This window comes from Leuresthes tenuis, unplaced genomic scaffold (assembly GCF_036924035.1).
Source record: "Leuresthes tenuis unplaced genomic scaffold, fLeuTen1.0.hap1 SCAF_24, whole genome shotgun sequence".
Classification (NCBI taxonomy): Eukaryota; Metazoa; Chordata; class Actinopteri; order Atheriniformes; family Atherinopsidae; genus Leuresthes; species Leuresthes tenuis.
In genome coordinates, this window is record NW_027325378.1 from 22229463 (window position 1) to 22352504 (window position 123042).

General features: G+C 39.2%; 1 protein-coding gene across 4 annotated transcripts; it reads left to right on the forward strand.

The window, feature by feature from the left end:
- The first annotated feature begins 41638 nt into the window (after positions 1–41638).
- On the forward strand, positions 41639–121556 carry arhgef4 (Rho guanine nucleotide exchange factor (GEF) 4). Of its 4 annotated transcripts, none has more exons than XM_072378124.1 (14): positions 41639–41819; positions 45691–50319; positions 53474–53743; positions 54137–54260; positions 102693–102844; positions 110648–110827; positions 111272–111472; positions 112551–112730; positions 113042–113274; positions 114061–114190; positions 114290–114421; positions 116893–117136; positions 118569–118646; positions 120183–121556. In XM_072378124.1, exons 1-14 carry the CDS (start codon positions 41739–41741, stop codon positions 120332–120334), a joined length of 6786 nt encoding a protein of 2261 aa, XP_072234225.1. In that variant the 5' UTR covers positions 41639–41738; the 3' UTR covers positions 120335–121556. The 4 variants fall into 4 exon arrangements, with proteins under 4 accessions (XP_072234225.1, XP_072234224.1, XP_072234226.1 ...); XM_072378123.1 differs by having other exon boundaries at positions 41641–41819; positions 120180–121556; XM_072378125.1 differs by lacking the exons at positions 41639–41819; positions 45691–50319; positions 53474–53743; positions 54137–54260 and adding an exon at positions 59230–59897 and having other exon boundaries at positions 120180–121556.
- The last annotated feature ends 1486 nt before the right edge of the window (positions 121557–123042 follow it).

Sequence of the window (123042 nt, forward strand, 5' to 3'; positions counted from 1 at the left end):
TGATAATTAGCGAACACTTCTGAATCAAGAGTAGGCTTTTAAAATAAAGGTTTGATTACATCAACCTTAAAAGTCTGAGGTACATATCCTATCAACAAAGACAGATTGATCAAATCTAATATGGAAGTATTGATTAAGGGGAAAACCTCCTTGAACAGTCTGATTGGGATTGGGTCTAAAATACAAGTTGATGGTTTAGTAGAGACTATTGCTGTTGTTATCTCAGAGAGATCAACTGGACCGAAACTATCTAAATACAAATCACGTTCTAAAGATGATTCTGAAGCTGCTGTACTTGATGATACATTAGTAATAATCGTGGGAAGGATTCCATTACTCTACTCTCCAATAGAAACAATTTCTTTGGAAAACAAGCTCATGAAATCATCACTACTGAGAGTTAAAGAGTCAGCCTGGCTACAGTGCTGAAAAGAAACCTGGGATCTTTCTTATTCTCTTCTATCAATGATGAATGATAATCTTTATGATGGACTTTCTTATATGTTATTAGACTATCCTTCAAGACTAATTGAAACTAATTGAGAGGAATGTCATTGTCTCTCCAGCTTTCATGCATGCATTTCTGCTTGAAAGCAATACATCTGTGAATTATACCAAGGAGCCAACCTCTTCTGACTGATTACCTTCCTCTTCAGAGGGGCAACATTGTCCAGTGTTGTACGTATTTAAATTGTTGTGCTGTCAACAAGCTACCACTCCTCTTCTTCTCCCTGTGGTTCGAGGAATGTGAACATTTAAATAGCCAGAGGGAGTTGATTCTTTAATGCTAACATGATCCTCTTGCTGCAGCCAGGTTTCTGTAAGACAAAATATATCAATATGATGATCACAAATCAGGTCATTCGGTAAGAGATACTTGGAAAGGAGAGATCTAATATTCAGCAAACCACATATAATAGTTTTATGTTTTTGTTCAGTTACATTTTTTGTTTGAATTTTTTTGAGGTTTTCTACCTTTGCTCCTTTTGTGTTTATTGATTTATTTAATTTGGGTGATGTGGGAGCAGACACAGTCATTATGGGGTTTTGGGGAGGTAGCATCAGGTGGGAAGCTGTCTGTTGTTTTTTCAGATGGTTTAATATCTTGATTCAGTATTTGGCTGTTAGTTATTGTAGTTATTCTGAATACGTGCTTATCGTAGTGAATGTACAATATATGGTAGCACGATGTAAAGCCAAGAAGAAAACTTATTTCAGCCGATTGTATCCGCAACCTCTTCCTTTCGGTGAGCTTCGGTGAGGGTTGGAACGTAGATTGACTGGTAAAGTGAAAGCTTCACCTTCCATCTTACCTCTTCACCACAACAGATTAGCACAGCTCCCACTTTACTGCAGACAAAGCCTCAATCCATCTTCCCATCTCTAGCTATAACTTGCCCTCACTCGTGAAAAAGAACCTCAGATATTTAAACTCCTCCGCCTGAGGCAGGGACTCATCCCTGACCCAAAGGAGCACTCCACCTTTTTCTATTTGAGAACCATGGCCTTAGATTTGGAAGAGCTGACTCTCATCCTCTCTGCCTTACACTCGAACTGCTCCAGTGCGCACTGAAGGTCATGGCCTGAAGAAGCCAACAGACCCACAGCATCCACAAAAAACAGAAATGCGACGCTAAGGTTCTCAAACCACACCTACAGTGAGAAGGGGCAGCCGCTGTGGAATCTAATGCGCACCATAAACAAGTTAGACATTGTGCAACAAATACGGACACAGCTCTTGATTGATTTGGTTGTACAAGGACTGAATAGCCTGTTAAAGTGACACCAGTACTACAGAATTCCTTGAGGGACACAGTCATAAAGTCTTCTCTAAATCCACAAAAAACTGTAAGGTCAAACTCTCATGATGCCCTCAATAACTCTGGGAGAGTAAAGATCTGGTCAACCGTGCCACAATCTGTGATAAAGTGCGCAGAGCTCCTCCTGAATCTGAGGTTTGACAATAGAGTGCAGCCAATTCTCCAAAGCTCTGGGATAAATTTTCCTGGGGAGAGTATTGTGATCCTCCTATAGTTGAAAGAAGCTCTCCGATCCCCCCTCTTAAAAATGGGAGCCCTCCCCTTGGTCTTCCACTCCAGTGGTATTGTACTAGACCATCAGACCATTAAAAAGGTGTATTAGCCAACCTTAAAAATGCCATTGGTAGTTCCATCAAAGTGTCAGTGTCACAAATTGTGGGTGTATATTTTCTATGCTATTTCATTCAAAATGTGATAATTAAATTAATATTAAATAAATTGATATGCTCAATTTGTTAAATATTTGAATACATTTTACAAATTGACAAAATACACATTTTTCAATGGACAACTTATTTTCGTTTAATAACACTACATTTATTTAATTTATGAAGATATTTCACACATAATTCAACACTGATTTATTACACAACACAATGTCACAATTATATCTTTCAGGAGACTTTATTTCCATGTCTAGTATTCATAATAGGTGTGAGCAACAAAGGAGCAGCATCTCAACTGCAAACCTTACCTGGAGCCCCATGTGATTTGAGCTCAAGTAGACTGCTTCCACTGAAGTGACAACTTTTTCTATTCAAATTGACTCAACTTTGACTTATTTCACCTTAACCATTTACTAAAATCTATTTCTAAAATTAATTTAAGCGAGAGATAAACAAAGTAGTTGCTTCATTTTCTTTCATATTGGACTTATGGCCTTGTTTAAAATTTGAGTCAAATTTTTCTAAAACGCACACTCTATTGCGCTTTCAGTATTGCTTGGGAGCTTTTACATCTGCTTTAGCTTCTTTCTGACAGTATATTAACATGTGCTGTATATCAATAGAACTGGTAACCCAATAAAACTTGACTTATCCTTGTTTGTCGTTGTCTGAAAGTGGGACAAGTCTGCTAATCTTAGCAATTTTCTGAGCGGATAATGCTAAATAAAGAAGAACAAAAGTCAAGAAATAATAGAATTTCTAAAGATTTCATTACAGCATGGTTTTAATAATGTGGTAAATGAATAGTGAGGGATCTTTTGTGCATGAAATGTGAATAGAGTTTATAAACCAATGACAGCCATTGCCACACTTAGAAGAAATACAAGCATATTGTGACTTTTTCTTTTTGGAAATTACGGATATATAGGTCAACCAACATAATTGGTCCGTGAATGACAGATATATATCGGTATCCACACTATCTTTAATCAGAATAACACTGACATCCTACTGAAGTGCTTGAAAATCTTATACCCAAATATTGTTTAAAGGAGTTTGGTGGTGCATTCTCAACTCATTCTCAATCCTATCAACCCACAGAGCTTTACACAGCTAATTTACATGTCCTTCTCATCAATAATTCCATTCAAGTAACAAAAACTTTGTTTTAAGTGGCCTCTTACGGACACCAAAAGGATTTGAGAGGAGTGGGTCTTTTCCCATGCACTAACACACTTTGAGATTCCCAGAGCTGGTTGGGCCTCTGCAACTATTGTTATGCAAATTAAGAAGTGGATGCATGATGATTTCTTCCTGTAACTGTTGGTTACCCAGGAAATATGAGGGGCACACTGTCTTTCTCTCACTTTCATAGAAAAAGAGTAATCAGAGCTGGTTTTATTCTATTTGGACTCAGTTATGGTTTCTGTGGACATCTGGTTATATTTTTCTAGAAAGTTATCTTTGAACTATTGAATCATTTCGATTTAGTACTTTTTACCATATAAATGTCCATGATTGGTAGAAGTGTATCTTTATAATATAAACTGAGTTGATAATTGTTTTCAGCTTTAAAAATTTGTAAGTGCAAATCCTCTTTAAGACAAAACAATTTTTGAAGGACTTAGGCTTTAGGTCTAAAACTCAGGTAAATACAACCTCAGATAAACAATACATGATATGTTTTACACTGCCTTTCTATTCTGAGAGATACTATTATAACCCAAGATTCAGTAGCTTGTAGCACCACTAGCAGCAATAATTTGAAGTAGTCAAATTCTGTATGACCTTATCAGGCTCTCACATTGTTGTGGAGGAATTTTGGCTTGCTCTTCTTTACAACATCGCTTTAGCTGATTGAGGTTTATAGGCACTTGTTTATGCAAAGCTCTCCAAAGGCCCCATCAAATAATTTAAATTTCAGTTTATTCTTTAAAAAAGGGAAGAAAGAGAAATGGCAGTTTTTAGAGTGGAGCTGGTTCCCATTGTTCACATAAATAAACTGGGACATAGAGATTTCTCAGTTGCAAACAACACAAACAAATGCACACAAATTCAAGGTGCACTGGTCCTGAGGATACATACACCCACACATCACCCTTTCTCCACCATGCTTGACAGTTGGTATGAGGTATTTGGTGATATCCTGTGTTTGATTTTCAACAAACAAGGCCCTGTGCATTATGGCCAAACATCTCCATTTTGGTGGTAACTTCTGTCCAAAGGACATTGTTACAGAACTCAAGTTGTTTGTTCTGATGCATTTTTGTAAACCTAAGCTTTGCTGCCGTATTCTTTTGAGAGAGGAGAGACTTTTCCCTCGCAGCCCTTCCAAACAAACCAAATCAAAGCAATTGTTTCTGCACTGTCATGAACCATTCTATCATGGCACTTTCGTCATTAATAACATTTACCATGCTAACTGTGGTCTAATAATGTGAAATATATAGAATATATAGAATATATAGAAACCAGTTTTATATGTGCATCAAATGATAAATTCTGGTCAAAAATAACTCCAAGGTTCCTCACTGTAGAACTAGAAGCCAAGGAAATACCATCTAGAGCAGGGGTCGGGAACCTATGGCTCGCGAGCCAGGTGTGGCTCTTTTGATGATTGCATCTGGCTCGCAGATAAAACAAAATATTCTCACTTGTTTTAATCCATCCATCGATTTTTCACTGCTCATGTCCTGTTCAGGGCTGCAGGAGCAATTGTCCATTATTTTAATTGGATGATACTGGACTACGTTGGCCGTTGCAGCGTAAAACAGGTAAACGCCCCCTTTTGAATCAGTCTGCTCGGTCATTAGCTCAAAGCTAACCCTTCGACGAAGAAGATGGCGAAAAGAAAAAAAGATGACGAGTACCGTACATTTCAGGCCGAATGGACTGAAGAATTCGCCTTTGTGGAGAGAGCAAATTCTGCGGTGTGTCTAATTTGCAATGACAAAATTACATCGATGAAACGGTCGAATGTAAAGCAGCACTTCGACACACGCCATGCTACCTTTGCATCAAAATACCCGGCAGGAGACAGCAGAAAGAAAGCGTGCCAAGAGCTACTGAGCTACTAAAATATATTATATGGCTCTCATTGAAATAAATTTCCAAATTTTTTGCTTTCATGGCTCTCTTAGTCAAAAAGGTTCCCGACCCCTGATCTAGAGTAACTATATAACTAGACAATTTCTCCCTGAAGCGCTAAGGTCCAAAGAGAACAACTTCAGTTTTGTCTGAATTTAAAAGCAGACAGTTCTGAGTCATCCAGGTCTTTATGTCTTTAAGACAGGCTTGTAGTCTGACCAACCTGTTGGTTTCATCTGGTTTCATAGATAAGTACAGCTGAGTATCATCAGCATAGCAATGGAAATTTATGCCATGCTGTCTAATAATGTTACCTGATGGAAGCATGTACAAAGTAAAAATAATTGGTCCAAGCACAGAACCCTGAGGAACTCCATGACTTACTCCAATGTGTGAGGAAGATTCTTCATTTACAAGAACAAACTGGAATCTATCAGATAAATATGACTTAAACCAGCCTAATGCAGTTCCTTTAATCCCAATAATATTTTCAAGTCTCTGTAACAGAATGCTATGATCGATCGTATCAAATGCAGCACTGAGATCCAACAGGATAAGCACAGAAACAAGTCCGCTATCAGAGGCTAAGAGGAGATTGGTAACTTTCACCAGTGCTGTTTCTGTGCTATGATGCACTCTGAATCCTGACTGAAACTCTTCAAACAGATTATTTCTATGTAAATGATCACAAAGTTGAACTGCAACTATTTCTTCAAGAACCTTAGACAAAAAAGGGAGATTGGATATACGTCGATAATTAGCTAACACTTCTGAATCAAGAGTAGGTTTTTTAAGTAAAGGTTTAATTACAGCAACCTTAAAAGTCTGAGGTACATATCCTGTCAACAAAGACCGATTGATCAAATCCAATATGGAAGTGTCAATTAAGAGAAAAACCTCCTTGAACAGTCTGGTTGGGATTGGGTCTAAAATACAAGTTGATGGTTTAGAAGAGACTATTGCTGTTGTTAGCTCAGAGAGATCAACTGGGCAGAAGCCATCTAAATACAAATCAGGTTCTAAAGATACTTCTAAAGCTGCTCTACTTGATGATACATCAGTGATAATAGTGGGAAGGATTCCATTAATCTTCTCTCTGATAGAAACAATTTTATTGATAAAGAATCTCATAAAATCATCTCTGCTGAGAGTTAAAGAAATACATGGCTCAACAGAGCTCGGACTCTTTGTCAGCCTGGCAACAGTGCTGAAAAGAAACCTGGGATTCTCTGGATTCTTATTCTCTTCTATCAAGGATGGATAATAAATAGTTCTAGCTTTACGAAGGGCTTTCTTATACGTTATTAAACTATCTTTCCAGACTAATTGAGACTCTTCTAAATTAGAGGAACGCCACTGTCTCTCCAGCTTTCTTGCAGTCTGCTTTAACGCACGCAGCTGTGAATTATACTAAGGACCCAACCTCTTCTGACTGATTATCTTCCTTTTCAGAGGAGCAACATTGTCCAGTGTTGTACGCATTGAAACTATAATGCTGTCAACATCTCCAGGAGTAAAATTTAGTTAGCTGTCCTCTGTCATATCTGCACATGGCAGTGAAGAAAAGGATGATTAAATCAACTCTTTAAATCTGGTTACGGCATTCTCTGATAGACACCTTCTATATGTAAAATTCTTCTCAGAAGCCGTATAGTCAAGTAATGTAAATTCAAAAGTTATTAAAAAATTATCAGACAAGACAGGATTATGAGGGAACACTGTTAACTGTTCACTCTCAATGCCATAAGTCAGCACAAGGTCAAGGGTATGATTAAGGCAGTGAGTAGGTCTGTGAACACTTTGAGAAAATCCAATAGAGTCTAATATAGAATTAAAGTTAATATTTAGGCTGTCATTTTCAACATCTACATGAATATTAAAGTCCCCCACTACAATGACTTTATCTGTACTCAGCACTAACTGTGATAAAAACTCTGAGAATTCAGACAGAAACTCAGAATAAGGGGCAGGTGGACGATACACAACAACAAACACAAGCAGCCTAACAAAAGAGAATGTACATGGAGTGTGTAACACTTTTAATGTCTTAATCTGTTTCCAGTGATCAGCACCTAATTATAATCATCAGTGTGCAATAGTGTTTATGTTCTGAAAGACATACAGTGGCTTGCAGTATTATTCACCCCCCTGGTGTTTTCCTGTCTTTTGTGTTACAACTTGTGATTTAAATACATTTTTTGGAAGATTTTATTTAAATGAAAATCTGCAAGAGAAAAGCTCAAATTGGTGACGTGAAATTAAATAAATAAATAAATTATGAAAAAATGAAAAAAATAAATGGTGGGTGCATTAACAGAATTTGGCACCACCACAAACCTGCCTGGAGGGCTGTCCACCAAAACTCACAGACCAATGGCAAGGAGGGCAACACGGAGACCAGAGGTAACTCTCAAGGAGTTGGAAAGCTCCACATCAGAGACCAGTACATCTGTCTAGAGGACCACTATTAGCTGTACACTCCACTCAGTTGGGCTTTACAAAAGAGTGGCCAGAAAAAAGCCATTGCACACAGAAAAGTATGCCCAAAAGCACATGTTGGACACTATATGTAAATAGCGTAAGTAAGTCTTATGTAAAGCGACTAAAATTGACCTTTTTGGCCATCAGTGAAAACCAACACCTCTCATCACCCCAAGAACACCATCCCTAGAATTAAGCATGGTGATGGCATCATTATGCTGTGGGGATATTTTTCATAAGCAGGGACTGGGAAAGAAGTAGAATTGAGGGAATGGTGGATGATACTACAGGAAAACTATTAATGAAAACCTTTTTCTGTCTTCCAGAGATTTGAGAACTAAAATAACACTTGAATAGCTTAGAGGGAAACTTTTTTTGTGTTAAAATGGTCTAGTAAAAGCCCAGACTTTATCTTATCTAATCTGAGAATCTGTGGCATGACCTAAAGATGGCTGCACACCGCTGAGGGCACTGGAGCAGAATTGCTTTGAAGAATGGTCAAATATTTACTTTGCTAGATGTGCCAAGCACATAGAGACATACCCTAAAACAATGGTTCCCAACCTTTTTATCACTGCGGACCGGTCAATGCTTCACAATTTTAACGCGGACTGGGAGGTGAGAACGTCGACATCGTTGACGTGACGTCTTCATTGAGCATTCGAAGTTCTGCGTCGAGGGAACACGTTGCTCTGCAATTCACCATGCCGGTAGGGAGGTGTGGCTGTATGTTTGTGTGGTTTCAGGGGCTATAGCCGAATCCTTGCTTTTTCTTCCAGTCACAGTTAATAACAGTAAACAATGGCAACCGAGGTGGAGGAGCTGTATTTGCAGTTGGAGCGCATCAATATTGAAGAACAAATGCTTAAATTGCAAATGTTGAAGCCAGGCGACAGAGAAGACGTTCACTTTAGGTAATTTCGAATGTCAACAAGCTTCTTTGCCATATACAGCCATTAAGACTGGAAAAGGCAACTGCCGGAAATTACGTTCTGAAATTTTACGTTCTTACGGCCCGCGTCTACACGACGTGTGGTTAGAATTTTTTTGGAGGTGCACGTCAGCCTATGGCGGAGGGGTCAACCCAACAGAAAGTTGCGACAGGCTGATTTCAACCGATCACAACCACACATTCACAGAATGGTCAAATGATCGTATATTTGGCCTTTTTTGGGATTACTGATAATTATTGTACAAATACGATAATTATCGTACACCTGGCAACACTGTTCCAAAGACGTCTGTTTTTTACTGTTTTTTCTAGCTTGTGGGTTAAATGTAACATTTTTCAAAATAAAAGATTGTTCAGACTCAGATAATAAATACAACGAAAATAACTAATGAATTCTTGGGCGGTTTTCTTGGCCAATTGAGTATATTCTTGGGTATATTGGGGACCACTGCCCAAGAGACAGATGCTTCTTTTTTTTCTAATTTCACTAAATTTCCTAAATTTTTTTCATGTAAAATCCATTAAAAACCTTCTATATTACAGGTTGTGATGCAAAAAGTAGGAAATATGCTAAAGGATGAATACTTTTGCAAGCCACTAATCTCTTGGCTTAAAGGCTTATATTTCCCACCCATCCTTGACATCAGGATTGCTGTATTTTTTACAGCTCTTCCTACAAAACTCCTCCATTTGCTGAATGTTTTAGGTTTTTTTTCATTGGTTCTGAAAATCTCTCTTAGACATTTCAATGTTATTCAAAACTAAACTCTCTTTATTATTTTAAAACCATGCCTTAGTGAATATGGTGGTGTGTGGTATAGTGTGTATATATGCTTATCATTATCCTGTTGAAAGGTCCTTTTCGACTTCTGCACAAATAGCTCTAGCTACCCCCACCCATCAACATGGGGGATGTGTAGCTTTTTACTGTCCAACAGTTTATCTAGTATACTGATAGGCTACTGGTTACAGCGAATGAAAAGCAGTAGTTTAATTTCGATTGGCCTGAACATTTTATCTTGTAAACAAAATTTTGTATTTCCTGAAGTTTGTAAATAGTAATAGTACATAATCAATAGTACAATAGTAGATCTTACTTCCACAGCTGAATGACCAAAGTCAGATATAGTCTGGTTGATGATCCCAACTCTTTTCTGTCCATTTTTGGTGATGTGTCACTGTTTGAATGGGTTTTGCTTGGCTCTTGAACCACAGCAGCTCTTTTCTCCCTCTATAATCCTGACAAGCAGCCGGCAGCCTGGTCAAAGGCACTGGTTTATTTCAAGCCTGCTGGGAAGAGAAAGGCGTGTCTGTCAGAGAATAGCCAGGGTCATTGCCAAAGCTAGCTGGAGACTGCTAGTTTTAGGGATGCTTTCAGTTTTCTCTCAGGTATTTCACACCCTTTTTTCTTTGTCAGGGTGCATTTAGCAGAGCTGACTTGCCCACATATTGGTCACATTCAGAAGCATGCATGTGATATCTTAATTATAGTTTCTTGGTGTTCAAAAGATGATCCAGTAGATTTTTTAGATGAGAGAAATAATGCTGTACAAAATTTAACAAAATTAAAAAAAAAAAGAAAAAGCTAAGCAATCCTCAGACTCCAAGAGGATTTTCAGTAATTATAGGAAATTCAATTTCTCCGATCATAGTGATTTTCTTTCACTTTCACTTTTTAAAATACAGTTATATGTTTATAATCATAATCCAATAATCATAATCATTGGATTATGATTACAATGAATTGAATTCCAATTGGCTTGAATTGGACTGTATTATTTAAGTACCTTGAGATGACAATTGTTGTAATTAGGCGCTATATAAATAAAACTGAATTGAATTGAATTGAATGTTTAAAATATTTGGAATTTCAAGCCATTAAAATCACAGAAATCCTCCTTGAGTTACAATATCAACTTATTTCAACTCTTCATCAAATAAGTAGTATTATTTCATCAAGTTAAACTGTACAAGGCTTAGATGCACAGCAGAACCTTTTTTACCCACCTATTCAGTTTCAAAAAGCTGTTTCTCACTCAGAAAACATAAAAGTTTTCTTTTGAGTATACTGTTACCTATTAGGTCAGTTTAGAGTTTAGGTGTGAAGTTCAGAGAAGGTCAAAGAAGTGGTTCAGAATGTTACACACACACACACACAGTGATGAGAAATTGTGTGCAGTTTTGTTTCTTCCTGGCCGGTGAAACAAAATATGTTGCAGTTCCTATTTCAAACTTAATCTTTTAAATTATTCTTTTTTGTCCACATTGTTTTCCAGAGCCTTAGAATATTTAAATATCTTCTGTGTCCTGGGGTCTCACGAATGTTGAGTTTAGTTTTGAATGTTGATTGACCAATCAACAATGCCAAATCCAAGCATGACAAAAATATTGTTTGGTTGTTTATGCTATGAATTAATCAGATAACATCAGAGTCTTCATGTCAGTTGTGCGTTGCTGGGGCACCTTGGTGTGTCCCAAACACCACAGTGGAAGACCAGCACTTTGGTCGGGTCCTCACAACAAATACTGGAGTCACAAAACAAAATTGTTAATACTAGTTAATGAAAGATATTTGCAACAAGTTTTAGAGGAATGATATATGTGGAAAACAAGTTAATTGAAGAACTACTGAAGAACTGGTAGTAGTACTACAACTACAACTACTAGTACTACTACTTGTCAAGTTCTACCACTTGTCACGATCAATGTAATTTTGTATTTTTCTGGTAGTCTGTTTAGTTATTAGTTTAGTCTCGCTATTTCCTGTTTTCCTCAGTTCCCTCCTCTCATTCCCGTCACCCATGTCAATTTCCTTCAGTTGTAGCCTATCACTAATCACTCTCCCCACAGTATTTAGTCTCTCAGTTCTTCTCAGTCTTTGTCAGATCCTCACCATCTTTTTGCCCAGGGTTTTCCGTATTTCCATGTTTCTACTCCCGAGTTTTGTACAGTTTAGTTTTGTTATTTCTCTTAGGTGTTTCCTAGTTCTTTAGTTTTGTGTTTCTCCAGCGTTGCTGTGATTTTTATTTATATTTCAATAAACCCTTTAAGTTTCCGTCTGGCTTCTGTCCCGTGTCTGCCTCTGGGTCTTCCTCCTTCGTCTCCATCCCTGACACCACTTTTTGTTCTTATTTACTTATTTTTTCTTATAGTTAATTATTTATATCATATCATATCATATCATATCATATCATATCATATCATATCATATCATATCATATCATATCATATCATATCATAACAACACTATATAGCAGCAGAATTGGTTAGACTTTGTCCTATATTGACAGATGGATCTTTGGGCTTCCTGTCATTCTTACCTCTGCACTTAAGTAGCTGTGCAGTCCCTGACATATGTCAATGCCCACTTCAGTCACAGTCATGGTTGTGGCAAAGTGAGAAGACATGTCAGCTGTGGGAAATTATATTCAGCAGGTATAAGTGTGTTCAATAAGGTACATTATGTATAATTTGGACAAATATTTGCATCCAGTACCAAGGTGGCTTTTGGCCTTTCTGATGTTGAATGGTAAATGGACTTGTATAGCACTTTTCTAGTCTAACTGACTACTCAAAGCGCTTCTAACACTACATGCCACATTCACCCACGTCTTAGGATACTACATATACTATACTATTACATATAACTACGTGCTTTCTAATCATTCATACACACATTCATACCCCAATGGATACATCGGGAGGCAATGTGGTTCAGTGTCTTGCCCTATGGCGTAACCACGCATTCTTTGGGGGGGTCGTGTCCCCCCCAATATTGAGAAAATACCAACCTGTCCCCCCATTATACAGAAGAAAATATGTAAAATGCATGTTCTCCTTTTATGAACCCTGTCAAGGGATCGGTCTCTTGTTATGTCTTATTTATTTTCAATTCATTTCCGTGTGTTACCGGGGACGTAACGGCTGGCCGCGGTCGCCGTTGTTGATCGCTAACACTCTAGTCAATGAGAGTGACCCAACGGGTGCGCCGCCGTCTCAACAGCGGCTCTCGTTATCTTTACGTTGGACTTCTATTTTTGACGGAGCCGCTGCTCAACCGCGCCAAGCTCAACAGAGCAGATTGTACCAGAACAGGAAATCCAACACAGAATCAACAAAATAAACTTCTGCCCCCTTTCAAAATAAAAAACTTAAAACAAAAATAACATTAGACTATTAGACTTTTCATTGTTAATGCACATTTTGAGACATTGACACAATAGAAATGAACCTGGACTTAAAAGTCCTCAGCACATTTTTTGTTAAAGGAAAAGTCTGTAATTTGTTACATCATTAGTTGTCCTTATTAAAATATTTACATAAACATGCTTTGGGTATTTGGTCGTTTTCCATTGGAAGCTGTCCTATTTGCTACAGTACTACTGGAAGAGCATAATTGTAATTGGTAGGTGTGTTTAAGGTCAGTAAACAGTAAGCAACTAACCAAAACAAAGTGGGGGGGCAGTCACTGTGTCGGAGAAATTACGCTATACCTTTAGATGTGAACTTATATGGTCAATGTAGTCCTCTAAACTATGTTCTAAATGTCCAATTTTTCATATATAAATAAAGAATTGTAGATAATGCACTCAACAATTTTGTTTTTCTTGGACCCCCCCAATGTCTAAGCCATGGTTACACCCTTGGTCTTGCCCAAGGACGCTTTGACATGTAGATCGGGGAAGCCAGAGTCAAACCACCAACCTTCTGATTGCTGGGTGACTGCTCTTCCTCCTGAGCTACAGCCGCCCACCAAATTAATTGGACAATGGATCTGCTTTCATAATAACGTCTTTTCGTTGACATACAGTGCCCTCTATAATGTTTGGGACAAACTCACATTTTTCTTTGAGTTCCCCCTCTGCTCCATAGTGTAACATTTTAAATCAAACAATTCAGAAATTATTAAAGAGATTTTAATTTAAAGTAATTTTTTAAAATTTAAATTACAACATTTTTTATACGTAATCTCCCTCATTTCAGAACACCATAATGTTTGGGACAAAGTAATGGTAGGTGCATTAAAGCAGTCATGTTGAGTACTTTGTATATCCTGCAATGATATCGGTGAATGATAGACATCACCAGGTTCTGAGTATCTTCTCTGGTGATGCTATGGCAAGCCTCTACTGCACCCTCCTTCAACTCCTGCTTGTGCCGGGTGCTTGTACTGTTGTGGAAAAAAGAGCAGTCGGACTCGTCTTTGACAGCCTCTTTTGGGGAATTTCTCCCACAGGACTTGTAAGTTTTCTTTTTCAGCATATATAAGGCATGGAACCTGGTGTGCGTAACCTTTTTTGTGCATGCACACACTTCACACATAAATTTTATGAGTGGTGTGCCTTGCACAGACCTCACCTGATCCTTGCTCAGCCAAGCCTTAACCCCTCCTGTCTTTGTTCAGTTGTGACAGTTTGTTTGCTTTGAACTATATAAATCTGTATGAGAAATATTTAGACTTTTACGTATTTGGTGATGTATTTATCTACATGTTGTGGAAGCTGCCAATGAAACAGATGATTAATGTTTTTTATTGCCCTATGATGCTGTTAAAAACTAGATAAACATAGCATATTGTGTATGCTGCTGAACCTCAAACAAATGGCATTCTTTACGTTAAAGAGGGGAGGATGTAAGGTTACTTAAAAATTATTAAAAAATAACTTTAATGAAGACATTACATTCTGAAACATCCAGCTGCAGTAAGCAACGGGCCTCATGGAGTTGCACCCACACAAAAGGGTTATGACTGTAAATGTAAATAAGGAAGGCAAATGTACTTAAAACCAAATCTTGGAAACCTCTGAGAACATTCAATCGAAAATAAGTACACAGTTTAGTTGGATATTGCTGTGATGGAGCAACACAGGCCTTTTCTGGGCTTTTTTTTTTCACTCTAAGCCTTTTAGGCACAAAACAGGGAAGCTATTGTTTCCTCTTTTTAACTGATGCATGCGTGGGGAACATGATGATGTTTTTTGTGAACTGTACATGATTTACAAAAAAAAAAAGCGATTGTTCATTGTTATACCAAATATCGTTAATGTTTATTTTTCCTCTTTCAAATAAATAATCTAATCCTAAGTCTTATCCGATATATTTTTGTAAATGTAGGTTGAATATATGCCCGACTCATTGTAATAACATCCTAAATCTGACTCAAATGATTCTTTACTTGCCACATGAACCAAACAAAACCAGCTTCAAAGCAGTTACACTGACAATTTTAAATGATTTATGTAACAATTGATAGTTCACTTGACTGACTCCTGGAAAATAAAAAATACTTGATGTTGCACAAGGTCAGCTATGGCAAAAATAATACTGTAGTGTAATAGCAAATTGAGGTGGGTCAAACAGTGGAGTTCAGTAAGGAAGGATCAGATTTTAATCGGCTTTATTTTAACCTGTACTGGTCCACTTAATTACCCCAAATTAAAACCACCATGTCTGCTGGTTTCAAATACTCATTGGCAATGGGTATACATTATAGTCTACTTTGATTTTCCTAGTTCTACGTGTTGGAGATTTAGGCTTTTGGTAGGCATTTATAGTTACAAGCCTCCCTTTTTTTCTTCAATTTTTTTCCCAAAATCGTTCTTGACTTCTGTCCCAAGCTCTACTTATATATATGTCTGCATTGAGTAGGTATCAGTAGGTATCAGTTCTGGTCTGTCTCCTCAGTCATACCTTGGGTTCCCTGAGTAGTCTGAGTCTGACCTACTGGTTAATGGTATCGATCTGTGGGTGGATATGTTGTTGGTGTTTCTATGGGCGGCCTGTGCTCACAGTTCTTGCTTCGGTTGATTTCACATGTATCTGCTGAATTGCTCTTCTCTTGGATCCTTGTGAAAAAATGCTTCTTAGTTGTATTGTCTACCTAGGGTCATGTGTTCAGCTCCCTTCTGTTGTGACTGTACATGAAGCCATTCCTAACCATAAATATAACTTTACGACAAAGTGTGACTACAACAAAACCATCAGCAGTTCAGTTACAAATAAGGATGAGAATTCACATTAACTTGAAATTCATTAAAAATCCACCATCTTGCTTTTTTTTTTCTTTTTACACAAAAAAACCTGCTCAATGTCAACAAAACAAAGCAGTGCATGGATGAATTTAGCAAAAAGGAAGCTAAGATTGACTCCCATGTCTGCTCCAGTGGAACTATAGGTAACACATGTCACTTTAAAACCTTGGTAATCTTCTGATTTCATCACTACTTAAATATATTCAGTTCACCCAGCACCAGAGAAAGCATACATGATGTATAAAGAAACTTATTCACTTCATCACAAAAGTCCACAGAATATTATATTAGAGAGACGATGGCTTATCAAAGGATGTTTTTGCAAACTTTAGTTTAAGAAACTTATTAAGAGTTTTATTGCCAAGGTCAATGTATAACCACAAGATCCTTAGAGGTTACACCAAACTTTGTTCAGGGAGACCATAAAGTCAAGCTGAGGTCATAGTCGCACTACATCAGCTGATGTGAGCTGATCTCAATACCAGCCCACATCAGCTGATGCTTCAGCTGATTCCTCTGATATACTGAAATGGCAAATCTCACCCTGGGCTCATTTTCTGTGTTTAAAAACTGCCTGCCTTTGCTGTTTTCTTTTGCAAGCTTCTCCTTTTCATGTTTTATCTGACTTAATCAATGTCATGTCCGTTGTCATTCATACCTTTTCTGCTCTGCACTTCATAGCCTTTGGCTCAGTGTGTACACACAAATGCAGCATAGTCAGGAATATTACCAAATATAAGATGTGAATTGAGCAGAAATGCTCCAGACTGAATTGTTTTAATTTTTCATATTGTTGTTATGAATTGCTTGGTAATTTTTAAACAAGTCCCTAAATTCTGTTTAAGGTTAAAAAAAAGAAAATCAATTTCAGGCTCTGTTTGGGTATTTTTGTCCTGCTTGTTCAGATTTTAGATGATCATGTTAATGGAATCACTGCCACATTAAATATCATCATAAATCTGACAAAAATCTCCAGACTGAAACACAATGAGGCTCCCCACCTTTGTGGTCTTCTGTGCTTTCACTGTTACGTAAATACTGTGACAAAACTTTCTCTTCCCTCCTCCTTCCTTCTCTCCCTCTGTTGTTCTCTCCCTGTGATCAGGGCTCAGTCTCTTTAAAATAGCAACAGGTTGTGAAGCTGGAGCTCTGACACACTCAGACATGGGTTCAGGAGCGAGCTAGAAACAAACTGCTGAAGAGAGCAGGGAGAGGAGATAAAATATGTTTGTATTTCTATGTCTCTGACTGAAGACTTCAAGAATGCTAAGCATTATGTATTTCCTCCGCACCATCTTCCAGGTAAGCCCTCTGACTTAGTTACTGACATGTATTTGAGTGGTTAAATTTTACTGGTTGATAGAGGGAGAGTTTCTTTCAACTTCACTGCCTTTTGTTAGCATAAGTAAAATAAAGAGTAATTAAGCATGTAAGCAGTTAACTGTTCCAAGACTTACTAGTATATTATCATTTTTTTAGATTATTTTTTAAATTGTTATGTGGTAACATTTAACCAAAGGGCCTCTTGGACCTTCCTCCTCGGCTCATTTTCAACTGTAGTACGTTCAAAATGTTTAAAAATTCTGTTCTACTGGTAAGGAAATGTGTTGATGATAACAGCAGACTGTTAAAATAATGCTACATCATAGTGGAAGTAGAGAAGACATGTCATAAGAACAAAAGGTATTATCAGCTTAGGGACTGAGGCGTTGACAGCATCGTTGAAACTTAAGCTGTTGAAACATCTGCTGTGTCCCTTCTGCTGCACACTAAAAGCTATTAATGCATACTTCAAACATTCAAAACACTGCTGTTTTTCTAGTAGTATGTTCAGTCAAGTATTAATCAGACATACAGATGTGAATTGTTTGTCTTCTTTTCAACTATTTAAATCTTTTCCTATCTGACACCACTATGCTTGTTTAAAATGCATCTGATTGGAACAAACCAAATGCTTGTCCTTTAATTACTGCTTTCAGTTTACTTGATGTCATGTTCACCCAACCATTCAACCACTTTTGATCTTGACTTTTTATGGTTAAATAAAACATTAACAGGGCTGCACAGTGGTTCACAGCAAAAGGGTTCCAGGTTCAATTCCTCCCTTCCTCCCACCATCCAAAAGCATGCATGTTAGGTTAATTGGTGTCTCCCTAGGAGTGAGTGTGTATGGTCACGTGTCTTGTTTGTCTCTGTGTGGCCCTGTCATGGACAGGTGATTTGTCCAGAGTATGCCATGTCTCTTGCCCAATGATAACTGGGATAGACTCCAGCCCCCCCGCAACCCTACAGCTGGATTAAGCAGGTATAGAAAATGGATGGATTGAAAACATTAACATTGAAAATATACCTTCGCTGATCCCTCGCACATGTTGTACTTCTCATTATATGATGGAGTGCCATAAGGATCTTGGGCTGCACCCATTTTCCATCATCTTTGTAATTTTTTTTTAATTGATTCCATTAGATAAGGTATTTTAAAAATGACTTTTAGTACCTAATTCATTTATTGAATTATTCACCTATAATATAAAGGGAAAATTTGTCTCATCAACATTTAATACGTTATTCAGTCATCTAACCATCAATTTTCCATATCAGTTTTGGTTATAATGCTATATAAGTAATAAATAACAAGAGACACAGTTCATAAAATACTTTGTCAACAAAATATTGTCTTTCAGACTCATAAAAAGGGTGTCACCTACAGACTACATTGACGAGTTTGTTATAGTAATCCTTTCTCTTGATAATCAGTACTGACTTAAATCTGATTATGATATACTTTGTGTAACTTAAATTATTACTGGCATGGGGTTGTGCATCAGTGAGCTGCATAGAAAATAAATGAAACAACATACAAAATTCAATGGCAATGTTAGTAAGTACTATCACTGTGAGCTATTTTCACACAAATTACATGGAAAGGAACAGACTGTATAGAACACCTAAATAACAACTTCAGTGACGCTTGCACTTTTATTATATAGTTTGTCATATAAGGGGTGAGAAAAAATATTTAGATCCTACATTTTAAAGTATGGGAGGCATGAAGTTGTGGTGGTTAGCTTTGTGTTTGCAGTTTACACCTATGCCTGGGCCTTGTCCTGGTACTCTGACTTCCTCCCATAATCCAAAAACAGGTTACCGGTGAATCTAATTTGACTGGAGGTGTGAGTGTGCATTATTTGTCTCATTTGTCTCTTTGATGCCCTGGTGACCAGTGCATGTTCATAAAACTCATATAATTATTGGATTTCAACAAAAAGTGAACAGGACAGCTCTGTCAACTGCATTTGGTCTGTTGTATGTTGCAACATCACATGAAGGGGTATAGAGTGTAGTGTATCGTGTAGAGGTAAGAATGTCACCTTTAGTGTGGGTGACATGGGTTCAAATCCCCTGCATGAAAGGTTCTATCTCCAGTAGGGGTCCTATTTGCCTACCTGTTAGTTGCTTTGGATAAAAGTGTCTGCCAAATGCATAAACATGAATGTGCTTCTGTCTGCAATATTTCTGCTGTCACCATTTATGTCCAGCTGCAACTTGAATTCCATGGGAATTAATTATTTGAGCACTCGTGTAGTGATGAGCTGTCCAGTCCAGTAGGACAGATTTTTTCATTGATAGTGGGTCATAAGGACACTCTGGGGCCAATTGATAGTGTTATAGTGAGTAATATTGGTCATGGATATTGGACTATTTGTAAGTCTTTGTTTCATTGTCATTGTCAGGGAGAATGTAAAGAAACCAAAAGCAGTCTGGACTCTTTAAACTTTCAGACTCTCATGCATATAATATAATATAATATAATATAATATAATATAATATAATATAATATAATATAATATAATAGAATAGAATAGAATAGAATAGAATAGAATAGAATAGAATAGAATAGAATAGAACAAAAAAATGTGATGGTATGTGATGGTTTCTGAAAGTTCTGAAAGCCCCTTTCGGATATAATATGTTCCCCTTAATGTTGTAATGGGATATTAACGTGTCAATCTAACACAGAAGATGAAGGAAAAGTTTACTGTAGAGGGAAGAAAGGGTCTAAAGTTGTTTAACGCTCCTCACCTAAGGAGGTTGTCATGAAGTGGTGTGTGGATTAAGAGAACTCAAATTGCATAACCCATGGGAGGCATTCGGATAGAAAATAAAAGTCTTCAACTCCTTACAAAACAGAACAAAATTTAGTTGCAAGGCAGGTACTCAGGAAAAAGCAAAGTCCACAGGAATCAAAGAATGATCAAACAAACAGGAACTAGCATGGCAGGAACAAAACAGGAGCGAAGGCAAATACAATGGTCTGGTGATGAGGAAAGAAAACCTGGCACTATACACACAGAGGGAAGTAATGAAGATGACTGAAACCTAGTGTGTGGGAAGGGCATAGAGCAAAAGTGACAGACATTAACAAACGAACAGGCTTTGCAAAAAATAAACCAGTATTAAAGGTAACTGCAATACAAGACATGCAAATTGGGCATACACCAACCCATCACAGAACAGGAATAAAGATTAAAAGCAGTGAATATCAGAAAACTAAGACTAACTTTACTTTAACCAGGGGGTAGCATGAGAACGTGACATCAATCCCAGACACCAAAAGATAAAATCCTAACTAAAAAGTATTTTTCTGACAGTTTAATCCCCAACTTTCCCTGTTAACCCGTTAAGTGTCCTTGGCCACGGTGTCTTAAACCTAACCATGAACTTTAGCTGCATCGTCCCAAGCAAATAGAAAAAAAATAAAAAAAATCAACAAAATTAAATTCCACTGGAGAGGGGCCTGATAACTGAAGACTCTGCCTCCCATTCTACTTTTAGAAACTCTGGGAATCCCAAGTAAAAACCTGCAGTTTGGGAACGAAGTGCTCTGTTGGGAAAATATCCAACTATGAGATCTTTGAAATATGATGGAGCTAGGTTATTAAGAGCTTTATATGTGAGGAGAAGAATTTTAAATTCTATTCTGAATTTAAGAGGGAGCCAATGAAGAGAAGCTAAAACTGGAGAAATATGATCTCTCCTGTTAGTTCTCATCAGAACTCTGGCGGCAGCATTTTGGATCAGCTGGAGGCTTTTCAGAGAATTTGTGAGACAGCCCAATAATAAGAATTACAGTAGTCCAATCTTGAAGTAGCAAATGGAGCAGTTTTTCTGCTTCACTCTGAGACAGGATGTTCCTGCAATTTTGAAAAGGAAATTCCATCTAAAGTAATTATATAGCTGGACAATTTCTCCCTGAAGCATTCAGGTTCAAAGATAATGACTTCATTTTTTTCTGAATTTAGAAGCAGACAATTTCAAGGATTCAAGAATTCTTTATTGTCATTACTACACATGTTAAAAACATGGGGTGGAACAAAATCAGTTACTCTGTTTTTGGTGCAAGCCCAATAATAAGTAGAATAAAGATAAATAGCTAACTGAGGATATATACAATTACCAAGAAAAAAATAAAATAAATACGCAAAATAAGTGGAAATGAAGAGACACAGCAGTATTCAACAGTCCTGTACCATTGTAGTAGTGTGCAAGTAGGATTAAAGTAACAATTTCAAGTTACAATTTGTAGTTTTCAGAGTTGTGTAAGATTGGGACTAGCAGCAGCATGGACTACAGGGGTCCTCCAGAGTTCAACAGTCTCACAGCTTCCATGTAGAAGCTATTCCTCAGTCTGGTGGTCCTGCTCTTAATGCTCCACAGCCTCCTGCCTGAGGGGAGGGGGACAAACATTTAGTGTGCAGGGTGAGTGGGGTCCTTCATGATGCAGGAGGCCCGCTTTCTGCATCCGGAGGTGTAAATGTCCGTGTTGGTGGACAGGCTGTGTCCCACAGTCCTTTGTGCAGCTTTCACCATCCTCTGCAGCTCCTTCTTCTCCTTCTTCACCAAGAGCGAGTTTGGTGTGGAAGAACTTGACTGGACTGCAGAGTCCTGACTTTGACCTGATAGAACACCTTTGGGATGAATTAGAGCTGAGCCAGGCCTTCTCGCCCAACATCAGTGTCTGAACTCACAAATGCGCTTCTGGAAGAATGGTCAAAAATTCCCATAAACACACTCCTAAACCTTGTGGAAAGTTTGTCCAGAAGAGTTGCAGCTGTTATAGCTTCAAAGGGTGGGCTGACGTCATATTAAACCCTATGAATTATGAATGGGAATCACTTCTTAAATTTATATGGGTGTAAAGGTTTGTGTATAAGCTGTAATGCAAGCTACCAGTGTTAAATGTTCAAAATAAAAACAAAATACTCAAAATCTCAAGATAAACTGAAATAGTCATTTCTTAATGAAAATCTATATTGAAATGGTGAAAATATTGAAATGCACATTGAAATGCATTGAAATGCATATTGAAATATTTTCAATCCAGGTTAGTGTCTGTGAGTTTATACATATGAATAAAGAAATAAAATACATGTCATCTTATCCAACGTTAACAGAAAGAAACACACTTAATAACATAAAAATTAATTATTAGATGAGCTAGTTACAATTTAGATGTGTTGTTTTTTTTTCCTGGCTGGTGATGCCTCTTGGTATCAATATTAACTTGTGCGCAGGTCTGTAAGTGAAAATATCTAACACAGGAATGTTAATGGGTCTCCCAGAGATTAAATGTCAGCTATCCATCCATCCATCCATCCATACAGATCCCCAATTTATTGCAGAGCTGGAAATATTCCATAGTTTATGTGTTCATCATGGTGATCAAATGAGTTCAACACAGCTTTGGACTCTTCGGGTCACGGTTCTTGTCTCAGATGAAAAAAACATTCTAAGTGGTTGTTTTTGTTTTTTGAAGATTTCATTTTAGCACAAAATCTGAAAAAGAAAAATCAGATTTTATATTTTGACTTGGAAAACAATAATTGGTAAAAAAAACGTTATAACAAAATAAAATGTGAAAATGGATTAAATGAATGATACATGGATTACAATGCTTACATTTTGGATGCCTTAAGTTTTGTTTTGAGTAGAAATCTATTCATTACCTCCACTTGCCTTTCTCTGAGTTTGAGTCTGTATTTAGGTAAAACACTCCTTTTTCTATAAAAATATGACACCTACAGTGTATCAGTTTTCATATGTTCCTCGCTTTGTGTCACATTCCCATTAGCATCCCTCAGATTAAGTGAGAGGGCTTTTTTGTGCATGAATGTGTGTGTGTATATCTTTGATATAGTAAAAACAATTTATTCAACATTTTATTGTGTTATATCTTCTAAGTTTAAAAGGCCAACATGTCCAAATACCTTAATACATGTTATGGCTCCAATTTAATGCAAAATCATTAACTTTTTCTAGAAAGAAAGGTTTTACAGGGACTGTCTTTAGTCTATAAAGCTCCTCCTCAAGAACACATGGGCCAACACTCGGCCAGAACACAGTAAAGCTACAAAGCCACAAGCCCTTCAATTACAAACTGTAGTGTGTGTCATTTACTGTAAAAAACTCTAGTTGTCCTACAGTTTCATACTATAAGGAAACAAAATGAAAAAGAAGGGAGAAAAGGAGGGACAATGTTGTTTTCGTTATGCTTCTTATTTTTTCTTAAAGATTCTCCTTAAAAGGTTTAGAAATAAATCTGTTATCGCAGGATTTCCCACAAAGAGATTAACAGCTTTTCATTTAAATTTGTTTTGACCAGACTTCCTTTCAGTGTTGAAGTGCTCTGTGTTGACCTTCTTTGTCATAGTGGTGAATTGACTTTGAATTGACCTTTTTGTTTACTCTCTAGTCTAAGATTTTGCAACACATCACAACATATGCCATCTCACTGTACTGTTGATAATAAGATGCAGAGGTCAATATTAACAACAATGGAAGGGGACACAACCCCCTTTTAAAGGGATGAAATTTCATGCAGACCCAGACTCAGGCAGAACGGCCATCTGCCTTATAGGGTGAGGGGGAGCACATTTTTGTTGATTTTTTTAAGACAGTAGTGAACAGAAGTCTTCACTGTCTTCTAAAGCTTGTAAGTGTGCTTGGGCAAGCTCATTAGTCAGGGTTGACCTTTTCACTAATTACTGTTATCTGTTCTGCCTGTTCCAGCCATAACACCATCTTTATTGTCCTAATGAATGTAAAATTATAACATTTATTAAAGATTTGTTCAAGTTGTAGCCTTAAGCAAAGTGCATTCGCTCTACCCGATTCTGCTTTTCTCTGACATAATCCATTCAAGAGAAGAGTCATAGTTTATCCAGAGGAAGTAGGTTATAAGGGGAATATAAGGGGAATATTATTCACTATTACAGGAAATGCCGGAAAAATAGTCAAAATAGAATAGAATAGAATGGAATAGAGTAGAGTAGAAAAATACTTTAGTCTTCTCCTGTGGGGGAAATTGAAAATATAAGAGAACTCTTTAATAATAATTTAATTGTTTTCATAAATTTTCAAAGAAATTCTTAAAAGATTTGCAGTTTCCAACTCATAACTGTGAGATGAGTATACTGTAGTTTGATTCTGAGATACTGGTAAAAAGCAAGCAAATTAAATATTACTTGGGGATATTATAATTTTGAAAGGTTAGACAATATATGTATGTTATATATATGTTATAGTTGTATTATAAAAAAGTTTTTTTACAGTTTTTAAACAAACAAAACAAATAATCAATACTTAAGAAACTATTCCACACTTTCCAATAGAAAAATATATGTTTTACTATGTCATAGTGCCAAAGTTAGGTGAAGCTCAGCCTTTCAGTCTGAGTTTTCATTGTTTGGTAACTCAGGGTGAAACCACTCCCTTGTGACCCAAAAAGCATTTGCCACATATTCAATCATCATAAAAAAGGGACCTCTATAAAACTAATAAACCGAACACTTCCAACCTTTCTCAATTTTGTGCTGTCTGTGTCACATCTTTATTTTGTTGAGGATTTCTGTTTTTTTATTTGTCCTGGAATCTTGAAAAGTGCGTTTGAATTGAATGAAGTCAGTCCAATAAAAAGTCTGTGTGCTGAGTGGGAATGTGTGGGCGGGGCTAACAGGGTAAAAACTTGTGGGTCTGTGTAGTGGGACACACAATTTAGAGCTGGACAAGAGTCTTTGCTCATTTAGCATGTTTACATTTATTATTAAGAGTTTGTTGAATTCTTTGTTTTCACTCTGATGATTTGATATTGGCAGGTTTATGCTTCCCTCTGCTGGACAACAAAAAATGATGTACCTCCTAATCGCATTTCCTGTTTTGATTTGATATGAATGTAAATTGTAATGTAAGGTCACAAAGAAAATCACCATAAAATCTCCTTATCTTCCTTATGTAATCTGGTAATTTTACCTTACAATGAATCAGAACTTGTTTAAGATACATTTTATATACATTTAAATCATTCAAATATAGTCCTTTGGCTCTTGTCATACACAATTTTGTTGATAAAAATAGGTTCCCTTTGATATCACTCTTTGCTATGATGACACTCGTCATGTGCTTTACATTAAGTAAAGGGAAGAAAGATTATAGATATTTTTTACACAAAAGACATACTGGCATGAGATTGGTCATGCAGTCTGTGCTAATGGACCATGATTTACAAATAATATGAAATATCTATTGTCCAGGCAATTTGTTAGGTTGATGTTCACGATGTTAAAAAAAGCAAATAGGTAAATTGCTGAGTCAAGTTGTGTAAAACAGTGGCACTAGAATTAATTGTTGACAAATTAGTTTGAGGAGAACATAAATATCATAATAATTTATAATATAATAATAAACATAATTTATTATAAATCCATTAATTTAATCTTCTGTGCACAATATGTCCACCAGGATATGTTTCTTTGAGCAACAGCTTGGGCATTCTTTTCTTCTCATTAATAATTGAATGTCTGATGTAAATGGAGACAGCTGAATGCTGTAACTATAGAGATCCATTACAGTAGCTCAGTGCACATTGCTTCCTGTGTGTAACCACTTTCAGAAATGATTTTACAATTAGTCTCTGTATAACAGAAGCTGAGACTGCTGGTTTCTCCCTCTGACCAGGCTGAGGGACACAGGCTGGATATGGGTCACTTTTGAATTCCCCCCACTGGGGCATGAATAAAGTATTTTTCTATTCTATTCTCCTCTTAAGATGAAGTTGTAAATATTATCTTATGGTTGCTACTGAATAGAATTAAACTTAATTTGTATGTCATAACTCTGAGCTAAAATGAGACTACATTTTTGAAGAGGAGTAAAGCATGCCTACAAGAATGGTTTGATTTTTGATTTTTATTTTTATCGATTGCTTTGTTTTGGTAGAAAAGTTAAAAGGGGTGGACTTAATGACCCATTTGTTGTAATCAATATTGCACAAGACTGGAAAGCTCTTAAAAACACTTCTCTTTTTTTTATTTATGTCAAGAGTTACTCACATGTTGATATATTTGCCATAAAATTTGTACATATGAAAAACCTGATTGCCATTTTGTAGGTCAAATTTTTCACATTATGTGATTCTGTCAATCACTTGTAATTGTGGAAATCCTACTCTACAATTATTGTGGGGTACTGTTTCCCTACTTTATGGTTCACTCTGAATGATCACATTCAACCCCAGGGACTTCCCTAATTGGCTACAAGTATCTTTTAGCGTAGAAATCAGATTTTTTCTCTCCTAAGACAATTCGAAATTGACCTCGGAGAGCAGGCAGGGGGAGGAGGGGCAATGTGGGGGGTGAGTCTGGGGTTAAGTTTAAGCTAGACAGAGGGGGAGGAAAGAGAGAGGAACAGATAGATCTCCAGTTTGCCAAGCTCGTTCTAAATCCACGGTCAGATAAATTTGGGAGGTAAGTTTTACTATGGTGTGGCTTGCTCTGTAATGTTTGTATTAACTTAAATAATGAGGCTGCCTCGATGTCACTTCCTATCCTGTGATTTGCATCTACTGTTATAAAGTAAAGCGTTGATTGCATCTGATGAAGGAGAGTGAGGAATGTGTCTTGGAAAGGAAAAGAATAAGCCTTGTTCCTTTGTGTGGGTGAATGTATGTGTGTTCATTCATACTGGGTGTTAGCTGGAGGAGTGTGTGGATATGTGTGAACACAGTAGAGCTCAATGGGCACAATGGCTAGCTGTCTCTGTGGGACACTTACATATGAATGTGGCTGCAGCACCCACGTATGCATTCCCTCCATGCTGGGTGTAGGTGGCATATCCAGACCATCAGCAGGAAACTGCCTGGCTCTGTGATGCACTAAGATTCCAAGGCAATTGTTGATAAGGAAAAAAGAAAACGAAGAGCTTAAGGAAACGCTTGTATGTTGGAAACCTAACTCAAAGACAGGTATACATTGTGTGTGTGTTTGTGTGCACTTGTTTTTCTATTTTCATATGATCCAAAAAGAGGAGCCCACTATGTGTGTCTGTGTGAATTTGGTTTGAGGGGTGTATTGCAAGTTTGGATATTTTGTACTGACAAAATTTCACAAGTAAATGATGACTCCGGGTTCTTAGTGAAATTTGGCTTTAGTACTTTATATCACCACATGCAGTGTGAGTGTGAGGTAAAGTTACCTGATATAATGCTGAGAACGGTTCCTGCTGATCATAGAATGTTCTAATGCTTTTTAAGTCATAATCAGTGGTTTTGTGCATGTTATGTAATCAGTTGATGTTTTTCTGTCAACTTTGAACAGTCACACTTCTGAATCCCCTCTGATGTTCATCATATTCAGTAGTTTGTTCAAATTAATTTTAATGTATTTGTTACCTACACTGGTTGGTTGGGAGTTATTCATGAGGCCTGGGTGTCAGCCAATCAAGAGTAGAGTAGTGCTGAAACTTACCAGCCCTATTGGTTTTCTTCAAATACTAATACAACTACGTCTAATTTTTAGTGACAGCTTACTGAAAAGACTGATGGAGCCATGGACTTGGATGGTGAGAGATTAGTTGTCCATTTATCACAAGGGGGTGAACTAATGAATAAGTGTTATTTCACATAAAATGCATAATGATGTAGTTGTCTTAGGCAACAGTCAACGTGCCAGAATGAATTGCAAAATCTGCACCTCTTTTGCCTCTAGTGTAAAATTCACATTCGCATAATCCACAGAGTAAAGTGGGAGAAGTGACAAATGCCACTGACCATTTTCTTATTAAATTATTTTCTTATTATAAACAGTGACCAGTTTATAAAAGGGTTTTTTGGAGAAAGATTTTGTTGGATAGTCTGTCGAAAGAAATCAAAAAGAAATTTGATGATCTGAGTTATACTTCCAAGTTATACTTTGGAAATCTGATCTTAACAAGTGTCTTTAACAATAGACTTAATTTTGGTGCTGGTATGTGTACTTCTAAAACGGCTGAACTTCTGGATAGTCAAGAGAACAATCTCTAGATTTTACTGAGATATCTGTGAAAAACAAAAATGAAAACATCAAGTTTGGGCATTTATTGTTCACAGGAGAGGTCTTCTGTGGGTGAGATATGATTGAAAGAATTAGAAAGCAAAGCAAATTTTATTTTTAGTTATGAGGATGTACTGTAGTGCAGTGGGTATGTATCATAATGAAATAACTATAGATGTTCTTGACCTTTTTATATTGTGTTATTTCTCTTTTGATTATCTGTACTATGGGGGAAACCTGGATAATGACTTGCTCTTGTTTGTAGGATCAATAGGACAGACAGAATTAAGGAAAGGAAATAATAGCTTTTACAGATTCAAATAGACAACATTTGAAGCACCTTGTGCGTGAGTTATTTTCATCATTACATGTGCCTAAAGAGACCTCTCTAGATTTAAATTTTTAACAGTAAAACTAATCAATAATTACAGAAAATTGTAATTACAGCACCCTAAACTGTAACATTATTGATTGAGTGTTTCACTGGATGTGCAAGTGAGGTGAAGTGTCACCTCACTGTCAGAGACAAAATATACAATTTTACAGTTTCTTATATGAAGCCCATACTAAGAGGCCATCAGTGTCTGCCAGAAATGAGTACTGAGTGTTCTGTAAAAATATTTCTGCCTTTGCTCCTCACAGACAGTAATTATATTTCACACAGCCAGTAGAGGTCCTCATGAGTCTTCCGTTTGAGCAGGTGGTAATACCATGTTTTTGGACACGCTCATTGTCTCATTATTCTTACAATAGCCAACTACTGGTAGTCTCAGTGTAGGCACTGGCTGGCTGTGAACAGAGATCTGCAGGCATGCAGATAATGCACCATTTTGAAGATTACCAGGATACTCTACTTTGCCCAATTTGTAGTTCAGTTGTTTCCCACATCTGCGAAGGCCTAAATCTGCTTAAACAGCTACTTTATAGAGAGTAAATATGGGATAAAAAGTTTGACAGATTAGGTAAAGTTAGGTTCTAAGAAAAATAATTAAGTGTCATGTCCTGTAATTGATCCGTGACTATGTGAGTTTGTTTCTGTCTGTATGTGTGTCTGTCTGTGCTACTATGTGCTGAGAAGTATGGAATCAAACTTTTACCAGTAGTGTAACTATCATATAGTTTATGACTGTATAAAGCTACTTCTGTATAATACTACCAATGGTGTTTCATAATTAAGAGACATCAAACAAAATTTGAGCAAATATTGAATGACAGTAAAACATAAATTAAAAGAAAGCATATTTAAATAGTTTGCCTATTGGTCTGAAATCTGCATCATCATCAAGGCTTAAGTGTAGTTTCTACTTCTCTGTAATTTCGACGACGTAGCTATGACAACGTGGACCCCTACGCCGTAGTCTGACCTGCACCTCCAAAAAATTCTCACTACACGTCGCGTTGACGCGGACCGTAAAGGACTAAGGGTGTGAGGTCCGCTCAGAACATAATTTCCGGCAGTTGCTTTTTCCGGTCTTAATGGCTGTACATGGCAAAGAAGCTCATCAGATCAGCCTGTTGACATTCGAAAGTATTGAAAGTGCATTTGTTCGGTTACATGCTGCCATTTCGACATCTCGCCATTCCGACATGGGTCTCCAATTGTCGGAATGGCGACACTTAATTTTTTATCAAACGTCCTGCCATTGTGACACTTTTTTCCTCCTATGGTCGGAATGGCGGTATGTTTTTTTTTTTTTAACATACCGCCATTCCGACAGTTCCTTTTAGTAGCCTATTTTTTACCCAAAACATTTTGCACTAATGATATGCCGGCGCAAATACGCCCTAAAGTTTGGCGCACAAACTCTGCACATGCAGAGGCCACAGAGGCCTCGCAAACAAACTTTAATAATCTATTATCAAAATCCCCTGAATTTCAAATATAAAAATACAGATATTAATGTAACTCTGGCGAGACTGAAACTGATTAAGCAGAAATACAGTGTCAGTGACCTGTCACAGCAGCCTGCTGGAGTGGAGCTCTCCACAGAGCCCATGCGTCTTTTGCACGCTGTCATCACATGCAAAAGTAATAATTGCAATTACAGATATCACGGCTACTGCACAGGACACAGTTGCGAGCACTCTGCCTTGCCTTGCCAATAGGAGAAGAGAGAAATGACAGCATAGAACGTATAAAACACAACAAAATGCAGTAAAAACGTTTATTCATGTTATTCACGTGATTTATGAGTACTCGCTCCAATTTTGGGAAGCACGGATGGGCTTTGCGCATTTGGCACAAACACACAGCCGTTGCGCAAGTCTTTATACAGCCTGTTGATATCTTAAGGACCTAACTGGTCACACCTGGGAGTAAATGTCATGTAGAGATTGTTTTTACATGACATTACAGCTGAACATATAGCTTTCATCCACAAACCGACGTGGGAGAGCCCGAAGACGCATGTGCCAGACGCACATAGGCATGCGTAAAACCAATTTTGACCACTTCATGCTGTTTATTTGCTTTCTTTTAGTTAACTTTCGTTTCTTTTGGATTCTTGTGCGTGTTATGGAGCCGTTTCGGTCCATGTTTGTAAGCCTTATTTTCCTGGATTAAATTTTCGGAAGTTGAAACAAGTGGCATTGGAGTGTGTGATTAAAAACCACCGCGGACTGCTTCTCCTCCTCCAGTTGCCGAGACTTTGTTTTTAAAAACGCTTGTCTGTAAACATGTGTTAAACATATAAATTGCATGAACAGAAAGAAGGGACTCACCTGTTGAGTAACGCACATTTCCTTATACGGAATGCCTTGTCGGAATGGTGGTACATTTGAATGTCGGAATAGTGGGATGTCGGAATGGTGGGATGTCTGCATGTCGGAATGGTGGGATGTCGGAATAGCGGGATGTCGGAATGGCGGGATTTCGGAATGGGTGTTGCCACCCCATTTGTTCATCCAGGTCCCTCAGTGGGTGAACCAGTGTCGCAAATTCATCCGTTCTCAGCCTCGTCATACAGACCACCTCCGCAAACGTCTTCTCTGTCACATATGCTTCAACATTTGCAATATAAGCATTTGTTATTCAGTATTGATGAGCTCCAACTGCAAATACAGCTCCTATATCTCGGTTACCATCATTTACTGTTGTTAACTCTGACCGGAAGAAAAAGCAAGGATTGGCTGTAACCCCTAAAACCACACAAACACACAGCCACACCTCCCTACCGGCATGGTGAATCGCAGAACTTCGAATGCTCAATGATGACGTCACGTCGACACCGTCGGCGTTATGTGTCACACCTGGTTCGTAACTCACCTGTGTTCCATCTTCCCTTGATTGCCCCGTTAGTTTAAATACCTGGTCTTCTCCGCCTTTCTTTGCTCGTGTGTTAATGTATTTGTTATGCCTGTTTGGTTCACGACCTGGATCCTGACCCTTGGTGTTTTGTGGATTATTTTCAGTTCTTGGATTACCTTGGTTTTTTGTTCCGGTTCTGCAGGCCGACTTCCCTGCTCACCAGGCCAGGTTTTTCCTCTGTGTGAGATTTTCTGTTAACTAATAAACTTTTGTTTGAACTAAGAGTTCTTGTCCTCCTGACTCTGTGACCGCACCGGGGCCCGCACTTCATTACGGTGTGACAGAACACACGAGCCAAATGGACCCCGCGGATCCAGAGTCGGTTCACCAGGCGCTGACCGCCCAGGGCTCTTTATTGGGACAGCATGCCCAGGACCTCAAGGACATTATGGAGGCGTTGGGGTCCTTGACTTCTAGCGTCGCCTCCCTCTCTCAGAGACTGGAACTGTGTGCTGCTTATCCGCCACCTGTCGCAGTTCTGCCATCAACGCCCCCTCTTCCTGAGCCCCATCTCCCGACGCCGGAGCGTTATGGCGGGGACGTGGGAGCCTGTGGACGTTTCCTCCTCCAGTGCGCTCTGGTGTTTGAGTTGCAGCCTCGGATGTACCGGGAGGACCGCGCCAAGGTGGCGTATATCACCAGCCTCCTCTCCGGACGGGCTGCACAGTGGGCGCTGGCTACGTGGGAGGGCAACCCCCAGCTCTGCTCCTCCTACCGGCGGTTCGTGGCGGAGATGAGAGGGGTCTTCGACCATCCTGTTCGTGGTAAAGAGGCGGGCAACCGACTGCTCTCACTGCGCCAAGGCTCCAGGTCAGTAGCCGACCACGCTATTGAGTTCTCCACACTGGCGACGGAGAGCGGCTGGGATAATGCTGCGTTGATGGGAATATTTCTTCGCTCCCTGAATGACAATTTGAGGGATGAGCTGGCGGCTCGGGATGAGTCAGAATCCTTGGCCGATTTAATAGACCTTGCGAGCCGGTTGGACAACCGCGTGCGAGAGAGACGCCGGGAGCGTGACCGGAGCTGCATCGCTTCCGCCTGTACCCCGTTGTTTGGCTCTGCCTCTGGCCAACAGGTGGAGGTGTCCACTCCAGCAGGTGCTCATACTCCTGTTGTCCTGCCCCCTCCTGAACCCATGCAGCTTGGACGGGCCAGATTGACTCCGACGGAGCGTCAACGGAGACTTCAGGCGAGGCTTTGTTTTTATTGCGGCCAACCCGGCCACGTTCGAGAGAACTGCCCCAATCTGCCAAAAGCCTAGGCTCACCTGAGGAGGGGGGGACCCAGGTGAGCCAAGATTCAAGTTGTTTTCCTTCCACACGTACTCAGTTGTCTGCCGTTTTGTTTTGTGACTCTAAGGAGGTGGCTATAAATCCGTTTGTGGATTCTGGGGCAGATGAGAATTTTATTTCCGCAGATTTTGTTAAACTACATAATATTCCTGTTGTGTCACTTACAGTACCTCGTAAGGTAAATGCTCTAGACGGTAGGTTGTTGTCTGTAATTTCTCACCAGACTGTTCCTTTATCTTTACTTATCTCTGGTAACCACCATGAGCTTATCAGTTTTTTTGTTATGCCTGCTCCTCATACTCCTGTGGTTTTAGGTCTCCCCTGGCTTAGACTGCACAATCCCAACATTGACTGGACACAGAGCACAATCATTAGCTGGAGTGTAGCATGCCACAATAATTGTCTTAGATCTGCTGTTCCAGCCTTGAGTCCTCCTGCCATAGTTCCTTCCGTCTCTCCTGATCTTTCTGGGATTCCTCCTTGTTATCATAACTTGGCTGAGGTATTTAGCAAACATCAAGCTCTCTCTCTCCCACCACACCGTCCCTATGACTGCCACATAGACTTACTGCCTGGGTCCCCTCTCCCCTCCAGCCGCCTTTACAACCTCTCAGAGAGACTATGGAGAGGTACATACAGGAGTCATTGGCAGCAGGTATCATTCGCCCCTCTTCCTCCCTTGTAGGTGCTGGTTTTTTTTTTGTGTCTAAGAAAGACAAGACCTTGCGCCCCTGCATTGACTATCGTGGTCTGAACGCTATCACTGTCAAAAATAAATATCCCCTGCCACTATTGGATTCAACTTTTCACTAGATCTTCGGAATGCATACCATCTTGTCCGTATTCGTGAGGGGGATGAGTGGAAAACGGCGTTCAACACACCTCTTGGCCATTTTGAGTACTTGGTCATGCCTTTTGGGTTAACTAATGCACCGGCAGTTTTTCAATCCTTAGTTAATGATGTACTCCGTGACATGCTCAACCGTTTTATTTTTGTTTATCTGGACGACATTTTAGTTTTTTCTAGCACACTGGAGGAACATAGCAAGCACGTCAGATTAGTTCTCCAAAGATTGCTTGAGAACAGATTATTTGTCAAGGCTGAGAAATGCGAGTTTCATGTCCAGTCAGTCTCTTTTTTGGGCTTTTTCATTGAAAGAGGTCAGATTCGCTCTGATCCAGCCAAGGTAAGGGCGGTGGTTGAGTGGCCAGCACCTGAGAACCGCAAGCAACTTCAGCGTTTCCTTGGTTTTGCTAATTTTTACCGGCGCTTTATTAGGAATTTTAGTAAGGTGGCTGCACCACTCACCCAACTTACCTCCACCTCCAGCCCTTTTACCTGGACCTCTGAAGCTGCCCAGGCATTCTCAAGATTTAAAGAGCTGTTTTCCTCTGCGCCTGTTCTCATCCACCCTGATGCCTCTAAGCAGTTCGTAGTGGAGGTGGATGCCTCTGACAGTGGTGTGGGAGCCGTGCTTTCGCAGGTCTCACAACAGAAGTTGCATCCGTGTGCGTATTTTTCTCGCCGGCTGTCTCCGGCTGAGCGCAACTATGACGTGGGTAACCGGGAGCTTTTAGCAGTCGTTCTGGCATTAGAGGAGTGGAGACACTGGCTGGAGGGAGCAGAAATTCCATTTGTGGTTTGGACGGACCATAAGAACTTGGCCTACCTTCAGCAAGCCAAACGTCTCAATTCTCGACAGGCCAGATGGGCACTTTTTTTAGGCAGATTTAATTTTACACTCTCTTATAGACCTGGTTCCCGTAATTTAAAGCCGGATGCCCTTTCCCGTCAGACAGAGAGACAACCATTGACTGATCCTTCTGAGCCTGTGCTCCCTCCAAGCTGTTTTGTGGGAGCGGTCCATTGGGAGGTTGAGCAGCAGGTTAAGAGGGCCCTTTCCCGTTGTCCCCGTCCAGAGATCGGACCACCTAACTCTTTGTTCGTTCCCGAGAACGTTAGGTCTCAGGTGCTGCAGTGGGGGCACTCCTCCAGATTGGCCGGCCATCCTGGGGCTGCACGCACACTTGAGCTTATTCGACAGCGGTTCTGGTGGCCCACGCTGGTCCGTGACACCAATCAGTTTGTGGCAGCGTGCTCTGTCTGTGCCCGAGGGAAGACCTCGCACCAACGGCCCGCTGGCTTGCTGAACCCTCTCCCCATTCCCTCAAGGCCGTGGTCTCACATCGTGGTGGATTTTGTCTCTGGTCTGCCTCCTTCTGCAGGTAACTCTGTCATCCTTACTATTGTCGATCGTTTTTCTAAGGCTGTGCATTTTGTACCACTGTCGAAGCTCCCTTCTGCTCTGGAGACTGCTGAGCTCTTGGTTCATCATGTTTTTCGTCTCCATGGTATCCCCATGGACATCGTTTCTGATCGGGGACCCCAGTTTGCTTCCCAGGTTTGGCGAGCGTTCTGTGGCGCATTGGGGGCGAGGGTTAGTCTATCGTCTGGGTACCATCCTCAGTCGAACGGCCAGACAGAACGGGCCAACCAGGACCTGGAGGCCGCTTTAAGATGTGTGTGTGCACGTAACCCATCCTCCTGGAGTGTTCAGCTACCGTGGGTGGAGTATGCTCATAACAGTCTCTCCACATCTGCTACTGGTATGTCGCCATTCATGGTAATGTATGGTTTTCAACCCCCTTTGTTCCCTTCCCAGGAGGATGATGTGTCCGTCCCTTCTGTTCAGGAACACTTGCGACGAGTTCGCAGAGTGTGGCTGGAGGCTCGGGCTGCTTTAGTTAGGTCCGCTGCCCGGAACCGACTGTTGGCGGACCGTCGGCGTTCGCCTGCTCCTAATTATCAGCCTGGGCAGATGGTGTGGTTATCCACCAGGGACCTGCCTTTGCAGGTAGATTCCCGTAAGCTGGCCCCTCGTTTCATTGGTCCTTTTCCAGTGGTCAGAATCATTAATCCCTCGGCTGTGCGCCTTAAGCTCCCAGACTCCCTTAAGGTACACCCCACGTTTCATGTGTCCCTCTTAAAGCCAGTCACCTCTTGTGCACTTGGCCCTCCAGCTGAACCTCCTCCTCCCCCCCTGGTCGTGGATGGCCATCCTGCTTTCTCAGTTGATCGGATTCTGAATGTCAGACGTCGTGGCAGGGGTTTCCAGTATTTGGTTGACTGGGAGGGTTATGGGCCGGAGGAGCGTTCTTGGGTTCCACGTCGGTTTATTCTGGACCATGCCCTCATCACCGACTTCTACAGAACCCACCCTAACAAGCCTGGTGGGCCGCCTAAAGGCGGTCGTCGGAGGGGGGGTACTGTCACACCTGGTTCGTAACTCACCTGTGTTCCATCTTCCCTTGATTGCCCCGTTAGTTTAAATACCTGGTCTTCTCCGCCTTTCTTTGCTCGTGTGTTAATGTATTTGTTATGCCTGTTTGGTTCACGACCTGGATCCTGACCCTTGGTGTTTTGTGGATTATTTTCAGTTCTTGGATTACTTTGGTTTTTTGTTCCAGTTCTGCAGGCCGACTTCCCTGCTCACCAGGCCAGGTTTTTCCTCTGTGTGAGATTTTCTGTTAACTAATAAACTTTTGTTTGAACTAAGAGTTCTTGTCCTCCTGACTCTGTGACCGCACCGGGGCCCGCACTTCATTACGGTGTGACAGTTATGGAGGAGTATTAACTAAGCATTATGCATTATAACAACACAGGGATTCATGTGAGAGCGACACAGACCCATAGAGTACGCTGTATAGTCTGGTATTGATTGTAAAAGCCATACCACAAAGTATAGAGGTAAAATATAAAAATTAATCACAATTTACTCTTTCATCACCTGTAGAAAAAGTAGCACATTACCTTAACAAACCAGGTTTTGCGTATTCTTAAGTTAGGGCAAATTTTATGAACAAGCATGTGAAATTTTTGATTTTGACCAATTACATTGTGTTTCAGCAGCATAAAGTCAAAGCCGCATACACTGACACTGACTTTCACTGACATGATCTATCTATTGGCATGGGAACACCCGGGCTGTGAGACAAACAGATATTTATAGGCTTAACATTATCTAACCATGAAACTGTATAGACTTTATGACATATATATTGTGTCGTCTCTTTGTGTGTGTTTCTGTGTCTGTGTATAAGAATTTATGTTACAAGCACTTCATCTGCATCTGGGATTTTCATAGTTCTCTGAGGTCACTCTTTTTATTTTAATGCGGAATTGCGCATTCAGTAATTTCAGAATTCAGGTGTAGCGTATTTGATTTATTGATGGAGCAAGCTTTGTTGTTTTGCTATTGAGTGCATAATTTTTTTTTTATGTCTTGCAGTTGGCTATAGTTGTGGCTGAAGGCATTAAGTCTTTGGTTTGTTCATTTGTCCTTCCCATTTCTGTGAATGCAAGATCTAAGGAAAGCCTGAAGGAACTTTTGATTACATCCATTATACAGATTCACTTGGATAAAATAAAGGGCTAATTAGAATTGATTGGCAATGATTTCAGAGAATTTAAACTCGCAAAACACATTTAAACCAGCCTTTAAGTCAAAGACTCCCAAAGATTCCCAAACCAATGACAAAACTTCAGACTAATGTCTGATAAGATAAAATGATGAAAGCTCAAATGCCAACTTTACAGTCATTATATGTGCTTTAAAAAAAATTGTTTGGGTCATTATCCAGAACAATATATCAAGAAGGGAGGAGTTGTATGTAGTGATCATATTTATTTTTTTCAGATACCGATTCGATGGAACAAATTGTAGTTGACAACTTTAAGATGGTTCGAAAAGGGTTTAAGATATTTGTGAAGAATTCACATTTTTGGAATTTTTTAGCTTTTTTAAAGCAAGATCCATCATTGTATGCTGTTATGGTTAAACTTTTGTGTTGTATTAGGCTTTGCATTATTTGGCCATTAAATTTCCATTCATAGCCTACTCAGCATGTGTCCTTTTTGTTTCTCTCAATAAACTTACATACTAATACAGAAAAAATTGGAAGAAGTACAATAGAGTTTAATGGAATTTATACAAATCAATTTTATTTGTACATCCTTGAATCATAAATCAAAACTTTACCTCATGGGGCTTCTCAATCTCTACATCAAATGACATTCCATACACTGAGATGTTTAACTTAATTAGAATGAACGGCTATGACTTGACAAAAAGGAAAATCTTGACCAACTGGCTAAGGCAGACAATATAGTCCACAATACAAGTTGAAATTAGGGACCAAGGGACATATTGTTAAGGTTTGTACACAGGCAGGATCCAGTCAAGACAGAGAGTGACAGGTGAGTAAAATGGTAAGTGGTTTATTTACAGTGAAATGCTTGGATTCTGCTTGGACCGGTTCACATAGTCTTCAGAGATTACAGTAGCAACTCCCAAAGGTTAGTACTGATCGGTAAATTGTTGGTTGGAAGCTTGAAATAACTTTCCTGTGATGAAACAAAGTGTAGTGACAATGGTGGTGGCAGTACGGAGTTTCTATCCTCCTGATAGTTGCTTGGTGAAAATCGGCAGATACAGTCTTCCACTAAGAGAACATCAAACTGACAACGAGAGGAGAAAGGAAGGGAGAAAAACATGGAAGCAGCACAACAACATGCCATTAACCCTGACACAAATAATATACCATTCTTTGTTAGTAGTTGTCCATTATTTTTGACCATGGACATTTCAATTCAAGTTTAAAACCTCTCACAACCTTCACCAGCCACTTGAAAGATGCAGCAGGTAGAAGAACACATTTAACCTGCTGCCATGCAAGTGATGCTTAATTGCTCTCAGCATAAAATCACTGAAAGAAAAAAAGAAAGGAACTTTTATGTAAAATCTGTAATTTTCTTTGGTGACATATGAGCTTAGAAAACAAGAAAAGGCCCATATAACCATAAAAATGTCTGCCTTTCCCAGCGGTCATTGGGCGAGAGGCAGGGTATACCCTGGACAGGTCGCCATTCATCACAGGGCCACACAGAAACAAACGAGACAAACAACCACACATTCATGACATGTCATTTTGTGGATAAAAAAGAAAAGAATTGCATTTTGGTGAAATAACAAAACACAATCACTTAGAAAGAGAGCAGTTGAAAGTACTGATACTGTATGTAATCAGACAGTGAGTAGAAGCTTCAGCTGCATTAAAAACTATTTTAAATATTCGTTTCTTAATTAATTTGTGTTTATTCCTTTTTGTGACGGTAACGGGCGTGCTTTGTCTTTAACAAATCAGACCAGGTTGGATGCACGTCCATTAACTCGTTTAAGATCTGCGTTGTGTTCTATATTGTGCAGAATGAAGGAAGGACTCTGACCACGATCAGCTGCTGGTTGTTCTTTTAATGAAGAGAAGATGGAGGATTTGTCTGTACAAATCAACAGAAAAATACAAGGCTCTGTAACATGCAGTCTCCTCCACATAGCATACAGGTCTCAAGCTCCTGTTAGCATGTGGAAACATGTCTACTTTAACTTGCAAAAGTTCGTTTACAAGGTTTATATTCAATAGACACATTAACTGCATATTCACAACCTAAAACCCAACATTTATACATGCATAAAACAAGGTTTGCATTGTTCAAAAAACGAAATAAATGTTAAAAAATGATGAGCAAGATAATACATTGGCTCCTCTCAGCTAGTCTGGCGCGCACTGAGAGAAGCACCTTAAAGACGTCACAAAGCCTGCGACTTCTTAAAGTGACAGTACAGGTATTAACACTCTGGTCTGTTTACAACATCCAGGCATACATATAGGCAATAAAACACACCTAAAACATATAGAAAACAATATTCATCAGGATTTGGTGACATTTCAATCGCAAAAGTAAAGATATATTTTCAACCTGGTTACACGACCATGGTCACGAGCTGTGGGTAGTGACCGAAAGAGATCGCGAATACAAGCGGCCGAAATAGATTTCCTCCTCAGGGTGTCTGGGCTGTCCCTCAGAGATAGGGTGAGAAGCGGGGATGTGGTTAGGATGCCTCCTGGACGCCTGCCTGGTGAGGTGTTCCGGGCACGTCCAACTGGGAGGAGACCCAGGACACGTTAGAGAGACTATGTCTCTCGGCTGACCTGGGAACGCCTCGGGGTCCCGCCGGAAGAGCTGGAGGAAGTGGCCGGGGACAGGGACGTCTGGGTTTCTCCGCTCAAGCTTTCTCCGAACCGATCCCCAGAGAAGCGGTAGATGATGGATGAATTCTTCTTTTTCTTTTTAAAAAATCAGTCTGAAAATAACAGTAAATTTGACTGGTCGATTTTATTCATACTCATAAATGTGATCAGTATTTGCTGGGTTTTTTTCTATACATGAAAGCGCATAGATTTTATTTGTGCTTGTACTTCCTTTCGCACATTCAGATATGATGACACAAGTTATAAAACATATATACAAGTGCCAAAATTTTATGTACCTCTCCTAGCTCCTTAGGCTTGGGCAGTTTACAATCAGTGCTGTCCCATTAGAGTTTAATTGTTGTTTAGCAATTAATCCATTCCCCACTGCTTGGTCTAGTCTTTGTCCCTAAATTGTGTAAATCTCTTAGTGGGTGTTTATAAATTGTCGATGAGAGATGATGAGATTAAATGCAGATGTCACATTCATGTGTGTGTGAAAAGCATGCTGGCAAATAAAGGATTCTTTTTAAGAAACACTTTATCATGACAGCAATCATGTTGACAATTAGTTGAAGTAGTAAATTTACAAAACAATTTCCAGATAGTGAAGTTATTTAACACTAAATAAGTCCAAAATATAGACTGGCTGTTGTGTACAACTTTACTGTGCCATTGGTACAGACCTAGTGCAAGTCCGTTTTGTGTAGTTGTAGTGACATTTGGTTGTTGAAAAGGCCCCCATTTTCTTTAACCTTATAAAACATCCGATTTTCTTAAGCAGTGTTTGGTGATATCAGAAAATGACTCTTTGAACACTGAGAACTCTGAAATGCATGTATGTAAAAAAAAAACTGAAAGTTGTGGAACAAAATTTAAAAGCATGACTGAGACCCATGTAATGAATAGCAAGCACGCACCCCATATCTTGTCAAAGTTTATTTAGATCAAAGCTAAAGTGGGAGCTTTTATTTTCCTGTTCAAGGCGTTAACTACATGGGGTAGTAATCTGTACCATTGGAGTCTTAGTTTGGATTCGCTGTGGAGCCTCAATCATCTTCTCCACTGTCTGCTAGAAAGGGAGCGATTCTAAGCCTTTAAGCTTCTTTAAAACACTGAACAATTAATTAGAAAAAAACAACAGTGGCCACTCTGTAAATTAAACAATACTGTGTAAATTAGAGGATGGGGTGTGGGTAAAAAAAAAGAGTTCAGGGTGCAGTGGAGAAATTTGTGAACTTTGGCTTTAAATCTTGAAATTAATCCTAGTCTGCACCACAGTCCAAAATTTAAGTAATTTGACTTAAGATTCAAAAGATTCAAAATAACTAACAGATTCTCACATTAAAAAAGTTAAGACTGATTTTTATTGAAAAGTGACTCGCATCCAATTAGTGTTATTTTATTCAGCTTATTTGTTGATTGACTAATGCTCTAAAGGTCTTATGCATGCTCCTGCTTATAATGAAGCCATGGAACTGCGTGACACCTAATGTGATTTGAGTTAGCTTGCATTAAGGTTACCTGTCCTTGCGTAAGTGTGTGGTCCATTAGTTGTCATGCACCCTGCACTGCCTGAAGTTGCTGCTCTGTATTTATAGCAGGGCTTCTTAGTGTCTTTCCTTGTTATGCAGAGATATCTGTGTACATGCTGTTTTGAGGCTGGATTAAGCCTGGGTTGGTGTAGGACTACATCCAGTGAGACTGGAAGTTCTGCTTCTTCCTGTCTGCACTTGTAAGGCTTCTTTTTATAAAGGCTTGCCACTGCAGGTTGAAGAACAAAGGGGTGGATCTGTAATTTAAGACTTCATGCACGATTGGTGATCTTGGAGGATAAACACGGAGATAAGGGAAGAGGAGCGAAGGGGAAAACCATTGACATGTAGCTCTTGGAAAGAGGAAACCTTGAGAGTGTGAGGGACGCCATGGGAGCAGTGCTGAGCTGGTTTTCTGCTCACATTTGTGCCCTTGTGCTGAATACAGCGGATGCACTGAAGCTCTTTAGAGTAAGTATGAAGTCACTGTAAGATTTCATGAAAGAATTTGTGTGTGTTTGTGTATATACATATATATCTGTATTTTTTTTCCTCTGTTGTGAATAGGTAAAGACTTTCATGTTGCATGTTTGTGTGTAGAAATGTAGAAAATATTGCAGAGTGCAAATATAATGAATTCTGGAAGGTGACTTTGTAATGGGAGCATATAAGAAAGCAACAAAGTATTTAGAAGCTGGAGAAGATTTTCTAGTTATGAATAAGTTTGCAGATTTTAGCCATAAATTTGCCACAGATTTGGTGAACCTCTGACAGAGTTCGATTGCAATATTTATAGCATCTCCTAAATGCTTTGCTTATTAGTCTTGCTGGGGTGATCTTTAACGTTGCAGAGATTAGGTTGGGATTGAAATAGCTAACATGGTTTCTCAACTTAGTTGCATTACCAAAGTACTTCATCTTTGCAGAGCGGGTTTTATCAATTTAAATAACACATTATGCTTTTCATGAATCTGATATGTGCCCATTTTTAAAAATCATTGCATTTTTTTTCATCATACACTGTTGATGGCTGTTTGTGTGGACATATGGTTTTGGGGTTTTTCCTTTTTCCTCTGTGCGTTATATAGCGTTGCAGGACATTGTTGTACACAGTCATACAGTCAAAAGTCCAACCCAAACCAACAGAAGACATTGCTCCTAAATTGTCATAGGTTTATTGTTTGTAGTTGTGGCTTTTCTTACACTCACTTGTCTACATAAGCATGATACACATTTGCATAATTTCTGACTAAAACGAATGAGGATCGCTTTGCACTCTGAATTTTTTCTCTCCTACCAATCAGCTGATCAGGAGGAGCATAATAGGCCTTTTTGGAAGTGGGTACTAAAGAAACAAAATGTAAATTAAAGCATTGCAGAAAGTAGGGCCACCATGTATCCATTTAGAATGAATATATATATATATTTTTTTAACATTAAAGGAATCATATTATACTCTATTTTAACAAGTTAACACAATGCTCCAAGCTCCTGTTAAATGAGATATGCTTTGATCAAAATATTGCTTGGCTTCAACACAACAGCTTTCTTTTGACTCTTATTAAAACAGCACTCCTCAGACCAGGCTGCATTTGGAGTGGGGGAGTGCAAAAGTAAGCAGCCTCTTGCACCATCTTTTATTCTGCCTCCCTTTTCCTGTGGGTGTGGCTCTCTTTAGACCAGTGACTTCTCCATACTATGGCAGCTGCTAAGTGATGATGGGGTGAAATACCGTAAGACCGTCTCATCAACTGTAACTGGCAAAACCATGCAGTCATATCAGTTTGAACCAGAGCCAGACTCCGAAGAAAAAAAGCATACATTTAATAAAAACGACCCAGCCAAATTATTTCTCAAAAACTTAGATTTATCTTGTCTGAAGTTTGGCCACAGAGAGATTTAACTGATTTGAAGCACAATTTCATGATGAGCCCAGCATTAAACTGGTGTAATTTAGTAAAACAGAAAAATGGTTGTTACACTCATAGTCTTTTTGCATTCATACTTTTGCTCACGCTTACTGGAACATATGTTTATGTTTATGCATTTAGCAGACGGTTTTATCCAAAGCGACTTACAAATGAGGATAGCTAACAATAAGCTACCTAGAAGGAACTTAAATTTCAATAAATTGCTGTAGCCAATTGCATTTACAGTTGTAAAATCCCTTGTAACTCTCTAACTTGCTTGAAAAACCACTCTGCTACACAAAGCAGATAGAAAATGCCTATACAAACCTAAACATAGAAATTAAAATAGGACAGCTGTCAAAATGCATCCAAATACTCTTTTTCTGTTTTCACTCATCTTTGCACCACACTCCTCTCTCATCTTCACTCTCTCTCCTTCTGTGCGTCTCTCCCTCCCCCTCCTCCTGTCATCGTCTCAGCTTTTCTACCCTGCCCCTCCCTGCTTGGTGGTATGATCCTTGTCAATCCTCACATGAATGGTTGCACAGCATGCACGTGACACCTGTAGCCAGCGCCCGCAGGTCCTTTCCCGAAAACGAAAAGTAAAAAAAAAAAAAAGATGCGAGCCAACTCCCATCGTTCACTTAAAAGAGCTGGCTCTTTGAACAGGGGTGACAGTGTAGAGATGGAGTGTAAGCATAGAGGTAAGTATAGAAAGATAAAGTGCAGTAGAGGGGGTAGGGAAGTACAGGGTAAGTTTTAGAATAGGAGGTGCTCTCTGAAGAGCTGGGTCTTCAAAGTTTCTTGAAGATAGACCCTGTTGTGGTAGCACTTGGTAGGTCATTCCACCATCGTGGAATGACACAAAAAGAGTCTGGATTGTCTTAATCGTGGTGTAGGCACTGCTAGACGACAATCCTGTGATGACTGCAGTGACCAAGTTGTGACATAAATCTTTGCAAGAGCATTCAAGCAGATGAGAGCCATTTCATTAAGGACTTTGTTGGCTAACACCAGTGACTTGAATTTTATGCAGGTGGCTATGGATAGCCAGTGGAGTTCAATGAACAGGCTGGGAGACCAGTTAGGAGAGCATTGCACTAATCAAGGCGGGAGATGACAATAGCCTGCACCAGGAGCTGGGTGATGTGTTGGGTTAGGTATGGCCTGATCTTTCTTATGTTTAACAATGCGAAGCGGCATGATCAAGCAATGGAGATAACATGATCTTTAAAGGTTAGTTAGTATTTCAATCATGACACTCAAGTTTCTGGCTATCTTTGATGGAGTGCCTTGAGATGACAATTGTTGTAATTTGGCGCTATATAAATAAAATTGAATTGAATTGAATTAGTACTGTGAATCTTGTCAATGTAGAAAGACTTTTTTGCATCAGTGACACTGGATGACAATGATGACAGTAGTACCTGGAATTTAGTTAGATCTGCAGGATCTTTTGACTTGTGCCATTTCCTTTCGGTAGTTCTGAGGTTGGTGCACAACGCTCGGAGAGTATCATTAAGCCAAGGGTGGGACTGGGAGGATCGAGCGGGTTTGGTGGATAGAGGACACAGACTATCCAGACATGAGCTAAATGTAGAACAGAGGGAGAATGTGCAGGAGAATGTGCATTACCCTCATAAAAACGTTATCCACTGGGCTCTGATATCCTTTGAAGCTGGGTTTGATGTAAGACGCATGCTGTTCAGTACAACAGACAACAGAACATTTCCGTGCAAAGTTGGTTTCATCGTTCTAGCAGAACAATAAACAATAAAAACAATAAAAAATAAAGTGGGCTCATAGGTTGAGACAAAGCAAGGTTAACTCAATAAGTTATTTAACTACACTGAATATCTGAATGTGTCACTGAATGAGATAGTCTTATACGTTGGGGGAACAAAACAAAGTTCTAGGTTTGTGTTTGAGTTTTTTAATTAGTAGTCAGATACCCAAATACGTGCTCTCAAGCTATTGTTAGTTTTGACTGGAGACCGAAAATATTTGGTATCCTTAATGTTATTTAATTTGTGCATTTTTGTGATGTTCTCAAGCTGCTAAGCATTACAATGCACCATGTGTATTGTACTCTATTCCTCTGACACATGTCCACTGTATAAGTGCAATGGCAATGAAGTGAACATCGTCAGAAAATGAAGAGTGACCTGGAGGCTTGAACATTGTCATGTAACTAGGTTTTTCTCTGTTATGAATACAAATGTGAATGTTGTGAAATTACAATGCTTGAGATGAACTTAGGGGGTGGGAGTTTGAATCTTTACTATACATTGGACATTCAAATGGACGTTTCCTTATTTAGTTTACCAGTGCTTATATGAGATAAGCATTAAGATTCTTGATAGCATTTTTAAAATGGTATTGTGCTAAACTTCCTATATTGTTCCTGATTTCTATCTTCTCCTTCTCCACAGCACCAGGAAGCCCTTGAAGATTCCTCTAGCCTCTCTGAAGGATTAAGCACAGAGGAGAGGGATTTTGCTGCAAACTCCCTGGAGTGGTGTGAGAGAAGCATAGAGGGGCGTGATGCATCTAATGAGTATTTTGACTCTTGCTCAAGGCACAGCAACACCTTATCTGATGTGAGTCCAGACGGAGAAGACTCTTTGGATGCTCTGTTGGAACTGGACGATGCTTACTTTGGTTGGAAAGCAACAGAGGGCAGCTTTTGCTCTGGACACACAAAAGCTCGGAGGAGGGAGTCTGTGTCTACTAAGGATGGCCACAGAGAAGCAACAGAGACTTATGCTAGCCAATGCAGTTCTAGCAGAAGAAAAAGTCCTGAGAACCACATGGACCCTAGTGTTTCCTTGAAGCTTAGCACCAGGGATCTGTGCTCAGCTGAAATCCAACCCCATACACGAAACCTAAAAATTGACTTTCAGCAAGAGCAGTCTAATATACCAGCAGCGTTGAGAGAAATTCAGTTCAAGAACAGCACAGAGCCTTACAATTTTTATAAAAGCCAACACAATACAGACACCTTTGATGCAAAGGTAAATGCTCTACCAGACACTCAAGAAGTGAAGGTGCAGGTGCAACCTGAAGAAAGCCATCAATGCAATGAATCTACATTTTCAGAATCTTGCATTATATGTATAGATGACAAAATTGTGGAAACACAGCAACAGAAAAGCACACGTAAACACAACACATGGCCACTCATTAGAAATACAGATAGTAGAAAGAAAGAACATGAAGAAAATTTTGAAATCTATAATGTTCTGGATAAAGATATACAAACGCTTGAACTACTCAGCACTCACTCTGAAGAGAGAAATGCGGTTTTAAAAAGATGCAACAGTTTCTGTATTGATAAACATGGAAAACATTTTGAGGACTTAGTCAATGAGGACAGAGAAACACGAAATGTGAAGGTCCACAGCAAGGACAAAAAGGACCAAAATAAATATTTATGGACATGTTATAGAACACATAACAAAGTTGAGAGTAAATGTAACTCACATGTAGCTGTTACAAATGCCACTGATGCAGTAAAAAACACTAAGATAGAACACACAGACTGCGAGTCATTCACAAAAACTGCCGTACTAAGTGCAAACATCTCAGAAGTACTTGGCACAAAGTCAAAATGTGTATCACAGAACACAAAGTTGTTGTCCATAGTCACACCTAAACCACAAGTCAGTGTGGTGGCAAAGGAGGTGGATTGTTACTGCTTACAAGCCCAGCATGAAGAAAGTCTTAACAGAGGATTATCAGAGATCCTCCCTCAGGTAACAAATTCTGAGGATAAGGCATGTGTGCAGGATGTTTGTTTCCAGGAGGAGAGGTATACTACAGCAGAAGAAACTAAATCACCTCCGGCACTGAATGAAATCCGTACTTCCATCTCATTTTCCAAAAAGACAACTAAAGACATCTATTTTCCATTGGATATCTGTGCTACTGACTTGACTGCTGCTCCAAAACTAGCCTCACCTGTTCTGTCAGGAGACTTAGACAGGAAGAAGCTCACTCAGAGGCAATCAGGTCCAAATAAGCCTCAGAGTACAAGGTCACAATCCTGCCTCATTCCAGATCCAACCCAAAATTTAAGCCCTAATTGCTTGGATCAGGTGGGTGACACAGTAGAAAAAGCCTCTCATAGGCAGATCCTTTCTGTGGAAAAGCTTTCAGAGAGGACACAACCCGGCCCTGGATCAACTCAGTTCCATTCTGACCCTGGAAAGGGGCAAGAGGAATGTCACCTTCATCACCCTCTCTTGGATAGTTTGTCATTTTTTTCTGACAAAATAGGAACAGAGAATTCCTCCCCTCTATTAACAGACAATCTTATAGGAGGCAAGGCGTGCATAAGATCACCTTGCTCTCTTCTATGGCCTAAAGAGGAATGGAAAAGGGAGGACGATCATGTTTATCTTGACCAGGAACAAGCTGTGGAAACAGTAAGTAAAGACTATCTTTGGAAGTCAAAACTTGGCTCAGCTGAACATTTGGAGAACAGTAGGCTGAGAGTTTTCAAAGAAATTACCAATGATCCTAATGCTTATTTTGCTCAGCCTCTGCCTAGCAAGAGAGAAAAAATGTCAACACTTGATATTTCTACTGAGTCAATCCAAGACAACAATGTAGTTCAACAAACAAACATAAAAAGCCATGTAGGCTCAGTTACTAGTCATTGGAAGCAGGCTGAGCTGAATCTTGAGATACCTGAACCCCTCTGTAGCCTCAAATCCTCTCTGTCTCTGTCAGACTCAAACAATAACACCAAGACCACTGTAAAAGGGCTGCGGATAGAGAAGGGCATTGATTGTTCCTCAAGGGAAGTCCAGAGCAACTGCAAAATTAATGAGAAAATGATTTTTCCCCTGGTTGAGCCATCAAAAGGTGTGAGCCTCAACTTTTTGGAGGATGTAGTCAAGCCCCAGGAAGATTCAGAGGTTGTCTTGCCTTCTGTTGACGACAGACCCTGTTGGAACAGTGTAGACTTGTTACCCATAATAGATAAAGATCTGGATAACCAAGGTCACATAGGCCCAGCTCATGTAGACAACCTACAGAAACTGACGGAACAGAAGTATATAGAGGCTGGTATTGTTGTAGAAAGTCGAGACATCTGTAAATCAGAAAAAAATAAAGATCTTAAAGTTACAGTGTCAAGTTCAGAATTGGACAGTGAATTTAAAGATAAGAGGTATGATTTTAACCAGATGGGGGACCATAGCTTACCTAGTAAAATAGATTTGTTAGGATCATCAGAAGACTGTACGAATGAGCACAGAAAAAAAACAGTTTCACAAGAAGAAGTGAAGCTAGCATGGCATTCTTACCCTAATAACAGCCTCAGACTGGTTGCTGGTAATAGTTTGGTGCCAATACTGGAGGCCAATTGTTCAATGGAAGAAGTATTGCCTAGTAGGACATTGGAGAATGAGTTAATAATGAATAAAAAGGAAGAAAAAACACCCATAAGACCTTCTGAGGAGGGGATTTTACTTAGGAATATTGTCAACGTTTCGGGGGACATCTCCTGTCCAAAGCCTCCACACCAGCAGACTGTGCAGGAATTTAAATATTTAATCACAACTGAGTTGGAATCCGAGACTAACTCAGTAATTCCTATCCTTTGCATTGGTAGTGAAAAGCACTGTACACCTATGACTGTTGCCTATGATGCATTGTCCTGCACCACAGCTAACAGCAATGAGATGAGGGATACACCATTTGCTATTTCAGCAAGTAATACCAATTCTGAAAAAATAGCCAAAAGAGACATCAAGACTGGAGATAAAGGCTCAAAGTTTTCTATGTTTGCTAAATTGCCTTCCTTTAGAAGGATGAAGGTCTCAAAAGCAGCAAAAAATGAAAAAATACCTCTGACTTCATCAGATGGAGGGAGCGAAGGCTTCCTGTCTGAGCAAGGGTCACAGTGGGACCACTCAGATGATGAGGTTTTTGTCAGAGATGATATCCTTTACCAGTCAGGCCACCAAGCATTATCCCCAGTCCATTATGAGATAAAAAAAGAAGACAATAGCTCCATCCCTCTTTCTCCCAACATTTGCTTTGTCCATCAATTTGTGAACCAAGGAAATAGTTGTGAAGATAAGGAGGGACCCAGCTCAGACAACCACTTGAGGCAAATCCAGTCACCTAATGGGCAGAGCTACAAAAGGAGCAAGAGCAATGACAGTTTAAACATCTCTATGCGCTTTGCACAAGCACACAAGTCCCTCTCTAGCCTGTTTGAGTCTTTTTTACTGGATAAGGAGAATCATGAACAGGCCACCGTGAACATTGATATTGATTGTGGCAACGTTAATCAATCCTGGAGAAACCTTAAAAAAAACACGCAGCTTGAGCATCTGAAAATAACTATTTCAGCACCGGAGGGGGAAAGTAGCAAAACTGCATCTGAGCATTACCATGGAGACTTAAACTCCTGCCCACACGTGGACGGACTCACCAGCCCAGGATCACCATCCTTTCTCAGAACGCTTCGCCACACTGATCCTATCTCCAAGAGGGGAGTTCCGCAAAGGAGTGGAAATGAAAACCCCAAAGGATGTAAATCTGAAGGGCTGAGGAGAAAATATCCAACTAATAGTCTACCTACAATACTATGTCTGTCCTGCCAACCTCCAGTTTCAGATGTCGCCACAGTCCAACAGTCTAATTACTCAAGCCCCATTTCACCTATGAGCCCCTTCTTATCAGCCAAAAGTAGTAATCTGAGTTTGCCATCTTTTTCCAGATCTGACACACTGGTCAGCGAGGGGCTGGCTGGGCCCCCTCTTAGGCCAATGAGCCCTAAACCTAACAGCCCTAGGCCAACAGCTCAGCGCAGAATTTTTCACTATCCTTACTCAACAAGAGCCAGTTCTCTCTCTTCTATCCTTCGGGGCCAACCAATCAGTGTGGAAGGATTGACACCCCCCCCCGAAAGACCAAAGACCCTAAAACCCTCTGCTAGCCCTCTGGGGGCTTTTGCTTTTAGTCCTCTGGATGCAGCAAAAGGCAGAATAGACAGTCAGTCACACGTCAGTCTCTATGACACTGGCTCCATCAATGAATTGGAGGTAAGAAAAAATTAGTTTGTTTTGCAAAGGGCAGATTTCGATATATATATTTATATATGTATGCACAATGTTTTGAAACGAACACATGACCTTAAGTGAAGAGTCTTACTCTTTGACCTACGTATTTCTCTGCTGGTTTCAACAATGGTTCTAAACACCCAGGTCAGAATAACTTCAACACCAGCACCCCCCTCTGGCCTCCTCCCACATGTAACTAAGTCCTCCATAAGCAAGCTGCTACAAGTTAGGATTTTCCCCAAGTTTGACACTCACATAGAAGATTGCAAACTGTAGATTCATCATGTAATTAGAACAAGTCTTTGGTTATTTTCATCTAAAACTTTGATGACAGGATGCTACACTAAACAATGCAAACATCCTTGTCAGTAATTTACATGGAAAGCTACTCTTTTTGTCTGGGGTAAACACACTCCCATCTCGAAATTGGGATTCTCATGTAAAGGATAAATAAAATAGAATGCAAAAATTAGCTAAATATTTAAACCCTTTTTAAATGAAAAAAACTGTTCAAATGTTATATTTCAAATGGAGAAACTGCTAAATATGTCTATATGAAAAATATATGCTCATATTATAATCCCTGCTGGCAATGCATGGGGAAAACAGAGATTCAAAGGCACGCTTACTTTGATTTTAATATTTATCACTTTTTTATCTCTATTGTGAATTTCTGACTGTAAACTCTTGATCTTTTTTGCTCTATTCGTTGAACATAGATTCTGTTTTAATGCAGGGCTGCCAACTTGGATTTAAGCAGAAAACTTGCCTATGTGCTTGCACTTGCAGTAGCCCTAAAGTCCCTTAGTGATTAGTCATATTTGTGTATACATTATGTACTTGCTGTATGTATTATTCTAATACTATTATTCCGATGTAGGAGTGTTAATTTTATTTCTCAGTTGTGACACTCACTGTTTGACAAGAAGACTGCAGCGAGTCCTTAAGGACTGCTATAAACATATGGATTCACATCACATTTGATTTTAACATTGCACTGAGAATTAGCAGTTAAGTCTCACACCTTTAAAAACAAAGAAATGAACAAAAAACTGCTGCCATGTTTTATAAAAACATTATGTTACCAAAAATGGCTTTAGGTTGCACATCACAAAATTGATCTATCAAATTAGATTTAGATAACCTTACTAGAGGTGTTGTTAATGCACGATCTTGAAACATCAGGGACTTACTCCAGTCCAGATTTTGTATTTTTATAAGACCATTGTTCAAGTTATTTAAGAGTAAAATGAGGTCAGGATGTGTCCTACCAGTCATTTGTGGAATGTTGAATATTATGAAAACTAAAGAAAATGAGTACAGTCTGGGGTCTTATTCAACTTTGTCATTTTCTATTGTATAGAAGCAGTAAAATGACAATAATGAATTAGACTTGACAGTAACATGGCATTATGGATCTTGAACTCATGGCTCCATTCCTGCTCATATTATGTGACAATGGATACTTTTGAACTATGAGGTGGTCAGCAGCTATGAAATGAAGCAGCACCGCTCTGCTGCTGGAGCAACGGGAGACAATAGTTTCTCCAACTCCTCCAGCCTCCTCTGTACCTCCTCCCCTTTAGAAAAAAACATCCTGATATTCTTTGCACACACAACAGAGCAACAACAAGATGCGAACAAGTATCAACGGATTGTTGCACTTTCTCCTTCTCCCTCTGTTGCAGTGTGCAAAATATCCGCATGTCAGATATAGATAGTCTATAGTATCAGGTTGTATGAAGTAAATGTTTCTTGTATGAAATAAAGTGGAATTGAATATAGCATACTTTTTGAGCAAACATGTTTACATACGACTGTGATAGATCTGCTTTAAATATTTCTTAAGTTGTGGTGTACTGGGTTGTTCAGAAAATATTCAGGGGTGCAGCCCTGAAGCCCAGGCCCAAACTACCCCCTGACACAATGATAAAAGTTAAAAGTTGTGAAAGTTTTGGAGCAGTGTAGACACATTAAGCATAACCATAGAAAATAACAAGAAACATTGCAGAAGATATCTTAGGCACACAGTTCTGAGGCACCAAGCTTCGATAACTGGTGTCAAAACCTTTTCTTATTCTTCTGAAAACCTCACTCTCACTGCATATTATTACTTTGTCTGTGCATTCACAGTGAGCCTTCTCTTTTTGGAACCAATGTCACCAATTAATTTATGTGAAAAAGGCAGAATTGCAGTCTTGTGCTCAATGGTTGAAAGTTGGCAGCCTTGCGAATGAAACACATCTTCTTAACTTCACACTTTGAGGAGCTGCATTAGCTTCTTCTTTTCTTTTGCCATTACCAGCACACTTAAAAAAACTTATGAAAACTTATTCACTTTTCAAAGTGGGAGGCGGGCCTTCACAGAGGGGCTGCAGATAGTTTCAGGTGAGACTCAGTTAATGGAAGTGAAGAAATATAATATTAGTTATTGAATTACTTATCATAAGGAGATTGCATAAAATAACTGTGTGATGTTTGATATAAATGTGTGATATTTGGTTAAAGAGGCCTCATAGATACATTCATTTTAGAGAAATTTTACTGGTTTCCAAAAGAGACACAAAACAACCACATCTGTCCAACAAACACAGGTTTAAAATAACCTAGAAATGCAAGACAACCACTGAAAGACATGCAAAATTGCAGTAGTCAGGGTTGTGTATGAGAGTACAATTTCTCAAAGTTTGGGCGGCATGCACGTGCACTGTTTTATAAAGAAAAGAATTGATACGAACATGTCTTTAATTGAAGTCATTTATAGTTTTTGGTTTTAAATCTATAGAAAACTTATGTTTCTATAGCCTGCATTTAGATCAGCACCACCACCACCTTCTCTAGCCTTGGCTGATTGGTCAACTCAAGTGCCATGTGACTCTGTTTCAATTAAAACTAAACATTGCAAGCATACATTAACCTAAACACTTTTTTTATTATCTATTTGTTTTTATTATCATGTTGCTCAAGTCTGCAATTTCGTCTGTCAGTGTACTGACAGCATATTAGTAATTCATCCAAGGTAACTATCACAAGGTAGAATTAAAGTATCGGGTTGTTTTCTTAGAGTTAAAGGGAGGGATTCATTTAGAAAATGTGACTGTGACTTTAACTAACCAGTTAACTGTACACTCAAAAGGTCACACAAAACAGTGGACGATCTGCCAGCCACTCCAGAGTAAGAAAGAAGATGGAGGTGAAGAACGAGATGAAGGCTTCTGTGTTTCGTTGTTGGAGACTTTGCGACTCATTGGATGTGAACCACGATGGAATTTTCCAGCAACAAAGACAAAAGTTTTTAGATGACCTCTGGATTGAGGAGCAAAAGAAATATAAATGCAAACTGGCTAGAGGCATGAGAGGCAGCATGGGCCAACTCAACACACTGTTACCTGAGACGATGGACAAAGTAAGATGTGGCCACAGTGCTGCGAGCTGCCAGACCAAAGATCAAAACCTTGGGAGTCTTTGTCACCCTAATTTTTTCCACCTCTGTCTCACTTCTTAATTTCTGTTCTCCCTGGACAACTTGTTTACTTTAATGACTTCTAACCATTTTGTCTTAGATATAACGTCTGGGCATCTCAGTCCTTCTACTTTCTGCTTCCTTCATGAACTCCTTATCTGATCTATTTCTCAGTCCTTGACACATTTCCATTCATGCTGCGTTGTTTTCTTTGAAAATGATTCAGTTGTGTTCAGTAATTGATTTTTTGTTTTCTGTCATATATACAGTTCCTTTGGTAGATGATGCCCAATAATTATTGTGTCAGTAGTATGAAATAATTCTCCATTTCCACAGACAGATACTGAAGCCACTTTGGAGCCCATAGAGGCCTTCCGAGGGATGCCCCTCAAAAGTCATTGCTTCTCTCAGAGTACCCCCATTGGTCTTGACTGCCTTGGTTGGAGAAGAGGCATCTTCTGTAAGTACCTACTTTGGTTAAGTCTCTTCAGTGTCACTGTAGATTTCTATTAACAGTTTATTTACAAACTAAAGAACTATACCTGTAAGATATTGTAAGTTTTATAAGGTAAGAATTTCTTTTGAATTTTGAGAATTAGTTTGAAACAGGGCAGGGTGAAGTGGTGGTTACCACTGTTGCCTCACAGTGAGAGGGTTCCAGGTTCAATCCCCACCTGGGGCCTTTTTGTGTGGAGTTTGCATGTTCTCCCCGTGCATGCGTGGGTTCTCTGCGGGTACTCCGGCTTCCTCCCACCGTCAAAAAACATGCATGTTAATTGGTGACTCTAAAATTATCTTTATGAGTGAGTGTGAGCGTGCATGGTTATTTGTCTCGTTTGTCTCTGTGTGGTCCTGTGATGGACTGGCGACCTTGTCCGGGGTGTACCCCGCCTCTCGCCCGATGACCCGACCGACAGATTAAGCGGGTATAGAAAATGGATGGATGGATACTTGGAAACATTATAAAGTAACACATTAAAACAGTCTCACACTGTTAACTGTTTTCTTGCCCCCAACAAATTTGAACAATGGATATAAAACAGTGCAAAGACCACAAGAAGTTGACAATGGACCAGTGGAAAAATGCCTGTGGAACATATGATAAGATTGCTTATGATATGATCGACGATCCTTCATAAGGCATGAGATGTAAGCAGATGTCTTTAGGCAGCTGGACTAGCTGTTCTACTGTCATGTGCCTCCACTTCCTGTTTCTCTTAAAGGGCCATTGCTAACAAATGAAACAATGAATTGAACACGCAGAAACATACTAACTAAAATATAATAACAGAACAGTATCTGGCAAATATAATTTATGCTTCTTCTTGTTCAGGTTAAAGTTTTGTATGGAATATGCTACAAGAAGCTCTTGATCCTGATTGCCTGACTTGAATTTTGAAACATAAAGGTAGTTCTGTGATGGTTTGAGCAGCGATATCTACCAATGTTCTTGGTACCCTAACACTCCTGTGTATTTGTTGTGATAATGAGCATAATCACACCTCTAAAACAGATAAAAACTTGCACAAAAAGCACAGCAGTGATGTAGATTGCTGTGGTTAAATCACTACTTCTTAACACAGTCACACAGTCAAATATCTCTACTGTGTTTTGGAGCAGCAAGCAAGAAATGCTTCCTGCACCATCACCTCTGAAAGAGCTGGGACAGGCTCTGCTTTAGGAGTCAGTTCAAATTACCGTGGCCACTCTACAAAGTCTTTGATTTCCTATCTTCAAAACAATAAAGCATGTATTGCTACCAAAGGTGGAATTACTCAACAAAAGTGACAGAGCTATGTGGAAAAATATGTACCCATTCCTAGGTGGTAATAATAAGAGAGCAGATTCTAAGTCCTGTTCAGCAGAGAGATGTAGCTACCTGTTGCTCTTTTGTTGAATTCAGTTTAATTCAGTTCAATTATATTCTATCAATCTCCAAAGGAAAATGATATTGCTGCAGGATAAATAGTACTGTTGTAGGCATATTGTTATAGATAGATAACAAAATAAACTTTTTCAAATTTGAAGTGTAGCAGAGAAAAGTGTGGTTGAAATTGTCATAGATTACCGTGAATGGATTGGGATGTTAGCCGATGATGTTACACACTGCAGGGAAAACAGGAGAACTCTTAGTCAATAGTTCAACACTCGGGGCCCAGCGACGCTTCTTTACAGTGATAGGATTACACCATCTGTTGGTAACAGGCACTTGAGTAACTTCTCTATTACTATTACTGCTTTGTATGCAGTATCTACCTGTTGTCTTATCCTGTTTGTCTGAAGCTGTAAGAAACCTTTATGAAACTATGCATGCAGTTATTTCCAGCTTTCTTCTGGATCAAAAAGGATATATCTATATATATTTATATCTATACAAATATTTTTGTCCTTGATGTTAGAAATAAGTGTGTAAATTGGCAAAGACATACTCATGGGACTAACGACAGATTGTCTTGTATGACCTGTTTGTCATACAAGACAATCAGGTCAGTATTTTACATATGTAAACAGATATTCTGTCTCCCATCTGTCCATAAAGCTCCTGTTTTCTCTCTTTCTTTTCGCCATTTTTGGGAGGGGTACCACATAGAATCAGTAGAATCATGACGACTGTCAACAGATGAGAGGGTGTTTATGGGTCCTGTCTTGACTGACACGCCAAAACACCAGCAGAGCATTCTGGGATTTGTAGTATTAGCGGTTCATGCGCCGTATAATACCGACCGGCCAGCTCTAGTAGTCATTTGGTATTGCCTCACGGGCTAAATATAATTACACTGTGGGCCAAATGTGAAGACTTTCTTCAAAAAATGGCATTGCAGTGAAAGCATTTTTCAGCTTTGCAGAAGTACTCTTTGGCACTAACATTCTGAATCCATCCTTTCTGACGGTCTTGTGGCGAGATCAGTGGTTTTGCTGCACATGTCATTAGTGTAATTAGATTCGCTAGACTAAAGTAAATGGGAAGCTGAACTAAAAGTACAGTGCCACCCCTGTCATTCTCTGAGTCTGAGAATTACACAGCGCACACATAACAAAGCCACTTTAATCTTTCTACACAATGCCTTGCATTATCCTTCTGATTTCCAGCTGAGCAGAAATAATCTACATATTGATATGTCTCCTTGGCTTGTATAATCTTCTTTAAAGTGGTTTAATTTGGCCTAAACCATTTAGTAATGTGGCCTGATGATGACAAGTCATATTGTCAGCTGTGGAATTGTGTGCCTTTAGCCTCAGCTTTTTGAAGCCACAGCTCTTTTGCCAACTGTGAATCAGGTGCCAAAGCTGCATTTGAGTTTGGACTCAATTTTAAATATGGTGCAAAAAAAAAAAAGGTTTCTAAAGGGAATTTCAATGAATGTCATGGAAAATGTTTGAATAGGTGAGAAATAAGTTTTTAAATCAAATCATCAAACCCATATTCCCAATAGGATGTTTTATTTCTTCCTTTTGTGAATAGACAGACACTTTCAACATTTAGAATGGTCTGGAATGCTATTAAATATAATGGTTCTCGTACTAGATGTCCCCGAGACTTGTCAGTAACCGCTTCAGAGCAGATACATATCTATGTGAATACACATATACGATATGCATCTTCTGCACACACAAAAAAGAAACATAGCTTCTATTTCTTGGCATTGGTAAATGAGCAAACAATAAATAGTAGTTTTGTGTGGTTAGACTTCTCAGGACTATGTTTCAAAGAAACATATCTTCTGTGTGTGTATGTTTTGTTCCACAGTGTCACAGTCGGCTATCATTCCATTTGCTGATGCCTCGATCACTGTAATCTTTATGAATTGTGTTTGTGGGCTGACAGAGCACAACACTGAAGTCTGAGCTTTAACACAAAACTGTAAATTGACTACAGAAAGAGTAAATGATGGGCAACAGCTAAAAAGTGACTGAATGTGAAGACTTTAGTTATTTACATAAAATCTATGAAAGATAAAAGATGACAGTTTGACTGGAGTCGAGTTTTGGTTGAAGTTTTATACACCTGAATCACAAAATCCAATAGCCAAACTCTATCTCCTTTGGTTTTTACTTTTCTAGATATGGACATGCCACAGAATGTGTTGTCAGTGATAATTAAGCATTCAAAAGAAAAAGAAGAACTTTCATGGTGCAGAATAGGAAATCAAAGGATATTGTAAAAATATGTGCCTTTTTCAAAACTTTACACCATCGAGCTGTTAATTAAAACATAGATCTACTAACTCCATATATGCCTAACAGTTGTCATTTAATGCTTTCGGAGATTCTTTTTGCTTATTTTTTCTTGGCACTGGTAAATTCGCAAGCAATAAATAGTAGTTTTGTGTGGTTAACACTTCTCAGGACTATTCTTTCAATGTCTGGTTATCTTTAACTGTTTTAATGAAGGTTTAAAATATTTGAAACCTTCAAATTGTACTTAAGTAACAATACTGCCATCAGCCTTCAAAACCTGATATCTTTCAAACCATGATTTATTATTCTGTTATTATGTATAATGTAAATATGAACAGCCATATTTACCATCACCAGTGTTTAATCAACAATAACACACCAGACCTTTAACATTAAATCTAATATTTTATATTCAATTACGACATGACTTTTTCTCACTTATATTATTTACTTTAGCTAAGTATTCATTACTAAGCTGGTTATGGATAGTACGATTGATTTTTGCATTTAAATTCTGTTACACAATATTCAAGATAGAAGTAATCTCTTTTATTTTAGCATAGCCGTATCTTGCAAAATGGCAGCAGACAGAGACTGCATTGATTATTATTGTACATAATAATCCTCACTTATTACAGTCAGAAACCCAGTATGACTGAAAATATCTAGAAAATCATGAAATATAGAACTCATAGAATGTGTAAGTGTGTGTGTGTGTGTGTTTGCATGTTTGAAGATCTACATGTTGTTGGGGACTGAGATGTACTTCCATAGCCACATTATACTTCCTTATGAGGACAAAAATCATATCTTAATAACATGGCTCATAACATCTCAGGGAAAATGCATGTTTTGGCATTCAGGGTAAGGTTAGAGTATGAGCTAGGATAAAGCAAGTAGTTGTCATGGTTAGAGTAACCCCTTAGGTTATAATAAAAGTCAATTTAATGTCCTCTGAGGCCATGGATACAGGCCTCTGTGTTTGCATGTCTGTGTGTTTTGGAGAGTAGAGGGAGGGTTGGCATTTTTAATTCTTCACCTTAATGGATCTTACTCCATTAGTGAGCCAAACACTCTGTTGCTAGCAGGCAAACAGTACGGTTGATCCACATAAACCCCCCTGCAGGAGCCCCACTGATGTCAGCCTGCCAGAGTGAGAGAGAAAGAGAGAGAGAAACAGAGAGAGAGAGAGAGAGAGAGAGAAAGCGAGAGATAGATAGAGAGAGAGAGAGAGAGAGAGAGAGAGAAAGAGAGAAAACAAACTGTGTGAGTTGATGTGAGGAAATGAAGCACTGTCCAACCATTTGCAAATACAGACCAAGAGATAAAGGCGCAGGGAGAAAATAGAGGGGAGCTGTTGGATGGGAGTCGAGCCTGTGCAGTGAGTTAAAGAGAGGAGAAGACTGCTGCTACAACCGTCTTATTCTGTGTATGGGAGGAGAAAACACCAAGTTGACAGCTGAAGCTTACCTCAGCGAATAGTATAGCAGATATCAGGAGCCAAGAGGCTACCTCCTCCTCTTCTTTCGCTGCGTTTTCTTACCATTGGGAAAATAAGCCACCTGCTTACCCGCTACTTCGCGGCTTATTCATTTACCTTATTCCTCACTGTGAACTTCTATTCCCCCCTCCCTGTTGTGCGTCCTGATAGAAATGCGGACCCAGCAGGGCTCGGAGGGGGGCGTGCCCCTGCCCGGGGGCAGCTGTGGCAGTAGCGGCAGTGGCAGCTCTGGGCTATCGCCGGGGTCCGAGTCAGACGGAGGGAGCCCAGTACGCGGAGGGGTAGATAGCATGGTAGACGGTGGTCTCGGAGTGGGTGGATGCATGGGTGGAGGCGGAGGTGGAAGCAGCTTGGGCGGCACTCTGAGGGGGGTTCTGTCTCGCTATTGGAGCTTGGAGAGTCTCCACTCCACCACAGGTAAGTGTCCTGCGCATACGATGCAGGTCCGTGACCATCTGTCGCAAAATCAATGCTGCAATATTTGATTAGTCATTTGTTTATTACTAATATAAAGCATTAGTTTACATTGATACAAATACATGCCTCGTACTTTATGTGACCTTACATGCTGACACACTGCCATGTGTAAATTTTTCAGAATTGGATTGGTTGTAGTCGGCTGTGCATACGCGTCATGCCCGCTGCTGTGTTAATGTTTAGGGTGGGCCGACTGTTTGGCTCTCTTGTCATGCAGAACGAGCCAGAAAAATGTCAGCACCTTCCCTTTAAGCACCGTGTCTTGTGATATGAAATCTGTGTACAGGTCTGCAACACTCGGCTTTGAATTAAATCGGCTACTCGTTGTCAAGGTTGGACTCGTGGTTCTTTATCTGTATGATTGAGCATTTTCAGCAACCGAAAACAGTTTATGCCAGTTTGACAAAAACACCACAGTGATGAGATAAGAGAGGGATGGAAGAACGGTACAGTGTCTGAGGAGTCTGAAAACCTTAGGTCACCTGGGGCCTCATGTACAAAGACTTGGGTTGATTTCCTACTGAAACGTATGAGCGTATGCTCAAACCAAAATGCCCTGCAACATACAAAAATATCCGGATGTATCAATGTGTGCGCACGCGTGAATCCAAGCACATTTCGTTTGTACATCCCAATCAACGTGGAATTGAGCGCACATGTCGGAGTACCCGACTCCTCCCTGTCCACGCCCCTACTTAAATATGCAAATCAGATCTAAATGAGCCCTGCACCTGCGATTCTGCACGATCAGAAAATAAAGAAAAAAAAAAAGAGTATGACGGAAAAATAATAACTTAACGGAAAGCGAGACAGAGATGTTACTTTCTGAAGTAAATGTGCTCTTTGGCACGCTGTCCTACGATATAAACCGCAAACATAAGAGGAGTGCGTGAGCGTGAGGAGTGAGTGAGCGTGAGGGAGGCCTTTAATGCTGTGGGGTCTGAGAAGCACACACAAGCAGAGGTGAAAAAGGCTGTTTGAACAGACAGTGTCAACTATGGGTGACACTGCTCTCTTAGGGGTGGTGTGGGTGTGGGAGTGTGGGTGACTCCTATTACCCCAAGGTAAATACCTATATTTGTGTAACTAACAACAAACATGTTCATACGGTAACCTAGTGCAGAAAAGGTGAGGTTGATTAAGACATTTCACAGTTTACACATGGGGTCATTAACATTTGCACACAGAGATGATCAGGGGCTTGTTAGAAAGCTGTTGTTTTACCATAAAAAACAGCAAGTCATTAACTTTAACCACCAACTATGATGCTGTGAAGACGGGATAGAAATTGGGGGCGCACATGCTCAATGCATGTCATGGGGAATAATATTAGGACAATGACACGAATAAAGTTACTCATCAAGAAGCCACCCATCGCGCATAGTGCCAGCTTGTAGTCTGTTTCCAACAATTCTGTTACTGAATGTATGAATCGTGCGTTGTATCAGGCCACCCCCACAAAGCAGTTGCGCATCACATATGATCTGTACATTGATGGAATGAAAATGTTTCCTGTTGATATATAAATTCATCATGTGATGGTGCTTTTATAGCACTATGTGCAGTCGATAGCTCAGATCACATTAGGAAAACCGGCTCTCGCTTCAAATTGCGCTTGTTGGCCTGCTCAGCTGCATTGTGGGAATTTGATATACCTGATGAGATGCAGACAATTCCGTCCCACTCGGCTGGCATGGCTTGGCTCAGGGTCGACTGGCACAGTCCCAATCGGTTGGCCAGCTCCCTCTGGAATACCTGTGGCACAAGCAGCGCATAGCTCCTTGCTGGGTTGCTCTCCAAAGCTGGTCGCAGCTGTGCGCACAGTTTCAGGAGGATTGCCCTCAAAACGGCTGATGAGCCAGTTGTCATCGTGTGCCAGCAAATCCTGTCAGTCTCTGAACACATGCTATCTTCCAAGTGCACCATTTACAATGTCTTCCAATACCGCTAAAGCAGCCATTGTTTTTAAATATGCATTGCAACACTTTGCACATGCTTTTATATCCACTCATGTAATTGCAGACACATAGGTGTGTTAATTGTTTATGACTGCCCTGAAGTTGGTGTGAGGCACCGCATATTTCAATTGTCATTTCACGCTCTTGACGTGAAAAAGTGTGTAAGCCACTTTTTTGTGTGTGTATGCACCCTTTATACATGAGGCCCCTGAAAACTCATGGAAGACATCTTTTCTCCTTAAAGGGGAAGTTCGTTTTTTTTTTTTTTAAACCTGGACCTTATTTCTGGCATAAAATACGTTCATCTACTCACCGATAACCGTTTGGTGAAAGTCGGTGTCCTTTGGACGATATTAAGATCATTCGAGATCCTTGTGTATCCATATAACGGGAGTGAATGGGGCATAGACAACACAGCCTCTAAATAAGATATTATCTGTCTTTATTTCACCAGTACTTTAAGACGAATGAATGAAGGAACGCGTACTATTGTACTGTTAGTTCAGAGCTGCCGTGTTGTTATTGGGGGCTTATCGCTGACTTTCTACACACACGTCTAGTGGGATGACGTCATCGATGAGCGGCTGCAGTATTCAGGTCCATTTTCAGCGCAACTAGCCGGAGCTTTAGTAAATACAGGTCGTGCAAAGGAAGCCTGTGAAAACTGAACTTCGTCCAAGTAGTCATTTTGTTTAGACAATTTGGAAATATGCAGTAACGAACCATGTTACCAGCAGTAGAAAACTCTGTGTGAAGATAGCCAACCATCAAAGAGCACGGAGTAAATAAGCTGTGCTGCAGCGGCACACGTCGATGACGTCATCCCCACTAGAGGAGTGTGTAGAAAGCCGAGTGATCTAAATAACTTCCAATAGATGCCAACTTTCACCAAACTGTTATTGGTGAGTAGATGAACATAGTTTATGCCAGACATAAGGTCCAGGTTTAAAAAAAACAAACTTGCCCTTTAAATCGTTATTTAAAAGGAGATTATGTACATATATGAAATACTTAAACTAGATATATATTAGATCACTTTTCTTGTTTTAGTTAATCTCAGTTCTAAAAAAATATTTAATTTTCAATGTACAGGAATAAAGGATTCTTTCCAAAGATGAGACAGAAGTATTGATAATTTAATTGGCCTAATTCTCTAAAGTAGACCAAGCATTTTTATATAATGACCAGATAACTATTCAATTCAATTCAATTCAATTCAATTTTATTTATATAGCGCCAGATTACAACAATTGTCATCTCAAGGCACTTAAGTAATATAGTCCAATTCAAGCCAATTGGAATTCAATTCATTGTAATCATAATCCAATTAATTCATATAGAGCCAATTCAAAAAATTAATATCCTAGCTAAGGAAACCAACAGATTGCACCGAAATGTGTCTTCAGTCCAATCTCCCGTCCTGAGCGTGCCTGTGGCAACTGTGGAAAGGAACGACTCCCTTTTAACAGGAAGAAACCTCTGGCAGAACCAGACTCAGGAAGGGTGGCCATCCGCCTCGACCAGCTGGGGTTTGAGAAGACAGAAAAGAGGGAAAAGAGGGGGGAAAAACACCATAACGCCATTCAAAGGATATCTGTTGGAACAGGGAAACATAGGTTAATAATCACAATAATGTCACATGTACATAAAATCAATTTTGAAATTAAACAGGGGGAAAAAGAGAGCAAAGTGAGGAAAGGTGTGACAGATGAGGTCCCCCAGCAGTCTAAGCCTATAGCAGCTTAACTATGGGATGTTTCAGGATTACCTGAGCCATCCCTAACTATAAGCTTTATCGAAAAGAAAAGTTTTAAGCCTAATCTTAAAAGTGGAAAGGGTGTCTGCTTCCCGGACATTTACTGGCAGCTTATTCCACAAGAGAGGGGCCTGATAACTGAAGGCTCTACCTCCCATTCTACTTTTAGAAACTCTGGGAACAACAAGTAAACCTGCAGTTTGGGAGCGAAGTGCTCTGTTAGGAAAATATCTTAATTAATTAAATCTTTAAGATATGATGGAGCTCGGTCATTAAGAACTTTATATGTGAGAAGAAGAATCTTAAATTTTATTCTGAATTTAACAGGGAGCCAATGAAGAGAAGCTAAAACTGGAGAAACATGATCTCTCCTGTTAGTTCTCATCAGAACTCTGGCTGCAGCATTTTGGATCAGCTGGAGGCTTTTCAGAGAATATGTGGAACATCCCAATAATAAGGAATTACAGTAGTCCAATCTTGAAGTAACAAATGCATGAACTAGTTTCTCTGCATCACCCTGAGACAGGATGTTCCTGATTTTAGCAATATTACGAAGGTGAAAGAAGGCAGTCCTAGAAACCAGTTTTATATGTGCGTCAAATGATAAATTCTGGTCAAAAATAACTCCAAGGTTCCTCACTGTAGAACTAGAAGCCAAGGAAATACCATCTAGAGTAACTATATAACTAGACAATTTCTCCCTGAAGCGCTCAGGTCCAAAGAGAACAACTTCAGTTTTGTCTGAATTTAAAAGCAGACAGTTCTGAGTCATCCAGGTCTTTATGTCTTTAAGACAGGCTTGTAGCCTGACCAACCTGTAGGTTTCATCTGGTTTCATAGATAAGTACAGCTGAGTATCATCAGCATAACAATGGAAATTTATGCCATGCTGTCTGATAATGTTACCTAATGGAAGCATGTATAAAGTAAAAAGAATCGGTCCAAGCACAGAACCCTGAGGAACTCCATGACTTACTCCAACGTGTGAGGAAGATTCTTCATTTACAAGAACAAACTGGAATCTATCAGATAAATATGACTTAAACCAGCCTAATGCAGTTCCTTTAATCCCAATAACATGTTCAAGTCTCTGTAACAGAATGCTGTGATCGATTGTATCAAATGCAGCACTGAGATCCAACAGGACAAGCACAGAAACAAGTCCGCTATCAGAAGCTAACAGGAGATCATTGGTAACTTTCACCAGTGCCGTTTCTGTGCTATGATGCACTCTGAATCCTGACTGAAACTCTTCAAACAGATTATTTCTATGTAAATGATCACAAAGTTGAACTGAAACTATTTTTTCAAGAACTTTGGACAAAAAAGGGAGATTGGATATAGGTCGATAATTAGCTTAACACTTCTGAATCAAGAGTAGGTTTTTTAAGTAAAGGTTTAATTACAGCAACCTTAAAAGTCTGAGGTACATATCCTATCAACAAAGACCGATTGATCAAATCCAATATGGAAGTGTCAATTAAGGGGAAAACCTCCTTGAACAGTCTGGTTGGGATTGGGTCTAACATACAAGTTGATGGTTTAGAAGAGACTATTGCTGTTGTTAGCTCAGAAAGATCAACTGGACAGAAGCTGTCTAAATACAATTCAGGTTCGAAAGATACTTCTAAAGCTCCTCTACTTGATGATACATCAGTGATAATAATGGGAAGGATTCCATTAATCTTCTCTCTGATAGAAACAATTTTATTGATGAAGAATCTCATGAAATCATCACTGCTGAGAGTTAAAGGAATACCTGGCTCAACAGAGCTTGGACTCTTTGTCAGCCTGGCAACAGTGCTGAAAAGAAACCTGGGATTATTCTTATTCTCTTCTATCAATAATGAATAATAAGCAGTTCTAGCTTTACGAAGTGCTTTCTTATACGTTATTAAACTATCTTTCCAGACTAATTGAGACTCTTCTAAATTAGAGGAACGCCACTGTCTCTCCAGCTTTCTTGCAGTCTGCTTTAACGCACGCAGCTGTGAATTATACCAAGGAGCCAACCTCTTCTGACTGATTACCTTCCTTTTCAGAGGGGCAACATTGTCCAGTGTTGTACGCATTGAAGCTGTAGTGCTGTCAACAAGAGAGTCAAGTTCTACTGGAGTAAAATTTAGGTAGCCATCCTCTGTCATATCAGCACATGGCAGTGAAGAAAAGGATGATGAAATCAACTCTTTAAATCTGGTTACAGCATTCTCTGACAGACACCTTCTCTATGTAGAATTCTTCTCAGAAACCGTGTAGTCAAGTAATGTAAATTCAAAAGTTATTAAAAAATGGTCAGACAAGACAGGGTTATGAGGGAACACTGTTAACTGTTCACTCTCAATGCCATAAGTCAGCACAAGGTCAATGGTATGATTAAGGCAGTGAGTAGGTCTGTGAACACTTTGAGAAAATCCAATAGAGTCTAATATAGAATTAAAGTTAATATTTAGGCTGTCATTTTCAACATCTACATGAATATTAAAGTCACCCACTACAATGACTTTATCTGTACTCAGCACTAACTGGGATAAAAACTCTGAGAATTCAGAGAGAAACTCAGAATAAGGGCCAGGTGGACGATACACAACAACAAACACAAGAGGTTTTTGTGATTTCCACTTTGGGTGGGAAAAACTGAGAATCAGAGATTCAAAAGAGCTAAAACTAATCTTGGGTCTAGGACTGATTAGTAACCCTGATCTGAAGATAGCTGCCACTCCTCCTCCTCTACCTGTGGTTCTAGGAACATGAACATTTAAATAGTCAGAGGGAGTTGATTCATTAATGCTAACATGATCCTCCTGCTGCAGCCAGGTTTCTGTAAGACAAAATATATCAATATGATGATCACAAATCAAATCATTCACTAACAGAGACTTCAAAGGGAGATATCTAATATTCAGCAAACCACATTTAATAGTTTGATGTTTTTGTTCAGTTAAAGTTTTTGTTTTAAATTTTTTTTGCACAAGAGGATTTGCTCCTTTTGTGTTTTTTGATTGAGGGGGGGGCAGCAACAGGTGGGAAGCCGCAGAGAAGTGTGTAAGACTACAACTCTGCATCCTGGTCTCAACCCTGGGATGTCATGTTTTTGGATGACTAATAAATTCGTCCATATTTCTAGAAATTAGAAGAGCTCCTTCCAAAGTGGGATGGATGCCGTCTCTCCTCATCAGACCAGGTTTTCTCCAGAAAGATTGCCAATTATCTATGTAGCCCACGTTGTTTGCTGGACACCATCTAGACAACCAGCGATTGAATGAGGACATGCGGCTAAACATGTCATCACTGGTCAGATTTGGCAGGGGTCCAGAGAAAACTACGGAGTCCGACATTGTTTTGGCAAAATTACACACCGATGCAACATTAATTTTAGTGACCTCCGATTGGCGTAACCGGGTGTCATTACCGCCGATGTGAATAACTATTTTACCGTATTTACGCTTATCCTTAGCCAGCAGTTTTAAATAGGATTCTATGTCGCCCGCTCTGGCCCCTGGAATGCATTTGACTATGGTCGCTGGTGTCTCTAATGCCACGTTTCTGACTATAGAGCTGCCAATTACCAGGGTTTTGTCCTCAGCGGGTGTGTCGCTGAGTGGAGAAAATCTATTTGAAACGTGGACAGGTTGATGGTGAACCACGGGCTTGACTTTAGGACTATGACTCCTCTTCCTGACAGTCACCCAGCCACTCTTAAGTCCCGGCTGCTCGGGATCTGCTCGGGGACGACTAACAGAGCTAGCTACGCTAGGTGGCTCCGCACTGACTAAAGGGGCCTGGCTCGCTATCGGGTGGTTTTCAACAGTGCAGAGCCGAGCTACCAATTCAGATAACCTTGCCTCCAAAACTACAAAAAGACTACATTTGTTACATGTACCATTACCACTAAAGGAGGCAGAGGAGTAACTAAACATCTGACACACGGAGCAGGTGAAAGCAGGAGATAGAGGAAGAGAACTGGTAGCCATGCTAAGCTAGAGAACCAGACACACCGCTAAAAAGTGAAAAATAAAAACTAAAGATCTGTAAGAGTGAGCGTTAGAATATAACAAGTATGGGATAGAGTTAACTATGCAAGATGTGTAAATTATAGGGAGAAATAAGGTGATTATTAGTAGTTCAAGAAGAGCGAGAACTGTCACAGTGCACACACAAAGCAACAGGAAGTGATGCAATACGTCTTACCGCAAAGCAAAGCCGTCAGCCACCAGAAAAACGTGGTCTACACGCAGAGAGTGCAGCAAGAAGTCCAAATCCAAACACTCTCGCATTAGCTCCTACATTTCATAAACTGGAATTGCAAATGCAATTTTCTTCGTGCATAATTTCAGTAATGGTATTTTTGTCAGTGACATTTCTGTTGTTGGTCATTTCATTTGCACAAGCTGCAGGCCTTTCTGTTGTCTTATATCGGTGCCTGCTGGCACCTGTCTATATTGTTTTTGCAGTTGATCATGCTCCTTTTGAACTTATGCGTGCTCTCCACACACATAGTTGTTAGTCTATTTTCCTGTTGTTGTTATGGGACAGCAGTTTTTTTAAGGCAAGACCAGAAAGAAGCGTAAACACCCCAGCCATCAGCTGAATGTTTTTTTTGAGTTAAGAAATGAAAACTGGGTGCAGCAAAATCCTTGAACAGGAAACATTGATTGAATTGGAGTCTTATTAGCGTTATTGTGACTCCTGGTTGTTGTTATTCCAGTTTTATCAGCCTATGCATGTGTTCAGCAGTAGTTTTTAATCCTGTAAAGGATGTAGGCTTAGTATGTGTGAGGACTGACCTATGTTTCGAAGCTTCTGCTGTTGCCATGGTAATCATCATCCAAATCACAATTCAAATGCTTTTATCATTCATCTCTTTTTTTTTTAACTTTGCACTTTTCTTTGTGAATGGTGTCCACAAGTGTGCTCAGTTGAACTCAGTTTTGACTTAGTTTATCATGACAGTTCTTCAAACAATTTGATGGTGGCAAATATTGGATTAGCAGTAATACTTCATCAATTTCTCCAGTGGATAACTGAGCTTGTCCTCTGATGGTTCTCGTCACACCACAAATGACGATATTTCTCCTAATCCTTGTACTTTCTCAGTCTTTTCAATGCCCATCAGGCTCATAATTATAAAACTGTGGCCTGCTACTCATCAGTACATTTTTATTCTCCATCTTTTCAGTATCCGTATTCCTTAGTGAATCGAGAATTTATATCATTAAACTCCTCCTTGATCTCTCTTTTGCTATGTAACTCGTGTTTCTTTTTTTCAAGTGCATGATTTAATTAAATGTTATTTAAGACTTATGTGGACTTGTTTTAAAGCCTAGTTCTTCATACATGGTTGGCACTTTAAATCACTGGGGTTGTTCACCTGCAAGTGTCACTGCAAATGATGGTGGCATCCTCAGTCTAATATGACTGACTGTGATAGCCATAACTACAAAACCTTTTCATTCAAAGCGCTCAACTATAAGATAATGGCATTGACAGGACACTATCATGAACACGTATGTTCTGTAAATCTACAACAATGCAGCCATTGCTAAAAATGTTTAGTACAGTAGCTTAATTTGCTCTCGTACTAGAATTCTTTCTATGCATAAACCACATCTTTGTGTGTGACAATGTTACTCAGATTTCACTTGAAATTCTTAAGTACTCCTGGTCCTGGTCTTGATCTTGTCCCAGCCTTTGGTTTTAGTCTTGATTTGGTCCTATTTTAGGTTGTCTTGACTTCAACTGTTGTATACTGTTTATTCATCCATGGCTTACTCAGATTGCCTTTGTTTACATTAACAGCAGAACTACTTACCCACTGAAACATATATCCCATATGGCTAAAAGCTTGTTGGATGTGACCACTTGAACATTCCACTCGTTGTGTGCTTTGTTGCTGCCAGAACAACCTCCTTTCTTCTGGTAAAATGTTCCATTTGGAGCTGTGCGGGTATCTGCTCCCTTTCAAATACAACAGTACGGACAGAGCTCTGAGAAAACTTATATACATATTTTCTTGTTTTTTCCTAAGTCTTATTTATTTGTGACTTTGGACAGAGCTGCAATTAAACAATTCTGCCATAAATGAAGGCTGATTAATTAGATTAAGATCTTTGTGTTGTCAGTGTGCACTTGTTTCACTAGTTTGGATATTTCATTTCAGTGGAATAAAGAAACCTCAGCCAAACCAGGAAAAAGAGCACACATAACTAAGAGGACCTCTTTTTTGACAATAATGTAGACATTTGTAGATTTGAATCTTTTCCCTGTTTTGTCACTCCTAGCTGGAGTTCATTCTAATCTTTTTACCACACAGTATGGGGCTTGTTTTTCCCAGCAGTGCTGCATCTTGCCCCCTGCATTGCTTTGTGAGGCCTATCCATAAACCTCCGTTACTCATGTCACTTCTCTCTCTTACACCTTTGCCACAGTGGTCACATGTAAAACTGCATGTTAATGGTCCGCTAGTGTTGATTTCTTTTGCTTCGACGAGCTTGTGACTGCACACCACCCAAATAGATGCGCTGCCAACTGTTCTCATCTGTGGGTCATGAAACAGCAAGGGGAGAGGATTTCTGAAGACATCCATCACAAAAAAATGGAGACACTTTCCAGGAAATAGGTCGCCATTGTACAGCTATTCAGCTTAAGGCATCTTCATGTTCTACATGCTTTCGTAATAATTGAGGTTGGAGACTACAAATGTAATTGTAAAGATTTCACTTATTTCATACATTTTTTAAATTTTCTTTTATGAAATCCATTATCGTACATCAGCAGCTGTCTGCATGAGGTGAGCCTGACCAAAGAAAAATGTTCACATCATTGTAACAGTCTAAATTAGCTCCCGAATCAACCTTGAATGTCACATGTCACTAAAGAAATACAGATAAACTAGATTTAAGTTTTGCATAGAATGTGTCAATCTCTTGTATTTCAGAAATTTAGTTTTGGTTGTAGTTCTAACATATTTTGGTTTCTGGTTGCACTCTGAATGACATGACAAAAATGAGATAACAATTTGAAAAAAAGTAATGGAACGTGATATAATTTTATTTCTGAAAGATGAGTCCAGATGCGTTTTGTTTTGTTTGTCTTTGCTCATCTTTTAACAATTAATGTTGCCAGCAACTAACATGATTACAGAATGGTGGAGCTTGGTAGCACCATTGCAAAAAAACTTAAAACATATAGTCTGCGCTAGAGATAGACCGATATGTTTTTTTCAGGGCCGATTAGTAGTCAAGGAGGCTGATAACCGATATTTGGAGCCGATATATGTGTCAAAATTTTGAATAAAACAAACTACAAAACTTAACACCTTTAAGCATATGTTTATTAAACAGATTTTCAGATAACAGAACATGTTAAAGTGTTTTTTTATTAGAATTTTAAAACAAAGATGGCTTTTGTATAACAAAAATTCAGGGCTTAGCAGCATGTCTAATGCTTAATTTATTGCAGCATTTGGGAAGCCTGTAGTTGATTTTATTATGTAAATGTTATATTTTAACATGTGATAGCAGGGACCCTGTCATTCAAAACTAGGCCGCTACATTACTAACGATTAATGTTACTATAGCTGAAAAAATAGTACAATAGCAATAGGAGAGACTCGAGGGACTGCGAGCGAGCAGAGCTGCCGCTTATGTTTATATAACGTTATTGGGCTCACAGTGATGTTACTATTAGTTGTGAGTTGTAGAGGGCTGGGATGTTTATTACAATTTCGGGAGAGTTTGCTGCCTTAACTTGCCTTCGAAATATAGATCTGCTCTCCGTAGCTTCTCCTCACATCAAAACTGTTTCTCCTCTCTGCCGTGTGTGTGAGCAGTGTGCATGCACAGAGATCAAGGAGGATGGTGCTGTGGGTGGGACAGTGCTGGAGACAGAGTAGAGACTACAGACAGAGAGGCGCTGCTGCATCAGAGCCAAAATAACCCGGTCTGAAATTGATCTCTTCGGCCGTCGGATTGGAAAAAAGGCTGATGCTGATATGCGTCAAAATGCTGAATATTGGCACGATAATCGGTCGATCCCTAGTTTGCGCACTAGAAATAATGCTCCCAGAACTTCTGATTGAACTGCTTACTTACAGATTTGGTCCAGAAACACCCCTATCAAGGCCAAACTATCTTGGGGAGATTACTTGATGAGAGTCATTAAGACATATTATCAAGAACACTATTCACTTTGGACAAGAAGGTACGTCATAAAAAATATGACAAAATAAAATAATCACATTAATTCTAATGTATATTGTAGAAGTACTAAAAGGTAAGCTTACTGCCACTTGGACGTCACATGATCGAACCACCAGCTGTGAGGATGGAAGATGGAAAAAGTCCTTTTTATATACATTTTCATGAAGGCTTTTTTTTGTTTTTCTGTTGCTATTATCTTCAGCTATTTTTTGACCCGTTATGACGAAGCACATACATCTCTGAAAATATGCAAAAATGAATAGACTTCTTTATTATGTTTACAATCAAAATGACCAGAGCAATGAAAACATCAGCAGAGTCTAATACCTGGTCACTGTGGCCAAATGTGGGTTTCTTTGCGAGTCTGTTGTTGAATTCTCTACAGTATGGTATACAATTTAAACTCATGTTTCATTTAGATTTTTGTGCTTCCAGGATGAAGAACAACTTGGCCATTTAACATTTTAAATTGTAGTTCGTCCATTTCTGTACCAATGCTTGTGGTATTTTTTGATAAATTGTGTTTGATCAACAACAATAAATAAAACGACATAAAAAGACAAAATAATAAGATCCAAAATTAACTCAGTATCTTACTGCTGAAAAGTCTTCGTGTTTATCTTCCATCTGTGGATTGTGCACACTCAAGATGCAAATGAAGACCACCAATTTTCACTGCAATGGTAATATCGATTATTTTCATCCATGACTATTCCTTCTTATGACAGTGCTGCCATGATAATAAGTCATACTGAAGCAGCTGTTAAGAAACTATTTGTAAATATAGCTGTGGGCAGCAATGGCGGGGTCTAGCAGAACAGCAGGTAAGCCTGTGGCTGCTCAGGAAGGCATCATGAGTCCATAGACCAAGTTTGGTGTTTGAGATGAAGTCGTCCTCATCCAGGAATTCCAACGGTACCTCATTTGTCCAATTTGAACAAACGGCTCCAAAGCTATGAGCAAAATGCAGTTTTGCTACTTATAGCGCCCCCTCTGGGTGGACGTTAACCAGACTTCTTGGGCCTCTTACAGACTTGGTCATGAGTCTGTGTTATAAGTTTGATGTCAAAAAATCAAATGGTTGCTGAGATATCACGTCCTGTTTGGCGCGTCATCGCTGAGTTTGATTGGCTGCTACGGGCAAACGGAAGCGAATTTAAAAATACCACTTGAAAGCTTTTGTGAGGCTTGGTCTGAAGAGTCTATGTGTCAAGTCCCGTGGAAATCAGACAATCTGGGTGACCTGTAATGCGTTTTGAAAGTTTTTGATATAATTCAAAATGGCGGACAATCCAAGATGGCGCGAATTGCGTCATATGCTGTGTTGACCTCGGCTATATCCAGGGATTACAACAGTACCTCATTTGTGAAATTTGGACAAACGGGTCCAAAGATATGAGCAAAAATGCATTTTTGCTAAATATAGCGCCACCTATGGGTCAAAGATCACCAAAATTCTTGGGCCTCTTAGAAAACGAGTCTTGAGTCTCTGGTAGAAGTTTGATGTCAAAAACCAACCGGTTGCTGAGATATGGCCTCACATCCTTTTTGGCGTTGTCGCCGCCAACTTTGATTGGTTGTAGTGGGTGAACAGAGTCGAAATTGAAAAATCCGCTTTGTATCTTTTGTGCGGATTGGTCCATAGATACTGTGTGCCAACCTTCATGAGAATTGGTCAAAATTTGTGACCTGTGAAAATTTTCAACAAAATCCAACATGGCGGAAAATCTAGTCAGACAGGAAAAAAATGACGTCAGGGTGCGTTGGACTCGTCACGATCCAAGGATTCCAACGATACCTTGTTTTTGAAATTTGGACCAACGAGTCAAAAGTTATTTAGCTGAATGTGCTTCAAACTTTGACATGTTGGTGGCGCTAGAGAGTTTGGATTTTCGGCACCAAATTTGTTGAGTTTGCTAATGGGATGGTCCTAAATATATGTGCCAAATTTCACAACTTTTTACCATACGGTTCTATGGGCTGCCATAGACTTCAATTGCAGCGGAAAGTAGATCAATAATAATAGGAAAAACAGCTAAAACAATAGGGTTCTGCAGCTACGCTGGTAGACCCCCAATTATTTGTGTCTGATGTCCCGTAGATAGTATAGATTAAAAAAAAGACAAAGATTTGACATAATATTTTGATTTATATTATGTTACCACACTTCAACCTCTGGGAGCACTATCACAAAGAATGACTTGAGAATCAATATTGCACATTTTCTTGTAAGTGCCTGACAGTGATCAATATAATGTAGGTTTACTGTCATCCCTGCAGCTAATGCAAGTGTCAAATCAGAAGCACTTTGTTGTCTCTATACAGTCCATTATGTAAGGTCAGAAGAAAAGAATGTGTTCTTTAAAAGAGAACACAATTGTTTTTATTAAGGAAGAGAAAATATATCATAAATATATGTTATACAGCAACCAAAGAGATGTTTTTAAATTTAATGTTGACATTTTTAATATTCATTTTTACAGTTGACAATTGATTAAACATATGAAAAAATTTGCTGATATATTAATTATTTAAATAGAAGGATGTAAATGCCTTTTCATAATGTCCATGATTCTTTTTATTAGTACTTTTATAAAAAAAACATTGTTGCAGTAAGTCCGGATCTCCATCAGAAATTATATGTTCATATTAAAAGGTCAAATTCCCCCACAAATTTTTGGACTGAATTGCATAATGTGCAGACATATCCCCTCGTAGTGAACTTTAATGTAATAAATTTCTCTTGTAGTCCTGCAGCATTCATTATCATCACCAGGCTAAAATGTCTCTGACCAATACTTTGACACGTGTTTGTAGATTATTAGCAAATGTTATGTAAGATGATAAAAGTGACAAAGATTACATTGCATCATACCCCTTTAAGATACACTGGCATTTAGTTATGAGTTTGTTGTCCTAGAAATGAATGGCTTGTTTGTGGTTTAAAAGCTTTTTTTTAAATCAACTGTAATAACTCAAAACCCTTTGATCTCCTTATTTGTCGTATTTTGTTTCCTGTTTTGACAAAATATTATTTATGCTTTGAATATGATTTGTGATTAATTTGATTAATTCTTAAATCAACACAACTTTGAGAGTGGTTGTCAAGGAAAATCATTAGATAGCTACATTAATGCAGCCATGAATGCTGTGGTATTTGTATGTTGTCATCATACATGAAGAGTAATTTAACTTGTCTCCTGGTCTCCATATTCTTAAAATAACCCAGTGTTATTTTAATCATTATTTTTCACTGGCCTAAACAACCACTACTCATCAGCAATTGTGCATTTGAAGCTTTCATTTGATAGATGTTTATGTTTTTCAGTTATGATTCTCATAACTGGATAACTTATAAAAATACAGATACAATATAATAACCTATATAGTGTCTGTTTAATATAGAAGAACAGGTTTATTCAGAGTATAATGTCAACATCCTCTCGATGGAGGCTATTTTCTTTGTTGGAGATGGAGGAAAGGGGCAAGAAAAAAATAACCTCATGGGCAGGTGGATTGTGAGAAGTCTTACTCCTTTAAATAGCTTTCCTCTGATGGTAAGGCATGCTGATCTGCCTCCAATTCAAGCCAATTGGAGTTCAATTCATTGTAATCATAATCCAATGAAATCCAATTAATCAATTTCAAAACAATCCAATTAATTCATATAGAGCCAATTCAAAAACAATATCCTAGCTAAGGAAACCAACAGACTGCATTGAAACTTCTCTTCAGTCTAATCTCCCCTCCTGAGCATGCCTGAGGCAACTGTGGAGAGGAACGACTCCCTTTTAACAGGAAGAAACCTCTGGCAGAACCAGACTCAGGAAGGGTGGCCATCCGCCTCGACCAACTGGGGTTTGAGAAAACAGAAAAGAAGGGGAAAAAACACCAGAACACCATTCAAAGGATATCTGTTGGAACAGGGAAACACAAGTTAATGACCACAATAATGTCACATGTACAACCCTAACTATAAGCTTTATCAAAAAGCAAAGTTTTAAGCCTAGTCTTAAAAGTGGAAAGGGTGGAAACATGATCTCTCCTGTTAGTTCTCATCAGAACTCTGGCTGCAACATTTTGGATCAGCTGAAGGCTTTTCAGAGAATATGTGGGACAGCCCAATAATAAAGAATTACAATCCAATCTTCAATCTCCAATCCAATCTTGAAGTAACAAATGCATGGACTAGTTTTTCTGCATCACCCTGAGACAGGATGTTCCTGATTTTGGCAATATTACGAAGGTGAAAGAAGGCAGTCCTAGAAACCTGTTTTATATGCAAGTCAAATGATAAATTCTGGTCAAAAATAACTCCAAGGTTCCTCACTGTAGAACTAGAAGCCAAGGAAATACCATCTAGAGTAACTGTGTAACTAGACAATTTCTCCCTAAAGCACTCAGGCCCAGAGATAATGACTTCAGTTTTGTCTGAATTTAGAAGCAGACAGTTCTGAGTCATCCAGGTCTTTGTCTTTAAGATGTGCTTGTAGTCTGACCAACCTATTAGTTTAATCTGGTTTAATAGATAAGTACAGCTGAGTATCATCAGCATAGCAATGGAAATTTATGCCATGCTGTCTAATAATATTACCAAATGGAAGCATGTATAAAGTAAAGCAAGTCTCTGTAACAGAATGCTGTGATCTACTGTATCAAATGCAGCACTGAGATCCAACAGGACAAGCACAGACACAAGTCTGCTATCAGAGGCTAAGATGATATCATTGGTAACTTTCACCAGTGCTCTTTCTATGCTATGATGCACTCTGAATCCTGACTGAAACTCTTCAAACAGATTATTTCTATGTAAATGATCACAAAGTTGAGCTGCAACTATTTTTTCAAGAACTTTAGACAAAAAAGAGAGATTGGATATAGGTCCATAATTAGCCAACACTTCTGTATCAAGAGTAGGTTTTTAAGTAAAGGTTTAATTACAGCAACCTTAAAGGTCTGAGGTACATATCCTGTCAACAAAGACAGATTGATCAAGTCCAATATGGAAGTGTCAATTAAGGGGAAAACCTCCTTGAACAGTCTAGTTGGGATTGGGTCTAAACCAGAAGTTGATGGTTTAGAAGAGACTATTGCTGTTGTTAGCTCAGAGAGATCAACTGAGCAGAAGCCACCTAAATACAAATCAGGTTCTAAGGATACTTCTAAAGCTGCTGCACTTGATGATACATCAGTGATAATAGTGGGAAGGATTCCATTAATCTTCTCTATGATAGAAACAATTTTATTGATCAAGTATGTCATGAAATCATCACTACTGAAAGTCCAACTGAGACTCTTCTAAATTAGAGGAATGCCACTGTCTCTCCAGCTTTCTTGCAGTCTGCTTTAAAGCATGCAGCTGTGAATTATACCAAGGACCCAACCTCTTCTGACTGATTACCTTCCTTTTCAGAGAGGCAACATTGTCCAGTGTTGTACGCATTGAAACTATAGTGCTGTCAACAAGAGAGTCAAGTTCTACTGGAGTAAAATTTAGGTAGCTGTCCTCTGTCATATCTGCACATGGCAGTGAAGAAAAGGATGATGAAATTAACTCTTTAAATCTGGTTACAGCATTCTCTGATAAACACCTTCTATCTGTAAAATTCGTCCCAGACGTTGTAAATTCAAAAGTTATCAAAAAATTGTCAAACAATACAGGATTTTGAGGGAACACTGTTAGCTGTTCACTCTCAATGCCATAAGTCAGCACAAGGTCAATGGTATGATTAAGGCAGTGAGTATGTCTGTGAACACTTTGAGAAAATCCAGTAGAGTCTAATATAGAATTAAAGTTAATATTTAGGCTGTCATTTTCAACATCTACATGAATATTAAAGTCACCCACTGCAATGACTTTATCTGAACTCAGCACAAACTGTGATAAAACTGTGATAAAAACAAAAGGTTTTTGTGATTTCTCCTTTGGGTGGGAAAAACTGAGAATCAGAGATTAAAAAGATCTAAAGCTAATCTTGGGTCTAGGACTGATTAGTAACCCTGATCTAAAGATAGCTGCCACTCCTCCTCCTCTGCCTGTGGTTTGAGGAATGAGAACATTTAAATAGTCATTGGGAGTTGATTCATTAATGCTAACACGATTATCCTGCTGCAGCCAGGTTTCTGAAGCCACAGAGAAGTATGTAAGACTACAACTCTGCATCCTGGGTTGTCATGTTTTTGAATGACTAATAAATTTGTCCATATTTCTAGAAATGACAGCTGCTCCTTCCAAAGTGGGATGGATGCCGTCTCTCCTCATCAGACCAGGTTTTCTCTAGAAAGATTGCCAATTATCTATGTAGCCCACCTTGTTTGCTGGGCACCATCTAGACAACCAGGTTGTCCAGGTTGTCTATTTGGACAACATTAATTTTAGTGACCTCCGATTGGCGTAACCAGGTGTCATTACCGCCGACGTGAATAACTATTTTATTGTATTTACGCTTATCCTTAGCCAGCAGTTTTAAATAGGATTTTAGAAGCAGGCTGTTATGGACAGAACAGAAGAGAACAAGTCATTATTAGCAGGATAAGAATAGGACATTGTGAACTGAACAATACACTTAGGATAGTGGGGAAACATCCAACTGGGCAGTGTAGCTGTGGGGAGAGGGAGACAGTGGAACATGTGATGATAGCATGTCCCAGATATGGAAGGGAGAGGGAAATAATGAAGATAGGGCTTCAGAGGGCAGGAATAACAGAATGTAATTTGAAAAATATAGTAGAATCTGCTAAAACTAAAGAAGGGAGGAGAATAACTATAGGATTTCTGGTAAATACTGGAATGATTAAAAAAATATAGAAAAGAAGCAATAGAAAAATAAATCTAGTCCAGTAGATAGCAGCATATGCAACACCAAGGATGCCAGCTGCCATTAAAAACCTAAGAAGAAGAAGAAGAAGGGAAAAAAAAAAAAAAAGGCTTTCACGTCGCCCGCTCTGGCCCGAATGCCACATTTCTGACTATAGAGCTGCCAACTACTAGGGTTTTGTCCTCAGTAGGTGTGTCTGGGGTCCCAGCTGTTCGGGTTCTGCTGGGGAACTAATGGAGCTAGCTACGCTAGGTGGCTCCGCACTGGCTAAAGTTGTCTTTCGGGTGGTTTTCAACGGTGCAGAGCCGAGCTTCTAATTCAGATAACCTGGCCTCCAAAACTACAAAAAGACTACATTTGTTACATGTACCATTACCACTAAAGGAGGCAGTGGAGTAACTAAACATCTCACACACGGAACAGGTGAAAGCAGGAGATGGAGGAAGAGAACTGGTAGCCATGCTAAGCTAGAGAACCAGACACACCGCTAAAAAGTGAAAAATAAAGACTAAAGATCTGTAAGAGTGAGTGTTAGAATATGACAAGTATGTGATAGAGTTAACAATGCAAAATGTGTAAATTATAGGGAGAAACAAGGTAATTATTAGTAGTCCAAGACGAGCAAGAAATTTCACAGTACACACACAAGGTAACAGGAAGTGATGCAATACGTCTTACTGCAAAGCAAAGCCTGGTCCAGGGCATGAGACGTGTGGCAGAAAAAGTTAGAATTTATTAAAGCAAATCCAAGAAGAGGCAGTCCACAGAAGAAAAAAAGGGAACCTAACTGAATCTTGTCTACAAATCAAGCCTTGCAAGATAAAATTGAACTGATTACATGACAGGGAGGCACACGTAAGGTGAACAAATACTAACAAAGGTAAACTGAGAGACAGGTGGAAATAATTTAGTCATAACAGACCATATATGTGTTGTATTTGATGTGACGATGCATAGTGCTGACCTGCTGTGAGACATAATGGTCATGGTTAAACTGGTTACAAAAATGTATTTGCAAAAAATATTCTTTGTAACATTATTTCTGCTCCTAGTTTGATGTTTTAAATCACACAAGTATGAAATAGATTTCGTACTTGTGTGATTTCTATGTCTTTAGACTTCCTATTAGGTTTTATCAGCAAGTCCTCCTATACGGGAAGTTTATAAAGACAGTCTGAGTGCACAGAAATCTCCAATCTGTCATAACAGACAAATTCTGTCCAAAAAGGAAATGATTTTTAATGGGTGGAGAAGAGGTCTTTGTTATTGTACATTTGATGGAAACTAGCAGCGACTTTCTTTAGCAAAATGGATTTAATGTACTTTCATATACTTTCCATGCATGGCTGTGAACATAGTCAGAGCCAAAACATTGCCACTTCCTTGCACATATGTTGCCCCTCCCCTCACCTTCCCCCATCATTTCCTTTCACTCTCTCATTGTTCTTCACTTCATTTGTTCAGAGCCTGCTAGTCTTTTTCAGAGAATGATAAATGATAAATGTCTCTCACTTCATGATAGAGCAAAGTAACCAAGTTAGCAGTGACTGCTAGTTTGCAATGACAGCTATGGAAAGGCCAGTTTCCTCCAATGAGTACCAGCCAAACATACTGCAGCAATGACTGAATTTACCTTCAGGTTATCCGAGCCTGGCTCATTAGGGACTGGATAATGAAACCACCAGCTAATGACTGAGCAAGTTGTTTGAAACTGTGGGTTTAAAGCCTTTGCTTATACCTGGGTGTGACTTCTCCTTTCTGTATTTGAGAAGCCTGTTACTGCTTTTCAAATAAATTTATACTTTTAAAATGAAAAAAACAACAACAGCAACAACAACAAAAATACACCCCAAAGGAAAATTGTAAAGTTGCATTTTTTTTTCATAGGCTGTCATTTTGTATGGTTATTTCTGGTGGCAGGAATGACCTCCTGTGCCTTTTTGTGTTGCAACGAAGACCACAATCAGACAACAATCAGGTCCAGGAGCTCCAGAGCAGACCCCAGCACAGAACCAGCCTTTCTTTATCAGTTTGTTAATTTCCTTTAGCTGTTCTGCACAGGTCATCAGGACCTTGGGGGAGACACCATATGCAGCCTTGTTCCACTTTGGTTCTTTACCTGCCTGCTGAAGACAGACACACTGGAGGGGGAAGCAGAGGAGATCTCAGTGTGTGATGGTGCCACACCATGACTGGTGTGGTCATAGAAGTTGTCATAGTCGTTGGTGAGGCTGTTTTAAGATCCATGACTGTGGTGCAGGGTGATATAATGAAGGTGTGACAGGGAAGCTGTGGGTGAGAATCACAATTGTTCAGAACAGAATATGCTTTTTTTCTGTACACTTTATTGCCACTGTATTGTTCTTTTTACACTGTTTTTGTACAGTCCTTAATTACATGCTGCATTACTCCCTGAAGGCTTTCTTTTGTATGTTTAGGAGCTTTTTTAGGTCAAGAAAACACACTTACACAAACTGTAGATATACTGTAATGTTCATTTTTTGGGGTATGTGACTGGTTGAGCACATCTACTTCCTAGCTAACAAGTGTTCTTGCAAGTTAGATGGTATGCAGGAATTAGTTCTCTTACCTGAAAGTCCCCCCCCCCCCCCAAGAAAAAGAACTGCTTCAAAATGGCTTTTGTATAAACATATGCTTTATTGCCAAGCCGTACTGTCTTTGATCTGTGGCCCCCCCACTTAGGGGCCCCCGGGTTGGGGATTACTGGCAAATATCCTACTTGCACATTCTTTTACATATGTACAAATGTCTTTAACATTGTCTTTTTTATTTTTCATTAATTTATTTTTTGCACACTCACAAATCAGATTACACATTCATACATTAAGTTACTTGGATATCCTTGTAGCTTATGATGTTCAAATATTACAATTGCTTGAAATTTGAGCTTTTTTTCTACTATCCACATGCCTAAAAAGTTTCTTGTGCCTTTGAATTGGACAGATTTTACATCTCTTCTCGACAAACATAATGTGGTTCGTTTTTTAAACTTACATGTTGCTTTTGTGTAAATGTTCAGACACGGATGTAATTTCTCGTGAGTGCAGCAGCCTATGTTCTACTGATAGGGGAGGTATGAATCAGTGAAAAAAACTCTTTCTATTTGTATGAAAATGTAATCTTTCACATCCAATAGTGATTTGAAATAATAATGTAATTCACTGGCTAGAATTACTCCTCTTTGGCCTGTTAATCCCTATGAATGTGTACACACCCACACACACTAAAATCCTAGAGCACACATAAATACACATGCACTCTTACTATTTGCCACAACTCCAGAGACAAACACGCCGATCAAACCCAATTCCACAAAACATCCAGGTCCTCACCACCCTTGGATTTTTGGCCACGGGAACCTTGGGAGATTGTAGACAGATCAGGTGTGCCCCAGTCCCCTGTGAGTCGTGTGCTCCCTCTGGTCATCAAAACTGTCATCAGTTTATCACCCATGGTACATCAAATTCCGATACACCGCTGTCGAACAAGTACAAATTAAGAGGCACTTTCATGATATGGCTGGACTGCCAAAAGTAATCGGAGCAATAGACTGCACACATATGCATCATTCAAAGCACCCGTGCCATTGTGGAGCACACTGTGCTGTGTGAGTGGGGTGAATGCGGCAGTGAAGCGCTTTGAGTAGAAAAGCACTATACAAGTACAAGTCCATTTACCATTTTACTGGAAGGATAATTACATAGTATTAGCAACTATATTTACTCTAAGCTGTTTATTGTACACAGGAGAGGCATACACAGAAATGAAAAACTATTACTCTTTTTAAAGATGTAGCTCAGATCTTAATAAATGTTTTTTATTTGATCAGTTAAGTTACATGCTCATAAGATATTTTGTCATTTTCTTAGCATCTTACATTACAGATGTGCAGTTTGAATTTAACTGGAACAGTATTCATGGTAAATTGGAAAATATGTTAAAATAACAGTTATACGTCAGAATGGGTTGCTGTGGTGTGGCTTGGCGTGGAGATAGGATCCGGATGCAGATATATCTTTAGAAATTAAAACTTGATTTATTTAAACAAAAACGCAAAGTGCGGCTTAGCCGGAATACAATAAATCTAAACTGTGGATTATGAAAAACTAACAGAACAAAACATGGCATGAAACATGACTAGGACTATAAGCTATGGCCAAAATCTGATACAACCAAACCTGACGTGACATCAATGAAGGTGAGGAGCCATCAAAGTGCAAGGTGAAACCTGAAAACTAAATACTGAAGGGAGGTGATTAGTGATGGAGTGCAGCTGAGGGGGAAAGCACAGGTGAAGTGAGTGAGCTAAACGGCAGGGCAAGAGAAACTAAGGAAACTATGGTTTTACTAATAACTAAACAGAAACCTAAAACACAAAAAACCCATAGTCATGACATTATATCTTGACCTGTCAGAAACCTCGAGGACTCAGGACACAAATGCAGGGTCAATGCGGATTCAATGATGTTTATTTAAATAAAACCTAAGCGCTCTCTTCAGTAACTATGGCAGAGGACGAGTGCGGCGGTAGAATTTAACAAACATAAATTCACTCCACACTGGGAGGAAAACAAAAGGCTATGAACAATTACAAAATAAGGTCACACACTCCTTAATGAGGCGGATTTAAATAAAAAACGCACTCTTCAGAAACAGAAGCACTATGAACGTGAACTGGAAACTTAAGGCTCGCATTTAACGGTGGCACAAAATATTTTCTATAAATCAAAACACAAAAACGCTCTGCTAATCGGAGGTGGCTATGAATGTTACAAACTCAAAACTCTCCAAACGGGAGGACCAAAAACAAGGCTACGAAACTTACCGTTATAATAAATAATCTAGACAATAAATTACAAAGAAAATGGCTCTGCAGGAGAACGCTCGACTGCAAGCTCGGGGAACATGAAACATGGGTTACAAAGGCTTATGAGAGGCTCAGAAAGATACACAACACACTCGCACGTTTACATTCAGAGGTTTCTCAAGTGAGCTGGACATTAAAGAGAAATCATAAACCAGCAAGTGAATGTTTTTTATCCATTGACCCATCTTCCTTGTTCCATGTTATTCCCTAAGATAACATTGTATTCTAAATTTGGCTTGGATTTGGGCCCCAGGTAGCATGAAATTAAAGTGTCATCTCTTTCTTTCTGTTTCCCACCAGATCTTTGCCCTGAGTTCTGGTGGATAACTTGTCCCGCTGTTATTCTTTATATGCACAATGAAAATATACCACAAGAGAAACTGTTTTCTCTCCATCAGCTCACATCTGTCCATAGAGCTCATTGAAGCCCTGCGTACTATGTTAAAGTTTCTGTATTTCTGCCCCTCATAGTCAACCTCCATAAAGCTCAAATAAAATTCAGAAATGCATGTTGTGATCTAATGTAGCTTTCTCAACCACTGTGATTGTTACTATAATTCCATAATTGATTTTTTTTACAATAATATAAATATTGTGACAGACATGTTTCTATGTGGAGTTATTCTGATAACCTACTATGTCTTTACATACATTTGTTAATTAAAGATCATTTTGGCCAACATCATTCTAGAATATACAGTCATTATACACAGCCCAAACCATAACAATCACTCGTTTTTCATACTTGGTTAATCCTATTCAGAGTCACAGGGGGTGGGAGCGCAGAGGTGGTACTACCTGGACAGGTCTTTAGTCTGTTGCAGAGACAAACAACCATGTTTGCTCACACTTGCTCTGAAGGTCAATTTTAGAATCACTAATTAACAAAACTTGCACGTTTGGTTTGGTTTATTGAAGGAAGCTTCAGTACCTTGAAAGAACCTCTGCATGTATGGGGAGAACATCCAAACTCCACACAGAGAGGCCCCAACCGAGATTTGAACCAGGACTTTCCTTGCTGTGTGTAACAGTGCTAACCACCACACCACCATGAAGTCCTAGCCATAACAATGACCCATGACCGGTTTATGCTTAGTTCAGTCTATGCCTTAACCCTAAACCTGACATTGATTTTAGAAATTATGTTCTGCCTAACTGTACTAATCATCAGGTACACCAATCCTTGCCCCATAAGGACTTGCGGTACTAGAAAATTTTCTACTGTGGTTAAAAAGTAAAAAGAAAAAAATGTAAAAGAACAAACACACACAGCCATTGCAAGTTACACTTCATGCGCATTTATAGAGCCATATAGCTTAACTGGTTAAGCAGCACCCCATGTACAGAGGCTATTGTTCCTCGATGCGGCTAGCTGGTTTGAGACCCAGTCTTGGTGGCTTTGGTTGACTTTACCCTCTCTCTCTGTCCCATTTCCTGTCTACCTAGTTTGAAAAATAGGCCACTAGTGCTGAAAACACCTTAGAAAACAAAAAGAAGATGACCAGTATGACAGTATGTCCTCAGCCAACATAGAAGCATTAAAAAAGCTAACCAATGTCTAGTTGAAGCCTTGGTGGTCAAAGTTCTTTCTCTTGTTCAGGGTCTGACTCCATTCAAAATATTTTTGATAAGACCTCATGAAATTGTGCCATCTTATTTAAAAAGGGCATATCATGTCTTCTTAGAGACTTAGAGACTTTTTAGCTGGAAAAAGAGTATTTTCTGAGGAGAAGAATCTGGATGTGTGACCACTGGATTCTTCTTCTTCTCTCTGCCTCTCTCTTTAGTTTGCATAATCAATTTGACATATGTTGACTTTCCTGACACAGCCCTCACCATTTATCCGGTCTTGGGACCGGCACTAGAAATACACTGGCTCGTGCTCAGTGGCTAGGGATTATTTTGCTTCACCAACTAACCTAACATGCATGTTTTTGGGGGAGTGGGAGGAAGCCGGAGCGTTTGACCACTGGATTGGATAGCAGGAATTTACATGTACAAGTAACACCGGTTGCTAGAACAGAGCATCTTGGATTACGACACACAGAGGGAGTATGACTTCTTTCTCTGGTTACAATGTCATTAAAAACCCATTTACCTTTACTTGGCATTAAAGTTCAAAATATTGTACATTTTGTGTTTATACTGGCAAATGTATATACACAGGGCCAAGTGGTATAAGCTTACCTACTTTCCTGACCACTTGTCAATCCAAATGCATTTACTCTTATATTTGATCTGTCATTAAACAGTACAATGTACACACAACTTTTTGGACAAGACTAATGGGCACATTACATTTCAATTAAACACCCCCCCAATGTGTGGGCAAACCAGCTCAATCCCCTGACTCAAAGACAGTGACAAAATAATTTTGCCATTCTGTTGCAACAGTCACATCATTCTAAAGGTTTACCCACCAGCTACTGTACATTTCTGAGTGGGCGGGATCCAAAACCAGTGATGACAGTGGGCTGTGTTGCGGGATTGTTAAATTACGTAGCTGTGGCACAGCTCGTTTTGACGCCTCACTTCCTGAGTTTGGTAGGTGACTAACTCTACCTGAATGGCCCAAATTTGCAGAAATGTAACCTTTTACAATATGGAAACATGACACAGGTTAGCACTTCTATGATCTTACCCATGTCTGCTATTGCCATATAAAGAAAGATTACAAAGCATACTTTTACATCAATAGAGAAAATAACAGTTCATAAATCTTTTGTGTTCATTCTCTTGCTGCTGCAGGAATCATTACCCGAACTAATTTTAGATGGATGTTTTCGGTAATTTTCCTGCTGGTGAATGAATCAGAGACAGTCAGAAGCTCCCTGATGGTATTGCACAGAAGAAAATGATCTAAATATTCTAAAATAACTTTAAAGTTTCCATAGTATTTTAGTGATTGTTTCATTTGCTTTGGAATGTTGATTGTTAAATTAACTGATACTTTTGTTTGGGGTTGGGTTAGGGTTGGGATATGAAGGGTTAGGAGGACAACCTGCATTCTATTCAACTTGGAGAGAGATTTTTCATTAGGCATGGACTTATCAGTGTTCTGTCTGTTTGTTAAATAGATTCTTTCATTTACCTTTTGTATATATACAAAATATATTTTGTATATGTATGTTTAATGCTAACTCATCAAACCAGTTGAACTCTGGAAATCATCACTTGTCAGCCCTATCATTCCTTGGAATGCTCACAGAGACACCCTGCCAGGAAATAAACATGCAAGTTTTCTCCTAAGAGTGATGAATACCAGCTTTGATATGTCATAACTGTATGTATAAACATTTGGATGTCTTAATGCCATTGTTGGACTGTATATGCAGGAGAAAATAATTTAGGTTCCAGACACATAAATCTTAAATGATTGCACAAGAAATAACTAATTTCAGCCAAAGCATCTGGAATTGTAATGCCTTAAGGCTACCTCAAAGAATATTTAAGCCCTTCAACATTATTTTCTAGGTTTGAGTTTAGGTTATTAATTATTCAATTAGGGGCGGATGTGGAGTTTCCATATTCTCCCCATGTATGCATGGGTTCTCTCCAGGTACTCTGGTTTCCTCCCACTGTCCAAAAAACATGCATGTTTGGTTAACTGTTGACTTAGAGTGTGCATGGTTGTTTGTCTCTGTGTGGCCCTGTGATGGACTGGCAACCTGTCCAGAGTGTACACTGCCTCTTGCCAGGTTGTGGCTGGGTTGCGCTCCAGCCCCCCAAGACCCTGGATTGGATTAAGTTAATGGATAATTATTGAAATACAAAACAACAGATATAACTGATTTTACAATGTAATCAAATTCTAAGAATTGTAGCGACTAAGCAGAATGCTTAAGTGCACTCAGTCTTCACTTTAATCAAGTAAAACCACCCACTTTCCAAGCCTTCCTATGCAGGATACACCTGTTAGCTGTGATCACACACACACACACACGTACGCGTGTGTAGCCTAATTGCACCTGTGTGTGGGGACCATAGGGCGTTGTGTGTGATTTATGTGCTGATAAAGTGGTGGGTGATCGATTTGCCTGGCATCGATTGATTTAGTTTCAGCTCCACGATGGCGGACAGCTCCCACTAAGAGCTTCTTAAGAAGCTTCTTTGGCGGGATCTTAAGAAGGCAGTTAAGAACGCGTCTGGGAAACACCCCTATCTTAGCGCTCCTTCTTAGCCGAACCCTTCTTAAGAGCCTTCCTAAGTCCTTAAGAACGATTGAATCTGGGAAACGCAGCCAAAAACTGTAGGTGCCTGGACAAACTGACCAGTTCTGTTGTAGGCAGAAGGCTAGATGCTCTCAGTGCAGTGGTGGAGCAACGGATAAGGATGAAATTATATTCTATTTTGGAGAACAATAAACATCCCCTCCACAGCATCCTGGCAGGACAGAGGGGTAGCCATAAGGTTTTTTAACAGTGACTGCTGACATGTTTTGTTCTGATTTACAATCATTCTGAATATTTAAAACATTTTTGAGCTACTTGACTAATTTGAATTTCCCCCACTGGGGGATGAATAAAGTATTTTTCTATTCACCTTCTATAGTCCATAATTTGCTTTTTTCCATTTCCAAATATAGCTGTGCTCTTTGTTTTTCAGATAATCAGGAAAAGCACCCCTTTGAAAGACTATTTGCATGTATGTCAGAAGTCTTGCTGTAGATTTCCATCCATCCATTTTCTACACCTGCTTAATCTGAACCTTGAGCCCTCTCGCTGTGAGGCGATGGTGCTAACCGCCGTAGATTTCATGACTTCTAATTAAAATTGCCATATCAGTGGAATTGAGCTCCCTGTCTATCTGGCTTCCTTTGGTGGTCCAAAAACAATTCAGTCCAATTCACTGCATGATATGGTAACAACAGCAACAGTGTTTGTTCTTTGACATAATAGGTCAATCAACAGAACCCCAGCACGAGCAAGATTAAAGGGAGCATATTTGCACCTACTCTTGCAGTGTTAGACATAATCCATTTGCTTTCCTCTCCTAGCTTGACCAGGACAGTGATTCAAATAAATGGTCAGGTTCAAAAGCTCAACTCACCTGTGCATGTAAATATAGTTACCAAGGTCTAAGGTGTAGGGTAGTTAAGGCAAATTAAGTGTGATTTGAAGTGTGAAACATCTCTCGTCAATGGATTGTTGGGACTGCTGTCGACAGGGCTACAACAAGCAACTGTGCTTCAGCTGTATTTACTTAAAATGTGTTTGTTAGATGTGGTTGTGTTTTTTTAAACATCTGCCTTATAACATCACTACTGTGAAACCAGCAGAAATAAAAATTGTATTGCTTTGAGTCACTACTTTTTGTCATAATTTCTGCCTCGTCTTCTCATTCATTCTCAATTGCTTGTCCACCGCAGTTTGTCCCTAGCTGATTGAAGCGTGAATGACATGGCATGAATGGCTGAGTTTGAATGTTGTCTTTACAAAGAGTAATAACTGTTACTGTTGTGCAATAGTTGTGTTAATAGATTTTATGAACTATGATAGTGATTAAACAAATATCTCCCCTGAACACTGAGCCCTTTGTTCCTGCTGTGAAAAAGGAGTGGGTTTAGGAATGGCCCCCCACGATAGATTCCAGGATAATCTGGAGATCCTTACTCAATAGTCTTCTGATCACTGGAAACTGTTTACTGTTTTTTAAAGTCCTGTCTTGCCCTGTCCACATTCTCTCACTTCAACCAGGCATTTTTAAAAAATGTTTTTATTTATTTAATTAATTTTTGATACCTTTATGGTAAACTTTTTGTTGGGACTGTAACAAACCGCGGCCGAGGTGCCCTTGAGAAAGGCACCGTACTCCCATGCTCCCTGGGCGCTATGAATGGCTGCCCACCGCTATATGGCATTTGTCTCCATGAGTGTGTGACCCTGTACATGTGCATGTGTGTGTTCAACAGGTGCCAACCTGGATGGGTTAAATGCGGAGGAGTAATTTTGTGTATTTCCTGTATCTACATGACAATAAATCTAAATCTGACTGGGGCACACAGAGAGAGAAGTCCTTGAACTCACAAGGCTGTTCTCCACAACAGAAAGTGCCTAAGCTGTCCAAAAAGTTTCTTAATTGTCATTTAGCCTGACAAAATAATGACAGAGTTGTGAGTGGCTTTGCTGCTCTTCATCTTGACACAGAGGGAGAGTGGAGTGGGGTGGGGCTGCAAAGTCAATGAGACATGACAGACTAGTACAGCTATACAAAGGCAATTGGTTATCCAACACAATATCAGACTATATATACTGATATAAAGAGCATTGATAGGGTAAAAATACTTTAATTAATTTCTTATTTAAAAAAAATAAAATATTTTGATATACCGCCTGGCATTTGTTGGTATGTGTATGCTATTACATACAATACATACTTAGAAATGATCTAAGCTGAAAAAGAATTATTTTACAATTAGTTCTACTTTTGGTTACTTTACCTGGACTAAGCATGCCTCAAAACACATGTGAGCCTGAGGAGAAATTATGCGAGCACCAGGTGTGAATTGTCATGCATTCAGGAGCTATGCACACCACTGGACAATTAGATTACATTAAGTGAGTAATTTTGAGCAGTTTATGGTTTGTCAAGTTTTGGTGTGTAACTTAACTTTGAGAGTAGGGTAATTATCATTGATTATGCAACCTACTGTGTAATTCTCATGACTGGATACATTAAATGTGACACTGGTGACAGTTCAACAGTTTTTTTATTTAATTTGCAGTTTCATGGGTTTCAGTCTTTTGATTGTTGTTCTAGAAACCAATAGATAGAGACAGCACAAAGTTAACTTTACTTTGAGTTGGACAGACAACCAGTAGGACATCAGTCTATAATCTAAATAGCTGTCACCGATGCACCCTCAAAGAAGTTGGTCTGGCAATTTGCTGAATATTACTTCCTTGCAATTTCTTGCTAGAGCATGTGTGGTGAGAAACCTTTAAAAGAAAGCATCTTGGAAGAAGGTTCTTTATCTTAGATCAGTAATTTTTTGTGAGTTAGACTACCAAAAGGTAATATGCAAACTGATATTTTTTTAATTGTTCCATTTCACAGTAATATATTCAAAATGCTCAAAAAGAATTCAGAAAACATCCTCAACATAGCCTAAAGCTGTACTGACATCTATGTAACAATATGCTATTTTTTTAAATAATATACCCTGACATAACAGAAGATCACATCATACAGCTGCTCCAGTGCCTCCATTAACATCAGTCTGCTTGGACACCACTTTACAAGACCGAGGGAGCAATGGTGACAGAATGATGAGAGATCCTCCTTAACATGAACTCAACTATGCACTTAGTTGTCCATCCATCCATTTTCTATACCCGCATAATCCGTTGGTTAGGTCGTGGGGTGGCTGGAGCCTATCCCAGCGGTCATCAGGCAAGAGTCGGGGTACACCCTGGACAGGTCGCCAGTCCATGCACTTAGTTGTGTTGAATTTAAAGGTTCATCACTGAAGACGGATGCACGTTTACTACAAGGCTAAACATTTTATGTTATGCATATTACAACTGTGTTCCCAACTCCATGACTCATTTTGTCATAGCAAGAATAGAGTGGTCTTGTATGAAAGAAATTTCATATCCGCAGACTCAGTTGGCTCAAGTAGAAGACCGCAAAGAGCCTCCAGCACTAAGGTCAAATCCTGTGAAGAAACATTTCATACAGGTCTCATTCTGCGGACTCCTTTAAAAAAACGCATGGCCAGAGGATGAGCACCTGGCGTCATTCCATCAAACCAACATGACAGGCAGAAATAACAGCTAAGTAGACTGAATAGAGACTGAGTAGAGTACTGAATCGGAACAATGTTCCTTTCCTGACATGCACAATCTTTTCTTCTTTTTAAAAAAATACAAAATGCACTCTTTATTGAAACATATAGAACATTTACACAAGCTTCGGGAATATTTGGTGTTAGTCCCTGGGGATTATTTAACACACCCAAACTGGAGGCTGCCCCAGGCAGGTGCACTACTATGAGAGGGGAAATTGTGCTTAGGAGACTGTGTCAGGAGAACACAATGTCTTCTGGGACTGAGCCCCTGGATTGAACAAAGATGGCCAAGACCCTCTTGGTTCGCAGCAGTTGTGGGGCAGTCACATCTCCCTATAGCCGAGGCTCCTGTCCATTAATTACCACAGTCCTCCTAGCCGTGGTTTCTTCCTCTGGTATGTCAGGCGCCTTTGGAGGCCTGGAGGTGGGCCTTTATTCCAGTCTGACTGGCAAGGAGCTTGACGTGAGGTTTGGGTTTTACATCACATCTGGGAATAACAATGTCCAGCGCTTTAGTCTGCTTCTTCCTCAGCTCAATCTTTGCCTGTACGGCATCAAGGGATTAGGAGGGCCTAGGAGGGCCTAGGAGGGCCGTGGTTTCTTCCTCAAGTGTGTCGGGCGCCCTTGGAGGCCTGGAGGTTGGCCTTTATTCCAGTCTGACTGGCAGGGAGCGTATCTGCAATTGAGCAAAAAGAAAATAAAAACAATGAACAATTTTTTTATTGTCAATATATCTGGGTCCAAATTCACTGGAGGTAGTGTTGGACCGAGGTGCCTTCCAGGTCCTTCTTTTCTTCAGGAATCAAGGGTGGTTGATAGCCCAGTGAGGCCTTTAACAGAGATAATACAGTAGCAGAGGAGGTGAGAGTGTTGTGTACATATTGGATCCAGGCCAACTGCCAGCTCCAGGAGGATGGATTGTTGGCAGTGACACAACTGAGAGCAGCCTCAAGCTCCCGATTAAGCCACTCAGTCTGCCCGTTGGACTGGGCTTGGTAACCAAAGCTCAACGACCTTAGCCCCCAGAGTAGCACAAAACGTTTGCCATATCTGCGAGGTGAATTGGACACCGCTTCCGAGGGAATGCCATCAGGACGTAAAAACATGACTGACCAGAAGATCTGCGGTTTCAGCGGATGATGGAAGTTTGTCTAGGGCAGTGTTTCTCAATTCTGGTCGTCATGACCCACTGCCCTGTATGCTTTCGATGTTTCCCTCCTCCACCACACCTGATTCAAATGAATGGCTCCTTATCAGGTCACTGCAGAGCTTGATGACAAGCTGAACAGTTGAATCAGGTGTGGTGGAGGAGGGAAACATCAAAAACATGCAGGGCAGTGGGTCATGAGCAGGGCCGGATTTAGGAGGACGTGGGCCCCTGGGCTTGAGCCAATGTGCAGGCCCCTGCTTTATCATGGTTATATATACATATATATATATATATATATACACACACACACACACACATATATATATATATATGTGTGTGTGTGTGTGTGTGTGTTTTGGTACAGATGACAAGCAGCAGATACTTCACAAGATACAACTATAATAAGCCATTTGTCACAAACTACAAACAACCCTGAAATGGTTTCTAGAAAAACAAAACCACAGATCAGGGTTCCAAACTAGAATATGCTGTCGGCATCACAAAATAAAATCCTTGAATTGCTGCTGTTGTTGCATTGACTTCAACACAAACTCTAAAACATTTAGTGCAAGAAAGTGCAACTCTCAAATATACTTGTACAAAGCCATATGAACAAGCAAAAAATAACCCAGCACTGTAAACTCTTCACGAGTGGAAATAAAGGTATCAAAACTCACAGACTCACATAAAGCTTCCCCAGTATGACTTTCAATGGGTAGAAACTTCAGAAAGTGTTCCTGAGAGTGTCCTTCAGGTGACACATATCTCAACACAAATGTAAGCTGATCAACATGTGCCACATCTGGCGTGGAGTCAACAATGATTGAGAAGTATTTCGCCATTTTTACTTCACTGACTACTTCTGATAAAACACGATCCCCCATCAGCTGAATAAACTCCTCACATGTTTTGGAAAAAAGATATGAGGGGGTCCCTGCACCTGCATTTCCATATTTCTCTATGTGAGACTTCAGAAAGGGATCAAACTCGCTGATTAATTCCAGAATACCCAGATAATTCCCATTATCAGTTCGGCCAAAGATGTCACTGGATCCTCTAAGAGCCAGACCTCTCTCTGCCAAAAACTTGACAACGGACACAACTCTTCTTAACACTTCAGTCCAATACGCACACTCCGACTCAAATTGTTTCTGCAGTTCTGTGTCTGTCCTTCCGCTGGCTGTTGCAAGTGTAATATGTCAGCATTGCTTTTCTGTGATGCTCGCTGTTTTCGTGCTCTTTCATGCATTCGGATGCGTGCTTCCAGTCACTGACACCCGTTTCAAAGCATGACTGACTTTTAGCATCGCTGAAAATGCTACACGCAAAGCAAAACACAGTTCCGGTGGATGGAGAGTAAAGCAGCCACTGTCTTTGGATGTACTCACCATTTCCGAGCTTGCGTTTAAAGTGCGATCCGGAAAAGAGCCGCTTCTGATGTTTGTACACCCGTTCCGATGCGTGAAAGCTAGCATTCATATTTTGACACCTCCCCGGTCCTCGCTCAGCCCAATAAGCCTGCGCGGACTTCACTTTCCCCCCACTTTTCCCCCAATGCGCAGGATCAGTACTGTACGCATTATCCGTGGTCATGGTTACGTCTGCCGCGGTGTATGAATGTATGTATGAATGGTTTGAAAGCACGTAGTTATGTATAGACTTAAGACGTGCTGTATGAGTGCGTGTGAATGGATGAATGTGGCATGTAGTGTTAGAAGCGCTTTGAGTGGTCAGCTAGACTAGAAAAGCGCTATACAAGTACAGTCCATTTACCATTCACAAAAATACCAAACAGCATCTGGGACCCCCAAAGCGCCGGGGCCCTGGGCTAGAGCCCCGGTAAGCCCCTGCTAAAGTCCGGCGGTGGTCATGAGGACCGGAATTGAGAAACACTGGTCTAGGGGAATGAAATGAGCGGCCATAGAAAACAGTCAATAATGGTGAGAATGGTGGTTTTACCTTGCGAGGGAGGCAGTCCAGTGACAAAATCCAGGGAGATATGAGACCAGAGCCGACCAGGGACCTCCAGAGGTTGCAGAAGTTCAGATGGTGGTCGGTTGTTACTATTACTTCTTGCACACATAGTGCAAGTAGTCACATACTGTCTGGTATCCATCTTGAGGGATGGCCACCTGAAATAGCGCTGAAGGAGTGTGATGGTGCAGTGTATTCCTGGGTGGCAGGCAAACTTGAAGGTATGAGCCCAGTGTATGATGGTGGAGTGGGCTGCAGAGGGAACAAAACAGTGACTGGGAGATCCAGTGCCTGGATCTGGGTCCAACATTAACCCTTGGCAAATCTGGTTCTCCATCTGCCATGATATACCACCCACCAGGTAGGTTCAGGGGAGAATCCTCTTCAAAAGCAAACTGCCTGGACAGGGCATCTGGTTTGACATTGCAGGAGGCTGGATGGTAAGTAATAGAAAAAGTGACCAAAAAACAGGAATAAACAGGCCTGGCGGGAGTTTAACCTTTTAGCATTCTGGAGGTATGAGGGGTTCTTATGATCTGTCCACATTAAGGGCTGTTTGGCTCCCTCCAACCAGTGCCTACATTCTTCAAGAGCAAGTTTGATTGCTGAAAGATCATGACTTCACACATCATAGTTTTGCTCAGCTCAGAAGAATTTGTGAGGCTGAAAGGCATGACCAGTTACTCAAAGTGGTCTAAGGGTGTGTTAAAGGCCGTCTTCCACTCATCTCCCTCATGAATTTGGACCAGATGGTAAGCGTTGCAGAGATCGAGTTTAGTGAAGGTGGTTGCCCCCTGGATGGGTTCAAAAGTGAATGTGATGAGTGGCAGAGGATATTTATTTCTTACAGTGATTTGATGTAATCCCCAATAATCAGTGCAGGGTCTCAGGCTCCTATCCTTTTTCTGTACAAAGAAGATCCCTACTCAGACTGGAGAAGAGGACTGCCTAATGATACCAGCAGCAAGAGACTCACGAATGTAGAGCTTCATAGCTTCAGACTTGGGACGGGACAAGTTGTACAGTCTGCGAGAAGGTGGTCCAGGTGATAGATCTATGGTGCAATCATAGGGGCGGTGAAGAGGCAAAGACGGGGCTCTATCTTTGCTAAAAACAGTGCCAAGTTCTTGGTACTCGGTAGGAACCAGAGACAGGTCCACTGGGGAACAAAGGGGTACCCGATGGTGGTGAACTGGAAGACTGGAGAGACGATTTGAGGCAGTTAGAGTGGCAGAAGAGACTCCAACTCTCAATCTGGCGGTCAGATCAGAGGATGTGTGTGTTATGTAATGCGAGCCAGGGAAAACCAAGGATTAAAGAAATGCTATAGTGCTACTGTTAGAAAAATTATGAAGTTATACTATGAGAAAAGCTGAAAGAATAAAGGGTTATGTGAAGGGGGGAGGCTTCTTCCAACCTTTTGGTTCTCATAACACTGTGTAGCAAGTGAAATTGTTTTAGACTGTCTGAAGTCATTTTCATAACATTGGATGACTAGTAATGTTAGTTTCCCATAACATTGTGTGGCCAGTAAACATAAATAATATAAATAGCAATAGTATCATTTTGTGAGTCAGACAACTCTGAGCCAGCTTCCTGATAGGTTGTGCAAATTTGTTTCTTTCTTGCAAGAAATAAATGTTTTGTGTTAATTGTATCCAGCGACTCTGAGCCTAATTTTGAGAATTTTTTTCATATCACAGGTCTAACAGTTGTTAGTTAAATAATCACTAAAACATTTGCTACACAGTGTTATGAGAACCAAACGGTTCCTCCCCCTTCACATAACCCTTTATTCTTTATTTCATAAATTTCTAACAGCTATGAAATTGAGATAGGGAACAAAAGGAACAATTTTTTTTCACAGTGGTTACCAGAAACAATCAAGGTGATGGGTTTGGTTTTGTGAGTGATAGTGATTAAGATACCTCCATCTCGAGCCGAGACCATGATGGGCGAAGGCAGGGGTTCCAGGGGGAAGATGAAGCCGATAGGCCACACCAGGATCCAGGAGGTTTTTTTCAGCTCCCGAATCAATTAGTGCTAAAAGTTCTTTAAAAGATTTACCAAGCTGGATGGTCACCGATAGTGTTAAGCGAGGAGGATTATCATTCTTAGAACTGCCTGCCAGTAATCCTGCCTCTACTGGTGGACTCTGTCTATTGGCCACACTTGACCGGTGGCAATTAAAAGATTCTTGAAACTACAGTAGATGCACTCATTGGCCCTTAACCGACGAAGTCATTCTTCAGGAGTAAGTCTGACGGGGGTGATTCTTGCAAGGCAGGTCCAGTGGAAGGTGAAGAGGTGGAAGATTTTGGTGATGTCTTGGGTGCGTCCTCTCCCTCCTCCGCTCGGCGAGCTGAGTATCTATTCAGATTGTCAAGGTAATGAGATCCTTGTAGGAGGACAGTGTCACGAACTTCAGGACTCAGGACACAGATGCGGGTCAGTTCAAAAGCAAGAGTGTTTATTTGTAACACAGCAGCAAGGTAGGTGAGGATCTCCAAGCAGAGCAAATCAAAGGCTGCAAAACTCCTGAGTGCTCTCCTCAGTAACTATGGCTGTGAGGTGACAGTGCTAACCACCACACCACCGTGCAGCCTTTGGTTGGACATATTTACATGAATTCAGAAAATTCTGCTTTTGTCAGGCTAAGACAATTTTTTTGTTATTTCTACTTTAACAAGTCTATTTTTTTACTGCACATATTGTGATATTACATTTATGTTCTATGTGCACTTTGAATAGCCTAGTTGTTGGATTGTGCTATATGAATTAATTTACCTTGCTTTGTCTTTATTTTAAGATGTTGTGCTGGAATTTAATAAATTGGAATTTATTTGATTATGATTGTATAACAATTAATTGGACTGTTATAGGCCTAAATTGAGCTGTATCTTTGAAGTGCTTTGAGATGACATTTGCTTCGATTTGGCACTGTGTAAATGAGACTGAATTTAATTGAAATTGAGCATTTGAGGCTGTTCTCCACTAAACGTTGATAGTGAAAACAGGTTGCTTTAAACTGAGATACTGTCTGTCAGTTGGTTTTCTGTTCCTGTGGTCTAATTTCTGAAAGCACAATCACTGAATATGTTAGGACAGTGCTTTGAAAAAAATTGTCCAAACTTTAATTTTTTCTTTCCTTTTGTGTTGCATTACAACCTGTTAGTCAACTGGTCAAATGCTTTGGGGCCTACACAAAATTATTCAAATTGCTAAAGAAGTATATGTAAAATATAACATAATTAAACAAAATAAATCTGAAGAGTATTGTTTTCATATGTATTTGCCTTTTTTACCTGTTGCTGCCACTTACCTTCAGCAATCACATTAGCAGTCCAAATAAGTAAATTTTTTTCAAGATCTAAATGTCTCATGATCTCAGTTAATACAGCTCTCCAAATAGATCTGGGACAAAGATCAGGGTTTGTTTTTTACATCACTATATATTAACTGAAAAGACACATATCATAAACAACTTACAAGTGAGAAACACAGTGTGGGAAATTTGGAGTTCTGTATCTTGTCCAAAACACTTTGACTTGAAGTGGGAAACTTGGGGATCAAACCGGCAACTATTCAAAAGAAGGACAGCCACTCTCCCCCCTGCGTAAAAGCTCCAAATAAATCTATAATTTAAATAATATGAAAGAAATGCCACAACAAGCCAACCCAGTAAAATTTAAGCCAACCCAGTAAAATTTACAGATCAGGCAAGGAAGGCATTTTTAGAGGCAAAGGCAACCCTAAAGGAGCTGCAGAGCTTCACAACACTGTTGCCTCACAGCGAGAGGGACCTTTCTGTGTGGAGTTTGCATGTTCTCCGGCTTCAAGCCACACTCTAAAAACATGCATGTTAAGTCAATTGGTGTCTCTGAAAAAAAAATGTCCTTAGGAGTGAATATGAGCATGTGTGTGGTTGTTTGTCTCTGTGTGGCCCTGTGATGGACTGGCGACCTGTCCAGGATGTACCCTGCCCCTTGCCTGATGACTGCTGGGCTAGGCTCCAGCGACCTGACCGACAGATTAAGCTGGTATAGAAAATGGATGGATGGAATTGATAAATAAATACAGCTTTTTGTCCATAAAAAGTATATATGTGGTCAAAAGTGGTAGCATCATGCTGTGGGGACATTTTTTCATTGGCAGGGTGTGGGACATTGGTTAGAACTGAATTGAAGGAATGATCGATAGTGATAAATACAGCCATGTTGTTGAAGAAAGACTTTTTCAGTCTTCTTAAGAATTGATACTGCCATGGAGGTTCACATTTTAGCACGACTCTCAAGTGGTTTAAGGGGAAATTTTCAAATGTCCTGAAATGGAGTAGCCCAGACCTCTACCCAATTGAAAATATGTATTATGAATTAAAAAGTCATTTTACACCAGTGAAACCCAATCAGGAAATAGAGCAGTTTTGACTTAAGGAATGGGAAATAATTACGAGATGGCAGATCTAGCTGTCGTGTTGCCCACATCTAATTAGAATATGTTTCTCATTTCTTTGCTTTACTCTTAAAAAGGTTTCATACCTTTAAAGTGATTGGCATGTTGCACTGATGATTTCATAAAAACCCTTAAAATATCTATTTTAATTCCAGCTTGTGAGACACGAAAAATAAATACATTCTGAAAGCAGATGGTTTTTTCAACACAAAAATGTAAAACTGTATTTAATTTGTAAAGGTATGGCTTTTTGTTTTATTTGAGTTTTTCTTAGTTGTTTGTTGTTTTTACTTTTTATGATTTTGTATCCTATCTGGGTTTCAAAAGAGTGAACAAATTAACAGCTGAAGAAGTCTTTGAAGGATCATGTGAAAAAGGTGTGTTTGTGTATGTGAGTGATGATCAGATGCACCTGCAGAGTCTTGTAGTTTTTCCTCTGTGCTGCAGCTGCTGGGTCTCAGAGTAAAAAAGTTATCTTGTATTTTTTTCACATTGAATGAGCGTTTTCTACATTTTAGCAGAGTTGGTTACCTTGAATTACAGGGTTCCCCCTATGGCACAGCGGAAAAAAATATACTGGGTGTTGATAAACAGAGGAATGCGCAATTGTTCTGAGAAGAATACGTTAATTGTTGGTGTCATGTATGTGTGAAATTAACAGACTATAGGAAACAAATGGCAATCCTTTTATTTTGAAGATAGAAACATACTCTCTCTCCTCCATTCCGGTAAGCAGGCCAAGTGGTTCAGGGCAGTTAGCTGTACGAGGTTATCCAGTCACGTGTTGCAAGTAGACACGTGACACAGTGCAGCACATACACATCTAATGAAAATGCAACCATCACGCTTGAATTCCTCCGCTGACCACACACACACACACACACACACACATATCTGTGCCAGTCACTACTGAATGTTCTCTGTGCAGACAAATCTGATCCACTAACATGGCTAACCTACATTTGGAGACTAAGGATGATTAAATGCTACAGTCCAAAGTCACTATGGCAATTTGATTCAGCCTCAGCTTTTAGTGGTTACACATAAACCCATTTATATCAGTGTTGTGTGTTTTTTTTTTTTTTAATCCTGTCAGCATCTCAGTCTAAACACACGCACATTTTTTCAAGGACAGGATGACCAGCCAACTGAGATGTCAACAGTAAACAGTACAATTTAGTTTTCCTTTCCTGCTGTGAGGGACTGTGTAAGAAGCTACTGTTGTTTGCTGAGTAACACTGATTGTTTTTGTTTATTGTGATAGATTGAGCAGCATTGAGAACCCTTCATTTGTCACTGTTCCATTCTACAGAATGTTATGTTTTTGTTCATTAAAGCAACACGAGCATTTGGCCATTTTTTTGCTCTTGGTTTCCCCCTACATTTGTGGGATGTAACACCCCTGTCATCAAAACAAATCTCTGTGTGAATAATGCAAATACACAGCCATACTTGTGTGGCTGTATATTTTTTTGTATATACCTCAACATGGCCAGAATTTGTTGCCGTGTCGAGGAAGCCACATAGATACCATCAAAAGCCCACAAAAATGTCACACAATCATAAAGACAAAAGACGCACAAAACAGTGTGTCTGGAAACCAAATTTATGAACTGTGTTATTTCAACCCACCGTACGCACTAGGGCAGTTTCCAGTCTGGGAATTTGCATGATAAAATTCCCAGACTCGAAACTGGGAATGTTAACATTTTGAAATGATTTGTCATTTTGACGGGAGTCAGAAGCACATAGTTAAAGTTTCACAAACTTTTCTAATCACCCTATACCCTACTCGATGTTGTTTTGTAAGTTTTACCATCTTAGAGTAAAAAAAGCAGAAAAAGTGTACCTTTTTAAAATGTCTGTGTTGGTGATCTTGCAGACTCTTCTGTAAATCAGCTGCATTGGCAAAGATATGTAATTGTTATCCTTTCTTTCTCATGCACTTATGTGTGTGCGAGTGATGTTCACTTCTATAAAAAGCTGGCTTTGTTTCAATTGATGGCTGACCAGCACATTGTTGTCCTGGGCCCCCTAACAGGTAAATCTAGTCATGCTAGAGAGCTTCTTTTGTGTGTGTTTTTAATTTACAGTATATACAAAAATGTTTGTTTTTCATTTTTCAGAGCATTTCATCTGCCTCGTTATGACCTCATTAATAACTCTTTAGGGGTTGATTTTGATGTTGCCATAACTGTTTAGGACCCCCTTTATGTTTCTGAAAATGGAACTGCTGAATCCCTCTGGTCACAAATGAAGGCCAGTGAATACCTGAAAATATTCCATATCTCTACATCATCACCCATCAGGATGTCCTACACTGCCCTCATCAGGGCAACACCTGTAATTTTCTCAGTCCTGATCATCGTTGCAATGGTGGTGTGATATTATGCAGTTATGATATTTAAGATAATCCTTTATGGATTTACATATGGATGATGTGATATGACAGACATTATTTGTAAAGGATAGCATCTTGTCCTTGTTTAGTCTTTCAGAGCATCTTTTGCATAAAGGCCATTGGTCTTTTAGTAGTCTTGCATTATAGCTCTCTCTGTTTTGAGACAGTGATTTGTCACCACAGATACTTCCTCCATGGAAACAGCTGTTGGCAAGGCAGGAGAGTTTGATGCCTATGATGAATGTGACAGCATGAGTATTTTTAGCTCATCAGCCAGGTAGCCACTAACTGTGAATTCAGACACTTTAAAGAGTTTTTCTGTAATGAGAACAAAGAGAGATAACCTCATTATTATGGACTGAAGCTGCTGATAGAGGACATTTTATCCCATATTTGGCCTCATTTTGAGGAACATGGCAATTGATCTCTATCATCATATTATCAGACATCAGTCACCCTCACTGACAGATAAATGACTGATAGTTTCAGAGACGTGTACAAAAACTACATTGCTAGTACATTTTTGTAGTACTATGCATGATGATGATTTAATGTAAGTTGGTGGTAGAAATAAGATGGGTATGACCTCAAAACATAATTATGTTCATCACATTAACCCTAAGTAAACTCCTCTGACACAGATCCAAGAAATTGATGGCTTGTCTGACTGTAGGCGCTTGTCAGATAATGTTAATGCATTTGAAAGATGGCAGTGTGCTCTGTTTTTGTTATGCAAACATGCAGCCACAGGAGCTTCTGCCACAATCCATAGCTGAACTGCAAGGTGTCTGTGTCTTTATCACAGAATATTATCACACCAGCCTGCGAATGACAGTACAAAAAATGTCACAGTTGGGAATCAGTTATTTTCAATTCATGTGAAAATATTTATCTATCATCGTTTAGTCCATAGAATATTGACAATATTTACATATGACTGCCTCCATATAGCTGCTGAAGGGTGGTTAGCATTGAGAACTTTTCTCACAGCAAGAAAGTTCCTGGCTTGGCTGGCATGTCCCATATGGAGTGTGTTTCCCTGTGGATGTGTTAGTTCTCTGGCTTCCTCCCACAGTCCAAAACATTCATGTCAGGTTGATAGGTGATTTCAGATTGACCATAGGAGTGGGAATGTCCATGGTTGTTGGTCTTTTGTTTCTTATGAGCAAGAAAGGTTTTGGTCTGAAATCCTTTATGCTCTTTAATTGATTTGCTCAGTTAAGAATATTAACTTGTTCAGCACCAACAGTTATAGGTTGGATGACAAAACCACTGCAATTTGTAAGTCATATAATCAGACTTTCTGTTGTCGGTGTGTCTCTCCTCCCACCCCTTTTCTTTCCCATCTTAGCCGTGGTTCTTCCTGATGGGGCATCAGAGAAGGCAGGTCTTGGTGACGAGCTGGGCAGTGAAGAGGATCTTCTATATGAAGAGTTTCGCAGTTCTGGACATCGGTTTGGGCATCCTGGAGGAGGCGGAGGGGAGCAGCTAGCTATCAATGAGGTAGTTAATTTACAAATGAACATTAGTCTCATAAAATTATGGACATTCTCCACAGTTATGGTTAGATACTACATAGTACAAAGAAATGCGATAAAGGCAGCTATGCTAAGTTTTTAATCTTCTTCTTGGTTTGTCTTCTTTAATTTCCAACACTTGCTTTTTAAACCGTACCCCTCCATTGAGATTTTTAATATTAAATTGAGTACTACAGCCTCTAAGACTGATAATGTTAAGATTTGATACCTTATATGAAATGTTTAGATTATGAAGTCTTTACATAGCAACTAGTATTTTGAAATAACTTTTGCTGAACTACCTTTTTTTAAAATGCTCAAAGTTCTGACCATTTTTGGATAACTATTAGTCAGAATTGTTTCCATGAGTTTAAAATGAAAATCAATGCAGAGGCTCTACAGAAAAAGAGAGTCAGCACTGTCATTTGGTAGCGTTATACAAAATGGAAGAAACTTTTTCTTCCATTTTGTATAACAGTCTCCAATTTTTTCTCCAACTGCAAGTGGGGCACGTGATTTACTATCAACCAAGCATGGAAAAAAATGGGTTCAAGCATGGGTTCTTTGATCATCATGGATACAGACTCTGAAGTGTGCTGTTGCACAGCTTCAGTAAGATGCAATTTACAAAATGGATTCATGCACAGCACCTCACTGAAGATTCATAATGCACAGTGTGACACCAGTTGATCTACTACATGTGTTGTTATCATTTGAGAAAGGGCATCTTAATGGAAGCTTCCAGAATCTGCTTTGGGTATATTAAAATAAAAAAAATAAATAAATAAAAAAAATCCTTTGGCTCCCAAAAATGAATAATGCTGTTAATAATAATTCGTCTTTGGAATCGGGTATGAAATCAAACAAGGTCATGATATTTTACTCCTCCTCTCTCCCATCTTTTTGCAGTCTCTGTTGCACTAAATTACCAGGTGGTGACAAATTGACAGTCAGTCGGTGGAAATATTTATGCAACCAGCTTTTATCGCCTAGTTTCCTATTTTTTCCTGCATATCAGATAAACTGAATAGAGTCAGAGCTTTACTGCCATCATGTGGATCACTGTTGTACATTTAGCTTAATAAATATTTGAACGGTGACAGATTCTTCGTTATTTAAATTCTGCAATTTTCAGTATACTCCAACTATGCCTCCCTTTCATCTCCTGAAAATACAACGCAAGGCAGACAGATCCAAGCAAACAGTTACTAAAGACAGCTGTGGTGAACCTCTTGCAGATGATGGAACACATTAATGGTGATGTCCATCTATTTTGACTTTAAGCTATCTTTGGACATTCTCATGACGCTATCAAAAAAGGTAACGGGTATAAGTCTGAGAAAATACTACATGAAGTACAGTGGGTAAAGTGGTAAACTGAGATAATCAGTTTGTAATGGTGAGTCATCCTGGATATTGAGGTCAGGTCCAAAGAGAGGTGAGGAAATCAACGGCTCACTGATTTTACCAGGTCAGTTGCTTCAAGCAAATTCACTAAAACATGGTTTTGAGAAATCCTTCATTAAAACTTTTCCATGATGATGAGGTCATAAAGGGAAACTAAAAGATTCTGAGAGGGAACATTTGTACTAAAGTATAGGATACATAATACATTGTATACGACAATCTGAGACTCAGTGATAAGTAGTGTCTGTAAACAATCAATTCCATTGCTTGAATGTAGTTTATAGAAACAGACTGGACAGACGGACTGTCCGAGTATCACACTGATAGAGGATATGTCTGTTAAAAAGTTTCTTTACTTATTGCCAAACACTTAATGCACTGAGCTTTACAAGCAGCGGTGGTGTATTATCAATGTTTTTGTGCTAGGTTTTCCCACCCAGGGGCTACAAATATGGTCATGACTCTTACATGTGCCTGAAAATCCACAGTCACTGCTCAAGTCCCCTTAAAACAGTATCTAGTTTACATTTTGATTTTAAATGACTTGATGTTAATTATTTTTCAAATAAAAAAAATAATAGAAAAATGGACAGCATTATAGACGTATAAGAATAAAACTAGCATTACACAGCAATTTTTGCGACCAATTCCAATTTATGAATTTTAAAGGCCTTACTGGCCTTTTCTCATTTTGGAAAATTCTGAGTTTGATCCCAAGATCTATAGTCAACTGATAAGGTGATTTAGTACATTTTATTTAAACTTTCAACTGTAAGAAGTATTGACCACGAACAACTTACAATTTTTGTGAAGAGTCTGCTGGGCTTTCTGCATCTGTCATTGGAAATCCAGAAAAATGTAAGTCCTCTAGTTTGTTGGATGGAGGCATTGTCAAGTTGGATGGGTGGAGGTGCGTGGCGTGGTGGAGGTAAATTTCAAAAGTAAAACTTGATTTATTTAAAAGAAACAGCACAAAAGCGGCTGAGCCAGAACACAAAAACTTAACTATGACAAAAGAAAAACCTGACCATGATTGTGGAAAACATGAGAACAAACCTGAGAAGGCACGTGAAATATTAATGGCTATATAAGTTTTTCATTACAAACAAAATAATTTGTCTGTTTCTTTTATTTGATTTACTACATGCCCCATTTTCTGCAAAACATGTTCTGAAAATCTTCCTTACTTTCAGACATGCTGCTATTATCTGTTATTATCACCACATTTCATTGGAAGACCCCAAACAATAGCAATGATACTTATTAGCAAACATACTGTCTGGGTGTATGTTTTATGATATATCTTGAACCTAAAAGAATTAGATTAATTCAAGTCGCATCTAATTATTTTCATTTCAAGATCGAATAATGTTATTACTAACAATCACTCATGCTGATTAGTACCAGCACAACAGTGCCCAATTTGTAAGCTAGTTTGAAAATTTTTTATAAATAATTTTTAGTGAGAACAAATGGAGTATAATATAATACTACACTATATGTAATTACATATGTAACATTAATACAACATTCAAGATTATACTCCAGCACATGGCTCACACAAACACGCAGATGCTATTTCCCTTGAAATTGCTACTCTATTCTGCATGGACTCCTCTGTATCCCTCTTAGCCCCCACCCCCCACCCTCATTCTACGTGTCTGGCTCCCTGGGGTTGCTATGGCCTTGCCTCAACTACTCTGGTATCCAGGATATGCTGACACACTTTGCATTCTGATTGGCTGCCAGCTATGTAAGGGTGGGCACACAAAAAAGGAAGAAAAGGAACAGGGAAAAAAAAAGAAAAGAGGGTGATTCTGGTTGTTAGATGGATGGATGAGGTAGCACGATTCAAGGCAGAGCACCATTTTAGAAAGAGCTCTTATCGAAGATAGAAGGTATTGTAATAGAGAGAAAAAGAAAAAAGCAGAGGGTGAACAAATGTCCGATTGGCTTATTGAGTAAAAAAAACAGAATGTTTGTAGGCTAGAGTGATCGGAAAACATACTGGAAAACAAGCGGACAGATAGATAACAAGAAGGGGCCGAAAAAAAAGGAGAAGGCATGATGGTGTACCGGAGAGATGCATCATCCCCTCCACCAGCTATCGTCCTGATATCCTGACCAAAAGGGAGGGTGACAGAAGAGCCAAAAGGAAAAGATATTCTAAACTGGTTGCAATTAGAAAGAAGAAAGAGAGGGGAGGTGCCTGTGCCACAAAGAGAAGGAAGGGAGTCAAGGAGAGGGGGAGTGCTCAGCACACACAATAGCTTCACTGATTCACTCTCACTCACATAGATAGGCACCGAGCCTCCTTTGGCAGGCCGGGGCAACGCTGTGCATCGGCAAAGTGGCAGGAGAAGCAGGGGAGGTGACCACCGGAGCTGAGCAGAGGTGGAGAGCAGCGCTAGAGGACAGCGACGAAGATAGTCGAGGAAGAGGACGAGGTGACGTGGTGTGGTGTGGAGGCTCAGCACTCAGGGAAAGGCGACGGGGTAGGGGTGGTGGTGCTGAGGTGGAGGAAGAGGCGAGGGGACTGATGGCTCGCGGCAATGGCTCTGGAAGGTGGAGCAGGCAGAGGATGGGATTCTTCAACACCGTGCTGCGCTGTAACCTACCCCCAGAGACCCAGAAGGTAGTGGTGTTCCTCATCATGATGCTGCTCATCATCATCAACGTTGTGCTCATGTTCCTGCTGGCCTTCCAGTAGAGTGCTCACAGAGACTAATACTCTCATACACATATACAAATGGAGATGCACATATGCAGACACTTGCTTCTAGATGGAAGAGGAGACCAGATACACTGAGACTCAAGAAGAACTGCCCTATTAATGACCAGGCAGCTCAGATCGATGGGTTTCCAATATGGCAGCAGGAGAACACAGGTACAACTGGGAGGAATGGGAAGATCATTTAACGTCAGAATGGATGACATGTGTTCATATGTGTTGTCAGAAATAAGTCAAATGTGGTGACCATCAGTCATTAGTTGTCCAGGCTTTGAGGTTTTTGTCTCTGCCCCTTTACAAGGAAGGAGTTGATTTGCTGCATGAGGGATGAAGATTGTGTTATTCTACTGTATGTATTTGAAATGTCTCAAACCCATTAAAAACTAATCACATCCACATGTTAAGTTCTAGGTGCTGGATAAGAATGAATGGAAAATGTAAAAAAAAAAGTCTGTAAGCCTTTAGTAACATTCTTAAGGAGTTTTGGTTGAACCCTTTAATGCCTTGCTCTTCCATTTGGTTGAGCACATTGTGAGTGACTGTATTATAGCTTACTATTAATTAAATCTTTTAATGCTCTAATCAAGTGTCAGTGAAAGAAAAAAAAAATTTTTTTTAATAATGGAGCTCTGCTGCAGAAGACAAATGTACATGCAGAATAAGATTTTTGTTGAGTAAGCAACAAGCAACACATGTTGAAAATCCACAGAAGAAAGTCGTTTCTGGAAATATGTTTGGATGAATCAAGCTTTTTTAAGCAACTGTTGTAAAACAGAAGGCTTTCAGGTGACATAACAAGCTGTGCTAACTTTGTTACATGTTCTCAGCTCTTAGGTAACCATGACTTATTGTGCTCTGAACATGTGTGACCCTTTTGCTGCTCTCTCTTTTGCTGTTTCTTCAAACTAACTGATTCAGAGAGATGACAACCCTACCAGAGCTTGATTTTCCCCAAGGTTTCTCCCCGTGTTTTCTGCTCTCGGTATCCAAGTGCTGCTCAAAGGGAATTGTTGCGTTTCTCTCTATAATATCACAAAATCTGAACCTTACTTTGTAAAGTGTTCTCAGATGACATATGACATGTTTTATGAATAAAACTGAATTGAATTGAATGAAACACTATTTGGCACTTTGAATAGAGTATATAGGTTTGATTTTTGTTTTTGTATGACCTGCTTATTTTATCAGACTGTAAATTACTCTAAAAATATCAAGTTGCAGCTTGCAAACAGTAGACGCTATGATTTAGAGTATTGTGTACTCATACTTAAACATTTGCTGCTTTACTAAATACGAATGTTCAAGTTGTTCACGTTGATATTACTGATATCTCAGGGTACAGCACTGAAGGAAGGTGCTTCAGTGTCAGTGTCACAATATCCTTCATGGAGAAACAAATGTAATTATGACGATGACTGAACATGTTCTCTCTACTCCTGGGTTGTAAAACAAATTAATTATATCTGAATTTGTACTCAGTAATTTTTGTAGAGATGTCTTCTGATATATAACAAATTTTAGTCTGTAAAATTAAGTAAGTCAATTTGAAGGACACATAACAGTGTAGATAACAGATAAGAAATAATAACAGATACGTTTGTTAAAGGGAAACTTCACCATCAAGCAACCTGAAATAAATTCATTACCTGCACACGCATTTATGGAGATTAATCACACATATTAAAATTAGTTTTGAGCAGGGGTTGTTATCAGTTTATTTGATATAATCCTTTACACTCAAATTATGTATGTATATATTTATTTTTTTGCTGCTGAATCCATTCTTTACACCAGACATTCAGTGGGAAATATCCCACCATCCAGCTTGGTAGGGGTAAAAGGAAAATAAGTAATGTAATACAGATTCAGAAGATGGCAAGAAATTTGAATATTACTTCACAGTTTGTCTGCATGAAAATTATTACTAAACTGCTGACTGCAGCTTCAGAGTTTACAATATGTACACACATTATTTTTCATTGTAAGTGGCTGCAGAGCAACAACTTTACTTAGTACTTACTTGTAGTATGTCTCAGACTCAAACACATACACACTTTTTTGATCGTGTCAGTTATAAGAATAAGATGTAAATTAAACCAGCTTTTCCAAATCTGATATTTGACTCCCTCAAACAAGCTTCTTCAACAGGAGCCTTCAGGTGATTAGGGCAGCCAGGCTTTAATACATTTTTGATTTAGCTAAAATAATCAACCAAAGTACCTAAAGTACCTAAAAAAATGCACTTGTCTGACCCAGAAAGAACCTGTTTATACCTCATACAGCAATTTATGGTAGGATAATAAGGATAGGTGACAGTGCAGCAACTGTGCGTGTGTGTGCGCACGCGCACATGTATAGTCATTACTACTGGAGCTCTGTGAACAGTGACATAATGCTAAACATTTTTTTAAAAAGCTGTATGCAGATGTTTAGTGTGATAATATCTAAAAAGAGGATTGTGTTGTAATGTAGTCAAAGTAGAATACGGATGGTAAGGCATCAAAGAGACAAGATCGTGTGAATGTGTTGCTTAGCAACAGTCATATTGTCTGTATCCCTCATCGCTATAAAGGATCAGTGTAACAGAGAGTTAGATCACAGGGTGAAAAATAAAACACTGACTTTAACAAGCCTCGAGAGGTGTAGTGCGATACATTTACACTTTCTCTTCTAGCAATGGAGGAGATGAGTTTCTGAAAAAAAGGCGTGAGAGCTGATGGGTCCACCAGAATTTGTGTTGTGTCTGCAGAAAACAGGGACAGAACAGCATCCTGGAAGCTATTGTAGAGCTTTGGGCCATGTTGCGGTGAAACTGGCAGTGTGTAAGAGAAATATGATCACTGCAGTGTCTTCATCATCAGCACTGGTTCACTCTCCCACTGGTCTCACCCTCTTTCTGTCTCATCTTCATTTGTCTCTCATCCTTCCTCTTCCAGATAATGTATTCCTGTCTTAGCCTACTTCCATCTTAGCTTCTCATTGATTTCTCATGCAGACATCTGTAATGTCTGCTGCCCACTGCCCTGCTTGGTAGCCTATGTCAAAATCGTGGGACTCTTGAGACAAACGAGGAAACAAACAAACAAGAACAGTTAGAGAGACGTATGTGTCTTAAAACCAGCAATAACATTATGGAATTATGGGGTCAATATAAGCTATTAGCACGAAAATCTCAGACAACGTGATTACAGCAAATATGCCTCAAATTTAATTGTTTTAGGTAGCAATCTTATTTATTGATGACAGTGTTGTATGCTCATTGCATTATTTTTAACTGTTTCATGTTATCAGGGGAGGTGCAAGACATAATGCTTTACTCTGCATGTGTAAAAAATACATGTAGAAAATTTACTGCATTACTGGGGCAACTTCTAACCCTGTCATCTTGTAGTCTCTTCTGTCTTTCACCCTCTCTCAACTCCTTGTTTTCTTTGCTATGACAGTTCACCCTGCTCACTGTTTCTCCTTCTCCAGCTTTCTACTTCTCTTTATGCTGCTCCTCTTAGTTAAGTGAAATCATTGTGGAATTCACTTCACTGACTTTGAGAGAAACAGAAGCTGCCATAGTAACCTATTAATGCCATTTTGTATTTAGTGAATACTTTTTAATACAGTATTATATATATTTATATATATATATATATTCTTCAGTTGATCAGCGATGGCAGTGTGGTCTATGCTGAGGCCCTCTGGGACCATGTCACAATGGACATCCAGGAGCTTGGCTTTAAGGCTGGAGATGTCATCGAAGTAGTAGATGCCACTAACAAGGAGTGGTGGTGGGGCCGCATCATGGACAGTGAGGGCTGGTTCCCTGCCAGCTTTGTACGGGTGAGAGACACTCTTTCCAGACCGGTAGTACATAGAAATTATCAGCCATTTGGCTTTTATTACATTGTTTTATTCATGATTGCAACCGTTAAACAGTTACTTGAAGCCTCAGCTTCTTATTCTTATTATCTTATCTGTCAGTGTTCAGTAAAATGTACATATTCATTTTATTTTCATTTTCATCAAGGCCTGACTTTAAATTCATGTGCTACATTCTTACACAAGGATCTATGTTGAGAAATTTCAAAGAAATGTTTTTGCAAGTTGTGGTAATTCAAATGCTTTGTTTTCACTAAATCAACTGCACAATTGTAAACAAAGTGCAATTATATGCTGAAACTGGGATTCATGCTGATGTTTTTTAGAAAGAAAGAATAACAAAAGAGTTTTTAAAAGATGGTCCTGAAAAACAGAAACGTTTTCAACTGTTATCTGTATTCTCAGTTGCGTGTGAACCAAGATGAGCCTATGGAGGAGTATCTAGCCCACCTGGAGGAGGCTCAGGCTGGAGATGAGGACCGGGCAAGTCTCGGCTTATTGTTAGGACCTGGTTTACCTTGCAAAGAACAGATGAGAACCAACGTCATCAATGAGATCATGAGCACGGAGCGAGACTACATCAAGCACCTGAAAGATATTTGTGAGGTCTGGATTCAGTCATGCAAAGGCATGCTGTCATTTCTTGTCTTGACAATTCCATTGAACTCATGTCTTACCCACAAATGACATATTTTTGATTAGCTGTCACTAAATTTCTAATTGTCAATAGAGAGATGAACGTTACTCTTTAAATTAATTTGATATCATAAGAAAAAGAACTCAAACTATATCACTATAGTGCCACCTGCTGTCTAACAAACACTGTCTAAACCGATGGTGAGGTTTGCTCACTCATGCACTCATTAGGAATTTCCTTTTGAATTAACTGATTTATTTTAGTATGAATTAACATAGACCCTCCTATTAGATAATTACATTTATTCTTGTGACAAACCATGGAAAAAAAGAGCTGCATCTCAGACTGTGCAGTTAGAATGTTAGTGGTTAAAGTTCATGACAGTAAAATGGAAAAAAGTAAACAAACAGACAAAACCTACAACATTTCTGGCTTATTTGTAAGGATTCTTGAGAGAAAGTCACTCTCCCAAATAAAAAACCCATGGCCGCACAGCCCAGGTTTGCAAAGTTACTTATGAAAAACCCAGAAGAGTTCTAGAACAATGTCCTGGAACTATGTGCATGCGCTTGCTGAAAACCAAACACAGCATATAAGCAGAAACACCTCATATCATTTGTCAAGCACAGTGGTGAAAATGTGATGATTTGGGCTTACTGCAAATTGTTGCTGATATAGGTAACTCTACAGGTTATTGAGTCAAGCAATTATACTTAGTTCCTCATAAACTGTCTCTGCACTTTGGCTTAGCAATATATCATGCATTGTTCTTCATATAGATTTTATTTACCATTTTTAGAGACCCAGTGAGAAACAAATTAATCTTTTTCTATATTCTGATACCTAACACCTTTGAATTAATATAGAGTTTACTTAGTTTTTCACATAACTGCACTATAACCAGATAATGTAAATCAAAAGTAGACATACCATTTATTGAGGTATTGGAAAATACATTAACGGATTATCTTAACTATCTAGTGTTTAATGTTAGAAATGGTTGAAACTCTCTACAGCACATTAAGATTCTATTTGTCTTTCTCTTAGGGTTACATCAAACAGTGCCGTAAGAGGACAGACATGTTCACTGAAGAGCAGCTTCGCACGATCTTTGGCAACATTGAGGAGATCTACCGATTCCAGAGGAAGTTCCTCAAAGGCCTGGAGAAAAAGTTCAACAAGGAAAAGCCCCATCTCAGCGAGATAGGCTGTTGTTTCCTTGAACATGTAAGCTCAGTAACTGACATAAATAAAAAAACTTAGATCCAAAGACTGATTTGTTTGTTTTGTAGATATTTCAGCATGATGCTATAGGACTGATTTGACTGCATATATTAAATGGCAGTTAGTCGAAGCCTGTCTCACTTTAGAAGTATTTCTTCTGAGTTGTCCCATTGCCCTTTTTGTGACACCTATTCTAATGCAGTTATTAGAATTTATTTAACTAAAAACTCGTGCACTCTTACTTAGATTTGGCGAAACAATCAAGCCAAAGTATTGTCTTGACTAACCATTTTGTTGTTATTTTCCATGTGCAGCAAACAGATTTCCAGATCTATTCAGAGTATTGTAACAACCACCCCAATGCCTGCGTCCAGCTGTCCAAGCTGATGAAGATCAATAAGTATGTATTCTTCTTTGAAGCCTGCCGACTGCTCCAGAAGATGATTGACATTTCATTGGATGGCTTCCTGCTCACTCCTGTTCAGAAGATCTGCAAGTATCCATTGCAGCTGGCTGAACTCCTCAAATACACCAACCCTCAGCACAGGTGACTTTAAACTTGATTTTTCTTCATTATATCTTAACCTTACTCCTTTTTTACTTTGTGCATATAGTTGTCATTTATTAAGTATAATTTGTCACTTTCCAACAAAAGCCTAAATATCTCTTATTGGTTAGCTGGGAAAGCAGAAATGAAGCATCTTTAACTGTGTACAGCAATGTCAGAATTTACATTGGTTTTTTTCTGTGAAAGAACTGTGAAAGGCTTCCTCAGCAGTTCTACTGTCAGAGAGTACTAATAAAACAGCCAACAGTTTAGGTATATAACACAAAAGACAACAGAAAAACACAATGAACTGCTCCCTGCTTGTTTATGGCATTAAATCAGTCTTACATTTTTGTAACGTGATTGCAACTCTGCATTTTCGCATATTTTTCTAGAAAAATGTCCAGGCTTTTCTCTTACATTTCGTACTGAAAACACCAATATTTTTAGAAAAGATGTTTTGCCTCGTATAGAAATTGACAGAAATTCCATATATTTAATTAGTTGATGCATATTAATTTTCCAGACAGGTCAACCGGTCAAAAGTGTTTTCTGAAAATACTGTAGCCTCAACATGTCTCTTTCAGTGAGGATTTGTGTTGTAAAGAGTTGTTGGACAGGATTGGAGTTTTGTGGCATGGAAAAAAACACAAAGCGTTCTAGAAGTACTTGTTAACAGTGTCACTTTTTAACTTCAGATGCAAATTTTTGACGACAAGAAAGTTTTTACATTATCCTTTAAGTCTTATCCTCACTACCTATTGTATGTCACTTTCTGATTTTTAGGGATTATAAAGATGTTGAGGCAGCCTTAAATGCCATGAAAAATGTGGCCAGGTTGATCAATGAGAGGAAACGACGTCTTGAGAACATTGACAAGATTGCTCAGTGGCAGAGTTCAATAGAGGACTGGGAGGTATGACATGACATGTGATTCTGAAATGATTCCCCCTTATTTAGCAATACTTAGAAGCAAGTAACAGCTGAGTGTGTGTGTTTGTGTTGATTCATTCAGGGTGAAGACGTTCTCAGCAGAAGCTCTGAACTAATCTTTTCAGGCGAGTTGACCAAGCTGTCCCAGCCTCAGACGAAGAGTCAACAGAGAATGTTCTTTCTCTTTGACCATCAGATGGTGTATTGCAAAAAGGTACCTCATTATTCCACTGCATATGCTACATAAATTGACAATGATAAATATATACGAGTGTAATTGTCCCTATGAGAAGAATAAGAGAACAGAAATCTGGAACTGATAGCATCCTCTTTATTCATAATTCCTAATACTCTATTTCAGATAGAGTTGATTTTATTCTATACACCTTTATACTTTGGATGTCATCAAAATGTGGGCAACATTTATGTTAATTAACATTGATTTTCTAGTCAATCTTTAATCCAATGAAGAAAATATAATCATTTATTACAACTTACCGAAGCTCAAAGTTGTGACTTAACATTAAAGACCTCGTTTAAACAAATAGGACAAACATATTAGTTAATGTTGAAAATGATCTGATATAATTTATTTTTGAGTGACTTAAAAGTTTTCTCAAAACATTGACTTTGATCTTGTTCAGTTGTTCCTTAGTTGAATTACTTAAGACCTTAGGGTCATTGTTTTGCTGCATGACCCAATTTCTGCTAGATATATTCCTTTATATTCCTGTGTGTCAGTTTTTTTTCTCACCGTCTCCAAGTGATGCTCAAAGAGACTGAATTTATCTCTATTATATTCAAGACTTTTAACCTTACTTTACAAGATCTCCTGATATGAAAGGATGTGTTCTATAAATTAAACTGAATTGAACTTAATTAAACATAATTTAGCATTTTCAACAGCAGTACTGACTTAATTATCGCTTTAATGTTATCCATTTATTTAATCATAGACTTGATGCAGATATTCTATGAACATACAAACATACATACATATATTTATATACATATATACAGTATATATTTATGTATATAGAGTATAAATAGAAGAATAGAAAATTACTTCATCATATATATCATCATCAAATAATTCATCTCCGTGGGGGAAATTAATATTTATATATATATACATATATATGGATTTCACCTTTTCACCTCTGCTGTAGATAATCCATCATTCCTCCACCCTTTAGTACTTCTCAATCATCTCAAATTTTGTCTTCCTGATGTTACTTCAGTGGCAATGACCACATCTATTGCAACACAAGTCTTTGTTTACCGTCACTGTTACTAGTCAGTTGGCTACCACCTGCTTGTCTGCCAAGGACATCTTCCTTAACATATCCCACAGGAGCTTTGTTTTTCTCTGCATCTTTCAGTTGGGTGGTCTGAAAAAATATGCTTTGTTCCCCTACTAGCTGTATATGGTTGCACAGTATCTTAAAAATTGGTAAATTTTTGCACTTTCTCATCTGTACTTTTGATAGAATTATTCATTAGTGTGTATTAGTGTTTTAGACTAGGAGGAAGATGGACTGCCCAGGGAAGTGTCTTACTGTCTGCGTCTCACGCTCTATCTCTCTCACATGCAGACAACAATAGTTCAGATCAGAAATCATCTTTGTCAATGCCATGATGCAACTAGAAAAACATGTTTTGTGAAGAAAGAACTTTAATAGATCACTGATCTCTAAATAAAACAAGGAACTCACTCACATCTGTCACCCCACGGAGTGAAAACACCTGACTCTATATTTACTTTTAATTTTACTAGTGTTGGCTGCTAATTCTAGAGGGTCATATTCATTTGCCATTCACATAAGATCTGACATTAAAACATTTTCCTCAATAATAAAAAACAAGTGTAGTATTTTAGTATAATCATTAGTCACCATCAGTTGTGCTATCATTTATCTATTAAGTCTATTGACTTATGAAAAAGTTTCGGTCATTTTTGTACAGCATTATGGAAGATTAAGGGAAAATCCAAAAACTTTCAAGCACAACTATATTTTGCACTTGAGTAGAGCACACACAGTGAAGGATTTAATTAGCATGTAAATGAATTAGCACAAATAGTGCATTCTTTCTGAATAGTAATCCAGTCACAAAATAACTTTGTGGTACACAATATATAGCTCCCGTGTATTAGCTCAAAACATGCTCGGTTTGTCAGAACATTGATTAATTATTGGCTGATTAATTGTTAGACATAATATCAACATGCTAAAACATGATCTATTGATGAACTGCAACCAATTTAATAGTGTCATGCCTTCAAGACATAACCACTCAACTTAAACATTATGTCCATCTGCCTCATATGGAGTTGGTCCTTTCTGTACCACATAAACAGCTTGACTTGATGCAGCCTTTACTGAATAAGACTTTTGAAGGTGCCTATGATATCTTGGTCTGCCCATTTCCTCTACATCCAGCACAGTGACTACAAAAGACAACTCTTTGTTCATTGTGTGTATAATACTGCATTTCCAAGACTTAATCATGTGTGGTTGTTACAAGATAATACATTTTTTTTGCTTCCTCTGTAAACAAATTTGGAATGCATTATTTTTATTAACTTAGCTGAAGGACATTCAGGCATGTTGTTACGGTATTGTGTTGTTCTCTCTATCTCTTTTTAAGAACTGTTGGTCTAATTTGCACTTTGTATAATTGTAGGATCTTTTGCGTCGGGACATGCTGTACTACAAAGGTCGAATGGACATGGATCACATGGAGGTGATAGATGTAGAGGATGGCAAGGAGAAGGATTTTAACATCAGTGTGAAGAATGCCCTGAAACTTCGATCTCTCACTGGTGATGAAGTCCACCTTCTATGTACCAAGAAACCTGAACAGAAACAACGCTGGCTCCGAGCCTTTGCTGATGAGAGAAGACAGGTCCACCATGACCGAGAGACAGGTCAGATATACAAACAGATCGTGTTCGTGCCTGAAAGAAAAACATGTTTTTTAAGGTTTGGACTTTTTGTCAGACAGCATGTTTGTAAAATCAGAAAACACTTAAAAATGTATTAGGCCAAACAAAAAGTCTACTGACATTGTCTTTAAAAACAACTTTGAAACAATTCCTTCTCTGCAAACCACATCTATTCACATTCTACAGTTAATACCGAAACAGTCTACCAGGTTCAGCAGCAACAAAAAAGACATAATATCATAATAAGGGGCAGGCAATCTGCCAACGATACAGCTTATCTCCTGTACAAAAATCAGACTTAAAAGCATGATTCTGCTTATCTGTTAAACTGTTGACATTTTTTTAACTAAACTGTACAGACTCAGTACAGACTGTTTATCTGCCTACTTCATCAAAGGAACAATAGAGAATTTGGCCTTTTTTCCTGTTGTGGGATGTAACACCACTGTCATGAAAACAAATCTCTGTGTGAATCCTGATAATGTCCATCCATACACATGGAGGCCACAAGAACGGCATCAAAAGCATAAAAAATTGCCAAGCGACCGTAAAGCAAAACAGTGTGGTGCAGGGCTGGAAGCCAAAGTTTGGGACTGTTTCAAGTCCGGGAATGTGCATAAGTTTACTTCAAAATGAGTCGTTAGCGCATAGTTTTGAGGTTCACAATGTCCTTAGTTGTTTCTTTAAATGATCACTTGCAAGTTAGTGTCATAAAGGTTGAATCTTCATCTGAATGACATCATATTTAAAGTTGGAGGATTTAAGAATAACATGTCTTGTCAATCAGTATGTTCTGATTAATGTTTATCCTAAGTATTATCAAATAAATTACCCATAGTTGAGAGTACCCATAGTCTCTATCTTCTCTATCTCATACTCGCAGTTCCTTCTCCATGAAGAAATCAGCAATACAATCAATCACAAAATATCCCATGGTAAAATCAGTTGATTTGACACTGGTTTTACTAGGATCATCCTGTATTCTTTTCAATTGACAAAAGATTCCACTATTCATTTCACTTCATTATAATTTTATATATTTGACGTTAAATATACAGACTGTTGGTAGTCATAATTAGCTGGACTTGACGGTCCTGGTGGACTTCTTCATTTGTGGTTTTGACTGTTGCTGAAATATATTTGGAAAATCCAGACATCTCATGTAACTAGAGGGTTCATCCTCTACATCCTACCTACATACAAACAGACTCACAGTCTTGCTAACAAATATCTGCACAAATACTCAGTTTCTCCAATTCTACAAAAAAAACCCAAAAAAAAACAGTGGTTTTTGAATTAGCTTATCTAGATTAGATCATTTTGTCAGTTTCTAAGTTTTTCTTGAGAAAATTCTTTTTTGTTGACAATGTTTCAAAGCAAACCTTTTCCTTTTTTCTTTTTTTTTTCTTCGCAGGCTTTACTCTCACTGAGGTCCAGAAGAAACAGGCCATGCTTAATGCCTGCAAAAGCCATCCAGCTGGGAAACCTAAAGGTATGCATTTAGGGGCTTTAGGGAACGGTAGAATTTTGAATTTGATGAAATTCTTATTAGTACATAAAGCAGACGAAGAAAAGCTCATCTCAACTCACCAGTCCTCACTACTCTCTCCAGAAGCACAATAGAACATGTGTTAACCAGCAGCACCTCAGACAGGAAAGCACTGAGGGGCGTGATTAGGCAATCTGAGAGGATCAGTGGGGTCTCACTGCATCCTGCTGGGGTCTTTGTCCAACAATGGTGCGTCTAGGGCAAAGACAATTATTCAGGATTTTACCCACCCATGCCACAGACTGTTCTCTCTCCTAGCTTCAGGAGGTACTGCAGACTAAGATGCAAAATTGTGAGGTTCTGTGACAGCTTTTATCCACAACACAACACAACTAAGCCGCCTCTAACATTTTGCATCTAGCGCACATGCAGAATGTCTCTTACCCAAACAATTGCAAGATGGATACTACCCTTCAGATAATTTTATTGCTCTGTATAACATGGGTGTTTGGCTGTTTGGTGTTTTATTACTCCTTTGGCAATATGTCCACCTCAGAATGTATAATATAGGCTCTTTCAGCAGAAACAAATATTCAGGTTCCACTCAGTTTGTCGTTGCTCTTTGTGTATTTCTGTAAAGGTATTGTCAATAATACTTCACAGTTGGTTTCAAATTGAAAGCAATGCTGGAAAGCATTCTCACTATTGTTTTCTTGTTTCCCTTTATTATTATTATTCCTCCATTTTTCGGCACTTAACTACTCCTGCAGTCCTTTCAAATATTAAGCCACCATTGAAATATACCGGTTTAAAAAACGTGAACAAATTTCAACTCTTTCTCCTCTTTTCAACCTAACTACTCCTTTCACCGATTTCTACAATTGTGGTATCAAAACGTTCAGCTCCTTCAGGAGATTATGTCATTCACTATTTGTGTTTCTAACCTTTACACTTTTTAAAATATTTAACATTTCATTCAAATTTTATTCAAGTTTAAGGCAAATTTCCACTCTTTCTCCTCTTACCAACCTAACTACTGCATCATACTTTCAGCTAGAGACACCATTCAAAGTTTAAACGGCTCATAAGACATCAAGCTATTATTAAATTGGTAAGCTTTTTCAAATTTTAAGCCAATTTTGAAATATGACAATAAAATATAACAAAAAAAAATAATTTTTTTCGGCCCTTTGTTCAAATCTTCTGTTCTTCCAATAGGTTTAAAGTATTCCACTACTGTTATTTCAGCTTCAAATTCCTTCAAGCAAGACTTCAGCAATCGGTTTTTCAGCAATTGAAAGATTTTCCACTGTTTTAGCATTGTCAACTATCACAATTCAACTTCAACAGCATTCTCACTGCTGTGTTGTAGGAACAGTTTTTTCTAGTTCCTTTTTCCTATTTCCTAAGTAACTGATGATTAAATTTTTTATATTACTGTTAATACAAATATCTTATGTCATTATGTTATTACTTTATATTTCACGAAAAACATAACTAAAGATATGTTCTATTATCTGTTGTTCTCCTTCTCAGCAGTGACCAGACCTTACTGCGACTTCCTCTTGCGACAGAAACACCCCTCCCTTCCCACTGCTTTGCCCCAGCAGCAGGTCTTCATGTTGGCTGAGCCCAAGCGCAAAACCACCTTCTGGCACAACATTGGGAGACTGACACCTTTCAAGAAATGAAAAAAAAAAATAATAAAAAAAATAAATCAGAAAAGAGAAGAAAAGTATTGGAGGGAGGGGACAGGGGAGGCGAAAGAGAAGAGCTCTCTGCTCGTGCCTGAATAAACCCTTTTTAATTATTCCTCTCATTTCTTTCCTACTCGTAACATTTCCCGGATTGATAAACTGACATGTTGTATAGATGAAGATGATCATTATGAGGAGGAGATTATTTTTTGAAAGCACTTTATAGGTTGGTTAACAATCAGACTTGATAATGGTCTGCTGGACACTGAGTCAAACAGGGAGAGTGGACTCTTGCTTGATTTACTTGTACTACTTGTAAAATCAAATGCCAACTGGTATTACTGCTACTGTACTGCTGCAAGTAAGTTTGGGACTCCTGATTGAGATGCCTCTGAAAATGTTGCCTGTCAATAAACTGTGTTGTTTGATTTTACTGTTTTATTGTGCTGTTTTATTATTTGACATATTTGCCAACTTTTCATAGTGTGAGATGATTGATTTATATATATATGTTGACTTGTGTCTGCTTTTTGAAAAAAAAAAAAAAAAAAAAAGGGAAAATTGGGTTGAAGTTAGAATTTCTCGTGCTTTTCCCTGTGCAAATATATAATTTCAGGATCACATTTCTAAATGTTTATGGTCTCCATTCGTCAACATTTGGTTTTGTATTTCTCTGGAGCATTTGTGGTATTGTGTAAACATTTAATACAGTGCAGCCCAAAGAATATTTGGAGTTTTTATTCAAACAAACAGCAGCAAACCACTCGCTCCAGCTACACTCATTCCTTGAGTGTGATCCTGGACTCCTCCTTATGCCTACAATGTCAGTAAAAATAAACAACCTCTTATTTTTCTCTATTTAATTTAATTGTTTTATTTTATGAAGTGCCACTTGAGGTGTGAAATGGATGTGATGAAAGAAATACTTTGAAGAATATTTTTTTATCTCCAAAGAACCCTGCTATATTTAGCCAGATATACTGACGTGTCATTGTGCCAAGCTGACAGCATCACACAAACTCACATAGGTTCTTTTATCTACCTGTACTATATCCAGTACTCCTGCTCTGTTTATCTGGTCTATAGTGTAATCTCATTTCAGATCAATGCAGCTCAGTGATATTGCTCTGTAGGTACATTCAGTAAAATGTACTCCTTTTAACTTGTTACTTATGTTCAAATGTTAAACAATATTAAACATTCCTAAGCTGAAAAACTTGGCTGTCAACCAGGGTGATTATTTAAAGTGGGAAAATGTGGGAACTGCTTACATGAACTGACCAAGTTATATTTTGTATGCTTGTTAGTTTTTGTTGGCAGCGGGTTTTTTTTAAGCTCAGGACATCTTACTTCAACAGTACAAGCTTTGTGTTTTGTTGAAATTTTCCAGACATCTATTCTAGTGTATGCATAACTATATTATCAGAGTAAGGAACACCATTCATTGATTTCCACCCCTGAATAAAAGGAAAAAACAAGGTAATTTACAAAGTGTTTAAGTATCCAAATATGTAAAACAGAAGATGAATCAAGTAAAAAAAGTGGCATGGTCAGAATAGATTAATAGCTTGTGCTTTAACTGGCAAATGAACTGTTTGAATTTGATGTGAGGAGGAAGCAATCAGTCAATGATGAACAAGAAAGAAATCATTTATTTTGTTTGATAACAAAGGTACATTGACATCAGTGGGGCAGTAGAGCAGTCATCTGCCAATTGGAAGGTCAATGGTTTGACCCCTAGCTTCTCGAGCAAGAAGCCCATTGAAGCCCATGTTGCCATCGCCCATCACCGTATGAATGTGGCACTGTGTAGCCTGTACAAGTATATAGACCAAGATATTCTATGTGGGTGAATGTGGCATTTAGTGTAGTGCTGCGAATGTCATGGCTAGGTTGCTTGTCACCTTAAAGTTTCTTGGGCCCAAGAGCAGACACTGGAAACAGAGAGAATTAAGGTTGACAGAGTTTATTGTACGGAGGAGGTGATTGTAAACTTACAGGAGTATCCAGGTGAGGCGGTATTCACCTGGAGCTAGTTAGGAGGAGTCCTGATAATGATATTCCAGATGTGATGGTTGGTTTTATCCTTACCCAGAAGGGAATCTGAGAGAGAAGGGAGGGTGCTGGCTGTGGAGCTGTGGAGCAGTGGCTCTGAATTGGCGGCAGGGCGAGCAGGCAGGTGAGTGAAGGAGATTGGCGTTAGTACTCCAACATCAGGGGCCGATCCTGACATGAGGAAACCAGGGCACTGAGAGGGAACGACGGGAGCAGTTCTACAGGAGGCAAGATAAGTTCTGGAAATAAACTAGCTATGCAAACAGGAGTCGGCTGAATAACCACTTGAGACGTGAGACAATCCGGCAAAGAGTGGCTGCTCCTGCAGCTCCTATAAGGGTGTCATGATGAAGGCAGATGAGGAGCAGGTGTGATGGCAGGAGTAATTCCCAGGCTCCCAGGAAACCTGATCAACCCTCACCAAAGACTCAGAAACCAAAGCAACAACAACCAGATGTGATCGTGACAGTGAGTGGTCAGCTAAACTAGAAAAGCACCATATACAGTACGTATGGTCCATTTACATCAACTTTGATCAAGAGTAGCTGAAGTTAATTCATTTGAATTGTTCTGGGGATTTTTTTATCATCAGAGATAAATCATACTGCTGCAGTATGAATTATTATAAAATATATGCTTTTGAAACA

Bases quoted from the DNA above. Each gene is read 5' to 3' on its own strand.
- arhgef4 (XM_072378123.1), top strand. From the start codon at position 41,739: ATGGGAGCAGTGCTGAGCTGGTTTTCTGCTCACATTTGTGCCCTTGTG. The intron at 111,473-112,550 runs GTCTGGATTCAG...TCTTTCTCTTAG, and splicing joins ACCTGAAAGATATTTGTGAG to GGTTACATCAAACAGTGCCG. The intron at 112,731-113,041 runs GTAAGCTCAGTA...TTCCATGTGCAG, and splicing joins GCTGTTGTTTCCTTGAACAT to CAAACAGATTTCCAGATCTA.